A 144,179-nucleotide genomic window follows, 5' to 3' on the forward strand; every position below is an offset into this window, starting at 1 on the left:
GATTAAATTCGTAAACTCTAATCACAATATGGAAAATTATACAACTATGGTGATAAAAGCGATTATAAGACGGGAATTATCAAGCGGACTCCCATGATAAAAAAATTCAACTATTTACGGTGATAAAAGCGATTATAAGACGGAAATTAAAGAAGCGATTTACATGACAGTACAATATTACATTACAAAATTAGCACGAAAAACCATCAGAATAAAAGCGATTTACATTACATTACAATATTTACACATCATCTAACACAACACAATACGATAGATTATACAAACCCTAGTCTAATCTAATAGTACCATCCGATAGATTACAAGCGATTAAACCCTAATTGAAATCCTATTGCATGCAATCAGATTGGGCCGAATTTGATACAAAAATGAAATCCGATTGCATGCAATCCGATTACAGTTTTCGGACTAATAATTAAAACGTAACTAAAGCATAACCTAATATACGATTATATGATTAAAAACCTATTTTACATAACCCGTTTGTAGTATGCCCATCCACGGCCTCATGCAAGTCCGTGTTTCTTTCTCCACTTCAGATCTTGGTAGTCTGCCCATACACGGCACCATGCCTTGCAAACCGCTACTAGTGAACCACGATCCCACGAATAACAACGTGGCATGATTTCGTACAGAACCAAATCGTTGCATGCAGCAACTTGAAATTGTGGGGTATTGTCGTTGGTAGAACCAATAGAGACAGAAGACGGGATATCTCTAACTACTCTTGGTAGAGGAGGTCGATAAGGAGCAGGACAGTAAATTGCCCAATCACGTTCCCCTTGATTAGCCATGGATTTTGATAAGGATATTTTTGGGGAAAAAAATTAGGGTTAAGGAGAGGGTTTTTAGAGATGAAACTGTTGAAGGAGGAGAGGAAGATGAAGAGTTGGAAAAGAAGAAGTTGAGGGGGGGGGGGGGTGTGGATTTATTTATAAGAAGATTTTTACCAATTTTTATCTTTTTTTTTTCTTTTACGTTAAACTTTTTTACCTTTTTTTTCTTTCCTTTTTGGTTTACATTGTTTACCTTTTGTTTTTCTTTTTGGTTAATTAGAAATAATAATAGACATTGTACCAAAAAAATAATAATAAAAAAAATAAGCTAAAACACTTTTACATGAAATAAAGATATTAAACTATGATCGGTATAGGTAATCTTATTTTTACATGAAATAGTTAAAATCAACTATGAAATATGACCTTCAATGTATGTGATAATTACCTATGATCGGTATCGCTAAGTAGGTTTTTACATGAAATACTTAAAATAAACTATTAAATACCCCAAACCCTAAACCCTAACCCCTAAACCAAAAACCTAGAAACCCTAACCCCTAAAACAAATTCCTTGAAACCCTAAACCCTAAACAAAGATATGATCACTATAGCTACGTAATTACGTTTTAACATGAAATAGTTAAAATAAGCTATGATCGTAAGTAGTTAGTGGCTAATTACATGAAATGTCGATAGTAAGCTATAATCAAAACTATTTAGTGGCTAATTACATAAAATGTCGATAGTAAGCTATAATCGTAACTAGTTAGTGCTAATTACATAAAATGTCGATAGTGAGCTATAATCGTAACTAGTTAGTCGCTAATTTACGTAAAATGTCGATACTGAGCTATAATGGAACTAGTTAGTACATAATTACATAAAATGTCAATAGTAAGCTATAATCGGAACAAGTTAGTTCCTAATTTACGTAAAATTTTGATAGTAAGCTATAATCGGAACAAGTTAGTTCCTAATGTACGTAAATTGTCGATAGTAAGCTATAGTCGGAACTAGTTAGCACATAATTACATAAAATGAATTATTAAGTAATTCAATACAATCAAACTTAGAAACCCTAAACCCTATATTGTAAACTTAAACCCTATATTCTAAACCCTAAACCCTATATTCTATACCCTAAACCCTCTATTCTAAACCCTAAACCCTATATTCTATACCAAAACAAGTATATTCAGTTTTGCGCCAATTGTGTGAAATTCAAAAATTTTCCCAAACTTAGTTTAAATTATTCAATTTTGCACCAATGATGTTTAAATTTAGTCAAACTAATTAATTTTGCGCCAATGGTTTTAAATTTGGTAAATTAAAAAAAATCAAATAAATGTGTCTATGAAGAATCGAACACGGATTGGCCTATGCTATGCGTTACTATTAGAAACCAGTTGAGCAATGGGTATCAGCACGATTAATAATCACTTAGATTGAAATATAAACTAAATCGAATTTGCGCTTATTTTGTTAGCAACATATATTTTCCGCTTTCAATTTGATTCACGCAATATTCTATCTTCGAATCATTACTCTTAAATTTACATTTCAAATTTTATTCATAATAAACTACGATATTTCATATCTTTTCCGTTTTAAATTTTATTGTATCTTGCTATAATATATTCATTTTAAGATTTTAAAAATTATACCAAGATATTTTGGCAAAAATATAGGGATACGATTAGGGAAACTAAATTTAGGGCCAAAATTTAGGGCATAAAATTAGGAAACTTTACTTAAGTTTCGGAAATCATATTATTTTGGGAGATCATATTTTAATTTATTAATTATTAATTCCATTTATTTCCATTCACATTATACACAAATGCAAAAAATAATCTCTTCTAATGCAACGCGGGTTCGAATCCTACAAAACACAATTTTTTTTTACCATGACTATCCCTTTAGGACTTCTTATGCATCGTGGGTTCGAATCCTACAAAAACCACATTTTTTTCCACCATGTCCATCACTTTAGGGTTTACCATTTCAAGTTAGTTTATGACTTATTTCAAGTAGTTTAATTGCTTTTGAACCATAATTCGTTTAATTCGATTCGATGTTCACACATATTCTTAATTCAAACAAATAATTAAAAGGATATTGATGAAATGACTATCAAATTTATTTGAATTAAAAATTCTATAGCATAAACTGAATGAAATTCAAGACTACAAAACTAAACTTGCAAAATGTGTGAAATGACAAAATTAATAACCCAAAACTATAAAGAAACTAAAACTGGAGGCTTCTAATTGCGTGTGGCGGCATTCGATATCGATCCCTTGACCTCCATCCAAAATAGATAGGAGGAGGAGGTGTAGGTTGATCTCCATTATTGCCAAACTCATCCCGAACCACTATTGCAGCGTCCGCAACGGGCATGGGTAGATACTCCAAGTCACCTACTTGACGCCATTTAAGATGGTCATCGGGTAGAATTGGAGCATTTTTCGCATTAAACTCCTCTTCATATATGTACTCGATATTTTGGGAAGGGACCCCATAAAGAGCTTTTTCAAATTGCTTTTGTGGAAGAATTTCCATCATTGCTTGAATGAACCGCCTTGTTTCCAAAACATCTTGTGTGCGACCTTTCTTCTCCTTTGCAAGTCGATGCTTCAACATACGATTTTGTAACATAAGTTTTGCAATTTTTTCATCTCGCTTATCCATTTCTAATTTAGGGTTAGTTTGATAAGGTTTTAGAATTTTTGTGTATTATGGATGATCTGTGTGCGAGTTAAAATGAGCAAATGGATGAACTTAAATACAATCCCAACTCAAAATTCCCTCCATTTTTTCCCTCCAAAATTTCCCTCCAAAAATAACCACAAATCATACCCACGTTTAAGAATTACCAAATCTTTAAGAATAAATTTACAATCCATTAAAAATATAAAATATAAGATTACACAATATAATAAGATTATTTTAGAATAAAATTAAATAAGTAAATGGTATAGAAAATATTCCTTAAATAATTTATTTACAAAAATAAAGGATGCATATAAATCAAAATGGCCGAAATTTAGGGCACCCAAATAGGCAACAATAATGACGGAATATTAATGCAATATATTAAGAAAGTTTGACTATTTTATATATTGAGATTATTTCACACTATAAAATGCAATTATATTGTATACTTGACGTGCTGATACCCCTTGCTTAACTGGTTACGAGTATGCTTGCAAAAACTAACTTACCCCATTCTCATGAACGCGGGTTCGAACCCCAACACAACATCTTTTGTTTTTGTTTTTTTAAGCCTCAAATTTTCTACTAATTCCAAACCAATGAAATTCACACAGTCATTAAATTAGGTTTCATCATTCTTAATAGAACGATTTCAATTAGGGTTCATCATCAATTGAATAAACAATTTTTCTGTTTAATTGAATTTTGGATTAGGGCTACATTCGAATTACTTATTTTAGGACGAAAACAATGAACAATTTCGATAAAATTGAAAAATCGATCCATTAATTTTATTAATACAATTAAATTAGGGGGGAAATGTTATACGAAATTCAATTGTTTTAATCCCTAATTCAATTTTTGGATGAACCCTAATTTAGTCAAATGTGTAATTGAATTAGGGTTTCGTTAATTTGATGCAAATAATTGTTTGATGCAAAAATTAATTATTTTGTAAACATTAATGGTTATTTTATAATAAATTATTTCATTTTTATGTAATTGCCTAAATATAAATGGAAACAAAATAAATGAAATAGGAAATAAAACTAACCATATAGTAGTTAACTACATATGCAAAATGACTAACCTAACCCTAAATCCATTTAACATAATTTATCATGGTTTGCCACATGTCATGTCGCTATTGGATGGTGTACAAAAAATTTGTACACCTAGTTTATCTGTAGCCTTTTCGAAAAAAAAGATCTAGAACTTTCTGCGAAATAGGCCTGACCCAAAAAAGTCGTTATGACCTCGTAAAATGGGCCTAAATGTCGGGCTGTCATTGTAGCTAAATGAAATGCACATTTTGTAATGTAAACTTTAAGTTTAGCTCAAAGAAGTGACATGGGACTCAAAATGAGGTATACCCATAACATTTTATGACATCCTAACCTTAGGTAGACAAGCATATTGCTTTGACTCGGGATTTGACGGTTTTAGGAAATGAAGACGGTTTTTGACCCGGACTTCAAATGTACTCCAATTACTGTCAAACGTCCGTAATGACACCTAGACGACAACCAAGGGGTAGACACAAGTGTATGAGTTATCTTTTATTAACCGATTTACGAAACGTCATAAAATCGCGACATATGCTAAACATGCGGCCCAATCATCACTGGGTGTTTTGAGGGAGGTGCAGAAATGAGGTATCTACAGGCTCCACTGTTAAATCTCCTCTAGCATCCTCTTTTTGTATCAGATGTATCCCCATCTTCCCCACCTCATCTATCAACCTCATCAAGGATATAGTTGTGCATAGAGAATGCACACTCTTTCTACTCAACGCATATGTAACCACGTTTGCTTTTCCTTCATGGTATATAATATCCATGTCATAGTCCCCTATCAGCTCCATCCACCTCCTCTGTCTCATGTTCAGCTCCTTTTGAGTAAAGATATACTTGAGACTCTTGTGATCTGAAAACATTTTAAAGATCACTCCGTAAAGATAGTGCCTCTAAATCTTGAGAGCTAACACGACTGCACCCAACTCTAGATCATGTGTCGGGTAGTTCACCTCATAAGGCTTCAATTGCCTAGAAGCATAGGCAATTACTTTCTCATTATACATCAACACACATCCTAACCCATTCTTTGAAGCATCTCTATATACCTCAAAGTTCTCACACCCTTCGGGTAAAGCTAAGAATGGAGTTGTGGTCAAACGCTCCTTTAATGTTTGGAACGCCGTCTCACAACTTTCATCCCAATGAAACCTGTTCTCTTTCCTCATCAACGCTGTCATAGGTCTGGCAATCTTTGAAAAGTCTTTCACAAACCGACGATAGTACCCTGCCAAACCCAAGAAACTCCTGATCTCTGCCACATTCTTCGGTGCTTCCCACGTAGACACTGCCTCTATCTTTGTCGGATCCACAGCTACACCATCCTTGGAAATCGCATGCCCCAGAAAGGCAACTTCCTCAAGTGCTCCTCCTTAGTCCTGGAATAGACTAAGATATCATCTATGAACACCACCACAAACCGATCCAAAAACTGACTGAAGACCCGGTTTATCAAATCCATAAACACTGCTGGTGCATTAGATAACCCAAACGGCATCACCACGTACTCATAGTTACCATACCTCGATGTAAAAGCTGTCTTTGGTATGTCCTCATCCCGAATCCTCACCTGATGGTAACCTAATCTCAAATCAATCTTGGAAAAGACTGCTGCCCCACTCAACTGGTCAAACAGATTATCTATCCTTGGCAAAGGATACTTGTTCTTCACTGTAGCCATATTCAGCTCTCTGTAGTCGATGCACAACCTCAAACTCCCATCTTTCTTCTTCACAAACAGAACTGGTGCCCCCCACAGCGATACACTAGGTCTAATGTATCCCTTATCAATCAAATCATCCAGCTGTTTCTTCAGCTCCTCCAACTCCTTAGGACCCATGCGGTACGGAGCCTTAGAGATTGGTCCCGTCCCTGGTTTCAGCTCCACACTGAAATCTATCTCCCTCTTTGGTGGCACACCTGGTATCTTCTCTGGAAAAACATCTGGGAACTCCCCCACCACTGGTATCTGATCAGTTGTCAAACTCACCTTACTATGGTCTCTCACATGGCATAGAATCAAAAGACACCCCTTCCTCAGATAAGACTTCAATGTCACCACTGCAATCACTTTGACTTTGGGTTTGACAACAAACCCACGATTAGACACACTAACTCCCTTAGGACCTCTCAAAGAGACTCTCTTTTGGTAAAAATCTATTCTAGCCTTGTACTTACCCGACCAATCCATACAAACTATCATCTCAAAACCTTCCATGGGAAACTCTAACAAATCTACTGGAAGGTCAACCTGCCCAACTATCATAGATACACCCTTATACAACCTCCCATAAGTTAAAGACTTACCCGACGGTATAAAAACCTCATCTTTTACAGACCCAAACTCTCTTAAACCCAAAAGCTTAGCATGATTCGACGATACAAAGAGTGTGACGCCCCCGAATCAAACAAAACAAAGGTAAAAACACCATTAACAAGGAAAAGTACCCCTGATCACGTGAGCATCATCCTCAGCAGCTTTCTTGTCCATCATGAAGAGCTTGCCACTAGTCTTCTGTCCACCTCCCTGGACAGTACTAGCACTAGTAGATGGCTTGGCAGCCGACTCCTGGTTGTTGTTAGCTGCCGGTTTCTGAGATGAATTACCGCCATTACGGTTAGATCCCCGTTGTTTTTACTCTGGCCACCCTGATTGTTCCATGACCCCACCGGCCTGTTTCTAGCATAACTCTGAGACAGACCCTGAGAGAAACTCCCATGTGATGTCACTGAAAACCCCTTCCCACAGCACTATTACACTCATGTCTCCTGTGGCCCATACCGCCGCAGTTGTAACAAGATATACCCCAACTGCTACTACCACCACCTCGACCATGCCCATAGGAAGCTCTACCACTAAACCCCGATCCCGATGAGTAAGCCCTCGCTTGGTTATGGTTGCCCCTCTTGTAACTGGACTGACCACCACCCTCACTCTCAGCCTTCCTCTTCTCGGGACCTCTCTCCCTATTCTCCTTGGCCATTTCGACCAATCTCTCAGCTCTCCCTGCCCTCTCATACACTTCCTTAACATCTGTAAGGACCCCAACGGTAGCTTCTCCATAATCTTATAGGTTAAACCCTTCTCAAATCTTAGCGCTAAGTTCTCCTGGCTCAACCCCTTATCCTCAGCATACCTAGACTTCTCATTGAACTTATGATAGTACTCAGCCACTGTCATATCTGGAGTCGTTTTGAAATCATCAAACTCCTCCCTCAGCTTACTTCGAACATGCTCAGGCACAAACTCTCGTCGCATAACTCTCTTAAACTCGCGCCATGGTATAACTGACTTTCCTTGCCTCACATACAAGTCCAAAGCACTCTCCCTCACCTTATCCCACCATTCTCCCGCAGCATCCCTCAAGTAAAATGCAGCTTGTTCCACTTTAAAGTCCTCAGGGCAGTGAACCACATTCAGAATATTCTCCATCTCCCTATGCCAATTGTCGAGCAAAATTGGCGCTCCGGTACCCATGTACTCCTTTGGGTTGAAACGGGCTATGGTAGTACTCATCTTAGCAAAATCTACCCCAGCCTCTTTGTCCTTCCCAAACTTCTTCAAGGCCTCAGTAAACGCCTCTTGATGCTCAAGCATCTTGGCAACTTCATCTATACTCATCTTCTCAGCCCTAGCATACAAAGCGGATCTCTTTGGCGGCATCTTTGAACTATATAAGAGAAGAGGTAAACATAAACACACATCCCACAACTTAAACACGTATATAACCTATGCAGACCATACTCGACCGAGTTTCTAACCCACTCGATCGAGTTGAGGTCACTCGATCGAGTTGGACACTTACTTGATCGAGTACCTCTACTCCAAAACCTGACCAGAAGTCATCACATAACCCACTCGATCGAGTAGCCCTCGCTCGATCGAGTCCCCAACTTACTCGATCGAGTGCCCAAAAACAGCAGCGATTGTTCAAAAATGTTATACACCCCACTCGACCGAGTCCTTCCCACTCGATCGAGCCCCTCACCTACTCGATCGAGTGCTCTCCACTCGATCGAGTCATATTGACTTGTAAGCTACCCGCATGCTCAACTCAACTACTTTTCACACAACTATATATATATATATATATATATATATATATATATATATATATATATATATATATATATATATATATATATACGTGTATACAACAACACAACATCCTATTCGAATGTTTCTAACAAGCCACATTAGAAATCAATCATCATGCAATTTCGTTATTCATATCAACATATAATCATGCAAACTACTCACCTTTCGCCACTACATCCTCCCTTCTCCACGTTCATATATCCACCAATTCATACAACACACCATCTATTATATATATATATATATATATATATATATATATATATATATATATATATATATATATATATATGCAACATAACTGAAATAAACACATAGCAATCCCATGACACGCCCCATAGTGACCGGTTCAAAGTTGTAGGGCGAGATCGCGACTTTAGGACGTCTCCCAAGTCTTTGCATTAGCTCCTAACAACTCCTACCCAGATTCATTTTATTTTGACTCCCTAGTTTCATTGGGTTCATTAGTTACAGGTTCAATAATCGTCGCTCTGATACCACTTTGTAACACCCCCATACACCAAGGTGCCTTACCAAGGCCACCTAATGCATGGAATGCTACCATCTCGGTTACCCGAGGCAATGTATATCAAATAGACAATAAAGAAACATACTTAATTAAGTAAATGAGTTAAGTGATTACAATATCAAAATCCCAAACTGTAAAACAAATACAAATGTTCCCAAAAACCAATCAACTGAAAAATAAACTAAGTTTATGACACAACGGAAGACTCTAAAGGCAGGTGATGACTTCATCCCAGCTATCCCTCGCGCAAGCCATCTCATACCTTCTCAATAACTGCTCACCATGTGACACCCCCATACTCCAAGTGCCTTACCAGGACCACTTAAGGTATGAGAACGTCACCATCTCGATTATCCGAGGCAATGATAATCAAATGACAATAAGGAAACATACTTAAATAGTAATAAGTTTAGGTATTACATGACAAACTCCAAAACTGATGAAAGTAAAGTACAACTATTCTCAAAAACCAAAAGTACTAAAACAACTAATCCAGACACAACGGAAGACTCTAAGACCGGTGGTGACTCCTTCCCAGCTATCCCTCGCAAACGCCATCATACCTGCTCAATAACTGCTCACCATCCCCCAAATGGATCACCACAGTTTTTAAAACAATTAATGGGATCAGCACTGATTATATAAAAAGAACAACAGCCACAATGAGATAGAAACACAAACAGCTCAAACAGCTCAAGCAAATCCCCAGTCTCCATCTCCAATCTCCACACAACTGACTACACACTAAAGTGTGTAGCTCTGCCAGAGTACCCATCGCAACAAGTACTTCACGCTGCCAGTGGGGGACCACAGCCGTACCCACCAAATCCCCGCTCATCTTCATCGAGCGATAAGCCCAAGTTCATTAATGTGCACATCCCCCTTGTGACGGGAACCACAAGGGGCGAATCAAGGATCTGTTTGGGAACCTCAAGATAAGACAAAGACTCATCAAGATAAGACAAAGACTCATCCAACTCGATGTTCTCTACATATAACACATGTGAAGGATCGCTCACATACTTCCACAGCTGAGACACGTGAAACCCTAGTTGATAGCAACGCGAAGAACAAAAGCAACGTAACTTGTTTTCTCTCTTGAAAGGTTTTTAGAAAAGATAAAAGTGATAAAGAAAGTGAGGGAAAGCCTTAAATATCAATCGCGCGTTACTAACAAAACCCGACTAAAACAACCCGCAGAACCAACTTACTCGATCGAGTAAGTCACTTACTCGATCGAGTGACCCTTACTCGATCGAGTGCCACACGTACTCGATCTAGTACCCTTCATCAGAACACTGTTTCGTAAACCAAACTTACTTACTCGACAGAGTAAGCCCCACTTAATAAAGTACCCAAAGACATAGAAAACCGTAGTATTACAGTCCGCTTACCTCAATAGCTGCAAATGCATTAAATTTTAAAACAATATGAAAATTCATAAAGAAAATAAACAATTGACGAAACGCAATTCTAATTAATGGAATTTTTACTAGGTAAATTCAATAGATCACGATAATTCAAATTAAAGAGAAAAACGGCTGGATTGTGTAATGTTACTCGATAAATAGAAATACAGTATTAAAAATATGAAATTCATTAAAATTATAAAGAAATATTACCTATTTCGATCTCTTTGAGACTTAAGTGTAAAATTGGGATTTTTGTAGATGATTGAAATTAATTATAACTGTAAATTTTTCATTCTAATTTCTCTAATTATAAATTTGGGATGATTTGTGAGTAATTAATTTGGGATAAATCATATTTAAAGATTATAAAAGAAATGTTAGAGAAGTTTTTGAGAATATTAAAGACCAAATTTAATTTTTTTGGGTAAGGAGGTTAATTATTTGGGGAAGGAGATTAATTATTTTGGGAAGGAGATTGTTGAGGTTTGGAAATTGTAATAGTCATCGTGCTTCCTCACTTTTGCTTCATTGCTTTAACTTTTTTTTATTTCAATTATATGGGTATGTTAAGATTTGGGCCCCAAAATTTTAAGGCCCAGTGTCAGTGAAGATGAAGGGAAGATGATACAGATACACATAGTGTACAAAAAATTTGTACACAAACCAATGGTGGCTTGACACGTGTCAAACCGTGGTAAACTAGGTTAGATTAGTTTAGGGTTAGGTTAGTCATTTTACATATATAGTTAATTAGTTAACTACACTTAGTTAACATTATTTATGGTTATTTTTGTTATATTTGATTTAGTTTTCTAAATTTCTAATTTAGTTTTCAAAATTTAGTTTTCAAAATTTTCGTAAACATTATGTGGATTTATTCACCATTTTTTATGGTTGTATAATTTTTCGAAAAACCCCGAATTATTGGAACCCTAATTTTTATCCGAATAATCAATTCGTAATTGAATTCGATAGATAAAATTGATTAATATTCCATATACAATAATCAATCCCTAATTCAATTCGTGATTTTTTTAACTTGAATGCGATTTGATGAACCCTAATTCGTCAATAGGTGCATAAATTTAGCCCTTATTCGAGTAATCAAATGATTATGAACCGTAATTAAATAGGTGAATTTGATCTAGTATGTAATTCGATATTTGTTATCATTAATGATTGATGAACCCTAATTCGTGCAATTTGAGGGGGAAAAAAAGTGGAAAATAGAATACAAAAACCAAAAAATGTTGTTAATAAGAATCGAACACGAGATGCATTGTGCATTAGAAGGGTGTTTAACCATTTAAGCAAGGGGTATCAGCACATCTAATAATCAATTTAATTTTATTATATAGTGTTAAATAATCTTAATTCATGAAATAGTCAAACTTTCCTATTATATTGCCCTAAATTTCGCCTTTTATTGTTTCCTTTTATTGTTTTATTTTCATATTAGTTTTTTTGGTAACTAAATGATTTTAAGAATCTTTTATTTGATACAATTAAATTTATTTATTTAAATTGATTCTTAAATCATACGAGTATAATTTTTAATATCGTATTCTAAATCATATCTTTTTGTTGAGATTTTTTTGGTATAATTATTTTTATTTTCTTGTATCTTAACGTTGAAGTGTTAACAGAAAAACAAAGAGATATTTTTTTTTAAAGAAAAACACAAGCATTAGTAATTGAAGATGGATTTTGATCTTAATTTGCCTGGGGAAGATGATGAGCTTGATCTTAATGTGCCTTTGCCTTGGGAAGACGATCTTGACAATATCAGTTTAGAATATGTTCATAATAACGTGGAAGATCAACAGGACAGGGATGATCAAGAGGGCGTTGCTAATAACGTGGAAGTTCAACTGGACGAGGATGATCAAGAGGAGGTTGTTAGCTTTGACAACTTTAGCTTAGACGATTTGTTATATGATGACGGTGTTGATGGTGAACCTATCAACATTGGAGGTGACGATAACCATAAGGATGACGTCAACGATGAGGGTGACGACAACCATGAGGATGACGTCAATGACAACGATGATACTATCGTCGAAAATGAGGTAGATGACTTGCATGAACCTCCTGTTGTTGAAGGGGGGTATGTGCAGAAGGTCGCTAAGTTCCTAAAAAGCGGATACACCGACAATGTTGAACTTAACCCTCCGACACAAGGAATGCATTTTGTAAATGGTGATGAGCTTGGTGCATATTGTTACCAATATGCCTATAATCAAGGCTTTCAATTTTATATCAGGACTAGCAAACTATTGGAATGCTATTTAGGAAAAGGGGTAAAGCGATATGGTGTGGGAAAGAGCGAGCCACGTTTCTACATGTATAAACGAGTCAGATTATGTTGCACAAGGGCGGCTAAACCAAGGAAAAAGAACATTGACGTCTCCTCATTTAAGCCATGCGAATGTGTCGTAGAAGCCACTTTACTAGATGATTTCATGGTCATCAAGCATGCTAGATTTGGACCACAATCATGATGATCTCAATCCTGCAAATAGTCGACATATGGTAGGATACAGGGTATCGGATGAATATTTTAAGAGACGAGCCTTGATGAATGATGAAGCCGGTATCCCAATTGCTAAAAACTTTAACACCTTGGTCAAAGAATTTGGTGGTCACGCGAATTTAACAGTCATTGAGCGTGATTTGAGGAACATGCTTAATCAAGAACGACGACGCTTTAGAATTCAAGGTGATGCTACTCCTCTTGAAGAAAGATTTATTAAGTTGAAAGAAATCGATCCCGATTTTTACTATGCAATCCAGACGAATTCAAAAGGGATGTTGGTTAATGTATTTTGGGCCGATGGACGTTGCAGGGCTATGGCAAAGGTATTTGGTGATGTGATTTCTTATGACGCTACGTTCCTTTGTAACAGGTAACATTATCATCCCCGTTAATTTCTTTTATTTCACCAAATTTTTTGATAAATTTTATCAGTCATAAATTGATGATTCGTAATTAAAATCGTTGCTGTATAATTATAGCTAGGTATGACTAGTATGAGACCTATTTAACAATCACAATTATCATTACTTATGCGAAATAAAATTAATCATTTGATATTAGGATTAATATGAGCAGCTTGACCTTGTCTTTTTAAGAATAATGGATCAAGGTTAAGAGTTTCTTGGTATTGGGTTTATGTTATTTCATCAGTTAGCAACTTAGCATATGATAACTATTACTAAGTTCTAGTTATGTTAAAATAGCTAATTCTAAAAGATGAAGGCCTAGTGCAGGTTTATTGTAGGCTTGTACAGGAGGATAAAGAGATCTTATCGATGTAGTGAGGAAGAAGTTCAATTGAAGAGATCATATTTTTCGATTTATTTAATGGCTAGTTGAAAAATAATGGTTAGTTTGGTAAATAGTTTTACAAAATGATTATTTTGGAAAATATTTTTGATAAAATGGTTATTTTAGCAAAAGACCCTTATTATCTTAAATAATCAAATTTTAGTCATTCATGAGAACCCTTTTATGCTACGGTTTTTTCTTATTGAATTGGATTTTTTTTTTTTAAAATCAAGTTCATTATGTATTTATCAATCATGTAAAATGGAATTAATTTAGTATGATTTGAGTCAAAGTATTATGGTTTAAATCGATCCTTGATTGTTGTTTTGGTAGGAGAACCGTATTTAGGTTAAAATACGATTTCAATTTACATTTAAATGCTTATACTTATGTTTAAATTGCAGGTACAAAATGCCATTTACTCCATTTGTTGGTGTAAATCATCACGGTAGTACTGTTGTACTTGCATCCGCTTTGATTTCACACGAGTACGCCGCAAGCTTTACTTGGGTGTTTAGGAGATGGTTAGACTGTATGGGTAGACCTCCTTCAGTTATAATCACCGATCAGTGTAGGGGGATTGGTTTGGCTGTGAAGACCGTATTTCCTAATACGCCACACCGTTTGTGTCTTTGGCACATAATGTGAAATGGTTTTAAGAATTTGGGGAACTTTGCTAGTTTCCGTGAAATTAAGCATGACCTAAGGGATGTGGTTTATGAAAGTAAGGACATCGATGATTTTGAGGCATCTTGGCAAATTTTTGTCGATAAATATGGGATACGACGGCATAGTTGGATCAAGGAGATGTATGAAAAAAAGGAGTCATGGGTTCCATTATATTGGAGGCACATGTTTTGCGCAGGTATGTCATCCACACAAAGAAGTGAGCAGACGAACAGATTCTTCAAGAATTATGTTAATCCGCAAACAACTTTGTTCGCATTCATAGGCAACTACGAAAATGCCCTACGAGTCAAGGTCGAGGATGAAGAACGATTAAACTTTACTTGCACCAGTAAACCGTCTTCGTACGATAAGAGTGTAATCGTTGAGGAAGTCTTCCAAAGAGCTTATACTTATAAGATGTTCGCGAAGGTAAAAAAAGAGGTGTACGCCCTTATACACATTAATGCTTCTAGTGAAATGAATATCGGGAAATTCTCTTCTTTTGTTGTAACTGAGGAGGTGAAACATCCGTTTTGGGCTCCACGGGATAAGAACAATAATGTCACAATCAACACGGGTACAGGTGAGTATAATTGTAGTTGTCAACGTTTTGAATTCCGAGGAATTTTATGTAGGCATATTATCCGTGCTATGTTGCTGAAGAAAGTGCAGTTAATTCCTGATAAGTATATTTTGACTCGGTTTCGAAAGGATTTGGTTAGAGGTTATGAGCATCTTCAGGTTGGCTACCACACATCCGGAGAGTCGGAACGCCTTAAGCGTTCACTTGGGGTGACATTGAGGAACGACTACATATTCAGGCTAGCATTACAATCCGATTATGCTTTCGCCATATATGATAGAGATACATCGAAGATGGTAAAAGAAATGGAAGCAACGGTTGGCATTCAGACCCTCAACGACATGGGTGCAGGTTGCGAAGTTAATCGGTTGTGGGGGGAAAAGGAGACTACCACGGAAGGAAGACAATCAACGTTACATGGTTAGAAATGCGACTCCACGTAGAGAAGGCGGCTTGCAAGACCCCGTTCATAAGAGAGGAACGGGTAGAGCTCCTAGGCCTAGGCAAATTACAGTTAGGAGGGCTTTAAACGTCGACGAGTCAGGTCCGTCACAACCTACGCCGAGAAGGAGGAGGGCTTTAAACGTCGACGAGGCAGGTCCGTCCCAACCTACGCCGAGAAGGAGGAGGGCTTTAAACGTCGACGAGGCAGGTCCGTCACAACCTATGCCGAGAAGGAGGAGGGCTACTAGAAGCACAGCTCGTAACACGCAGTAGATGAATCTTTAATTAAGTTTTGAGACGATTTTATTTCAATTGTTTTTTGTCAATTTTATTGAATGAAAGTCATCATGAATTGTAGACAATGTTAATTTAGTCCTATTTGCAATTTATCCGAATTGATCAATTTTCTGTTAGTTTAGTCGAATTGAGTTAGTTTATTAATCAGTTTTGTCGAAATGTTATAAAGTTTCTCCAATTTGTCTATGAGTAAGTCTAATTGCATAATAGTTAGTCCGATTTTTTAGTCCGTCATAGTTCAATGAAATTTGTAAACTTAATGAGTATTAGTCCAATTGAAATCGTATCCTTATAAACATTAGTTGATATTGTCGAATTGAAAAGTTAATTGAATATATTTACTTAGTGAAACGTAAACATATGCATACTGATTTATAGTCAATATTGTCAAATTGAAAAGTTTGTAATACAATTTAGTGAAACGTAAACATATGCATTCTGGTTGAATTGAGATCACAAAACAATACGACTTAAATTTATGGGCATAATCCCGCTTCTTGTAACAAAAAAAAAATTAAAAACAATACTGTACGCCTTCCAAGTTATCACAATCCGATTAGATTACCATTGGAATATCATCCGATTACAGGTGATCCCAAAACCATACGACTTACAACCGACATAATTATTCAATCCATTTACATACTACAACCATTAGACTTGACTAGACGATTACAACCGACATATTTTATAATAGGAGAGGAAAATCAAACATCGAAATAGTATGCTAATAACCCGATCACATATTTTACAATATGATTAACTAGTTAACATACATTAATATATAAGATGACCGATTAGGATATAAAGACGACAAATTAAGGGCAATATTTTGCCCCTTGATCGTATTTTCCCTCGACTTTTTTCTGCTCCGCTTCAACAGCTTTCCTGCGCTGCGCCCATCCATACGCCCACAACTTACAAGTACGGGTTATATGTATTCTCTGCCACGAACCACTTCTTGGAAAGATGTACATGGACATGAGGTCCATGCATGCGGCAACCCGAAAAGCAGATGAAGTTTCATCTGTACCTTCAATGGTTGGTGTTACTGTCATATCTCTAATAACACCGGGTACTGGATAAACTCTTCTGGTGGGTGGTGGCCCCCATGGCGTAGTAAGGATATGGTCGTCTTCCATAGGGTTTTTTTTACAAAGAAAAAGGGGAAGTTGAAGTGGTAGAAGATGATGATTATGAAAGGAGATGAATAATTGATGAGGGGTAGGTTGGTTTAAATGAATGAGAAATTACATTTAAAGATGATTATAAATGTCTAGTGACTTCTAATCTCGGATTAGAAAACGGGTATCAAATTTGGTACACCATTTATGACCGGTTTAGTAAACGGGTTTGTAATAGGGTTGAGTATTTAATTTCAGTCAAATTATTAACAAAATTTAGACAAATTTTGACAAAATTAGTAAAAGTCGTATTCTGTCAAACTCAGTCAAATTATACGATCCGAATTTTGTCAAACGTCGTCAAACGGGTTTAAATTAAAAACGGGTTAAAAACCGTGGTAATTTAGGGTGATTTTAATGAGTTTGTGTCAAAGTTAAGCAAATTTTTGTATAAAAACGGGTTAAAATGGGTTAAAATTAAAAACGGGTTAATTGAATTGACAAATTGGTAAATCTTATACTATTTTGCATGCAAAATGACTTTATCCATCTACTTACTCAACCTTTTGACATATGACAACACCAAAAAAATTCATGATGACTTACCATTGATTAAGGAAATCATGATTACTTTCATTGTGTTACGGTTTTTATTATTTTCGTAAACTCGAATCACATTACGAATGAACCAATTACGCAATAAACTAAATTAAACGAATTTGATAAAAGCGATTGTAAGACGGAAATTATCAAACGATTAATTTCGTAAACTCTAATCACAATATGGAAAATTATACAACTATGGTGATAAAAGCGATTATAAGACGGGAATTATCAAGCGGACTCCCATGATAAAAAATTTCAACTATTTACGGTGATAAAAGCGATTATAAGACGGAAATTAAAGAAGCGATTTACATGACAGTACAATATTACATTACCAAATTAGCACGAAAAACCATCAGAATAAAAACGATTTACATTACATTACAATATTTACACATCATCTAACACAACACAATACGATAGATTATACAAACCCTAGTCTAATCTAATAGTACCATCCGATTAGTACCATCCGATAGATTACAAGCGATTAAACCCTAATTGAAATCCTATTGCATGCAATCAGATTGGGCCGAATTTGATACCAAAATGAAATCCGATTGCATGCAATCCGATTACAGTTTTCGGACTAATAATTAAAACATAACTAAAGCATAACCTAATATACCGATTATATGATTAAAAACCTATTTTACATAACCCGTTTGTAGTATGCCTATCCACGGCCTCATGCAAGTCCGTGTTTCTTTCTCCACTTCAGATCTTGGTAGTCTGCCCATCCATGGCACCATGCCTTGCAAACCGCTACTAGTGAACCACGATCCCACGAATAACAACGTGGTATGATTTCGTACAGAACCAAATCGTTGCATGCAGCAACTTGAAATTGTGGGGTATTGTCGTTGGTAGAACCAATAGAGACAGAAGACGGGATATCTCTAACTACTCTTGGTAGAGGAGGTCGATAAGGGGCAGGACAGTAAATTGCCCAATCACGTTCCCCTTGATTAGCCATGGATTTTGATAAGGATATTTTTGGGGAAAAAAAATTAGGGTTAAGGAGATGGTTTTTAGAGATGAAACTGTTGAAGGAGGAGAGGAAGATGAAGAGTTGGAAAAGAAGAAGTTGAAGGGGGGGGGGGGGGGGGGGGGGGGGGGGGGGGGGGGTTATTTATAAGAAGATTTTTACCAATTTTTATCTTTTTTTTTTCTTTTACATTAAACTGTTTTACCTTTTTTTTCTTTCCTTTTTGGTTTACATTCTTTACCTTTTGTTTTTATTTTTGGTTAATTAGAAATAATAATATACATTGTACCAAAAAAATAATAATAAAAAAAATAAGCTAAAACACTTTTACATAAAATAAAGATATTAAACTATGATCGGTATTGGTAATCTTATTTTTACATGAAATAGTTAAAAACAACTATGAAATATGACCTTCAATGTATGTGATAATTACCTATGATCGGTATCGCTAAGTAGGTTTTTACATGAAATACTTAAAATAAGCTATGAAATACCCCAAACCCTAAACCCTAACCCCTAAACCAAAAACCTAGAAACCCTAACCCCTAAAACAAATTCCTTGAAACCCTAAACCCTAAACAAAGATATGATCACTATATAGCTACGTAATTACGTTTTAACATGAAATAGTTAAAATAAGCTATGATCGTAAGTAGTTGGTGGCTAATTACATGAAATGTCGATAGTAAGCTATAATCAAAACTATTTAGTGGCTAATTACATAAAATGTCGATAGTAAGCTATAATTGTAACTAGTTAGTGCTAATTACATAAAATGTCGATAGTGAGCTATAATCGTAACTAGTTAGTGGCTAATTTACGTAAAATGTCGATACTGAGCTATAATTGAACTAGTTAGTACATAATTACATAAAATGTCGATAGTAAGCTATAATCGGAACAAGTTAGTTCCTAATTTACGTAAAATTTCGGTAGTAAGCTATAATCGGAACAAGTTAGTTCCTAATTTACGTAAATTGTCGATAGTAAGCTATAGTCGGAACTAGTTAGCACATAATTACATAAAATGAATTATTAAGTAATTCAATACAATCAAATTTAGAAACCCTAAACCCTATATTGTAAACTTAAACTCTATATTCTAAACCCTAAACCCTATATTCTATACCCTAAACCCTATATTCTAAACCCTAAACCCTATATTCTATACCAAAACAAGTATACTCAGTTTTGCGCCAATTGTGTGAAATTCAAAAATTTTCCCAAACATAGTTTAAATTATTCAATTTTGCACCAATGATGTTTAAATTTAGTCAAACTAATTAATTTTGCGCCAACGGTTTTAAATTTGGTAAATTAAAAAAAATCAAATAAATGTGTCTATGAAGAATCGAACACGGATTGGCCTATGCTATGCGTTACTATTAGAAACCAGTTGAGCAATGGGTATCAACACGATTACTAATCACTTAAATTTAAATATAAACTAAATCGAATTTGCGTTTATTTTGTTAGCAACATATATTTTCCGCTTTCAATTTGATTCACGCAATATTCTATCTTCAAATCATTACTCTTAAATTTACATTTCAAATTTTATTCATAATAAACTACGATATTTCATATCTTTTTCGTTTTAAATTTTATTGTATCTTGCTATAATATATTCATTTTAAGATTTTAAAAATTATACCAAGATATTTTGGCAAAAATATAGGGATACGATTAGGAAACTAAATTTTGGGCCAAAATTTAGGGCATAAAATTAGGAAACTTTACTTATGTTTCAGAAATCATATTATTTTGGGAGATCATATTTTAATTTATTAATTATTAATTCCATTTATTTCCATTCACATTATACACAAATGCAAACAATAATCTCTTCTAATGCAACGCGGGTTCGAATCCTACAAAACACAATTTTTTTTTACCATGACTATCCCTTTAGGACTTCTTATGCATCGTGGATTCGAATCCTACAAAAATCACATTTTTTTCCACCATGTCCATCACTTTAGGGTTTACCATTTCAAGTTAGTTTATGACTTATTTCAAGTAGTTTAATTGCTTTTGAACCATAATTCGTTTAATTCGATTTGATGTTCACACATATTCTTAATTCAAACAAATAATTAAAAGGATATTGATGAAATGACTATCAAATTTATTTGAATTAAAAATTCTATAGCATAAACTGAATGAAATTCAAGACTACAAAACTAAACTTGCAAAACGTGTGAAATGACAAAATTAATAACCCAAAACTATAAAGAAACTAAAACTGGAGGCTTCTAATTGCGTGTGGGGGCATTCGATATCGATCCCTTGACCTCCATCCAAAATAGATAGGAGGAGGAGGTGTAGGTTGATCTCCATTATTGTCAAACTCATCCCGAACCACTATTGCAGCGTCCACAACGGGCATGGGTAGATACTCCAAGTCACCTACTTGACGCCATTTAAGATGGTCATCGGGTAGAATTGGAGCATTTTTCGCATTAAACTCCTCTTCATATATGTACTCGATATTTTGGCAAGGGACCCCATAAAGAGCTTTTTCAAATTGCTTTTGTGAAAGAATTTCCATCATTGCTTGAATGAACCGTCTTGTTTCCAAAACATCTTGTGCGCGACCTTTCTTCTCCTTTGCAAGACGATGCTTCAACATACGATTTTGTAACATAAGTTTTGCAATTTTTTCATCTCGTTTATCCATTTCTAATTTAGGGTTAGTTTTATAAGGTTTTAGAATTTTTGTGTATTATGGATGATCTGTGTGCGAGTTAAAATGAGCAAATGGTTGAACTTAAATACAATCCCAACTCAAAATTCCCTCCATTTTTTCCCTCCAAAATTTCCTTCCAAAAATAACCACAAATCATACCCACGTTTAAGAATTACCAAATCTTTAAGAATAAATTTACAATCCATTAAAAATATAAAATATAAGATTACACAATATAATAAGATTATTTTAGAATAAATTTAAATAAGTAAATGGTATAGAAAATATTCCTTAAATAATTTATTTACAAAAATAAAGAATATGCATATAATCAAAATGGCCGAAATTTAGGGCACCCAAATAGGCAACAATAATGACGGAATATTAATGCAATATATTAAGAAAGTTTGACTATTTTATATATTGAGATTATTTCACACTATAAAATGCAATTATATTGTATACTTGACGTGCTGATACCCTTTGCTTAACTGGTTACGAGTATGCTTGCAAAAACTAACTTACCCCATTCTCATGAACGCGGGTTCAAACCCCAACACAACATCTTTTGTTTTTATTTTTTTAAGCCTCAAATTTTCGACTAATTCCAAACCAATGAAATTCACACAGTCATTAAATTAGGTTTCATCATTCTTAATAGAACGATTTCAAATAGGGTTCATCATCAATTGAATAAACAATTTTTCTGTTTAATTGAATTTTGGATTAGGGCTACATTCGAATTACTTATTTTGGGACAAAAACAATGAACAATTTCGATAAAATTGAAAAATCGATCCATTAATTGTATAAATACAATTAAATTAGGGGGGAAATGTTATATGAAATTCAATTGTTTTAATCCCTAATTCAATTTTTGGATGAACCCTAATTTAGTTAGATGTGTAATTGAATTAGGGTTTCGTTAATTTGATTCAAATAATTGTTTGATGCAAAAATTAATTATTTTGTAAACATTAATGGTTATTTTATAATAAATTATTTCATTTTTATGTAATTGCCTAAATATAAATGGAAACAAAATAAATGAAATAGGAAATAAAACTAACCATATAGTAGTTAACTACATATGCAAAATGACTAACATAACCCTAAATCCATTTAACCTAATTTATCATGGTTTGCCACATGTCATGTCGCTATTGGATGGTGTACAAAAAATTTGTACACCTAGTGTATCTGTAGCCTTTTCGAAAAAAAAGATCTAGAACTTTCTATGAAATAGGCCTGACCCAAAAAAGTCGTTATGACCTCGTAAAATGGGCCTAAATGTCGGGCTGTCATTGTAGCTAAATGAAATGCACATTTTGTAATGTAAACTTTAAGTTTAGCCCAAAGAAGTGACATGGGACTCAAAATTAGGTATACCCATAACACTTTATGACATCCTAACCTTAGGTAGACAAGCATATTGCTTTGACTCGGGATTTGACGGTTTTAGGAAATGAAGACGGTTTTTGACCCGGAATTCAAATGTACTCCAATTACTATCAAAACGTCCGTAATGACACCTAGACGACAACCAAGGGGTAGACACAAGTGTATGAGTTATCTTTTATTAACCGATTTACGAAACGTCATAAAATCGCGACATATGCTAAACATGCGGCCCAATCATCACTAGGTGTTTTGAGGGAGGTGTAGAAATGAGGTATCTACAGGCTCCACTGTCAAATCTCCTCTAGCATCCTCTTTTTGTATCAGATGTATCCCCATCTTACCCACCTCATCTATCAACCTCATCAAGGATATAGATGTGCATAGAGAATGCACACTCTTTCTACTCAACGCATATGTAACCACGTTTGCTTTTCCTTCATGGTATATAATATCCATGTCATAGTCCCCTATCAGCTCCATCCACCTCCTCTGTCTCATGTTCAGCTCCTTTTGAGTAAAGATATACTTGAGACTCTTGTGATCTGAAAACATTTTAAAGGTCACTCCGTAAAGATAGTGCCTCTAAATCTTGAGAGCAAACACGACTGCACCCAACTCTAGATCATGTGTCGGGTAGTTCTCCTCATAAGGCTTCAATTGCCTAGAAGCTTAGGCAATTACTTTCTCATTATACATCAACACACATCCTAACCCATTCTTTGAAGCATCTGTATATACCTCAAAGTTCTCACACCCTTCGGGTAAAGCTAAGACTGGAGTTGTGGTCAAACGCTCCTTTAATGTTTGGAACGCCGTCTCACAATTTTCATCCCAACGAAACCTGTTCTCTTTCCTCATCAACGCTGTCATAGGTCTGGCAATATTTGAAAAGTCTTTCGCAAACCAACGATAGTACCCTGCCAAACCCAAGAAACTCCTGATCTCTGCCACATTCTTCGGTGCTTCCCACGTAGACACTGCCTCTATCTTTGCCGGATCCACAGCTACACCATCCTTTGAAATCACATGCCCCAGAAAGGCAACTTCCTCGAGCCAGAACTCACACTTAGAGAACTTTGCATACAGCTGATTGTCACGCAAAGTCTGCAACACCAACCTCAAGTGCTCCTCATGCTCCTCCTTAGTCCTGGAATAGACTAAGATATCATCTATGAACACCACCACAAACCGATCCAAAAACTGACTGAAGACCCGGTTTATCAAATCCATAAACACTGCTGGTGCATTAGATAACCCAAACGGCATCACCACGTACTCATAGTTACCATACCTCGATGTAAAAGCTGTCTTTGGTATGTCCTCATCCCGAATCATCACCTTATGGTAACCTAATCTCAAATCAATCTTGGAAAAGACTGTTGCCCCACTCAACTGGTCAAACAGATTATCTATCCTTGGCAAAGGATACTTGTTCTTCACTGTAGCCCTGTTCAGCTCTCTGTAGTCGATGCACAACCTCAAACTCCCATCTTTCTTCTTCACAAACAGAACTGGTGCCCCCCACGGCGATACACTAGGTCTAATGTATCCCTTATCAATCAAATCATCCAGCTGTTTCTTCAGCTCCTCCAACTCCTTAGGACCCATGCGGTACGAAGCCTTAGAGATTGGTCCCGTCCCTGGTTTCAGCTCCACACTGAAATCTATCTCCCTCTTTGGTGGCACACCTGGTATCTCCTCTGGAAAAACATCTGGGAACTCCCCCACCACTGGTATCTGATCAGCTGTCAAACTCACCTTACTATGGTCTCTCACATGGCATAGAATCAAAAGACACCCCTTCCTCAGATATGACTTCAATGTCACCACTTCAATCACTTTGACTTTGGGTTTGACAACAAACCCACGATTAGACACACTAACTCCCTTAGGACCTATCAAAGAGACTCTCTTTTGGTGAAAATCTATTCTAGCCTTGTACTTACCCGACCAATCCATACAAACTATCATCTCAAAACCATCCATGGGAAACTCTAACAAATCTACTGGAAGGTCAACGTGCCCAACTATCATAGATACACCCTTATACAACCTCCCATAAGTTAAAGACTCACCCAACGGTATAAAAACTTCATCTTTTACAGACCCAAACTCTCTTAAACCCAAAAGCTTAGCATGACTCGACGATACAAAGAGTGTGACGCCTCCGAATCAAACAAAACAAAGGTAAAAACACCATTAACAAGGAAAAGTACCCCTGATCACGTGAGCATCATCCTCAGCAGCTTTCTTATCCATCATGAAGAGCTTGCCACTGGTCTTCTGTCCACCTCCCTGGACAGTACTAGCACTAGTAGATGGCTTGGCAGCCGATGTTGGGAAATGTGTCCTCAACAATAGTGCGATCACATGATTTAAATATCATTATTAAATCTCATTTTAAAGAATACAATTGGGAAGTAATTTTGTTACTGTCAACTGGTCAACATATATCGGTAATGATTGGTGACTAGAGTTTGACATTCTTGTCGTGTGTGACGGTGGTGATCGAGTTGACCCCTAGGTCATACCTATAGGGCAATACTCTTAATTGATCATTTAATTAATCGTATAATGTTACGAGTTAATTAAATTACTTGAAAAATTGACGGACGATTTTGGAAGTAAAATTTACGTATCAAATTGAAATGTGATTAAATGAGATACGGTCTGAGTAATCGAATTGTTTCATTACTCGGATGAAATTATTGTTTAAAGAAACAATCGGAATTGAATGAATTATTATAAATATGATTTATAAATTGGTAAAATATTTTGGTATAAGTAATTATGAATTACTAAGTCGATTTTTGTATATGACGTATTTTTATTAATACGTTGATTTTTAATATGATAAAAATACATTGCATTGTTACATGTCATGTAACATGTAACATGTGACAAAATTGACAAATGACAAAATATAAAATGGACTTTCCATTTTATAAGTACCGAAATATTAAGAGGGTTTTAGTGGAAAAATTGTGTTAATTATTTTAATAAGAGAAAACACAATGATGATCTACCTATATGTAGCCATGCAAGCCTACATTTCTTGGGTAGAAAAATTAGCCCATGCATTGGGCTCTCCTTCCCTCCCAATCGGTTCTACATAGAAAAGAACAAGAGTTCTTTTACTTAAAATAATTATCATTCACCATATGTATGTGTGGGTGATTATTATTATTCATTCAACCATGTAAAATTATTTTTAGAGAGATAAAAATAACACTCTTCCTCTCCACATCTCCTACCCGGTTTTAGGAGCTTAAACCAAACAATTTTTGGTTCATTTTTCATGAGATTAATATTATACTAGCTCAAATAATATTAATTAGATTGAGAGTTAGTTTTGGGTATTATTCCTAAGGAGAGATCCTATACTTGGATCTTGTTCTTCCATTAAAGGAAAGCTCAAGAACAAAAGAAAAGGAGATTTCTTTTGTGCCCATTTGAACCGAAATCTACAATGTAAGGATGTGATTTCTCTTCTATTTATATTTTGTTTGCATGCATAAAATCCGTTTTAATTTTATGACAAATTAATTTGACATATATGAGTATGTTAATATGTATATGAATCTACATTTCCTTCAATCGGTATCATGAGCCACGGTTGTTTGCATGCAAATTGGTTAAAAGTTTTTCCGAGTTATATGAATAACAAATAAAACTTGTAAAATTTGTGTTATTATGATATATCACGAAATTATTACATGCATGTTAATATTTCTGGTCCTAAAGTGTTTTAGGATATTTTGGTTAATTTTTCGGATTTTTATTGTTCATAATTTACAATAATGACATTTAAATGTGATTTTATGAGTAAAAATGTCATTTTTGGTCGAAAATTAGCTATACTTCGAATTTTAAGTTGGTTTTTGGATATGTTGTTACATATATTATTTTGAGATAACCTGCAAATTTTCATAATTTTTGGACTTGTTATGCTCGAAAAATAAATTTTTCATTATTAAATACGGATTTAAGAGAAAAATAGGTTAATATGAGTTAAATTTCGAATCTGGTCATAGAAAATTAATATGTTGTCACATGCAATTTTAAAAGATGTGTGTAAAATAATTGGCTATAAAGAAGTCTTTTAGCATGATTTATGAATTTTTGAAGAAAAATTGCATAAATAGTGACATTATTATTAAAAAATTAATAAAACATAATCTATGACTTAGGAAAAACGTCTAATGTTGCATTTTATTATATTTTTCAGATCTAAAATTGAAAAGTTAATGAAAATAATTTTTCCATGTTTTTATGATTATTTTATTATAAATTGATAAACCGCAACATTGTTTTTCCGGAAAAATTTCGAAATTTTTAACCTAAGATTTTGAACATTATGAGTGTCATGGAATTTTTTCAGAATGTTCATGAATTTAAATTTCAAATTTTGAATTTATTTGAAATTTTGTGATTTATTTGAAGTCTAATAGCTTATTTTTGTAAGTTTTGGTCCATTTATGAACAATTTTGTAAATAAAAGTTAATTATGGTCAAATTACTAGTGGAGACTATATTTTGAGTCCTAAGAGGTTAGGGTAATTAACTTATGCATAAATATGAGTTTATGTATTTTTGTGATTATAAAATGTTGAAATCACGCAAATCCGTAAAAACCGAGTAATATATGATATTGGCTATTTAAAGGCGATTTAGCATAAAAATTGAGCATGTTCATACATATTATAATGCTGCATTTTTCTTTATGATTGTCATAATTTTAATTTATGTAATTTTGAATTATGTAATTTTACTTAGTATGGCCTTAGTTTTTAATTGGTATTTCCCGAAATGTATGGGAATATCGATTCGGTTGTAATTTTATTGTGATCTCGTATCACCGTTTTGTAATTTAATAGATTTATTTTATTTTAGTTACAAATGTATAATAGGAAATTATGTAATTTATTATGTAATTTTATTCATTCCGGAGTTCCAAAAGACGGATTTCTTCAAGAATGGCGATACATAAAGACGGTGTTACCTCGAGATGCGTGAAACAACCGAAGTTCAAGGGACCAATGGAGTTGGTTTCCGAATATGTAATAGATTAATAGTTTTTCTATTTTAGGAAAGGCCATACTAGGATTTTTATCTTTATGCTTGCATTTTATTTTATGTCACATGCATCGCTAAATCGCCATAACTAAACATGCATTGTCTTTTATCGAGTTTATCGACCGTGTCAATTAAAATTATCGTAGTTCACCGCTTTAGTTCACTTAAAACGTGATAGATAATAAATTGACATGACCTCTCGCTAAAACAAACAATTGAGACATAGCCTTACCAAATAGTAGAAACCATGAAAACCTATTTCGTGAGGGAGTGCACTCGGCCCTACCGGGGTACAAACCTTGTTACGTAGGGGAAGTGGGTGATGAATGTTAATCCACCGAATTCATGTTGATGAGGGTTTCATCGGCCATACCGTGCCCAAGTTGATGTGGATTTGGATCATGGACACATTTATTCGAAATTTGGATTGAGCTCAACGGAAGTATTCGCGACCGTAGTTGCATGTGTTCCGGGCTATAGATATTTATTAAAGTAATTTTATCGACCAAGAGTTCTAAAAGTAGAATCGATTAAAGCGTTAATCCACCGAGTTATATTGATAAGGGTTTCATCGGCCATACCGTGCCTAAGTCGATATGAATTTGGGTCTTGGAATCATTTATCATAGTTGGGTAGAGGTCACTATGTAAATGCTATACTTGTTTACAAGTATTAATAAAACGATAAATGTTAAGTTTTCCACTATTCCATTGTTGTTATTGTTCTATTTCTTTACCACAATTCATATACGATATCATTTCGTTTTTGATTCAAATCTCCATTAAAACATCGTAACTAAAGACAAATATGAATTTGCTTCTAAAACCTCAAATGAACCATTGCTAAGGATCTCTTGTAAAGAGTATAGATATAAGTTATTCATTATCAAACAGGTTTTTGATACTTGACTAACACATCTACTTACAATGGATTGTTTTTCCATATACTTAAATGAATTAAGTACCTTGAAGCGATAAATTGTTTTGGTGATTAGATTTTCAGAATTCGTAATTGACCAAAATAACGCAACCACTTCAATGAAAGTTTTAAGACTAAAACGAACAAATGAAGAGTGATCTTCGTGAATTCAATTTTGCTTCTCAAAGCAAAGACTCATTGAAATAAGTGGGAGCATTCTCTTAAACTGTTAAGATGAGGACGAGGTTCAAGAAGTAAAAGGAATTGATACAAGGTAATGTTAAAGGTAAAGTTGTTGAGAATGACGATACTAAACCTATCAATCCCGACCGATAAAGTTTCCATTGTCATAAATGTTGGACACGAGAAAGGAAACTACCCCAAATTATTGAAGAATTAACAAGTTAGTTGTGGGACATCTAATGGGACCTTCTTCTTTAAATGTTTATTTGATTAAACATAAATTTTGCTAGTACCACTTCGTCAATATTAGAAACCAGTGGAGGTTTTCATCATTATGTTTGAAACATAGGATGATTAGAATATAACGACTAGCAACAATGAAGTCGAGAGAAAGAGTCATTGTGTACTAAATCTAGGTTTTGGGTTTGGAGTTGTGCTTAATTGTGACTATTAAGTACATAAACTCTAAATTAGAATACAAACTTGTTACGATACAAAAGAGGTTTCACTTTTGTGACCCTATACACCACGATTTGATGTATGGCTAGCCCATTATCAAGGTGAATATATTCTAAACCAAACTAGAATAATATATATCATGAAGATGATGCAAGACTCAAATTGGTAACCCAAGATCAAACCTTAAATTTTGGAATGATGAACGCAAAGAGTTATCGAGTACTCTTGAAACCATTAGATTGTTAATGGTTTATGCGTATCTTGTATTCAAAGCAAGATGTCTCGTGCCTTTTGGTTGAAAAGGAGATCGAGGTTGTAAATCAACGATCCAAAATAGGTTGATCATTATCTTTTACCAACGATTTAAGTTGACACTAATATGTTCACTTAATAAGGTAAATAGAGAAATCTTTGAAGAATTTCAAAGAGTTCAAGTAATCACGATTTAGTCGTGATGGGATTATCAAAGTGAAGACTTTGATATAAGCCAAATGAATTGTGATATAGTATCACAAATTAATCTCTCTTAACACGCATTATGGGATAATGAATGATTGGATAAGAATTCAATCGCTATTTGATAAAGTTTGGACTTCGATCAAGTTACTTTGAGTTACTTGATCCTTTTGGGGATTTTATCATTTTGTCTAGATTATTTTTCCACTAAATCGAATCATATGTGATATGAAATGATAAGGGTACCATGTTTGTAAGTTTTCACAAGAAACAAATGCTCATTTTTCCCTCTTAAATTATCACGAGTACGACGGGTTTGCGGCTCGTGAAGCTGTCTTTCTAAAATACAAGTTTATTTTTAGAAGACAGAGTGGGAGAAATTATTCAAGAGCCACAAAGAATGCCACAGAGAATGTTATGTCACAAGAAACTGGTCTTTCTTGGCTACATGAGACGTTTTGTGTAAGACATTGTTTCTTTAAAACCTAGGAGGTTAAATTCGTCACTTGTTAAAAATGATGAATTCATGCTACTTTTAAGAAAGTAAAGAGCTTATAACTTACAAAAGAAATTGTTTGATTCAAGTTGATTACTTCTAGAAAGTAATGAACATATGACTTACATAAGAGTGTTTAAAGTCACAACTCAATACAAGGCTTAGAGCCATGAAAATCCGAAACAAAAAGGCTTAATTAGTGACAAAGAGTTTTTGCACTAATAAAGAGATATTTCAAAGCAAGATTGGTTGCAAAGGGTTTTGCACTAATTGAAATGCTTAAGTCTATTTGGATCTTCTTAAAGATTGTGTTTCATTATGAGGTTATGAAATACATAGCAAGTGAATCTAAAACCCACTTCTTCAATAGAAGGAATGTATTCAATACATGTCTTGAGTTTAGTAGATTCTTGCAATCCTAAGATAATGTGAAACTTAAGAGAGGGTCTTAAGTAGTACATCAATGAGTTAGAATCAACATTTTGATCATGTGATAAAACATTTCTCGATAAGTCGAGAAGTTGTGTTTATACATGGAGTTTAGTGGGAGTTACGGAAGTTTTAATTAGTCTTATATGTAGATGACATATTGATCATTGCGAATGATATAAGACTTTTGGAGTATTATAATACATCTTTATTATCCGGATTTATGAAGATAAATCCACATGATATTAGCGTCAGTAAGAAGTCTTATGTTGATAAGATTCATGACTAGTTCAATTAAATTGAACATATTTGATTGATTCCATTTGCTTCCGCTGCCGGATCAATTAAATAGGTAATGATGTATAACACTTCATATACTTCGAGTATGATGAATTGTTTTCAAAATCGAATTTTAGTAATCTTTGCCAAGTACGCCATAAAGATTACCCTTAAGTGCATGCAGAAGCATTAAGAAAGTAAAGCAGAGTGTTTATGATGCAATTTTGTGTAAGGGTGTTACACAAGTGACAATTGACAATTGAGGTTGCGCATGGTTTCCGACAAAACCATAATCAAAACACATTAGGATGGTTAAGATACCATTGTGGCTATGATAATTAAGAAATAGATTTTCTAGAATCGTTCTAGGCAATAAAGAACAATGAGAGATATTTATAACGGAAATTGAGTACACTTGCGATCATGAGATGTGCAAGAAGGATGAGTCCCGCTTTTAATTGTGAAAACAGTGGGAGCTATTCTTAGGCTAGAGGGCCTATGTCTTGATTGGATCTCGACACGTACTCAGAAAGTTTTGTAATGCAAATGTATACATTACAAAGAAAAACGAGTATGTAGTGAGGTTGAGTAAGGTACAAGAAGTTGATAAAACCTACTAACCAAAGCCTTCTCAAAGGCTAAACATGATGAGTCATGTCATTTCAATTGAATTGAAATGAACAACTACGTACAAGATCAAATTAGATTATAGAACATGAAATAGTAATCAGGCATTGACTATTCATGTGTGATAATCGCATTTGTCGTTCGAGTTTTATTTTAAAACTTTTTTATTATACTTTGTTACATCCAAACGGGTTGTAGAGACAACGTTGAACCCCGTTAAAGTGAACACGGATTAGCATTGTATTCGCCCATAGTCACTTGAATGAGGTGACGTCTCGAAGTGACTAGAGTGTGATGCGATTGATGGCAAGTTCAAGTGCCATACAGTCATGTGAGATGACTAGTCGATCACATAGGCAGATGTTAGGAACACCTTGTCGGGCCTTATGACCGCTTATAGAGTTCTGGCAAATTTATATAGCCTGGTCGTGGCGAGAGCTGCTATAGTATTCTAATGAGTCGATTCTTTTGACTAAAGACTATTCACCTAAGATGGCACAGTTTCAGATTAACTTTGATTTGTGTTACTACGACCTTCGTAAATGGGGTCAAATGGGCATATTTTGGGTTATGATGGTGTGGCTAGTCGAAAGGGAATGAGTGCGATAGGAATTGTCCATCCCCTTGTCAGGGTTAAAACAATATCTCAGGGCCACTCGAGGAGTAATGAACTGGAAATGCGTGGCCACGCTCGGAAGGTATCCAGAGTGGATAAATCCGGTCAATCAGTTATTCTCCGGATCGAGGAAACCACTCTCGATATGATCACTTGCAAGTACGACCTAAAGACACCTTGCATTGAGTGGGAGATAGTAATAGGACAAGAGAATTGGTGACGCACACTTGTCGAGGACAAGTGGGAGATTGTGGGAAAATGTGTCCTCAACAATAGTGCGATCACATGATTTAAATATCATTATTAAATCTCATTTTAAAGAATACAATTGGGAAGTAATTTTGTTATTGTCAACTGGTCAACATATATCGGTAATGATTGTCGACTAGAGTTTGACATTCTTTGTCGTGTGACGGTGGTGATCGATTGACCCCCTAGGTCATACCTATAGGGCAATACTCTTAATTGATCATTTAATTAATCGTATAATGTTACGAGTTAATTAAATTACTTGAAAAAAATTGACGGACGATTTTGGAAGTAAAATTTACGTATCAAATTGAAATGTGATTAAATGAGATACGGTCTGAGTAATCGAATTGTTTCATTACTCGGATGAAATTATTGTTTAAAGAAACAATCGGAATTGAATGAATTATTATAAATATGATTTATAAATTGGTAAAATATTTTGGTATAAGTAATTATGAATTACTAAGTCGATTTTTGTATATGACGTATTTTTATTAATACGTTGATTTTTAATATGATAAAAATACATTGCATTGTTACATGTCATGTAACATGTAACATGTGACAAAATTGACAAATGACAAAATATAAAATGGACTTTCCATTTTATAAGTACCGAAATATTAAGAGGGTTTTAGTGGAAAAATTGTGTTAATTATTTTAATAAGAGAAAACACAATGATGATCTACCTATATGTAGCCATGCAAGCCTACATTTCTTGGGTAGAAAAATTAGCCCATGCATTGGGCTCTCCTTCCCTCCCAATCGGTTCTACATAGAAAAGAACAAGAGTTCTTTTACTTAAAATAATTATCATTCACCATATGTATGTGTGGGTGATTATTATTATTCATTCAACCATGTAAAATTATTTTTAGAGAGATAAAATAACACTCTTCCTCTCCACATCTCCTACCCGGTTTTAGGAGCTTAAACCAAACAATTTTTGGTTCATTTTTCATGAGATTAATATTATACTAGCTCAAATAATATTAATTAGATTGAGAGTTAGCTTTGGGTATTATTCCTAAGGAGAGATCCTATACTTGGATCTTGTTCTTCCATTAAAGGAAAGCTCAAGAACAAAAGAAAAGGAGATTTCTTTTGTGCCCATTTGAACCGAAATCTACAATGTAAGGATGTGATTTCTCTTCTATTTATATTTTGTTTGCATGCATAAAATCCGTTTTAATTTTATGACAAATTAATTTGACATATATGAGTATGTTAATATGTATATGAATCTACATTTCCTTCAGCCGACCCCTGGTTGTTGTTAGCTGCCGGTTTCTGATATGAATTACCACCATTGCGGTTAGATCCCCCGTTGTTGTTACTCTGGCCACCCTGATTGTTCCATGACCCCACCGGCCTGTTGCTAGCATAACTCTGAGACGGACCCTGAGAGAAACTCCCATGTGATGTCTCTGAAATTCCCTTCCCACAGCACTATTACACTCATGTCTCTTGTGGCCCATACCGCCGCAGTTGTAACAAGATATACCCCAGCTGCTACTACCACCACCTCGACCATGCCCATATGAAGCTCTACCACTAAATCCCGATCCCGATGAGTAAGCCCTCGCTTGGTTATGGTTGCCCCTCTTGTAACTGGACTGACCACCACCCCCACTCTCAGCCTTCCTCTTCTCGGGACCTCTCTCCCTATTCTCCTTGGCCATTTCGACCAATCTCTCAGCTCTCCCTGCCCTCTCATACACTTCCTTAACATCTGTAAGGACCCCAACGGTAGCTTCTCCATAATCTTATAGGTCAAACCCTTCTCAAATCTCAGCGCTAAGTTCTCCTGGCTCAACCCCATATCCTCAGCATACCTAGACTTCTCATTGAACTTATGATAGTACTCAGCCACTGTCATATCTGGAGTCATTTTGAAATCATCAAACTCCTTCGTCAGCTTACTTCGAATATGCTCAGGCACAAACTCTCGTCGCATAACTCTCTTAAACTCGCGCCACGGTATAGCTGACTTTCCTTGCCTCACATACAAGTACAAAGCACTCTCCCCGACCTTATCCCACCATTCTCCCGCAGCATCCCTCAAGTAAAATGCAGCTTGTTCCACTTTAATGTCCTCAGGGCAGTGAACCACATTCAGAATATTCTCCATCTCCTTATGCCAATTGTCGAGCAAAATTGGCGCTCCGGTACCCATGTATTCCTTTGGGTTGAAACGGGCTATGGTAGTACTCATCTTAGCAAAATCTACCCCAGCCTCTTTGTCCTTCCCAAACTTTTTCAAGGCCTCAGTAAGCGCCTCTTGATGCTCAAGCATCTTGGCAACTTCATCTATACTCATCATCTCAGCCCTAGCATACAAAGCGGATCTCTTTGGCGACATCTTTGAACTATATAAGAGAAGAGGTAAACATAAACACACATCCCACAACTTAAACACGTATATAACCTGTGCAGACCATACTCGACCGAGTTCCTAACCCACTCGGTCGAGTTGAGGTCACTCGATCGAGTTGGACACTTACTTGATCGAGTACCTCTACTCAAAAACATGACCAGAAGTCATCACATAACCCACTCGATCGAGTCCCTAACTTACTCGATCGAGTAGCCCTCGCTCGATCGAGTCCCCAACTTACTCGATCGAGTGCCCAAAAACAGCAGCGATTGTTCAAAAATGTTATACACCCCACTCGACCGAGTCATTCCCACTCGATCGAGCCCCTCACCTACTCGATCGAGTGCTCTCCACTCGATCGAGTCATGTTGACCTGTAAGCTACCCGCATGCTCAACTCAACTACTTTTCACACTATATATATATATATATATATATATATATATATATATATATATATATATATATATATATATATATATATATATATATATACACACACGTGTATACAACAACACAACATCCTATTCGCATGTTTCTAACAAGCCACATTAGAAATCAATCATCATGCAATTTCGTTATTCATATCAACATATAATCATGCAAACTACTCACCTTTCGCCACTACATCCTCCCTTCTCCACGTTCATATATCCACCAATTCATACAACACACCATCTATTATATATATATATATGCAACATAACTGAAATAAACACATAGCGATCCCATGACACATCCCATAGTGACCGGTTTAAAGTTGTAGGGCGAGATCGCGACTTTAGGACGTCTCCCAAGTCTTTGCATTAGCTCCTAACAACTCCTACCCAGATTCATTTTATTTTGACTCCCTAGTTTCATTGGTTCATTAGTTACAGGTTCAAAAATCGTCGCTCTGATACCACTTTGTAACACCCCCATACACCAAGGTGCCTTTCCAAGGCCACCTAATGCATGGAATGCTACCATCTCGGTTACCCGAGGCAATGTATATCAAATAGACAATAAAGAAACATACTTAATTAACTAAATGAGTTAAGTGATTACAATATCAAAATCCCAAACTGTAAAACAAATACAAATGTTCCCAAAAACCAATCAACTGAAAAATAAACTAAGTTTATGACACAACGGAAGACTCTAAAGACAGGTGATGACTCCATCCTAGCTATCCCTCGCGCAAGCCATCTCATACCTTCTCAATAACTGCTCACCATGTGACACCCCCATACTCCAAGTGCCTTACCAGGACCACTTCAGGTATGAGAACGTCACCATCTCGATTACCCGAGGCAATGATAATCAAATGACAATAAGGAAACATACTTAAATAGTAATAAGTTTAGGTATTACATGACAAACTCCAAAACTGATGAAAGTAAAGTACAACTATTCTCAAAAACCAAAAGTACTAAAACAACTAATCCAGACACAACGGAAGACTCTAAGACCGGTGGTGACTCCTTCCCAGTTATCCCTCGCAAACGCCATCATACCTGCCCAATAACTGCTCACCATCCCCCAAATGTATCACCACAGTTTTTAAAACAATTAATGGGATCAGCACTGATTACATAAAAAGAACAACAGCCACAATGAGACAGAAACACAAACAGCTCAAACAGCTCAAGCAAATCCCCAGTCTCCATCTCCAATCTCCACACAACTGACTACACACTAAAGTTGGTAGCCCTGCCAGAGTACCCATCGCAACAAGTACTCCACGCTGCCAGTCACTACTACATAAACGGGATCTTGCGGCGCTTTTTAATCACCTATTGCGACGCTAAATAGCGTCGGAAGGATCTTTACCGACGCTTCCAAATGCGCCGCATTTGCCTGTGCCGCTACCCCCTTTCCCGGCGCTATAATATTGTGTCGGTATAGCTAAATTGTAGCGCCGCAAAAATTGACGCGCTATTCTTGTACTATACCAGCGCTTTTAAAGCGCCTCAACTAATATGTTACCATTGTCTATTATGCACCATTATGCCTTTGTTCACGACATGCTTTTTACCTTACTTTTATACTACAATCAACAATGTTATTTATTTCACCCGCATTTTATATTATTTTGCTTTTTAACAAACATATTTCTTGCATTGTCACAACATGTACACAATTTTTTGAGAAACAAACATTTCTTAGCATTAAACAACTGTAACATCAAATACATGGCCAAACACATACAATAAGAATAAATGTATCTCAAATAAAAAATACATCAAAAAATGTATCCAACTATCCAAACAACAAATTTCTCTACCACAGCACTAGCAAGTGACTATTTGCGGCTTCTTGGAAAGACATCTTCGGTGCCCGTTAAGCATTCCATGCGATGAAGCTTGAGCTTGACTATACATAAAGCATATTGAACATAGAATTACTGAAAATTCAAGTGCAAACAATGTAAGTCGCTTATCAAATTATAAGATAATTAAAATTTATTATGTTATTTAATATTATAGCTAATTAATACCAATAGAAGACCGCTAGACCAATCCATCAAGAAACAGAAATGACATATTGCCATTATTGACAAGAGAAGCAAGAAAACACTTAAAATGTTAAAAGGAGAGAAAAGACATGGCACCAAGAGAAGATGTGATGATCAAGAGAAGTCGGCAACTTTTCTATTATTCTAATAACATACTAAGAGACTTCAAATTTTGGAAAGGTTTTGATATGAAATTCAAGTAGAAGAGAAGTAACACCTGTTAGAATGGCTTTATCAATGAAGGATTACAATTTGAAGTGAGCATCTTCTGACTATGGTGTTCCTGTTTGGTCAGCTGCAAATTTTCAATAGGAAATCCCCAAGTCAGCCACCACTTACTTGTCCATTGCTAAAGAAACTAACAATAAATATTTTCTAGCATTTAAAGATACCTTAAAATGGCTTAAATTTTCATTCAAAGATAGAGAATATCAAAGGCAAGTAATCAGATATTCTGGATTTATCAAACCTGATCAATGCAAACAAAACATTACAATTTTTACGACAATGTAAGAAACACCATGTCGACACATCTTTAGGCATATAAGCAATCAAATACAATGGTACAATGTTTCATAAATCCAGTGAGAATTCACCTTAGTCTGCTTGCGTTAAATCTCGTTCAAATTAACCCACTAAAGTTGCCTTATGGTTGAAAAACCTCTTTGTTACCTTCTTCAGTCAATTGGCAATTGTTTCATTGTCCTGCTAATAGAAAGAGAAAGCTAATTCAAACCAGTTAAGAGGGAGTTAGTTCAGAATACAAACAAAGAACAATACTTCTACGAGTCAATTGGAGCACACATAAAAAAACACTCTCTGTAAACGCTTGTTCCATTAGAAAAAAAAAAAGATATATCAAATAGACCAATATCACATAGAAAATGAAATCAGCTTTGGATTCATTAGTAAGATCTCTCAAATAATAAATGCACTGAGTTGGAGTTTCTACAGAAGTAGCAAGCATAACCAACGCAATCACTTAGTCATTGGTCAATCAAAAACTCTTCATAAAAACTTCGAGAAACTCGCATACCAGTACTAATTTATATGCTCTCTTACTTAGATTTGTGAAACCATGTACAAATATGGGATTTCTTGTTTCAATACTAAAAATATCCGTTAAATAAAAGTGAACTGCAGTTTCTATTATTGCTTATAATCACCCATTTTCACAACTTTGACATCATCATTCATTACACACTAGCTTGTAAAATATTGCTTCATAGACATATACAGTAACCATCACACATCAGGCTAAAATCAATTCGTCTCACACAATGGAAACTTCATGTTCTCAATGACATCTTATGCCCAATCAATTAAGTCACAAAATGATCTAAAAATCAGTAGGGAAATGGCCAAGAAACTAGAATCAATCAATTAACTCGGACAACCTAAATTAAGCAAAACAAAACCTAAAAGTATCCATTACACCGAAAGAGCACATAAAAATCATATTTGCTGCACCCCGAGACAAGGGTTTACTAAGGACTGACCTAAAAATCAGTAGAGAATTGGCCAAGAAACTAGAATGAAATACCTTTAGCTCATCAGAAGCTCCAGCGCCATGAGTATCCAAGCCACGTTAATAGAAGATGAACAATGTCTCGAATCCATCCTGAAATAAATCAAAGCAAAAAAATCGCAAAATATATGTAAAAAAATATACAATATTCATTGTTTATAACCAGAAACACAAGAGAGAAACCACCAAATAATTGATTATAATTGAATCATCCGTAAAATAATTAACGAAACCCTACATTTTTCGCATCTACATAATTGGATCTTTTGAATCACATCGATGAATTTTTGAATAACATATAAACGAGATTTTAACCGTCTCAATTTGAGCAACTGAAATTCGAGAACAAGAAGCCAACAAGTGATTTGGGGATGGCTAGGTTTTTATGAGATAGAGAAGAATAGGAGAATTTTGGGGATTTTAGAAGAGAGAAATGGGAAGCTAATGAGAGTCTTGAGACTTCTTAAAAACTCATACCGGTTCTTATTTATTACTTGTATTGCTTTATTGAGCAACGCTTTTTAAAAGCGCCTTCTTTGTGAGTCAATTGGGCTTATCTCAGCACTTTATAATACTAGCGCTTCAAGCTAAACGCCTCTATAAACCTTTTTTTGTAGTAGTGAGTGGGGGACCGCAGCCGTACCCACCAAATCCCCGCTTATCTCCATCGAGCGATAAGCCCAAGTTCATTAATGTGCACATCCCCTTTGTGACGGGAACCACAAGGGGCGAATCAAGGGCGTGAAGCCACTCCCGCAAGTGACTCTACTCAGTCAGGGACGCACCCCGAAGATCACAGGCAGATACACAACCAATCAACAATATATAATTAACAACCACCAAAAATCAAACCAACAACATAATTAACCAACAATCACCACCACGAACACCACACAATATGTAGCCAATACTGAGTAGGGAAACCCTACCTGGAAAGCAAACACCAACAGACGATTAAGCAGCTAAGTCAGAATCTCTCCTCAACGAATCCTCCTCTTATACATACATACATACAATCACAACCATATTCACATAAATCACCCAAAACCCCCAAATTACCCAATTAGAGTTTAACCAACTTTAACAAAACATTATAAAATTTATATAAAAAGCTTACCCCCGACACAAGGATCACCACGGCGTAAAGAACAATGCAATCCGACATTCCTAGCCTTGGAATTTGTTAACAATGCGATGACAAACAAGCTACGTAACTCCTCTTCTTCTCAATTAGGTTTTAGAATTGTTAAAAGAGATTAAGAAAAGTGACGGACATCCTTTTATACTAATCTCGCATCATTAACAAAACCCGTCAAACTCAGCCCGTAAACTCACTTACTCGATCGAGTAAGTCACTTACTCGATCGAGTGACCCTTACTCGATCGAGTGCCAAGCTTACTTGATCGAGTACCTCACATGCAGTCTACTGTTTTGCGTCAAAAACTACTTACTCGACAGAGTAAGCCCCACTCGATAGAGTACCCTTAGACACTTAAAACCGTAGTATTACAATCTTCCCTCCTTAAAAAGAACTTCGTCCCCGAAGTTCAAACCACAACCAAAAACAAAACACACTAACATCACCCCGACACAACATCATCAAAACTCAACACAAAACCCAAAACACACTTCCCAAAACAAAACTCAACCCGACTCAAGACAACTACTAACTGTACTAAAACCAACATAAAACATGCAAAAACTTGCAAAAACTCTATGCGACCATCTCCTACCCCCCTAAAAGTAACAAGGTTACGTCCCCGTAACCACACATACCTGATCAAAAAGAGACGGATACCGCTCCCTCATACCCTTCTCCGCCTCACAAGTAGCCTCCTCAACCTCATGGTTAGACCAAAGGACCTTAAGCAAGACCGTTTCCCCATGTCTAGTTTTCCTAACCTTGCAATCAAGAATCTGTTTGGGAACCTCAAGATAAGACAAAGACTCATCCAACTCGATGTTCTCTACATATAACACATGTGAAGGATCGCTCACATACTTCCACAGCTGAGACACGTGAAACCCTAATTGATAGCAACGCGAAGAACAAAAGCAACGTAACTTGTTTTCTCTCTTGAAAGGTTTTTAGAAAAGATAAAAGTGATAAAGAAAGTGACGGAAAGCCTTAAATATCAATCGCGCGTTACTAACAAAACCCGACTAAAACAACCCGCAGAACCAACTTACTCGATCGAGTGCCACACGCACTCGATCTAGTACCCTTCATCAGAACACTGTTCCGTAAACCAAACTTACTTACTCGACAGAGTAAGCCCCACTCAATAGAGTACCCAAAGACATAGAAAACCGTAGTATTACATTCCGCTTACCTCAATTGCTGCAAATGCATTAAATTTTAAAACAATATGAAAATTCATAAAGAAAATAAACAATTGACGAAACGCAATTCTAATTAATGTTCTGGAATTTTTACTAGGTAAATTCAATAGATCACGATAATTCAAATTAAAGAGAAAAACGGCTGGATTGTGTAATGTTACTCGATAAATAGAAATACAGTATTAAAAATATGAAATTCATTAAAATTATAAAGAAATATTACCTATTTCGATCTCTTTGAGATTTAAGTGTAAAATTGGGATTTTTGTAGATGATTGAAATTAATTGTAACTGCAAATTTTTGATTCTAATTTCTCTAATTATAAATTTGGGATGATTTGTGAGTAATTAATTTGGGATAAATCATATTTAAAGATTATAAAAGAAATGTTAGAGAAGTTTTTGAGAATATTAAAGATCAAATTTAATTTTTTTGGGTAAGGAGGTTAATTATTTGGGGAAGGAGATTAATTATTTTGGGAAGGAGATTGTTGAGGTTTGGAAATTGTAATAGTCATCGTGCTTCCTCACTTTTGCTTCATTGCTTTAACTTTTTTTTATTTCAATTATATGGGTATATTAAGATTTGGGCCCCAAAATTTTAAGGCCCAGTGTCAGTGCACATAGTGCACCATGGGTTAGACGGCCTGGACACATAGAATGATAGCGAAACGACTTCCTTATCAAGCTATTACATTGCTTAAATAAGGAATCTAGTTGGGAAAACTATATAAGAAAATTGCTCAAGGATACCACGAGAAAATTGTTACATCTCAGGGATATCTGAGGAAAAATGTATAAAGTACAAGATAACATGGGAAATGCCAAACTTTTATTTTTATTTCATATTTTTTGATTTAATACTTATTGCCACGTCATTAAAAGTTAAGGTTCCGTTAACGGCGGTTACATAAAGGGGTACCGCAGGCACAAAAGTGGAACTTTAAGGGTACCATGGGCGGATTCTTAAAAGTAGGGGTATCATGGGAAATCTGACAAAATTAAGGGGTAATATGGGAAATTTCCGTAAAAAAAAACATATATTTACAAAAAATTATAAAATATAAATCATTACGTTTGTTGCGAAAAATGCTTTGAATTGAGTATAATATCCATTATATTGAAATAATTTGATTATAATGGTTTAAGTGTGTCTAACAATAAATTTATATCCAAGTAATATAATATTTTGAGAAAGTTATACGAGTAAAACTTAGACCATTAGAGAGCCATTAAATACTCCTTCCAATTTCCTATTATCTTCCCTCTTTCTTTTTTCACACAAGTTTGATTATCTTCCCTCTTTCCTTTTTTGGTAAGTTTCATTCATTTTTTTTATTAATTTCTCTCTCCTAAAAAATCAACAACTCCCATTACTTTATTTATTCTTTATTCATTATTCATTCTTTATTAATTATTTTCTCTTCCCTATAAATTTCACAACTTACAATATTTTATTCTACTTTATTCCTTCTTTCTTCCCCTTTCTTAATTTTTGTGACCAAAAGAAAGGGGAAGATAAAAGAAAATTGGAGGGAGTAATTATTAAAAACTAATTAAAGATAATTATTAAGAGAAGTTTTTATAATGTCGTAATGAACGAACTGCGAATTAAATATTTTAATTTGACTCAAAATGGTGAATGCATGTATATTAGATAGTATTTTATTTAAGATTTAACAAAATATACAAATAGGTCGCGATTAGTACAATAAAACCGTTTTTGCTCACCCCACGAAAATAGAGGAACATATATGTGGATGGTCAAACCGTTCAAGTGAGTAGGCAAAGAACTAGGGATGTCAATGGGGCGGAGCAGGGCGGGTGCGGAGGAGGGGTAACCCGCACCCGCGAACTATAATGCGTACCCACACCCGCCCCACGACCCGCGACGGTTGAACTTTTCAAACCCGTCCACGTCCCGTGGGGACCCGCCAAATTACCTATCTTCTCACAAAACAATTTTAAAAAATATAAATCTTGAATCTAAAACATACTAGTCTCGTACATCTTATACAAATAAGTTTCCGCAAAATAGTCTAACATTCAATTAACTAGTAAACAAGTTATTCAAACCATGAAATAGTTTGAGGATTATGATTTCTTTTTCTCTGGGGTTTAGGTTGTTGGGTATTTGGGTTATAGATTGTTGGGTATTTGGGTGGGTAAAAACTAAGAAGTAGATGTAATTTGTCCAGGTTTATGAAAAAACGGTTTAAGCTTTTTATCTAAGTTAAATTTTATTTTTATTTTTATATAGTACAAATTTGTTGGGTATTTGGGTGGGTAAGAACTAAGTAGATGAAATTTGTCTAGGTTTATGAAAAAAAGGTTTAGGCTTTTTATCTAAGTTATAAATTTTATTTTTATTTTTATATTGTACAAATTTGTCTAGGTTTACGAGTAAGACGGGTACAAGCGGAGCAGGGACATGCGGGGCGGGCGGGGTGAGTGTGGGGCGGGTCTCATGTGATACCCGCACCTAGACCTGACAAAAGCAACCCGACCCGATTGACCCGACCCGAAAAAGCTGACTCGAGACCCGAACTACATCACCCGAATGTGACCCGAAAACCCGAATTGACCCGACCCGACCCGAACATGACCCGAGCTTTCTTGACCCGAACTGGCCTGACCCGAAAATGACCCGATCCGAAACCACCAAACACGAAAATGACCCGACAAAATATAACTCTAATTGAACCGAAAAGACTTGAAATGACAATTTTTCTATAATTCATTGACCCGAAAATGACCCGTCCCGAAACAACCCAACCCGCTTGATCCGAAACTGACCCGACCAACAAACCCGAATTAACCCGAAATCAATGAGAAACCCGAATTGACCCGACCCAAATCCGACCTATTGACCCGTTTTACCAGGTCTATGGCCACGACCCATCAAATCATTACCCACCCCACCACACTCCCCGTCCCAAGTGGGGCGGGTGCGGGGCGACCCGCCAAAACCACCCCACTGACATCTCTACAAAGAACAAAGAGTAATCCCCGACACCTCACTTCGGACTGCACCAATGCTATTCTCTATCCTCCGCCACCACTATCGCCGCCTATTACCGCCGTTATTGCCGCCATTTACATCTCACATACGTTGTCTACGATCAGACGCAACCCTAGAAGCCATCGCTAAAGCCGCCGAGGTTAACACGCCGGTGATGGTGTTGTACAATTACCCCTCTTTTTCCGGCGCATTTTCCGCCTTGTTCGCTCATTTATATCACTCTTGTCTTGGTATTCCTTGCCTCATTCTGCCTTTCTCTTCAATTGTTCCTTTCAGGTGTCTTTTTTTCTCTTCCTTTTCTTGCGTAATTTTGTGTTTTTTTGGTTTGTTTATGTGTTTCGCATTTTGTTTTGTTAGATTATATTGAGGAGGTTCTCCGTCTGATTGATTCACTAGCGCCTTCGGTATTCGATATTGTATGCATGAATTTAGAATTCGTTACTGAATGTGAATAATTGCATACTGTTAAATTTTCAAGTCGGAGGGAGTATTTGTTTAGGCAATGCACTAGCACCTCTGATATTTAAGTGATTTGTGTGTTTGATTGATGGACCGTAGCTTGGCATTTGACGCCAATTATATCGGAGTTGTAATGAATGGATACAAAAATCTGTCTGTATTGGCGTTTACCTTTTAAGTTTCACTTTTCACCGTTATCATTGAATTATGTCCGGTTGAATGTCTTTGGAATTGTAAATTATAGTGTTTTTGGGTTTGTTAGCCTATAATCACCTACTTTAGATGAGGTGAGGGGGTTGAGCCTTTACAAGTCGATTACATAGAAGGATAAAAAGATGGGCATTTTTTGAGAAAAGAAGCGTACGGGGTGGGGGCGAGAGTCGTTTTAATCTAGGCCATATAACCTAAAGCCAAAAGAGCAATGAATCATTGCGTCCGAAGGAATGGGCGCGTTCATCACACTTTGGCATGTTATCTTAATTTAAAAGGTATATGTGGCCTCGAATTTGAAAGGGTGAAGGTAAGCATAGGGTTTTCTCAAGTCCTGCAAGTAACTTTAATAGTCGGCAGAGGGAAAATGGAAAATTGCTTGTAATCTGAACACGTATGATGGTTTTTGACTCCCAATTACAGGGTTGATGATGTGTGTTTCGAAGGTCTTAAGACATGTTATTTTCTCGATTTCATTGGTCCCGAAGGATTTGCAGGAGAGCTCTCGAGGAAGACGGCGTGCGAGTAAGCCTATGAATCCTTTTTGACTGAGCTATTCAGTTATGGAATTTTTTATTTTATTTTATTTTATTTTTCACGGTGAACTTAGCTAGTTACTTTATTGTGCTAGGGTTATTTGTTTCGACCATCGGAAATCGACACTGAAAAAGATCCCTTCTCCTAAAGATGCCATAAACCTCACATTTCATGTTGATACAGAGAAGAGTAGCTCTAGGGCTGCGTATGAATATTTTTCAAGCAAGGTTGATTGTTTGAGTTCAAGGGAAGATAAAGTTAGTGATTCTAATCCTTTGGACTCATGTAGCGTATTTTCAAACCCGATTGCAGGGAAAATCACATCCTTTCTCCTGATTCAGGTTGTTGCTGATAATCTTCTGAAGTCAAATGGTCAACTTTGCATAGAGGTACTGTTGAAGTATCTTGAAGACGGAGATCTACGCCAATGGAAACTGCCTGACATCCGGGCTTTTACCATTGGTATCTCAGAATGGAGGTCCAAAATGAACTGCATCACTAATCCCCATATGTATGACCAGGTTTGTGTCACAAACTCACAATGTTTGTTTCTTGTTCATGGTTTGTTATACGGAGTATAACATTATTACTTTATTCTTGCTCCTGGAGTCCTGGTTGTGTGACTGTTTACACAAACTTGCTTAGGAAGATAACATTCTGTCTCATTTTCTGCATGTCTGGGGATAGGTCCTGTGTTTTGATTGATATTGAGATGTTTCTTATGGAGGCTTGGTAAATTCACATCATATAACCATGTGCTCTACTCTATTCCACATTGACAAGAGAAACATTATTTCACATATAAAATAGAGTTTTATCCCGAAAGATGGGTTAGAAAGTGAGATAAAGCACCTCAGATACCTTATCATTAAAATAAGTCTTACTTCTCATTAAAAATTTCCTAGTTTGTTCCTATCTCTTAGGGTGATTTTGTAATGCTACTCAAATCCCCTATTTACTAAAAGAATAGGTGAAGCTCTCATTTTTCCCGCCTAAACCATATTTCCAAAAATAAAGCGTAATATTTTTATCATATATTATAGGTATGGAAGGTGATTATGGCACAATCTTTTAATAAATTTAATATTTGAAACATTCTACTCCCTCCCATCCACTCTTTTCTTCCTCTTTTAGGTGGGCACGGAGATTAAGGGTGGGGAGTATAATATTGATAAAGATATGAGTGGGGTTTGGTAATTGGAGAGAGGTATGAATAATTATGATTAAATATTAATAAAGGAGATGGGTGAGATTTGGTTATTGGAGAGATGTAGGAATAATTAGAATTAAATATTAATAAAGGATATGGTGGGGTTTGATGAGTGGAGAGAGGTAGGAGTATAATATTAATAAAAACTTTCTCAAAAAGGAAAGGGTAAGAAAACCTGAATAATCCGTTTTAGGAAATAGGGAAGAAAAGAGTGGATGGGAGGGAGTATATATTTCACATTCTACATAAATTTATCTCCATGATTATATGATAAAAAAACTGTATACGTTTTTTGTTAAAATAATTGTATGATGAAAATTCATTGACTTTTATTGATAAGAAGTTGAACAAAAAATAATAGTAAAAATATTCTAAAAATAACATCATTAATTTCTCGGTAAAAAGAAAACTTTCATTAAAATACTCATTTCATGACTTTTTACAATTTTAATTTTTATTGCTCAAATCAAAATAAAGTGATGAGAAACATAAAAAATAAGTGAATTGTCAATTTAAATTCCATAAATAATACGGAGTACACTAAAAAGTAAAATTTTATAAATACCGTGCATATATTGTACGGGAGCTAAACTAGTCTATATATTCTATATATATTTATAAAAGAGGCTTTTTACGAGCGATTTTAGAGCGTCCACATCATCAAAAATTATTTTAGGAAAATATCATAAATAATATTTTTTTATGTAAAAAATAAAATGGAGAATCTTTAAATTATTATAAAATATATATATTTCCTAAATTATATTCAAGTGATATTTCCAATTTTTATAGAAAAACTTTTCCATTTCATTTGACAACAAAGTACTGTTAAAAAAATTATGAAAATAATATAACTAGATTCGTGATAAAAAATGCTATTATTAGAGTATAAATTTTATATCATTTGCACAGACTAAAGATAGTGTACCTCTTAGTTCTTAATACATTATATGTCCCACATTGAAAAATAATGTATGTGTGGAGAATATATTACGTATAAATAATAGAATTGTCCCACATCGAAAGATTAACAAAGTGGGTCAATTCTATGATTATAAATAGGAGACATCCTTGAAACTTAGGTATTAACCTAAAATGTTTTAGTTTCTTAAGTATTGTCTTAAAGAGCTCTTAAAATTTTGTATCATATCTCCACAATATGATATAAAAAATAAAGTGGATATTGTTTAATTATTATAGTATATATTTCCTATATTATATATCCAAGTCATGTTTATATAAAAACATTTTACATTTCATTTGATAAAAAACTATCGTAAAAAAATTATATAATTAGATTTGGGATAAAAAAAATGAAATTATTAGAGTATGAATTTCATATCATTTGCACACAAAAAAAGAAAAAAAAAGTACGATTATTAATAGACAGTATAGGATGTCGAACTAGGTGAGAAAAAGAAGACGTGCTTATTAGTATGTTATATGTCCCGCATTGAAAATAATGTAAGTGTGATGAACATACTACGAATAAATAGTAGAATCGTCCCACATCGGAAAATTACCATAAGGTGGGGTCGTCCAATTATAAATTATAGAATTATCCCATATCGAAAGATTAACATAAAGTGTGATGATCCTATGATTATATATGTGAGTCATCCTTTGAACTTAAATATCAACCAAAAATCTTTTGAGTCTCTTAAGTATTGTCTTAAAAAGCCCTTATATGTTACATTTGTTGTGCTCTAACAGTTAAATTGATACAAGTGACCTTGATTTTCTTGATTCAATTATCCAATTATATTATACTTTAATCTAACAATCGAACATTAATACAAGTGACCTTGATTTTCTTGATTCAATTATCCAATTATATTATACTTTAATCTAACAATCGAACACCGATACAAGTGACCTTGATAAGACTAACTAACAAATGTAACAATAAGTATGCATGATCTCCATAATTAATAAGTCTTAAAAGCGGTTAATATTGATTAATTCAATTTAATGAGAATGAGAATATAAAAAATGAGTTAGGTATGATTTCATTACAATGGGACCAACTCACTGTATATTAGTCAAACAATTAAGCGGACAACAGTTGAAGAAATCCAAGTATAGCAAAGAGCTCAAGGTTCAGCTAGCATATTAGCTCTAGGAACCGCCAACACACTCATAATAAAATGCTACAAAAACATTTTCCTAAAAAATCCATAGGCCATAACAGCTTATGTAGTCTTAATAACAAATTTATTTGTATTTTATTATCCATGAATTGAATTTTTATTTAAGACGGAATTATCCGTCTTCAACTTTTTTTTGTTTAAATATGTACTTAAATTAAAAGACTTGCAAACAGAGTTCGTACATCAGTTAAGGGGGGAAAATCCAAAGAACAAAATGTTATTAAATCGAGTTGGATGTCGAACTAGGTGCAAAACAGATGACATACTTCTTAGTATGTTATATGTCACACATTGTAAAATAATAAGATATGGTGAACATACTACGTATAAATAGTAAAATTGTCCCACATCGGAAAATTAATATAAGGTGTGGTCATCCTATTATAAATAGCAGAATTGTCTCACATCGAAAGATTAACATAAGGTGTGCTGATCCTATTATTATAAATAGTAGAATTGTCTCACATAGAAAGATTAACATAATGTGGAGTGAACCAATGATAGGAGTGAACCAATGATTTATAAATATGAGTAATCCTTGGAACTTAAATATCAACCCAAAATCTTTTGAGTCTCTTAAATATTGTCTTAGATAACTCTTATAAAGTTTGTATTATTACCTCCACAATATTGAAATTTATTTGTATTATACTTTTGATTTTGGTGGTTTCACAATTATATAATTATATATTGTTATATCATCTCCTTTTCTACTCAAATTTAGTAGTTTAGCAATAAGTTATTTATTTTTATAATTTTAAGCAGAATTTTTAAATAACGAACATACATCAGTAGTATTCTTATTATATAAGAGACTTTAAAAGTAACATTACATAATGTTAATTTTTCATGTTTTAACATTTTTTTACATCTAGAGAGTCCAACCCTTAAAAACTACTTAAAATTTATAAGAAAAAAATGTTAATTTTATACGTAAGAAAAACTTTGGACTTTAGATAAGATTAGTTTGTTAGCAATAAGATAAAATTACACAAATGTTAACTATATACGTGCGAACAACTTTAGACTCTAGATAAGATTAGTTTGTTAGTATTTGCTCATTATTAATCGGATTGGATGTTGAACGTACGAATATTAACATATACTCCCTTCTATTCACTATTTTTTTCCCTATTTCCTTAAACAGATTATTCAGGTTCCCCTTTCTTATTTTGGAAACTTTTACTCTTATTTTATTCATTCCTCTCTCATATCACCAAACCCCACCTAACTTTTACTCTTATTTTATTCATCCCTCTCTTCTATCATTCCTCTCTTCAATTCACAAACCCCACCATCTTCCTTTATTCATTCTTTAATCATCTCCTAAAATCTTGTGTCCACATCAAAGGGGAAGAAACCCTGACTAGGAGGGAGTAGTATTTGCTCATATTATTAAATATTAAATATAACTACTATTAGATATAATGAGTAGCAATTGTTCGTATTTCGGGATATGGGTTGGATGTCGAGCTAAATGTGAAAAAGATGGTGTATTTATTAGTATGTTATTTGTCCCACATTGAAAAATAATTGAGGTGTTGTGAATATACTATATATAAATAGTAGATTTGTCCCACATTGAAAGATTATCATGCATAAGGTAGGGTGATCTTATGATTATAAATAGAAGTCATCCTTGAAACTTGGGAATCAACCCAAAATCTTTTGAGTCACTTAACTATTGTGAAAGTGAGCTATTAAGAGTTTTTCTTATTAACGGATAAAATTAAAATTTAACAAACTATAATTTTGTTCTGATCACTAAATTGTATGTTTGCTTATAGTGGGCAAAAACATATACGAGTTTATTTTTTACGCCTTTACGGTGGAATGATAACAATAAGATCATGGGAGTATACTTTACATGTGCTTTGTGAAAGAAAGAACATAAAAATGAACTCTATGTATCAGTAATTAGAAGATTAATTATTTTTATTATGTAAGACGGTCTTATTAATTGAACAAAAAAATTTGAAATGACTAACTGATAAGAATTACATGTGTAAGTAAATTGTCCATATTTGAAGGGTAGGTATATGGTTCAAACAAAATATATACTACCTCTGTCGCAGTCAATATTTTACATTTACTTTATTCTCCCTACCAAAATATAGCAAATGTAAACTATTCATTAATTTCACACCTGTCTTTGTATTAATCATAAGGGTTATCAAAGCGCCCCCATGGGCTTACACTTATGATGATTAGTACTTAATAAATTTTGTTAGAATTTGAGATAACAATGCTTTAGAGACTACTTAATGCTTAAAATCAAGTACTTATCAAGAGACCATAAGGGATTAGGATATTTCATTTTTTTTATAATTATGTGACACCCGGATTTGAACTTCGAAACACTTATCTTTATATTAATCATAGGGGCTATCAAAGCGCCCCGATTGGCTTCCACTTATGATGATTAGTATTTAATAAATTTTCTAGAATTCGAGAGAACAAATCTTTAGAGGCTACTTAATGCTTAGAATCAAGTACGTATCAAGAGACCATAAGGGATTAGGATATTTCATTTTTTTTAGAATTATGTGACACCAAGATTTGAACTTCGAAACGCCTATTCGATAATGTTCTATAACTTAGTTTTAAAATAATCAAGGGTTACCGTACGAAGTACGGGCTTTCAAACTAGTATAATACTAAACTTATAAAAGCCGTCAATAATTTCTGGACAAACTGTAAAAGAAAGGTGACGTTCTTTAGAGGACGAAGTGAGTAAAGCAAAATAACTTGATAAAATGTTAGAGCCTCATATATTGCAAAATACCTTGGTCGATGCATAGAGGTGATTTTCAATATGCGTCTTCTGGAAAGTCATGTAGTGTTTTCAACGTAAGAGTAAGGTAAGATGTACTTATCATGTCGTAGGTGGGAGCCTTTAAAGTATAGCGATGTAATGTTGTTGTGGGCTGAAGTTATATACAATTATACATAATGCTTTTGTAAAAATCTGGTGACCCTTGTGTGGCAGCTACTAGGATTGAAAGCTGAGGAACTAATAGCCATGGGTCGTGCTAACATGTCAACACAAAAGGATACCGTACAAGAGTTCGTGGAAAAAGGATTTAAGCTCCGACTAGGTCGAGGTTTCTACGGGGAGTGTCTCGTAAGTTCTCAACAGCTCTGAGTCTTTTGATTATTAACATCGGATTTCCAAGTACATAGCACTATATATAGCTATACTTCAGCTTTCGATTTATGGGGATGTTTAAAGAAACTACTCCCTCCTATCCACTCTTTTCTTCCCTATTTCCTAAAACGGATTATTCAGGTTTTCTTCCTCTTTCCTTTTTGAGAAAGTTTTTATTAATATTATACTCTTACCTCTTTCCACTCATCAAACCCCACTATATACTTTATTAATATTTAATTCTAATTATTCCTACCTCTCTCCAATAACCAAACCCCACCCATCTCCTTTATTAATATTTAATCATAATTATTCATACCTCTCTCTAATTACCAAACCCCACTCATATATTTATCAATATTATACTCCCCACCCTTAATCTCCGTGCCCACTTCAAAGGGGGAAAAAAGGATGGATAGGAGGGAGTATTATTTTCTCAACTTTTTTGCTAGCTTAAAAATTCACCATTATTTTTATAGGTCAAAGCTTCTGTTTCTATTGGCACAATGGCACTTCCATTTCATAGTTGCTCGTTTCTTTCTTTTTTTCACAATTACAGGGAGTTAGAGCTGATAGCCATCCGGATCTCAGTGATGAAATTGGTAAAGAACTTAGTTTGAAAAGTGCAGCAGCTGGTTTGAGGTAATTTTAGCCCTTGAACAAAGTGTCAGACCAGCAACTATAAATAAAAGAAGATTCTAGGATTTGGGTGACGTAGAAGTATATTTGAACATGTTTAAGCCTTAAAGTTGCCGCATCGATGGGCCCTGTTTGGCAGTAGCATGGAGATATTCTATTTTGCAGCTAATTACATCACAGTGCTCTGAGTATTGTGATTGCATGAAAGATACACCATAAACTACTTCTGTCATGAATATATTATTTAGCTTTTGAATATTAAACTGTGCTCTGAACTGTAAATTTGGTAGATAAATCATCCCTTGTTGTGCTTGATCTCAAGCACTGCAGCCCTCTGTTACTTTGTTGTGTTCAGGCCAATTGGAGCTGTTGTGTTCATGCAACGGAGAAACCTGAAAATGTGTCTGAGAACTACTGATGGTGCTACAGACACCTCAGAAATTGCAAAGGTTGGGCAATATACATTGTTTATTATTTATTTTCTCTTCTGTTGAGATTAGTCTCCTTCTGTATTAATTTTTTGTCTATATTGTTCTGCAGGCATACGGTGGTGGTGGTTCACATAGTTCAAGCTCATTCATCATAAGAATGGATGAATATAACCAGTGGTGTTTGGCCAAATAATCAGATTAAATACTGGTACTCCATTTGTTTTAATACATATATTTGACCTGTGGTGTCTTGCCTTGGCATGAAACTGTTTTCCCCTATTTCTTACTACTTTTTTTCTTGCTGTGATACTCTAGTAATTTTGTGAAATGTAGTCTCCTTCTGTAGTAGTTTCTTGCCATCATTACCCCTCCTGCTTTTCCTCCAACAACAAAGCCTTAGTTCTCAAATAATTTGGAGTTGGTTAGCGTGATCCAAAGAAATTGTGCAAGTAAAAAAAGTAGATAGAAGGTTGAATAGAATGAGAGAAGAGACTGAAAGAAAAGGAATTAACAAAAAAAGTATTTCAACTTGTGAAGGTGATAAGTAGGGTGAGTTGATGGCCTTTCCTGGAAGAAGTTCAATTCTTTCTTGTTATAAATAAAAATTGTTGGTTCTCTACTACCATTTCATGAGAATTGGTGAAAGCTGACATAGTGACATGCAACCTCCTATTGGATTAGGGCACTTTAATCAGAATGAAGTAGGATGAGGTGATACCTAATCTGAAAGTTATTGTATCTGGTATGCTATCATTGGAATCTTGGACGACAAGTATTACTAAGAGTCATGGTGGAAAAGTGATCGAGACTCAAAAGCAGATTGATGGAAACTTTCTGGACAATGTCTGGGAGAACATTGGCTATGGGTTCTTAATATTAGATAGTTAAACTTTGAACACATCGTAGTATCATTGTGAATAGGGTTATTTGTGTGACAACAGTTTCCATGTTTCTTTCTCATTCTCTCCATTTTTTTCGGGAGTTTCTATGCTGTACACTGCCTGCCCCTCCCCTCTCGAATGTATCACACTCTCCAAATCATGCCCAAAGTTCTTTGACCATAGTTAGTTGTTTACATGGACGTAAAAAGGATCTACAATGTACCTCTTTGATGTCCAAACTTTTTTTTTTTACCATATACCCTTCTTTCCATAGCCTCCATTTTGACGTAATTTGACACATAATTCCTATCAATTTTAATCATCTCCTCTCTCTCTCTACAAAGTTGGAGAAGAAAAGGCAAAATTATAGGGATAGAGGAGAGAGATTAATGAGGTAAAAAATTAAGAGAAAGTGAAGTTTGGGAAAAAGATCAAGCAAATTAATGGAATATAAAAGAAAGGATGTTTATTTTCGTAGTACGCTTTTTACTCATCGCAGTACGTCTTTTCCCATTCTACCCCTTTCATTTCTTCTCCTCTCAATTCCCCATCTCCCCATCTCCTCACCATTTTACCATCTCCCCACGATCTGTTGTTGCCCCAACCACCACCGCCAGCCTCCACCCACCCATTATCACTGCGGACTTCGGCTACTTTCTTCTGTGACTATTGTCTATGGTGTAGCATGTACTACATCAAAATAATTAAAAGGGGCAGCCCGGTGCACGATGGCGTCCCCGCTAGGCGAGGGTCTGGGAAGGGTCCCACCACAAGGGTGTAATTGGGGCAAGCCTTCCCTTGCCATTTTGGCAAGAGGCCGCTCCAAGGACTTGAACCCGTGCGGTCACAAAGCAACACCTTAACCGGTGCGCCAAGGCTCCCCTTCGTACTACATCAAAATAATTAAAGAAAAAAAAAAGCAAGCACAATGTACTGCATGATTCATCGACAAACACCATCCCACAATGTACTGCATGACATAATGACATTAATACTTTGTGCTACACCATTAGCCACCATCGGCAATTGCCGGCAACATCCATCAGTCATTATATCATCCTTTATAATTACCCCACAAACACCCGTGTTCCGATTTGCCGCCTTCCTGCTCGCCGCTCCTCCCCGCGCCGCCCTTCGTCTGCGCTCCCTTCCCTTGCCGTCTTCCACCGTGTCGCCGCCTACTACCACCCAAAACCAACTTCCATAAAATAATACTTTGTAATTAACCACAATCCCTAAATTGAACAGAAACTTCTAAAAACATGAAAAAAGCTTTAATTTGATCATAATCATGTAATTAACAAATTTAATACTCCCTCCTATTTACTCATTTCTTCCCCCTTCTATTTTGCACAAAAATTAAGAAAATGATTTTGGACCACACAAAACACTCTATTCCACTCTACTCCATATGTAATTAAAATTGGACCACACAAAAACTACCAAAAAAGAAAAGAGGGAAGAAAACCCGACTTACCTAAAAAGGAATGAGGGAGGAAATGAATGAATAGGAGGGAGTATTACTTTACATTCAATTGTCATCCATAATTGATGAAATTTGATTAATCTAAAAGGTTTCATGGCTAGCAATGGAGAAAACTAACGTTTTAGAGTTTTTTAAGTCAAGGGTATCAAATGGAAAATATTTCGCAAAATGTACTAAAATGAGTAAAAAACGTACTGCGAAAATAAATTACGAAAAGAAAATATAAATGGAGTAATGCAAACTAAAGGAATAAAGAAGACAAAATGAAATTTGGTCTTGAATTGAATTTTAGTGACAAAAGTGGTACATCATAGAAAAATTTCTATGTTCGCGGTAACAATTAACGAAAGAGTCAACTTTATGTAACTTAGAACACGGTTTGGATTTAAGTAACAAAATTCGGAGGAGAGGAGGGGGGGGGGGTGGTATGATATTTTTAAAAGGGAGGGGTACAATATAGAAAAGCGAAATCTTAAGGGTAGACCATTAATCCCAGATACCACTTTGATCACAGTAGTGTTATGGAATGGATAGAGTGAACACAGACACCTTCACTGAACTTAGCAGTTATTATAGAATTTGTACATCACAGAAGTCAAAGAAAAAAAAGCTAAGGGGAAGTACTCTTGGCTTTTCTATGCTCATTAGGCAATAAACGTACAAGCATCTTTTTTATTTGACCATTGTTTTGCAGCTAAATTTTGAAAATGGGATTTAAATACTATAAACTGCAATCTGGTTTGTCCCACGTGTTCTCTTGTCTTGAAGTATTAGGAAACTCACACTACTATGTTCTAGCAAACTAAAGCCATATACACTATACACAAATTAGTGGACAGGGCACCCATCAACTATTACGCCTTTGGCTGTTGGACAACTTGCGAGATCACAGTGCTCGCCATTAGTACCCCACCAGATCAAGTTTTTATTCTCCACACCCAGTGAAAAGTATATCATAACTGCCATGAAAGCAACCCCGGCATCTAAAGCTGCAGAAAGAATGTAATTATACCTTTGCCACCATTGCTTTCGGTAACGGAAGACAAACAAGTTGAAAATTGTTCCAACTATTATCCATGCATTGTAGTTTACAGTAGTCGCTGGTGGCATACTAGCTGTGGCACCGAGAAGTACAGGGAGGTTTATTAATGGAATCCATGATTTCTTAGGAAATGCCTTGTGGGCGAACCAAACTAATAAGGGTCCTACTGCACCTCCCAGGAAAAACCAGTTCATGGCTTTGTAAGTTCCTAGATTTCCGAAAATCCTTTTGGGACCAACCAGGCCCCATATCACCGAGGCATCAAAGAACACACGATCACCGGGGCAAGTCCATGGACTGTTAGGTGGAAGCAGGCTATCATCACATATATTGTGAATTGATTCAAGCAGCCACCATGCCACTGCTATGTTGATTGTACCAGCTAGAATGGTTCCTATGAACTGAAAATCATGGAAAAGGATCGCAAGAGTCAGAAGTGGCTTTATTAGTTAAGGAAGCTTGGATTTAAAATGGATCTAGAATAACTTGTTTCATCTTTCAATAACTTGATTTTATGATTTTATGAAGCACTTATTACCCCAGACCCCCTGTGCCTAATGTGAAGTAGTAGTCATTCAATGCAATTTGTCACCGTAAGGAACTACTGATTTGTAAGATCCTTTATCCCCCCCCCCCCCCCTCCCGCGCCCACCCACACACACACACACACTGTAATGCACTGTAATGTTGTTGTTACTGTTGTCATTTATTCAGGTGTGTGATCCCTGTCTGTGCAGTTTGCAGTTGTGGGAGTATTTGTGTTTAGATTGGATCCTGTTTATAAAATTATGATTTTGTTGCATATTTTTTCTAGTGGCTACAATCTACATGTAGATGGATGCAGTGCTATATAAATCAAAGTTCAGATGAATTTTATGTTGGGAGTCATACCTGAACCAAAAACATTGAACGCGGTGGAATTTTCATGTAGTGACCTAGCTTAAAATCACTGAGGAAAGAAACAGCTTGTGCCATGCTCATATAACCATATACTTTGAAGCAAACATTGGCTATTGGTCGTCCTGGTAGTATGATACCCATGACATACTCTGTTATGATGTTCAAGCCTGGTGTCTGCATTTGAAGTGTAAAAGATGAGTGATGAAGGCAGGTTATATTATCGATTATACAAAATATGCTATTGTAATACTTAATATTTCCTTACTGAGAAATACATTCTCCAAATTCAAAAAAGCTCTATGTTTTAAGGTCTACAGGAAGGATGTCTGTCTCTCTACCCTCTTTCTCCTTGACGAATACAGAGTACTAAATTCAGTAAATAGGATTCTCGTGGTACAATCTTTATCTTCCTCCCATCCCTAATCCTAACATATACTATCCACAGTTCACATCTGTCTGATTGATTTTCTTAATGTGAAATAAGAGTCCCAGGACCTACATCATGTTCTGTTTTCTAGTCTGATTAGAATCCACAATTTTTTTTAATGGTATTTCTTGGTCTCTATGTTTCATATCCGATACTATAAGGTAAAGTGGTCACATCTGCCCCCACCCATTTCCAGTTCAACAAGCCAACTCATGTCTGGTCAAGGCGTCAAATCTGGATCTAGGAGATTAAAGTCCCCCACTCCCTCTATGACAAGTATGGCTAAAGGCCCCTTTGCATCCCAACCCGAACACCACTGGTCCACTACACAACTTTTGGAAACTTAAAGGGAACTGGGAGAAACCCTAGGCTCCAAATTGTAATCTTTATAATAACTGTCATGACTCGTGAGTCATGACAGCCCCTTTTGATTTCTCAAACTTTGAAATTATTGAGTTTCTTGGCTGTTTTCTTATTCGTGAGGTTAAGGTAAATATATGTTCCATCGATATGGACTTAATAGATGAAACATGACTCTGGTCAAGTCTGGACATAACTGATTTATGCAAGATGCAAAGAGTGAAGACTATTCTCAATGTGAATGGCTCTGTTTACCTGGTTTGTTGTGGCAGTTATGATACTTATCGGAAGAGTGAAAATGAAAGCCATGGCACAAGCAAAGAGGAGTGCCCACCAAGGAATTTGTACTTGTTCTTTCAAGAAGATGGATAGCAAAAAAGAAATTGCTATAGCCACTGCAAGCAGTAGGTAGAACCACCATGATGGTATGTCTTCATAGTTCCTCATGAGCCTGGTGTGAATATCCTCCTTTCCTTTGTATGATGCACGGAATCTTCCGTAGATCTCTCTGTTTAATTTATCATTTGTGTTACACATCAAAATTGGACATAATAGTGCCAGTATATCATGTTATAGAGAGTTACAACAATTGGGTCCAAAAATGGTTTAGAGTCCAAAGATGATGTGTAAAAACTCAAGTAGTAGTATTACCTTCCGTAGAATAAGCTCACATGAGTGAGAGTGGATGCTATGGTAGCAAATCCAAAGCCATAAGTCAGAGCAAAAAACATGCTCATGTGAATTTGTCCTTGCTTCTCGTACTCTGTTATATCTAGCTCGAAGTGGTTATTTACAATCCCCGTAATGTTGTAGATCTGACCGTGGGCTGTGAATAAGTGTGAGGAGAAAATGGGAAATGTTCGAGCGCTGTACAAGTCTAGTCCCCAGTAAGCTATGGGGATGAATATGTACATGATCAAAACATAGCCTACGCAAATATTTGCAATAGCAAAGAATGGGGTTATGAGAGGGCTGGATAAAAAGGAAGATACTGCCGACCAGTCCAATGTAATGGCTCCTAGGCCCAGGCCTTTCATGCCTGAGCCCAGTTGCTGCGCTGTGACCGATTTTGAAAATACCCAGCAGACCCATGATATGCTTGTAAGGGTTGGGAATAGGTATCCTGGTACCGCATACCAAACAAAGCTGCATACAAGTGCAATTAGAAAGAACTTTGCCCTTGATATACGCTGCTGTGACTTGTCATCCTTCTCATGCAAGGCCCTGCGTCAAACACAAATGAACATCAGGAAAATGAAAATTTGTTACTTATTCATGTTTTGAACCTACTACTCTGTACCTTTTCTACTAAACAGTAACATACCTTGAAAGTTTCGGGTACTTTTTGTGAACTGATGTGGGTTACTATGCTAATTTTATACAGTACTAGGTTCAGAATTGTTCTTAGTACATAAGAGGAAGTAGTCGGAGGAACTATAACATAAGTAAGAATAGCTCAACTCGACATAGTAGGTGAAGAAGATGCTAATTACTTGATTTCTATTGTTTTGTGCATATCTTATACTCCCTTCGTCCCAATCATTTATTTACCTTTTTTATTCTTTGTGAGGAGTATTTTAATCAAAGGTAAAGAAATGATTAGGACGTAGAGAGTATGTTACAGCTGATTCTCCTGAATTTGATCAATTATATTTTCAGTTTTATAGTCTCATAGTTGGCCCTTTTGCTTCAGATAAAAAAGGGACCTTCACACGTGAACACTATTGGAATCAAGATTCAAGAGCACAATCTCAGCTGTCCTCAATCAGGAGATTTGATAGCGGGTTAGAGGTTCTATTTCTTTCTCGTCCTAAGGTAAGCTCATACTGCCGCGTTACTGAAGCAACTATTGGTGGTGATCTAACTGTACTCAATTCTGCTAATATTCATCATTTGTATAGCTGCTACCATGTGTTGATTCACTTGATTAAGTGTCTATGTGTGCTGTTCTCTTGCATTTTTTTTAGGGTTGTTCAATGTTTACCAACAGAATTTTTCATAACGCGATTCTTGTTGAAAGATTAGTTGAAAACCTCTGTGTGTTTTAAACATGGGAGAGCGTTGCGTATATCTTACCCCCTACTTCATCATAGACGGACATTTTAAAATATTCGGTAATGCTATAATTGATTGGAATTGAGAATTTTCATTTCAATTATTCAAGAAAATATCAAGGACCACTTTTAGTTTGGCATAAGGAAGTGTTTTGAGAGTCAGTTGCCATCAGGGTGACTTATCTCTGTAATACTATTTGTTAATATTTGTCCCTTTTTTTAGACAAAGTCAAGATGATATTAATGCCTCAATTATATTTCTTGAGATGAGGAATCGTTTGGAGATAGATTTCAAGATCACCGCATTGCAGAATTATTTGGAATTTTGGATGAAATCGTTTCCCACCTACACCTTGAACCAATAAACTCAACCTTGTTGCAACACTTGCGACCTAGCAAAATTCTACTTAGGTGAAGTGGATAGCAATTCTCTTGTATTTTACGAAGTATTTCTCTTGATTTTATTTATAATAAGAAAATTCTCGGATGGATGCAATTTTAGTGGGGCCTATTGGTCCCTTCCTTGACAATTCTACTTAGGTAGTTAGGTGACCTATTGAGTTTTGTGAAGTCTCACTCTCGTAGTCTAAATCTTGTTATCTGTCATTGATGACCTTTATGTATAACATTATTAGAATCAATCCATTCTGCTTCAGACCGCTTTATTTCAGACTACAATAAGACATGATTAACGTAATTTTAACCACATGGGTGGTGGGATACCCCCATGTGCTTTTCCACTCACACCCTAAATGAGTTTTTTGTGAGAGGAAATGGTAGAGTCAAAATTAGCGAAGCAACAAAAGTTGAAAAGTTTAGTACTTGGGAGTAGTTCATAGTATATTTGACTTGCCTGAAGAGTGAAACTTGCACGAGAGTACTAGGCCACCACATATGAGCCGGCTCGACTACGTACTTCCTCATCAATCCTGCCCATCCATACCCCAATACCTGAAATACAGTACGTACGTACACCTTTAACAATTAGCAATAATATTCTCCTTGTAAGTTTTTTGTAAGACGGTCTTATACCTGAGTGGTGATAATCAGAAGCCAGCCAGCTAAAAACGAGATTTCTCGCTTATAGAAAGCCTTGATTATATTGACTATACCAACGGCATAGGCTGACCCATATCCAAAAGCACTCCCGGCATTAGCAAATATCGATATCAAGACATGCTCTTTGATATTAAACGGACCTGGGTTGAGTGAGAAAGTTTGAGACCCACACCCTGGAATTCGGAATTGGGTTGTTGGGAGGACAGCAGCCATGAAATGACCAATGGGTAGGGTGGCTACTTGGACAGAGATTTGAGTTATAATGAGTGGCTCTGTTCGGTAGGAAAAGAATTGGTTGAGAAATGAGAGTAGGGCACATGAGAGTAGTCCCATGAACCACATCCGGAAGGTCCATATGGGTAGGGACGGGTCATCGGTGTTGGTTACGGTTAGCCGGACTTGTTCTATTGGGGAGATATCGTCTTCATCGATACCCTTTTTAGGGGTCTCGGGGTCGAATTCATTGGTTTGGGTTTTCCCTTGGGAATGTTGGAGGTCTAAGGAACCCATGGAGTCGAAAAGGGGATGGAATGAGAAGAGTGAAAGTCCGTTTTCAAGGTAGTCAGTCTTTTATGTGGGGATTTTATAGTTGAGATGTAGTTGGACTTATTTGGGACGAGACAGCTATATAATGTTAATTAGAATAGTGAAATAGCAACTTATCTTCCAAAAGTTATGGGACATGAATCAAATAATGAATTATTGGAGGATTGAGGTGGTGGTGTAGCCATTTGTTATAGATACGCGACAGAATTACGAGGTTTTAGTCTAACAGTTAAGACGTAGGAACGTAGGAATTATGGTCAGTAGCTATAGTTTCGAATCCATCCTCCTCCTTCTGGTTCTCTTTTGTCAAAAAATATTACTCTGTATGAAGTTATCATTAAGCGAAGGTTATACAGATTTTCTTAATCTTGAGTAAAAAGTAGTGAAAAATCCATCTTTTCTGGAATTTACCACTTCTAGATGTGTGGAAATTTGAGTTAAACATGTTAATTGTCTTAGTAATGTTCCATTTTTTGAAAAGGGTGAGATATATTTATCACAGGAATTTGACAAATTATAGAATAAAATCGTTTTATAGCATTTTTATATAATGAAGGATTTGTCATGTACCATATAACGGTCTTACACAATCATTAGTGGAGAGATTTAACAAATTTGTTAAATGAAGTAATTCACGCGTACTGTACTTTATTGTGGAAATCTAGTTTGAAGATAAGAGATGAACGTAACTGGTTTCATGGGAAGTGTTAGAAAATCAGTATAGAATGGACAGTTGAAAAACAGCAAGTATCCTTTAAGACGGAACTATCCGTCTTAAGCTTAAGACGGGTCAAGTATATATCATTTATGTATATAAGAAAGTTTAAGAAAAAACAATATATTTGTCTTATATATATAAGTGGTATGATATTTGACCCGTTTTGAATTTAAGACGGGTAGTGCCGTCTTAAACGAGAATTTGTGGTTGACAAAGAATGATGTAATGCTAACTTGAGGTTGGCAATTGGTTCAAGAGTTAATCAGAGTGGGAAAAGGTTTAAACTATGACAGTATGACTGCATTTATTTGAGTGAAAGCATGACAGCTTCTGGAAATATATTATGGCTTTCAAATATATGCAAGTCTTCCTTAAGACGGCACTATCCGTCTTAAGGTTAAGATACGAGTTAAGAACATACCACTTATGTATATAACTGTAGGACTGAACAAAACCGGATATCCGATCCGGATTTAGAATCCGGATCGGATATCCTGCTTGATAATTCTAGGATTATTTTTTATCCAGATATCCGATATTCCGGTATACGAATATCAGGTTTTCAAAATCCGGTTTTGATCCTGTTTTAAAACAAAAAATATCGCAATGATGCCTTTTAGTGTTTCCGTTTGGCAATTTTCTTTCATAACTAAAAAAAATTGATCCATCAAGGAAATGATATCATCTCAACTGGAAATCAACTAATATTTTAGGGAAAGAAATTATAAAATCAAAGGAAAGAATGGAGAATGGCGAGATTAGAGAGGTGACTCATGCGAGATGAGAAATTATCTCGACTTTAATACATCAAATAAATACATTTAATAATTCATTTAACGACAAAGAAAGAGTGGTTTTTGACTTAGGTTTCCTAGTTTTTCCTTTTTTTTTTCTTTTTCTTATTTTTCTTTAAAGTGTATTAAATTTCAGATCGGACTCATATATCCGGTTTTAAATTTTTTCAATCTACATTCGATCCAGTTTATTCGGAAAAAACCGAATCAAATATCCAATTTAATAAAATCCAGAAATACGGAATTTTTAATTCGAAAAACAAATCAAAATCGGATAAAAAATTTCTCTCAGAATTTTTTTCTCAATCCTAACTCATATAGCTCAGTTAAACTGGCTAATCGAATCATTGATTCCCTTAGATTCACCTTGGATTCCAAAAATTAAGGAGGCGGAACATCGGTAATGACTGAAATACAGGTGTATATTTCATGATGACATCTTGATTATCACATTAAATAAATGCAGTTACTAACTAGTGACTCTGAAAATCAGTAACATAACTCTTTATTTATTTCACAAATTCTCACTATAGACGAACACTATCCGTTTATACGTATAGACGGATACCATTTCTCCTCACAGAATACTCATTTGTCATAAAGTAGGAAGCACATGGGGGGTGCCCCACCTTATCTCCCCTACCAATTTTATTAGAGGTCTTTACCCGTCTGTTCGCCCCACCCGTCTATACCAAGACCTATTGTATTTATTTTATTTTATTTATTTCATTTTTTTTGTTTTCCGACTTTTTCCATCACATAAATTAATACTCCCTTCTATTCTTCTTTTTCTTCCCCTTTGATTTGAGGAGAGGAATTAAGAAAACCAAAAAATTACCTAACTACCCCTATATAATCTCACCCCCATTTGTGATTATGAATTTATGAAAAAAAAAGTCACCCCTACTTCTACCACCACCTTCCCCGCTACCATCACCTCCACCATGACACCCCCACCCCACCTCACGGCACTAACAACCACACCCAACAACCGCGGTAGAGGAGGAAGGCGACAGATAGAGGGAGGCGGCAGATGAAGGAGAGAGGGGCGACGGATCTGAAGGGAAAAAAAGAAAAGAAAAGAAAGGAGGATGAACGGTGGTGGGTGAAGCCGATTGAGGTTGTGGCGGCCGTGGCAAAGAAGAGGAGGTGGGAGGCGGCAGTGCAGATCTGAAGAAAAAAAGAAAAAGAAAGAAAGGAGGACGTCAGTGGATGGCGGTGATCGGGTGGTGGAGAGGAAGAAGGTGGTAGGCGTTGGTGATGGGTAGGCGGTAATGACAGTGGTGTTGGTGGTAGGCGGTGGTGGCTGTTGTGGTGGGTAGGCGGTGGTGTTGTGGTGGTGCTGGTTCGTAGGCATTGGTGGCGGTGTGGTCGTCGTGAGGGTTGGTTGGTGTTAGTGGTGGTGGTATTGTTGTGGCGATGGTGGGTGGTGACGAAGAGAGGAGAGGTTTTTTTTTCTTTTGGGAGTGTAATTGAGGAGGGGTGTAGATACCCAGTATCTGCTGAGACTCCAACAAACACCCGATGATTATCGGACTACAACATGCTTTGGAATCGCGGTGTTTGATCGACAGTCTGTGTACAATTTTACGTCGAAAAACTTAAAACGATTTCGAAAATAAAACATTTTAAAACATTTCAAAAATACCTGGAGTGTTTAATGCACGACGACGGAGTCGCAATGACACTAACTAGAGTCAAAACCGACACCGGACCAAAAACCGACTCAAAATTCAAATCCCGACTCCAACAACGAGTCAAACCGAGTCAACCACCAAAAACAAAACATTTCAAATCTTCTACCTTAAGTTTTCCCGGATTCATGTTGGTCAAGTACCAAACATGTGACTACAAAACCTAGGATAGAACAAATTATGATTGCTTTTGTTGTGAAAGTGACAACTCACCTCGAAGAACCGCGACGTGGCTCGCGCCTCTTTGAGCAGCCCAGGTGGCCACGTCGCTCAAAACTCACACAACCACTCATTCTCCTATAAATACCCCTCAAATGCCACCCATTTGAGACTTACGCGAGTGTCCGCCCCCTCTTTTCTCCCTTAAAATTCTCGACTCGACTTCTTAAGTCACAACCCGACGCGTATTTTCGACCTACCGATCGTAAATACAAGCCTTACACATTGTTTGGTACCGTCATCGTGCATTAAATCACTTGACCGACCACTTCGACCACTACACCGCCACTAATATTAAAACACTCTTTTTACTTACCAAAACGGTTTTAAATCGAGTTTTTTCCGATCAAACGAGTTGTTACACTTACGTCGGTCACTCGCCAAAACCAAACATGTAAGTATGAGGGTGTAAAAATCCTCTTTTATTACGTTTTCATTTGTTTCATGACTATAACATGCTAAAACGTGCATGATATGAACCAAAACATGGAATAAACGAGCCAAAACTGATTTTTGGCCTGAGACAGAAGCCCCTTAGGTCGCCAGCTTGCCCACGCCTAAATGGGGTGTCCAGGTCAGAGATCAACCGTGTTTGTTCTCGTCATTTCCCTTTAATCCATTTTCACATTTGTCATCGGTTTTTACCATTCCAAATATTTTCGAACCCTTTTTTGATTTTATTTCATTTGTTTTAACCATAAAACATTTTTCACCCTTGGTCCCTCATACCATGACGGTTAAATCCGTGTTTCGGTGATAATATTTGTTAATGACATTTAAAAGGTATTTAAAACCTTTTATTTCATTTCTTTACATTTTGGTAGGTATTTTAAAGCCTCTCATCATTTCTTTACATTTCCGAAACAAACATATTAGTCACCAACGCGAAGTCATCCTTGGTTCTACATACCATGCCGGATTTTAACCCGGTTACGATGATGAGTATCGACTAGTTACATTCAAATGGACTTAAAACAATTAGTCCATAATTACTTTCAAAACTATTCATGTCAAGTTTGCCAAATCGAACCCGACACCGAATGTTATCCAAATAATGATGATTATTCGAGTCTAGTTCTTCAAATTAACAAATGCGGTCTAAACGACCCCTTCAAATCAAACCGGGTTCAAATACCCATTTTCAACACGTTTTATAACGTTTTCTAAAAGGTCAGAACACGGCACATAAACCGTGGGCTAACCCGCGCCTAAACGGGCCCTCTTTTTCTCATCTTCAAAACCAGGAAGAGGCTCTTTACACCGCCGGCTGGCTCGCGCCTCATATAGCCGTCTGGTATAGGGTCTGTTCCCTTCCAGCATTAGTTTAGGACGATCCCGACTCCGGTTAGCCCGGATATAGGACGGATCAGATGACTATTCGAAATCGTATTTGCAAAACACTTTACTAAGACAAATGGATCACGTTATGCACCCTAAACCTAACACGGTAAATGAATGTTTAATTCCCGTCTTGCATGCAAATCAATCTTTAATCCAACTCGACATCTTATACTTGATACTTGGATTAAATCAACCGACTTAGAAAGCTCTCACATGTTAGGTTTAAATTATTGGATGCGCATTCATGCATTTAAACCGTTTTATCAACTTTTGCATTCAACCAACCAAGATCGATCAGTAGAGGCCGCTAACGCGGGCGGGATTGAGTGTCTGATTAAAGGGCTTCCTAATACGTACCTTCACCTCTTCCTCAGAAACTTTGGATAGTGGACGACCTTATCCAGGGCCTACGAGAGTCATTCTAGATATAGGATGCTAAAGAGGGACGATTTCCTTATCTTTAGTACCTATGTCAAACGCTGCTTTGTGCTTCGATTTGACCGAGGTATAAAGTGGATTTCGAACGGGTTCCAGGCATCTCACAAATGCTTGGTGGCGACTCCGAACATCTCTAATCGTTTCGAGACTCTTACCGAGACGAAACCAACCGATCTAAAACGATCCGGTCGAAAGCATTTTTACGCTGCCGAACGTGGCTTTCAAAAAACCGCTATACGTCCGACGGATAGGCTTGGCGTGTAGGTGGGCCATGTTCACAGATTGGCGACTCCGCTGGGGATAACTAGGACACTTACGTCTTTTCGATCCCTAGATGGTGAGACTCGAACGAGGTCTTGGTTGGAATGCATTAATTGATATTACGGTCACGGTCGGGTTCCTTGTCCGGTCCCACAACCTAACCCATTTCGACCAATTGACTTGTCTCGTCGGCGTGAGTTTTTCTCATCCCCGCGTTTCAAATCCTGATTGAGTCAAGCATACCATTGACGTTACACATTTCTGTTTCGTCAAAGAGCTTTCATCACTTTCGAGCACGAGGCTAGGGCACCCTCCTTACACATTTTGTTTGGATTGGTATCCCTCTCGCAAATCGGGGTTTGATTGCTTGGTGTGTAACCCACCCTTCTTAAGCCAAAACCCGTGTAAGCATAATGCATAATATAATGAAACTGTGAGTGCTTATGTGCTACTTGATCATAAGTCCTTCTGTGTCATTTTCAAAACTTTCAAAAACACACCTTTTTGCGCCGTTATAATGGCCGTTTCAAACCTCGGTCTTTCTCCGACCGTTGCACGCCTTTCTAGGCCGTCGTAATGACGATTTTCAAACCCGGTTTTTATAACCATTTCAACACGCCTTCCTAGGCCGTCGTAATGACAATTTTCAAAACCCGGTTTTTATAACCATTTCAACACGCCTTCCTAGGCCGTCGTAATGACGATTTTCAAACCCGATTTTTATAACCATTTCAACACGCCTTTCTAGGCCGTCGTAATGACAATTTTCAAACCCGGTTTTTATAACCATTTCAACACGCCTTTCTAGGCCGTCGTAATAACGATTTTCAAACCCGTTTTTTATAACCATGGAAGGCGTCGTAATGACAATTTTCAAAACCCGGTTTTTATAACCATTTCAACACGCCTTCCTAGGCCGTCGTAATGACGATTTTCAAATCCGATTTTCTACAACCATTTCGAATCACCTTTTTACGCCGTTAATCGCCGCGTCTAGACACGGATTTTAACCCGTTTCGCGCCGACAATGGCTCTTTCAAAACCCGAAAAAAGCACACACCCTCTTCTCGAGACACTTTCGGGATCCCGAGGACCATGCACCGTCCCCGAGACCTCTTCAAACATTTCAAACCCGATTTTCAAAACATACAATTTTGAATTTCAAAAAACCGTCTTAGGAAACAACGCACTGTTTTTCCGAGTCGATTCAAACTCAAACCGTCTTTTGCAAATAAACTTAAGACAACCCCTTTCAACTGACCGACTTGCGGAAATTTCTATCTTCGGAAGCCGTCCATAAAGCGACAAATGAATCTTCTTGAAAATTTCTATTTTCGAAAACTTCAGTCCACCATCCTAATTCCGCGTCGTGTCTATCGAGTCGAAGCAAACATACTTATGGGTCTTTACTTATGAGTCGTCTCACCACGAGACCCGTCCAATGGTGTCACGCCGTTATGTTGGACCCGTGTCAAAAGTTGGGTCAACACCGTCACGTCATGAATCGAGTCAGCACCGAGGGACCACACACGGTCACCCCCGTCTTGTTGAGTCTGATCTTTGTCTCGTCCTTTGCGTTGTCTGCGTTCAGTCTTGGAACCGTGTCGGATTGAGTTGTAACGTGAGCCGTTTTTCTGCCTCAGAGCCATGGCCCCGTCTTCAGCTTCATCCAACAACAATGATAACAACAGAGATGTCACGACTGATCAGCTAGCCAGCCTGCTTACCGCTCTTAAGGTCACCCTGGATCGCGTCGAGACCCGTATCGACGCCCTGGAAAACATGGAAAACAAGGAAACTGGAGAACATAATACTCCACCTCTGACTGAAACTGAGAAGAGGCTAAAGCTCTTGGAAGAACAGCTCCTAGCCCGGGGTAACAATATCCATCTTGAGAACAACCGAAGGTTCGAACCTGTTGGGGTTCAATTACCTGACAACTTCACCCTAACTGATGTGCCTAAGTTCAAAGGAGTGGAGGACCCGCTCAATCATATCCGTGCTTTCAAAGACTACATGACCATTAAAGGGGTCAAACAGGAACTTTTTACCCGGATCTTCCCATCCTCCTTGGAACCGATCCCTCGCCAATGGTACTACTCCCTTGATCCGAAAAACCTTACTACTTGGGATGAGGTCGCAGTTGAGTTTGCCAAACAATATGCCGACAATGTTGAAATCCAAACCAATACCCGTACTCTTGAGGTGCTAACCCAGAATGATAAGGAAGGGTTCAGTGAGTTCTTAACCCGTTGGAGGAGGGTGAGTACTCAACTGGTCAGTAAGCCGGGTGAATCAACTTTGGTGGAAAAGTTCGTCAACAATCTCCGCCCAGTTTATGCCAACCTACTGAGGTATCAGAATATTAAGACCTTCCAAGACCTGCAAATTCTGGGGACACACATTGAAGATGACCTCCGAAAGGGTGTCTTGGCCAAGACCACTGGCAGAGGCTACCAAGGATCCACCTCAACTGGATCCCGTCCCTACGGCCAAACAAACAAGATCGATGAGGTTAACCTCGTCGAACCATCTGCTAAGAGAATTGAGCGCTCCCAGAGAGTGTTCACCAACATATGGTCGATTTATGCAAGTGCTCTGAAGAGGCTCATGGACCAGGGGAAGTTACAATCGATCGGACCCACCCCGGATCCGACCGATGCCAAGAAGTCCCGGTTCTGGAACCCCAATGCCTACTGTCAGTACCATCAAGGGAAAGGGGATGATACCGAAACCTGCTTCAAACTCAAGCACATCATCCAAGACATGATTGAGAAAAGAGATTTGCCTTTACCCCCACCGACTAAGCCGAACAACAAAACGAATCCTCTGGGAATCCACGCCATCTTTGACGATGAGCCGACTTTAGACTCCTCACACCTCATCCTGCCAGTTGATGATGAGGTGAATGCTTTGGAGAAAGATCCGTCAGACGGAGTGTTTGTGTTTAGTGCTGCCACCATGCTCACTATGTTCCGAAAGGTCGAGGAAGCCATAGCCAGCCTCTCCGAGAGAATCACCCGACTTGACGATGCCTACCGTCGACTTATCTTCAATCCTCCACCACCGCGCCCGAGGGAGAATTCCCCAAGCATTCAAAACTACCCACACCAAGATGGATTGCTCCCGCGACCATTCTGGCATAGACCTCACGAAAATCACCCTCACAATAACTACCCTCACAATAACTACCCCTCACAAAAACCACCCTCACAAAAATATCCCTCGCAAGAACTGCCCACCGAGGAATACCCCTCCAAGGTACCCTCGAGACTCTGAAATTAATGGCATCTGGAGAGATGATGTTGAGGATGTCTATATCATCCCAGGGAAAGAGAAACGAGCGAAAGAGATCGGACACCTCACCCGGTCCGGACGTCCCTATCAGAACCCGAACAATCCAACGGTCGTTCCAACAACGAATGACCAAGTCGTCCCGGAGGTGGACACTCAACCAAGGGCTCCTGAGAATTCAATCCTTAAACAGCTTCAGAAGGCAAAAGCTGAAATCTTAATCTGGCAACTAATCGCAACATCTTTTGAGCATCGATAGGCTCTGCTACAGGCTTTGAGAAAGTTAACAGTTCCCTCCACCTCTTTCCCTGAAGAAATAGTGGCACATATGACAAGGGACGCCCCTGATCTGAACAACCCAGTCGTCTTCTCCGACGAGGATATCCCTCTGTTCGGAGCCAATCATAACCTGGCCCTGTATATCACCGTACAATGCCTCAAGAAAAATGTACCCATGGTCCTCGTGGATGACAGATCCGCGGTGAATGTCATTCCTCTCAAGACTGCTCACAAGCTGGGTATTAAGGAAGCTGATTTGGTTCCGACAAATCAAGGAGTACGCGCCTACGACGGCACTCGTCGCAAGGTCGCGGGGCTTATCACTCATTTGTCGCGACGGACCTTTGGAAAGACAAACCAGTTTTCAGGTGGTCGACATCGACGCCTCTTTCAATATGCTCTTAGGACGTCCCTGGATTCACGCCGTCAAGGCAGTTACCTCGACTCTCCACCAGAAAATCAGGGTCCCTTTCAACGGGAAAACGATCACAATCCCTGCTTCCCTGATCAAAGCTGTCATGAGAAAGAGAATAGCCTCCCAAGCCATTGAGGAGGATGACAATGAAATATGGGGTTTCCAAGCTGTGAGTGCCATAACTGATGAATCAACACCCTCTGGTTGTGACCCGTTCGCCAACCTCACAGTCAACCGTATCATGATGCGTCAGGGTTACTTCCCGGGTTTGTCGCTCAATCCACTGAAGGACCCATTGCCTCCCTTGAAACAGGCTAAGGTCCCCAACATCCCCTTTGGACTGGGATAGAACCTACCGATGAGGATATCCAGGAGATGAACCTCCTAGTTCGAAAACGCAAGAAGCACGGAGTTATCCTCCGTCCTTATCATCAAACCCTCAACGGATACTTTGTCCCCGAGGAAGAATCTGAGCTCTACCATGGCTTTTCGGAGCCAATCTATGACTCTGTGGCCAGGGCTAGGTACCCGGGTGTGGAAGTCTTCCAGGACTGCTACTTTATCCCCGACAACATCGAAGCTGCATCAACTGAGTCTAACCATCACCATGCCTCGACGGACAAGCTGTCACTCTCCTCTTTGGGGAAGATAACATCAAGCACCTCGACTATGAGGACATTATCAAAATCGCCCTGAAGGACAACCAATTTGATCCCACCGCCTTGATCTCCGACACTGAACCGGAGAAAGCTACCCAAGGCTGGAGGAAGACCGTCAAGTGGACCGATCGCCAAGGCCGCATTCTCAAGATCACCACTGGAGAAGGCCCGATTTTCAAGGAGGGAAGTGAAGAAGGATCTGAATCTGAGTCTGAGTCGGAGTCTGAGTCTGTCACAGCTCCTAACACTCCTAATGTCCCAGTCAAGGCCCCCTTCCCGCTGTTTTATCACAAAGTCGTGGCTGATTCAGAGGCTGAGTCTACTAGGGTCACCCTCACTCCCATGAAAGGTGACAACCTGGAGCCTGTTCCAGGGACTACCTCCTCTGCCGTGTCGCCTCTGAGTGAGCACGAGATGGTTGTCCTTTCCGAGCTTTTCGCTCGTGTCAACTTAATGAACGCTAAGTTTGCTTATGACTCGTCTCATTTTAACTGCAATGCAATTCTGAATGACTATGAGGAATTTGACTTGCGTGACTACCCACCTCACTTAGCCAAAGAACTTGACAAACGGGAAACCAGAACCCCCATCATTGAGGAGACCGAACCTATTAACGTAGGAACCGATAACACACCTCAAGAACTTAGGATAAGGACAACCCTGGATCCCCCGGAAAGACAACAGTTCATTGACCTCCTCCACGAATACAAGGACGTGTTCGCCTGGTCTTACAGAGACATGCCTGGGATTGACAGAGAAATTGCAGAGCACCGGATACCCATTAAACCCGGAGCTAAACCTGTGAAGCAGAAGCTACGCCGGATGCGTCCTGAATGGACCCTAAAAATCAAGGAAGAAGTGGATAAACAGTTCAAGGCTGGTTTCATTAAAGTGTCTGAATACTCTGATTGGGTGGCCAATATTGTGCCCGTACCAAAGAAAGACGGAAGGATTCGGGTTTGCGTCGACTTCAGGGATCTGAAGAAGGTGAGCCCAAAGGACGACTTCCCTTTGCCACATGTTGACATTCTGGTGGACAATACCGCCGAGCATGCTCTTCTATCCTTCATGGACGGGTATGCTGGGTACAACCAGATTAAAATGGCTGAGGAAGACATGCACAAGACAACATTCACTACATAGTGGGGTACATATTGTTACACGGTCATGCCCTTCGGTCTCATCAACGCCGGAGCAACTTATCAAAGAACCGCTACCACTCTCCTATATGATATGATGCACAAGGAGGTAGAGGAATATGTCGATGACATGATTGTCAAATCAAAAGAACGGGACGGCCACATCAGTGCCCTCCGGAAATTCTTCGCTCGTCTGCGGAAATATAACATGAGACTAAATCCTCAGAAGTGTGCATTCGGGGTCACCTCCGAAAAACTCTTGGGACATGTCGTCAGCAAAAGAGGCATTGAGATTGATCCAACCAAAATCAAAGCCCTTCAACAAATGCCTCGGCTTAGGAACGAGAAGGAGATTCGGGGATTTCTCGGACAGGTCCAATACATCAGCCGCTTCATTGCCAAGCTCACTATGATTTGTGAACCAATATTCAAAAAGTTTCGCGCCTCCGATCACACCGATTGGGACGACGACTGTCATAAGGCCTTCGACAGGATAAAGGAAATCCTATCCAAACCTCCTGTCCTCATGCCACCTCAACCGGGGATTCCTCTATCCCTATACCTGACTGTTACCAACATAGCCATGGGAGCAATGTTAGCACAAACAGTCGGCAACGAAGAACGGGCCATCTACTACATCAGCAAAAAGTTCATTGAGTACGAGACGAGGTATACCCAACTGGAGAAGACATGCCTTGCCCTAGTATGGTCAACAAAGAAGCTGCGGCATTACATGCTCAGCTATACGGTCCACATCTACTCCAAGATGGACCCGGTTAAATACATCTTCGAAAAACCCGTACTAAATGGAAGACTGTCTAGGTGGACACTCATGCTATCCGAGTTTGATCTCAAGTTTGTACCCCTCAAGGTTATCAAGGGAAGAGCAGTCGCTGATTTCCTAGTAGAGAATCCCGTCAACGAGGACCCAACGACCGACACATGGTCACTTCCTGACGAAGACATCCTTTGTGCCGAATCCGCCGCGTGGGATCTATACTTCAATGGTGCATCTAATCTGAGAGGCTTCGGGGTAGGAATCCTTCTAATATCACCAGAGGGGGAACATGTTCCGATCTCGGTCAAGCTGGACTTTGCCGTCACCAACAATGCCGCTGAATATGAAGCATGTCTCATCGGCCTACAAGCAGCCATCACTCTTGGCATCAAGAGGCTGAGGGTCCACGGCGATTCCTCGCTCATCATCAATCAGGTGTCCGGATCATGGAAAATCCGATCTGGCAGCTTAGCTCCCTACCGAGCAAAGATCAATCAAGAGGCCGGATTTTTCGACCAAATCGACTACTTCCACTTGCCGCGAGAGGAAAATTAATTTGCTGATGCCCTGGCAAAACTTGCCGCGCTCGTCAACATACCTGACGATATGACATCAATGCCCCTATGTGTCGAGAGAAGGAGCGAGCCAGCTCACATTTGTGCCATTATCGACGACGAGGAAAGCCATGATGAACCTTGGTACCAAGCCATCCTCAATTACAAAACCAAAAACGAATTCCCTCCCAACTCTGATCAAAGAGGACAAAGAGCCATCCGTCTACTTGCATCACAATTCGTGATAAACCAAAATCAAATATACAAAAGAACACCCCAAGGAATTCTCCTCCTTTGCATTGACCATCACAAAGCCAAAAAAGTCATGGGAGAGGTTCACGACGGAGAATGTGGCCCTCACATGAGTGCAATGATGCTTACTCGGAAAATCATGCGGCTAGGTTACTACTGGACCACCATGGAGGCTGATTGCCGTAACTACGTCAAACATTGCCACAATTGCCAAATCTTCGCCAACATACAGCACATACCACCATCTCTTTTATACACCATGACATCACCCTGGCCTTTTTCAACCTGGGGCATCGACATCATCGGGAAAGTCAACCCGGTAGGCACTAAGGGGCATTGCTTCGTCCTCGTCGCCATCGACTACTTCACCAAATGGGTGAAAGCGCAGTCATATGCAATCTTGACCGCCAAACAAGTGGCCAAGTTCATTTAAAACAACATCATCTGCGGATATGGGGTACCCCACGAAATCATCAGCGATCAAGGCTCTCACTTCCGGGCGGAAACTCAAGCTTTGCTGGACAAATACAAGATCAAACGACAACGATCATCCCCCTACCGTCCCCAAACTAACGGAGCGGTGGAGGCAGCGAACAAAACTCTTGTCACCATTATCAAGAAAATGCAAGACAACTACCGCGATTGGCAGATCAAACTCCCATTCGCACTCTGGGGATACCGAACCTCCATCCGAACATCGACAGGCGCCACACCCTTCTACCTAGCATACAGTATGGAGGCGGTTCAACCGGTAGAGTTAGAGGTCCCTTCTCTACGCATTCTACTGGAGAGTCAGTTCCCTGAGGCAGAATGGACCCGTCGAAGGTACGAACAACTCACTTTTCTAGACGAACGACAACTCAACGCCTTGCACAACATCCAACTATACCAACGACGTATACAACGGGCATTCAACAAGAAGGTTAAACCCAGAAACATCCAGGAGGGCGACTTGGTCCTCAAGTCAGTTCGAGCACCATTACCCGTCGATCCGAGGGGTGAATTCAAACCCAACTGGGCCGGACCATACCTGGTCAAGAAAATACTTTCGGGGGGCGCAGTGAGACTGAGTGATATAGATGGGGAGGACTTTACAAACCCGGCCAACCTAGACCAACTCAAGAAATACTACCCTTGAACCGTAGCAACCATCGACCTAGCCTAGTTTTACAACTAGCAACCACCTTCGACCCTTTTCAAGTCAAGTTCCTCAACGTGTTCTGATTTGAAATTGCATGTTTTATCGAGTCTAAGCTGTGGCACCTTGCCCGTTTCAAATGTCCTTTGATCTGTCAAAGGCAACATCCATTTGCACTAAAACAAAAAACCCCTGAACTACGCGCATGGTTTGATTTCACCTCTTCAGGTGGATACGTAGGCAGTCCCTCTTATACCTGAGGGATACAACCACAAAACCCAATCAAATTTACAAAACATTTCGAACTACGATCATGGTTTGATTTCACCTCTTCAAGTGGATACGTAGGCAGTCCTTTCTTATACAAGAAGGATACAACCATCCCCACAATCAAAGACGAAAACCCCCGCCTACAAAAAAACATCCCAAAAAAAGAGAAAGGGAAAATCATTCCCTTTCCCACAAAATACAACAATAAGCTTTTCTCCCTTCCTCACAAAATACCACTTTCCCAAGTGTAAATGTTTAGGATGATTCAAATTGAATTGCCTTTACAAGATGGATGGAAGAAACAAGCGTTCACGATTTTCGACACGGACAATCCTCTTATTTAATTAATAATGGGAGGGATTAACATTTCGACAATAAACAAAGCTCGACGAGTCTACAACTTGTCAAAGCTAAGGTGTCAACTAAAACACCTCACATAATAAAACTAGCACAAAACACACAATAACTAGCTAGTACAACATAATAAAAACTCACAACAATAATACAACATAATAATAAAGTGAGTAATGGAGGTTTTCACTCCTCCATTCTACCCTTGCCTTTTCCCTCGGGGTACATCTTCCCTTATTCTTCTTGTTGGCCCGCCTAGCATGGATTTTCTCCTCGGAACGGATCCTCAACGGATCTAAGACGACAACGGCCTCCGGTCTAGCACAAGACCCCATATTCGACCCAAGACGAGCTAATGCACGGACCACCATATTCTTGGGGCCGGAACTCCTCCTCTTCGATGGTCTCATCACATCCGGGCTAGCCCCATCAACATACTCCTCAAAGAAGACACGGTTGGCCTTGCCAACCTCTCGATACTTCAAGTCGACAACCTCGTCCTTACGGAATTTGGACCTCTCTTCCAAGGACGGAGCACGTGACCACTTGACATAAGCGGGAGCCACCCATGTCGTGGCAACGGGGTTTGGTACCTCCCAAAGCGGCCGAGTGACCCACCACCTTTCAAAGACCTCCACAAGCTCGGAGTTCCGGAAAACATTCTCTTGGATAAGAGTATCTTGAGCGGGCACCTTTTGTTGACGCCCCATTTGCCTCATGAGCCTTTCGGGATAAATGAAGGAAACAACCTTCAAACCCACCACCATCAAAGAACGAGGACTAGCACCCGAAGCGGGCAACCCCGTGAAGGACCTCAAGTGCCACCACGACACCACCCAACGGATATGAGGACCACCCTCCTCCGCCAATCATGCGGCCCAATAAGCCTCGGTGGAAGCAAAACTATCCGGGTACAACTTCTTCCTCATGGTAAGATGACGGAAGGAATAAGAAGAAGAATCAACCGGAGGCTCTACATACCTTAGCCTCTCCAATAGCCACAGTTGGAGGATCCTTGGGGATCCGAAAGAGGGAGCTTCTCCACAAGAGCCTTCCTTGTCCAAAGCTTGGATAGTCTCTCCAAGCACCAACCATGATGGATCTCTACCATGCTCCATTTGCTCAATCACATGAATAAGAGTCATGCTACCATAGCATTTTGACCCCTCCTTCTTCAAAACATCAACAAAGAGGTACACATGGACAAGGCAAAATGCAAGAGCCCTTCTCCTAGCCACCTCCGAGACATTAGCATCTAATCGGTTTGAAAAGATGTTGATAAGAGCCAACATATCCACACCATGTGGAGCAAGAAGAAAGTTGATTTGGCTTGTTAATAAGCCCAACATGGAACAAAATTTCTCCTTGTAGCACAACCGAGTCGGGGGAAGCACCGGAACACAACCCAGCCCCCCACCAATGGCTCCAACTTCTTCGGCAAGAGGACAAAGCTCATCTTTCGGGAAAACGAAAACATGATGCTTCGAATCCCAAAACCGAGAACATGCTTCAAGAAAGGAAGGTTGCACCTTGACTTGACGAAGCACGAACAATTGACCAACTCCCATGCAAACGAGTTGATACTTTTCGGGAGGTGACAAATCCCGGCACCATTGTCGCAATGTGTTCTCAAAAGCATCCATGAAATATTTTTTGTGGAAGAAGAAGAGGTTTTGTAGAGATGATTTTGTGTTTTGGATGATGAAACAATGAAGCGCAAACATCCTTATTTATACAAAATGATCTGCGCGTTTTTCAGAAAAGGAGGAAAGCTGGCTTCCATCGCCAGGAGGCTCGCGCCTCTTTGAGGCTTCCCCAGGATTCCCGCTGTTGACTTGTCTCTTTCAACTTGTGTTTTCTCCTGACACCTCAAACCTCCCGCCAGGAAGCTCGCGCCTCTTCGGGGTGATTCAGGGCATTTTTGTGTTTCCTCACACTCACATTTCCTTGTTTTCGCGTTTTACGAAATCCGACACGGTTTCCATGACGCAGCTTTAAAACATACGGATTTTTCTTTCTTTTTTTTTTAAAGGGGGGAAGGGCTAGTCGCCCCGATCCGCGACGGATCGTTTCCATGTCAGGCAAAATGCCAAAAATTTTGAGCTTTTTCGCAATTTTCCGTCAAAAATCAAAGTCGAAAATTGATAACACGACGTCAATTTTCCTCAAAATTCAAGCGCTCACAAATCCGAGTCTTGATCTATCAAAAATCAAATATACTCGCAAAATTCCTTTTCTAAAAATTCTTTCCTAACGGTTTGAGTTTGAATTTTTCGAGTCGCAAATCAATTTCAATAATTTCGACGCAATTTAATTCGCGACACGAGTTAATTGCTCAAATTTTCAAATCAACTCCTTTTGAATTCCGACCGTGACAACTTGTCGCGGAATTTTCAAAATTCATTTCAAATTTCAATTTTTAACTTCGAGTCGTCATGGTTAAGTTTTGTTTTCAATCAAATGCTTTTACGTGTTTACGTTTATACATACGTGCTACCTGTTGCCTATTTTCTACACTAACGATGCAGGAACTGGTGCAAAAATAAAGGAGAATCAACAACCGACAGCGCTCCTCCGAAACACAACACAAAAAGCCAAAAATCACAAAATAAACCACAATCCAAAAACACATATATACAAACCGCCTCACGCAAAATGTAAATATGTACAAACAAGAGTCCAAGACACGAACAAACTACAACAACTACTAAACGTCTCCCGTCGGACCAGTCCTGGTCTCACTAGGAGTCGCCGCCAACGCAGACACCACTACCTGCTCAGACTCCCTCTCCGGAGAACTCTCCAACGTCTCCTGCTCCATCACGACGCGAAGCTCCTCTGCCGCAGCCAACTGAGCCCTGAGAGAGGCAATATCCGCGTCTCGGCTCCGCAGCTCGTCCTCACGACGCCTCAAATCCTGGTCCCGACGGATAATCCCCAGCTCCTAGCCCTTGATCGTCGACCTGGCTAGCTCCAGCTCATCACGGACCCGAACAAGCTCCGTCGGATCCGCAGTACCCTACAAAACACAATAACAGATCCTCAGGATCTAAAAACGTGAAATACAACACAAAATACACAAAAACAGCACACAAAAGTACTTGAGAAAGCCGAGCCTCCCTCACAGCCAGGTCACCAGCAAGCTCCCTCCAGCGGTTAGCCATCCGCCACAAGTCCTGGTGACTAACAGTCGTCACCTACAAATCAAAAATGTCCTTCAAATACAATGTAAGGCAAAATGTAATTGAGGAAAATGTTCAAGTCAGGAACTCACCCTCAGAACGATCAACCTCCACTCCATGCCAGCATCGGTCACCTCGGCCGCCGCGGGCTCCGGTAAGCGCAACTGAAGCTCCCCGCCACCCGGCCCCTGAAAAGTGGTCTCCGTCGGAAAAGCCGGGGGCTGAGTCCTCATCACAGATCGACTCCCTACCATTTGGATCCACATCAGGAGATGACAAACCCTCCTATTAAGAGAGGCAATGAAAACAAAAGGGTAGAGGAAAACATACCTCGATCGAGTACCAAGCAAGCCTCGACAACCGGAAGGTGTCATAGTCGACATCCCGTAACAGCAGCTCCTCACCTCCCTGGCCGTGAAGGTGCTCCTCTACCTCATCAGGGGTCGACTCCTGGAACAACACCCTAGGTGGGTCAACCGGCACGTCGAAAGTCTCGGTGAAGCACTGACGAACTAAACGCTCGCCCAAGTACCAAACCGGCTCAATCGCCGTCTCCAAGTACAAACGCAGGGAGCTGTAAGGCCGCAAACGCTCCCTGATGGCAGCCGGTACGCCTGTGTAGTGCTCCCAAGGCCACCCAAGTAACTGCATTCAAGACAAAGCTACTCGGCCAACTGGGGGCTTCATAAACTACCTAGTCATCCTATCTCTATCTGTTTCTATAAAGAAGAGGGGAAAGAGAGCAAGAACTAACATCAGCAATCCGAAGCTTGTTCATGCGACGCCTGCAGTCCTCGTAAGTCGACTTAATCGACTTCTTCCGAGCCACCGTCCAACCCCTCACAGCAGGGTAGGTCAATGGAACACCGTCCGTGGTCCCCGAACGCAGAGGAGTGAAGTAAGCATACAACCAAGCCTGTAATCAAACACAGCAAACACAAATCAACCAATTTCTCAAAAATTGCCAAAATCAAAATCATAATCAAACTCAAAAAACTACCACAAAAAAAACTCGCACCTCAAAGATGAGGCCGGCACCAACCAAAGCAGGAGCACTACCCTCTCCCACTGTCTCCGGACGCACCGCCGCGTGCAAGTACCGGGTAAAACTCGCCAGAGCCGGCGTAACCCAGTCAAACTGACCCAAAGTGTCAAGGTCAGTAAGGAGAGGAAGCACTTTGGTCGACAAACGCTCACCCTTGTCACCAAAGTACGTGGCACCCAAGAAGTACCACAACCACAGCCGCGCCTCCTTCGTGTCAACCTCAACCTCTGCCTCCGGACTCTCCAACGGCGCCGGAGTAACACCTGCCACCCTCTCAGTGAAGTGGTCCTTCACGTACGAACTCGCGAGCAAGTACGGAGTGACGTCGAAAGGCTCCGGCAAAGCAGTACCGATCAAAAGCAGTAACCGCAGGAGAGGACATTCTCTCTCCGGCGTCTCGGTAAACTCAATGGGCAACTCGCCACAGGGAAGGCCACATACCATGGCGAAGTCCTCTAAAGTCACGCCGACCTCCCCAAACTCCATGTGGAACGACGACGTCGTATCCCAGTACCGATCCAACATGGCGCGGATACGACACAGGTTCGCCCTAATCGAAGACCTGTGAATGTCCCGCCAGGCTGCCACCAACGGCCCAAAAGCCAACCTCTCTATCAACGCCCTCGTCCCGGCTCGGAGAACGTCGTAGAAACCCAAACAGGTAGAGAAGCCCGAAAAAGTCCTCATGGTGCCAATCTCCTGAAATCAAAAACAAACAACGTCAGAATGCCTATTCAGGCCCGACACTTCAAAAGTGACAAAATTCAATCGAGGAACACGACTCACCAAGCCCTCGTGAGCACGGTAGGAGAGGTGCCTGTCCAGTCGAAGCAACAACTGGCTACCGTCAAAACCCTCGGCCCAAGCAGGCGCAGCCCGCAAGTGCAACCCCCGTGGGGCTGTAGCTCGCCTGGCTCTCTAGCTCGCGACGTCGGCATCGTCCTCGGCCGTCTCCGCCCTCCGTCTCTTATGGCCGCAAGACTCAACGTGATGGATAGGGCCCATCTCAACGACCTTGGTGACGTTCTATAACGTCCGTCTGGTCGCCCGGGGACGACGTTGCCTTGTAGAAATCCTCCTCCCGAAGGTACCAGCCTCAGACCCAGTCTAAGCTCTCCCAGTAACAATGGCCCCAACAACGGGCACCTCACGCTCCTCAACGGCCCCCAAGGCCACCCAACAGCCTGCTCGGGAGGTCTCTCTTCCTCGGTAACGTCCTCCACGACCACGGCGGGCGTGCTAACTGGAGTATTAACCGGCCCGGCCCCGAGCAACTCATCGAGAGTCGCAGCAAGGGACTCATCCTGTCTCGAACACTCTCCTGCAAGCAAAAGACGTCAGCCAAAATTTCGGCATTACGACGGCATGAAGTGGACAAATCCAAAAAAAAGCAAAAAACAACAACCTGCAAAACGAAACAGGGTCAATCCCGCCCAAACCCAACCAAACAAAACAGCAACAAGAAAAACAATTCACAAAAAAACAAACAAAAAACGACTCGCCCCTCTTTTCAAGCAAAAGACGAGTCAAAACCATCACAAAAAAAAACGGCATTCCAAGACCCATACAAGGTCCGCCAGCAAACCAAAATACATTTCCAACACAATAGGGTATTTTTCTACGGCTCGAAGAGGCAATTCATGCGTCAATTTGAGCACAAGCCGGTCAAAATTCAAAAACAACAGCAAAAAAGGCAAACGTGATTTTATCACGCCTCAAGGCGACCTAAACTATCAATAAGATTCATTTCAAGGCAAACTGACTCAATTCAAGCTCAAACAGACGTTTATTTTGTCAGACATAAGACCGTCACAAAAGGCAAAAATTCCAATTTTGCCTACAATACCCAACAAAGGTCCACAATGGCAAAAATGATTTCTTCCAACTACGATGCAACCTAATGGGACCCACTATCCAAGCAAATAAACTTGGCATTGCGAAATGAGACGGTGTCTCACCTCACTCACGTTTTTCGAGCATAGGGAGCGGGAACGGGGACCAAAATGCAAACTAAAAGCACCCCTATACTCCTAAATAGGTTTCTAACCTAATGCAAGCATCAATTTCACTCGAAATGGGCTCAATCAAAAACGCCCAATTCGATTTTCTAGGGTAAAATTCCGCCCTAATTCAATCAAGCTGAAGATCAACAAATTTTAATGAATTCATGAGGGAATGCATACCTTGAGATGACATTGTTGTTAATGGCACGATTGGAAGTGAGCTAGAAGGTCCAACAATGGCGATCTTAGCTTATTTTTTGTCGAAATGAGAATGAGATGCAGCCTGGACTCGCGTCTTTTACAGAAAAAAGGGAAGCCCCTTTGATTCGCAAGAGGGCTCGCGCCTTAATCAGGCGTCCCTTTGCTTTTTTACCGAAATTTGGGCTTTGGCCCAATTTCACTTATTAAACTTCGAATTTTCATCGACGATATTAAAGGTCGTCATTTTATCAAAGACAAAAACTAATAGTGAAAATCCAAAATTCGCTATTGTCTTCAATTTTCAAAAATGATAGTGAAGATTCCAAATTCACTATTTCCATCAAATGTCAACGGCGGCAATTAAAACCGTCACTTCAGGTAATAGTGAAGATTCCAAATTCACTATTTCCATCAAATGTCAACGGCGGCACATAAACCGTCACTTCAATTAATAGTGAAGATTCCAAATTCACTATTTCCATCAAATGTCAATGGCGGCATATAAACCGTCACTTCAAACGTAATAGCAGATTTAAAATTTGCTATTTCCTTCAAAATTCAAACAAACGGCGATCGAAACCGCCACTTCAAATTCAAAGAAGAACGACGAATGGTGAAGATTCCAAATTCACTATTCCTTCCAATACCAGCAGGGGGCTTCCTCGCGGAACCCGCTCATTTCGAAAATAGTGATAGTGAAAATTTGACTTCACTATTTCCACAGCGGCATCATGAGTTCGCTACTTTCAAAACAAGCCCATTTGACGCGGCTATGCTCACGGTCCGTTAACCGACCTTCATGGCCGGCGAGCCTTTGTCCGCAAACACCTCAAGGACACATCCCGAAGATGCCTCGGGTACATTTCCTTACCTCTTTACCATGGCTGGCGAGCCTTTGTTCGCAAACACTCAAGGACACATCCCGAAGATGCCTCGGGTATATTTCCTTACCACAGCTGGCGAGCCTTTGTCCGCAAACACTCAAGGACACATCTTGAAGATGCATCGGGTATATTTCCTTACCACAGCTGGCGAGCCTTTGTCCGCAAACGCGCAAGGACATATCCGAAGATGCCTCAGGTATGACTCCTTCTTATGGCTGGCGAGCCTTTGTACGTAGTCTAATGGACTTTAAACGACCCGCACGGACAGTCGACAGACTCTAAACTGTTCCCGACGACAGGTTCTTGGCTCGTACCCTCGAGTCGCCTTGGCGTCGCCCTACCCGACGGCAGGTCCTTGGTTTGAATCCTTTCGAGCCGCCTCGACGTCGCTTGGGTCTCCAGGTTGTAATCTTCGATTGAACTGGGGGCTCTACTTTGACTTTCACCCTGTCCAAGCCTCAGTCAAAGTGGGGGCTCCGTAGATACCCAGTATCTGCTGAGACTCCAACAAACATCCGATGACTATCGGACTACAACATGCTTTGGAATCGCGGCGTTTGATCGACAGTTTGTGTACAACTTTACGTCGGAAAACTTAAAACGATTTCAAAAATAAAACATTTTAAAACATTTCAAAAATACCTGGAGTGTTTAATGCACGACGACGGAGTCGCAATGACACTAACTAGAGTCAAAACCGACACCGGACCAAAAACCGACTCAAAATTCAAATCCCGACTCCAACAACGAGTCAAACCGAGTCAACCACCAAAAACAAAACATTTCAAATCTTCTACCTTAAGTTTTCCCGGATTCATGTCGGTCAAGTACCAAACATGTGACTACAAAACCTAGGATAGAACAAATCATGATTGCGTTTGTTGTGAAAGCGACAACTCACCTCGAAGAACCGCGACGTGGCTCGCGCCTCTTTGAGCAGCCCAGGTGGCCATGTCGCTCAAAACTCACACAACCACTCATTCTCCTATAAATACCCCTCAAATGCCACCCATTTGAGACTTACGCGAGTGTCCGCCCCCTCTTTTCTCCCTTAAAATTCTCGACTCGACTTCTTAAGTCACAACCCGCCGCGTATTTACGACCTACCGATCGTAAATACAAGCCTTACACATTGTTTGGTACCGTCATCGTCCATTAAATCACTTAACCGACCACTTCGACCACTACACCGTCACTAATATTAAAACACTCTTTTACTTACCAAAACGGTTTTAAACCGAGTTTTTTCTGATCAAACGAGTTGTTACACTTACGTCGGTCACTCGCCATAACCAAACATGTAAGTATGAGGGTGTAAAAATCCTCTTTTATTACGTTTTCATTTGTTTCATGACTATAACATGCTAAAACGTGCATGACATGAACCAAAACATGGAATAAACGAGCCTAAAAAAGCGATTTTTGGCACGAGATGAAGCCCCTTAGGTCGCCCGGCTTGCGCGCCTAAATGGGGTGTCCAGGTCAGAGATCAACCGTGTTTGTTCTCGTCATTTCCCTTTAATCCATTTTCACATTTGTAATCGGTTTTACCATTCCAAATAATTTCGAACCCTTTTTTGATTTTATTTCATTTGTTTTAACCATAAAACATTTTTCACCCTTGGTCCCTCATACCATGACGGTTAAATCCGTGTTTCGGTGATAATATTTGGTTAATGACATTTAAAAGGTATTTAAAACCTTTTATTTCATTTCTTTACATTTTGGGAGGTATTTTAAAGCCTCTCATCATTTCTTTACATTTCCGAAACAAACATATTAGTCACCAACACGAAGTCATCCTTGGTTCTACATACCATGCCGGATTTTAACCGGAGTACGATGATGAGTATTGGTCGGACTCACTTGGAGGTTTAGTTTTCGGTACTTGTTGTTAGGAGCACCTAGACCAAAACACAATTTATAACTCCACAAACAACTCTACAATTAGTAAAGAGGCAAGTAAAGGTCGGATCCCAAGGGACGGGAATTGAGATGAGATTTTCAATTGCAACTAGTGGTGTCTAAGGGTGTCACAATTTGGGGTTTGAAGTAGAAGATCACTAAACTAAATAGCATTCAAATTAAACACGCAAGATGATTACAAAGGGGTGTAAACAATTGATAAAAGGCACTAGGGTGTCATGGGGTCATAGGGGATTTATGGGAATTGATCATACAAACATATTCTCAAATCATAAGCAAGCAATTATTGTTGTGATTGATCGAGTTGGTTTATATCTTACAATCCTAGGAAAGTTTGGGTCCCGGAGTCGAATCGATTAGATTTTACAACACCTACAAGTCGACTTAATCCTCCCTACTCAATTATATGCATGGTCTAATAAGACTCGAGTTGGTTTATGTCTTACAAGTCTCATTGAAAAGGTAGGTGATGGGTAAAAAATGCAAGGATTCATAGGCTCGCATTTCATCAAACATAACATGTGCATAAGTTGAGATCACAACAAGCAAGCAAATAAACTATGAAAACATATTAATTTAAGCATGAATCATCCCCCATGTTGGTTTCCCCTAATTACCCATTAACCCTAGCTAAGGAAACTACTCACTCATTATCATGTTGAACGTGCTAGCAAGGTTGTCAATCACACCAACAAAGTAAAACATGATGAATAAATGAAGATAATTAACAATAATTAAAAAGGGATTAAGAGAATTATACCTACTAGTGATTCCAATAATAAAGCAAAGAATAATAGAAGTACTTGATGATTGATTGGAAGGTTGTCAATCTCCCAATAATAACCCAAATAATCTTCAATTACCCAAAATGAAAGATGAACCAAAGAGAGATTAAGGAAATGAAATTTGTATTAAAACTTGATTAAATGTTGATTACAAGATTAAAGAGAGATTTGATTGATATAAACTACATTAGAGATTGCTAAGAAGAACATCATAATCTAATTAGCCTAATGGGGTATTTATAGTGGGGATTAGTTACATAAATTAGGGTTTACTAAGGGCTTAAATGACGATTAAGTCCTTGAGGAATCGCCGGTCTCAAGAGAGACTCCGGTCTCCTTTTTGCCGGTCTTAGAAAAATATGCGCATCCTTCATAAAACACGTAGAAGATGAAATAGCTGACACACAATCCGAGCGTCCGGGGCACGGGACGGGCGGATTGTGGGCGTTTTGGACGAGCGGATTCGAGGGGTGGACGGGCGGATTGTGGTGTTTTTGGACGGGCTTCCAGCTGGGGAAGACGCTCGGATTGCACCTCTTGGACGGGCGGATTGTGGGCAATCCGCTCGGATTGTCTTACAGCTTCTTCCTTTCTTCCTTTCCCTTCATAAAATCCTTGAGGATTTCCTCGGGGATGCAAGGATCTTTTCTCATCATTGCCCATATACTATAGTATGTATAAAGGCCTTCTAATCTTGTCTTCTCTTTGATGCTTGGTCATTGAATTCAATCAATTTAGCTTCATTTTGCCATGAAAATGTAAGGTTTGCACTCCTTTCCTACCAAGGAAACAAAACCTCAAAGAATATGCAAAACAAAGGACTAAAGACAATAAATGACCCAAATATGCACTAAAAAGCATGGGAACAAGGCTAATTCGGGGACTAAATATGCTCTAATTATGGTCACTTCATATATCCCCAAACCGAACCTTTTCTCGTCTCGAGTAAAGAGGTGACAAAGACTAGGACCGTTATTTAAACTAACCTAATAGCATAGCCGATATGAGACAATTAGCGGGTCTCACTCCGCCCCTTCAACTTACAACAAGACAACCATGAGGTAGGATGTCTTCTTGCAAGGCAAGGTGGGTGTTGCCAAAATGGCGACACATCCAAACATTAAGCACACAAAATCAAGTAATGGATGCATCCACAAAAGAATAGCCACTTTCCTCATCTAAGTGGGGGAAATTATCTACAAGGGAAGCAATTCAGGGGTACACACTCCTTCACAGATGCAATTTCTTCAAACTACTAAGCCTAGAAGGATACCAATAAATCACCTCCAAATTGTGTCAAGCTAGGGTACCTTTGTCCTCAATCGTTAAATGCTTTTGTCAAGAATAGACTCCCTATGATGTTAGAAACACTGGAGGATCGCGGAATTCCCCCTCTTGCCTAGACAAGAATAAGGGTCGTCCCCTCTCTACCATGCACAAAAATGGATACGATGGATAAAGGGATCAATAGGTATTTGAGTTTCATTTTGGGAGTTTGCTTTTGTTTTTGTTTTTCCCCCCAATTTCTTGTTGCATTTGAGAACACTTTCTTTTGCCATTTCTTTTGATTTTTGGCTTTTCAAAACTTGACAACTTTTTGCATTTCTTTGAAACATTTTCAAGGTCACCCCATATGTAGTGAGGGTGCCTTATATTTGAAGCATTAAGAGTCTATTTTTGCTCCTCTTTTCATTTGATGCATTTTGCAAACTTTCTTTCACTTTTCATTTCATTGAACTCAAATCAATTTCTTTTTGTGCCCATTCCCTTTGATGACAAAAACGTGGTAGAACATGGATTATGGATGCATGGTTTCAAGGGTCATCTTGGAATAAACGGTAGCCAAGGAGTTATCACACCACAATGTACTCTTGACTAGGATTTAATCCATGGGTCAAAAGATACTAGCATGACACATCCCGGGGTGTTTTACAAGTATTCTAACAAGCAAAGTCTTAAGAAGAAAAAGCATCTACTAGGGCCTATATACACTTGTCAAGCTTCCCAAGTAGATGATTTTGCAAAATTTTCTAACATGCAACTACATGCCATGATGCAACTAACATATAAACATCCTAATGCAAATGATTCTACCAACTAATATGTCATATAATCTAAATGCAAGTCCTAAATTCACATTGTTATACCGCATCAATCAAAATAAAGCCACATAGTCATTAACATAAAGAGGAAAAAGGAGATTGGAAAGATCATACCATGCGGTCTTCAATATCCTCATGTCTCGGATGTGGCGTAGTCGATCAATGTGAATAAGGATAAAACAAACACAATATATATAATAATATATACAAGTCTACACTACAAAAGAAAAGAACTTGTTTTTGGATTTTCAAATTTTTCAAATTTTTTGATTTTTCAAAACTTTTTGATTTTTTTGGGTTTTTGAATAAAAGTTAAGTTAGAATTTCCAATCCCCAAATTAATATGGGCATTGTCCTCAATGGCCAAAATGATAGGAAATTATGCAAGTATGATGCATGAAATCTATACTAAATGCAAGCTATACTAATCTACACTACATGATGCATGGTTTTTTTGTTTATGACGGAGAGCGTAATTTAGATTACCTCCCATTGCGTATGCATGTACTTCCCCAAACCGAGATAGACATTATTTCTAATGTCTTAAATTATGGGGTAGTTCATGCACACAAGATGCAATGCATGAAACTAAATTTTGTCATTTTGGATTTTTAAATGGGAACAATAAAATAACACCTCAATGGGGCCGAGGTGTTAGTCCTCATGTTCCTAGGACTCTCCAACTATGATCAATATAAAAATAAATAAAACAAAGAAAGAAGCAGACAAACCTCAAAAGGGTAGGAGCCTCCAAAGCTTGCTAGTCCTCCACCATATCATCATTGTCATCATTTTCCTCCATAGAAGCGGATTCATCACCACTTCCTTCATCATCTTCATTAGCCTCTTCTTCTTCATCATCTACCTCTTCATAAACACCCTCATCATCATCAACCTCATCATCGACATTCCCATCTTTACCCGGTCTTTCACCCCTAAATGTGCTTGGAAAGAAGACTTCCCTATCCGCCCAACTAGGCAAAGGACATGAAGGATCAAGTAGTCCTTGCCTAGCTAAATGAAGGAGGGGTGGATATTAGGCCAAGTATGCATCTACTCGATCATTGTAAGCTTGTTTATGCATCTCTTGCATAAGTAGAGTCATGTAGTCATTGCCCACTTCAACATCTTTGGGTTTGAATTCTTGATATTTGAATGGATAGGGTGGTGTGACGATGGAGGAGGAGGGCTCTTCAATTTCGCCCCTTTGTTGACGGATGATGTACTCGGCGCCCTTTGAGAGTGGAAGTAGGTAGTTTGTTCGATGAGCACTCAAGCGGCATATCTTGGAAGGCAAAGTGAAAGATCTAGCATCATTGGTGAGCCACCCATAGTTGGTGTCAAGAGAGTTATGCTTGACCCACTTGTACTTGCTAATCATGGCATCCATGTCAATGAGATGACCCCCTATGATTGCCACATAGGTGTTGTCCTTGTTGAAATTTGGATCAAAGTATTTGGCCAAGAGAGTAACTAGACCTCCATTTACGATAAAAGTGGTGCCTTCCTTACCACAATCAACATTGAGCCATCTTTCCACCAAAAGCCTTAGAGCATTGTAAGGCTTAGTGAATTCCCTTCCAACATTTAAGGCCGACTCAAGGTGAACAAAATCGAGCTTTGTAAAGTGATTACTGTCTTTTCTTGCAATTATAGTATTCCCGATGACCTTGTGCCACACTCTAATGCCCGGATGGTGGACTAATAGAGCGCGACAAGCATGAAAGCTCACAAATTTCTTCCCGAAAATCGCCTCCCAAAGAGGAGCGGGGTCATATTTTTCGGGCATCTTATGATAGTATGGTGTATCACTAAGACCTAATGCTTGACTCAAAACATCAAAGGTGATGCGCCTATTCACATTGGCAAGGCGAAACTCGATGTATGTTCTAGTCTCTACCTTAGTCACTTTCAATGAACTCAAGAATTCCAAGGTAAGGGAGGGGTATGTCAATTCTCTTGTAGTAAACAATTTTCCCAACCCCATGGCTTCAAAGAAGGCTTTTGTTTGTTCAAGGACACCCAATTTGTTCAAGGCATCTTCACATATGAATTTGGTGGGTAGAATGACTTTCTTAGCATACTTGGCAAATGTATCCCTATGGGAGTTAGAAATGAAAATTACCTCCGGATAGTTTGATAATTGAGCAATTTCCGGAGTTGTTGTTGTTGTTGTTGCTTCCAAGGGAGGATCTTGTTGTTGTTGAACTTCCAAGTTTGCATTAGCAACCACCATAGCCATTGAAGCTTTCTTTGCTTGAAGGCATTGTTGCCTTTTTGAGAGTGCCTTTGCCTTGGGTGCCTTTGTTGACCTTTTAGTTCTTGCCATTGATGATTATACCAAGAAAAGATTGAAAATCTTCAATTTCCAATTATACCCAAATCGATTTTAAGATGAAAGTATTTGCCTTTGTATTTCAAAAATCGACTCAAAGGTTGAAGATTTTGGTGCTTGGATTGATTATTGTTGGAAAAGGAGTGATTAATTATTGTTGTAAGGAAGTTTGGATTTGATTTTGTTGAATTTGGTTGAGGAAATCTTATTTTTGGTGATGGAGAGGATGAGGGTTTTGGGGTTTATGGGTAGTGTTTTGAATGTATGTATGAATGAATGAATGTAGGAAGGGGTATTTAAAACACCCGAAATTTCGAATCTGCAGGAGGAAGACGAGCGGATTCCCTTCGGGACGCTTGGATTCTGCTCATTTTGGGTTCAGGAAATCTCGCCTAAAGACGAGCGTCTTTCAGTGAAGACGGGTGGATTTCTGCAATTCAGGACGAGCGTATTGCTTTAGAGACGAGCGGATTCTGTTACAGCGAATTTTCTCAATCTGCACTGGCAAAAAGACGAGCGTCTTCTTGCAAAGACGAGCGGATTCTCTCAGACGAGCGTCTTCTCTGTTCGGACGCTCGGATTCTCTAACAGACCAAAATTTTCAATTTTGCAGCTCATTTGGACGGACGGATTCTCCCATAGACGCTCGGATTCTCATAAGACGAGCGGATTCCCCATAAGGACGCTCAGATTCCTCCTAGTCTACCCGGATTCAGTTCCATCCGTGGACTTGCATATCCCGTGTCATTTTCATTCTTCAAATCCCGTGTTCTTCATTGTAGGAGCACTACTAAGGCATGAATAGCCTAGGCAATTGATATCCCCATACTAAGCTAAAGCACTACATATCAATAAAATCATTAGTCCCTCCCTCACTTCTCTCAAAAAATGATAAATATCTTGATCAAAGCATAAAAATCCAAAAAATGACAAAAAATGCAATGCAAGAATTAAAATGCAAGTTAGGGAGTTAGAAATATTTACAAATGGTGGTTTGGAGAGGACTCCACCAAACTCTCATCCTTAGTGAGATGTCATGGGGCATGTCCAAGGTGTTGTTGATGTTACTCAACACCTTGAAGAGGTAGTCAAAAGCTTGTTCATTGTTATGATAAAGATCCTCAATAGATCTTTGCACTTGTTGTCCTTCATGTTGGTCTTGATCGATAGCATTACCAATGTAGGGATTGAAAATCCCTTCAAACTCATCGTCCCAAAGACCACAAACTTCATTTACTTGGTCACTAAAGATCTCTTGAGTTGATAGAGACAACTCTCCCACTTTCTTGTCTTGGCCAATGAGGCCATCTTCTTCATTGCTTGACTTTGGTGAGCTTTTCAAGCTCTCTTTGTTACAATTTCCTTGCTCTTTGAATGGAGCATCATCGACTTTCTTCTTCCATTGGAGTTCCGACTTCTTCCTATCATCCTTCCGGCTATAATGATCAACCATAAAACATGGTTCATGCAAACGGGGAGCTCTCATGGTCTTGTCAAGATTGAAAGTTATGCTTTCATCTCCCACTTCTAGAGTGAGCTCTCCATGCTTCACATCTATCACCGCACCCGCGGTGTGTAAGAAAGGTCTACCTAGAATGATTAGAATATTGGAGTCTTCTTCCATGTCAACAATGACAAAGTCCACCGGGATGAAAAATTTCCCAACTCTTACGGGAACATCTTCCCATATCCCCAATGGTGTCTTCGTCGATCTATCGGCCATTTGGAGTGTGATATTGGTGCATTTAAGCTCTCCCATCCCTAACCTTTTACTCACCGAGTACGGCATAACACTCACACTAGCCCCTAGATCACATAAGGCTTTGTTGATCGTGGTGTCGCCAATGGTACACGGTATTGAGAAGCTTCCCGGATCTTTAAGTTTTGGAGGTGAACTCCCTTGAAGTATTGCACTACTCACCTTAGTGAAGGCGATAGTCTCAAGCTTCCGGATCGACTTATTCTTCGTAAGGATGTCTTTCATGTACTTTGCATAGGCCGGCACGTGATTGATTAATTCCGTGAAAGGAATTGAGACTTCCAAATTCTTCATAATTTCCATAAATTTTCCAAGTTGGTCATCAAATTTGGGCTTGGCTTGACGACTCGGAAAAGGAAGTCTAATCACAATGGCCTTGTCTTCATTTTTCTTTGAAATTTCTTCTTTTGATGGTTCTCCATCCTTGGAGTTTTGCACAACTTCTTCTTTGTCACTAGCTTCCACAATTTTATCCTCAACTTGCTTCTCCGGTGCTTCATACCTAGTACCACTTCTCAAGTGAATGGCACTAACCGTTTCATGTCTTGGGGGATTACTTTGAGGTGGTAATTGCCCCTTTTGTCTTTGTGAGCTTGAAGATGCTAGTTGAGTCAATTGGGTTTCCAACATTTTGGTGTGGGCTAGGATGTTGTTGATGGTGATTTCCTTTGCTTGACTATCCTTTTGCATTTGAGTGAAAAACTCTTGTTGATTCTTTTGCATTTGGAGGACCGCTTTTTGAACATCAAAACCTTGGTCATTTTGTTGATTGTATGGAGTTTGATTTTGGTAACCTTGGTTTTGGTTGTAAAAGGATCTTTGATTTTGGTTTCTCATGGGAGGTGGGGTGTATGTTGGTTGAGGGTTTTGAACATTTTGGCTTTTGTATGAGAGATTTGGGTGGAATTTGGTGTTTTCATTGTAATAGTTTGAATAAGGGGTACCACTCTTGTATGCTTGAAAAGCATTCACTTGTTCATTTGTTCCCCTACATTCACTTTGGTCATGTCCCAAAGTTCCACAATTCTCACATATCCCACTTGGGATTGATGAAGATGCCGTCATGGCATTAACATGTTGCTTTGGTGATTTTGAGGCTTCTTCAAGTCTAGCCATAGCTTTTTCGAACTTCAAATTAATGGTATCAATGTGAGCACTAAGTTGAGCACCCAATTGAGTAATAGAGTCCACTTCATGCTTTCCTCCTCTAGTAGCCTTGCGAGGTCTACTATATTGTGAATTATGGACCGCCATTTCCTCAATATTATTCCAAGTTTGATTGTCATCAACTTCGGTGAACATGCCATTTGATCCCATGTTGAGAATGTTTCTTGAGTCTTCATAAAGACCGTTCCAAAATTGTTGTACCAAGAACCACTCGCTAAGTCCATGATGAGGACATGAGCGACAAATTCCCTTGAATCGCTCCCAAGCTTCATACAAAGATTCTTCATCTCTTTGCTTAAAACCCGTAATTTGAGCTCTTAGCATGTTAGTCTTTTCCGGTGGATAGAACTTTTTGTAGAAAGCTAGAGCCAATTTCTTCCAAGAATCAATTCCGAGAGTAGCCTTATCAAGGCCTTTCAACCATTGTTTTGCGGTGCCAATTAGAGAAATAGAAAATAAGACCCATCGAATTTGGTCTTGAGTTACACCGGTTTGAGAAATCGCATCACAATAGTCGCAAAAAGTCTCCATGTGAGAGTGAGGGTATTCACTAGGCGTCCCCCCAAATTGGCTTCTTTCGACTAATTGGATAAAGGCGGATTTGGCAATGAAATTTTCGGTTAAATGTTGTGGTGTGGGAGTACCATTGGGTAGGTTCTTCTCGGTGGGTACGGAATGTGATGAAAATTTAGGCATTGTGGGTTGATTTTGTGTTGGATTTTGTGTTGGGTTCTCCTCACCTTCTCTTGCAAAAGGGTTGATGAACTCAATAGTGTTTGGTTGAATATCTACAACCTCACCAATACCTCTCAAAGTTCTCCTAGCAAGTCTTCTATTGGTTGTCAAAGTCCTTTCAATTTCGTGATTAAAGGGTAACAAGTTACCTTGTGATCTTCTAGACATGCAAAATATCAAACAACTTGAAAATAATTAGAACAAACCTTGAGGAGTTTTACTTCCCCAAGGCAAAGAAAGACACAACTAATAACAATATAAGAAAATATAAATCAAGTTAACACCGTCCCCGGCAACGGCGCCATTTTTGGTCGGACTCACTTGGAGGTTTAGTTTTCAGTACTTGTCGTTAGGAGCACCTAGACCAAAACACAATTTATAACTCCACAAACAACTCTACAATTAGTAAAGAGGCAAGTAAAGGTCGGATCCCAAGGGACGGGAATTGAGATGAGATTTTCAATTGCAACTAGTGGTATCTAAGGGTGTCACAATTTGGGGTTTGAAGTAGAAGATCACTAAACTAAATAGCAATAAAAGTAAACAAGCAAGATGATTAAAAAGGGGTGTAAACAATTGATAAAAGGCATTAGGGTGTCATGGGGTCATAGGGGATTCATGAGAATTGATCATACAAACATATTCTCAAATCATAGGCAAGCAATTATTGTTGTGATGGATCAAGTTGGTTTATATCTTACAATCCTAGGAAATTTTGGGTCCCGGAGCCGAATCGATTAGATTGTACAACACCTACAAGTCGACTTAATCTTCCCTACTCAACTATATGCATGGTCTAATAAGACTCGAGTTGGTTTATGTCTTACAAGTCTCATTGAAAAGGTAGGACATGGGTAAAAAATGCAAGGATTCATAGGCACGCATTTCATAAAACATAACATGTGCATAAGTTGAGATCACAACAAGCAAGCAAATAAACTATGAAAACATATTAATTTAAGCATGAATCATCCCCCATGTTGGTTTCCCCTAATTACCCATTAACCCTAGGTAAGGAAACTACTCACTTATTATCATGTTGAACATGCTAGCAAGGTTGTCAATCACACCAACAAAGTAAAACATGATGAATAAATGAAGATAATTAACAATAATTAAAAAGGGATTAAGAGAATTATACCTACTAATGATTCCAATAATAAAGCAAAGAATAATAGAAGTACTTGATGATTGATTGGAAGGTTGTCAATCTCCCAATAATAACCCAAATAATCTTCAATTACCCAAAATGAAAGATGAACCAAAGAGAGATTAAGGAAATGAAATTTGTATTAAAACTTGATTAAATGTTGATTACAAGATTAAAGAGAGATTTGATTGATATAAACTACACTAGAGATTGCTAAGAAAAACATCATAATCTAATTAGCCTAATGGGGTATTTATAGTGGGGATTAGTTACATAAATTAGGGTTTACTAAGGGCTTAAATGACGATTAAGTCCTTGAGGAATCGCCGGTCTCAAGGGAGACTCCGGTCTCTGTTTTGCCGGTCTTAGAAAAATATGCGCATCCTTCATAAAAAAAGTAGAAGATGAAATAGCTGACACACAATCCGAGCGTCCGGGGCACGGGACGGGCGGATTGTGGGCGTTTTGGACGAGCGGATTCGAGGGGTGGACGGGCGGATTGTGGCGTTTCTGGACGGGCGTCCATCTGGGGAAGACGCTCGGATTGCACCTCTTGGACGGGCGGATAGTGGGCAATCCGCTCGGATTGTCTTACAGCTTCTTCCTTTCTTCTTTTCTTCCTTTCCCTTCATAAAATCCTTGAGGATTTCCTCGGGGATGCAAGGATCTTTTCTCATCATTGCCCATCTACTATAGTATGTACAAAGGCCTTCTAATCTTGTCTTCTCTTTGATGCTTAGTCATTGAGTTCAATCAATTTAGCTTCATTTTGCCATGAAAATGCAAGGTTTGCACTCCTTTCCTACCAAGGAAACAAAACCTCAAAGAATATGCAAAACAAAGGACTAAAGACAATAAATGACCCAAATATGCACTAAAAAGCATGGGAATATGGCTAATTCGGGGACTAAATATGCTCTAATTATGGTCACATCAAGTATCGACTAGTTACATTCAAATGGACTTAAAACAATTAGTCCATAATTACTTTCAAAACTATTCATGTCAAGTTTGCCAAATCGAATCCGACACCGAATGTTATCCAAATAATGATGATTATTCGAGTCTAGTTCTTCAAATTAACAAACGCGGTCTAAACGACCCCTTCAAATCAAACCGGGTTCAAATACCCATTTTCAACACGTTTTATAACGTTTTCTAAAAGGTCAGAACACGACACATAAACCGTGGGCTAACCCGCGCCTAAACGGGCCCTCCATTTTTCATCTTCAAAACCAGGAAGAGGCTCCTTACACCGCCGGCTGGCTCGCGCCTCATATAGTCGTCTGGTACAGGGTCTGTTCCCTTCCAGCATTAGTCTAGGACGATCCCGACTCCGGTTAGCCCGGATATAGGACGGATCAGATGACTATTCGAAATCGTATTTGCAAAACACTTTACTAAGACAAATGGATCACGTTATGCACCTTAAACCTAAAACGGTAAATGGATGTTTAATTCCCGTCTTGCATGCAAATCAATCCTTAATCCAACTCGACATCTTATACTTTATACTTGGATTAAATCAACCGACTTAGAAAGCTCTTACATGTTAGGTTTAAATTATTGGATGCGCATTCATGCATTTAAACCGTTTTATCAACTTTTGCATTCAACCAACCAAGATCGATCAGTAGAGGCCGCTAACGCGGGCGGGATTGGGTGTCTGATTAAAGGGCTTCCCAATACGTATCTTCACCTCTTACTCAGAAACTTTGGATAGTGGACGACCTTATCCAGGGCGTACGAGAGTCATTTTAGAGATAGGATGCTAAAGAGGGACGATTTCCTTATCTTTAGTACCTATGTCAAACGCTGCTTTGTGCTTCGATTTGACCGAGGTATAAAGTGGATTTCGAACGGGTTCCAGGCATCCCACAAATGCTTGGTGGCGACTCCGAACATCTCTAATCGTTTCGAGACCCTTACCGAGACGAAACCGACCGATCTAAAACGATCCGGTCGAAAGCATTTTTACGCCGCCGAGCGTGGCTTTCAAAAGACCGCTATACGTCCGACGGATCGGTTTGGCGTGTAGGTGGTCCATGTTCACAAGGGGTAGTTATGTCAATTTATGAACATTATATGTCCAAATAAGAAAATAGGGAAGAAAACCTGAATAATCTGTTTAAGGATATAGGGAATAAAATGGTGAATAGGAGGGAGTAAATATTCCTTCCTATTCAGCCTATAGTTCCCCTTTCATTATAATACTTCTCACATATATTGGAGAAAGAGTAACTATAGGCTTAATAGGATTAAGCAATTTGTTTTATAAATACCTTTCACTATTCGATACGTTATACTTCATCCCATCCAAACCAAAGGTAAGACTTGCTTTTTGGCACTATTCATGGTTGTAGAGAATTTTTGATATTATTCTTTATCTTTAAGACAAAATATTGTCATGTGAGATCTTGTTTGATTTATCATAATAAATGTTATAAAAATATCAAATTTTTATAATTTTTAATAATGTGTAACTAAAGATATTCGCGTTACAAAACGTGTCTCGACAAGTGTGATAAAACAACTGTTACCTTTGGTTTGGATGAGAGGAAGTATGAATTTATAACCCCTATTAAGTTTTCCCACACTTAGAAAATGAGATTAGACCTGTCAAACGGGTCAGGCGGGTCGGGTCACGGGTCGAGTTATGGTCAGAATACGGGTGTAACACCCCCATTTATTTAGAAGCCTTTAGCAAGGCATTCCCAAATAAATAGGACTGTTACCATCTCGGTTTTCCGAGGTAGTGAATAACAAAGTACAACAAACCAAAGTACTTTAAATAAAAATTTAGCGATTACATGTTTATTACAACATAACCAAAATAAAACTTAATATAAATTAAAGTACAACTCGCAGCGGAAATAAATAAGTGATTAAACAATCTATGTGGTCTAGACTTTTAGGTAGACTGGCCAAGTCCTCACTCATTCCCATAAGCTCCCAAGTCAGCTAATCTTTAGTACTTGTCAAATCTGCTCCCAATTATGGTTTATCACAGGTGTTCACGAATACACTGTCAACCACGAGGTTGAGTAGAAATAACCAACAACAATACAAGGTGAAATGATATGATATATAATGCAAATACAACTGAGCTCATCACCCGAAACACCCGTTCATCCCGCCAATCCCTGGCCCGGGATATTCATCATTCCAACCGAAGTTGAAGTATTCACCATCTCAACCGAAGTTGAGGTATTCACCATCCCAACCGAAGTTGAAGTATTCACCATCTCAACCGAAGTTGAGGTATTCAATATAATTATACGCCATGCCAACATAAAAATCATCTCAGACACAAGGCTGAGGTATCCAATGCAACCGAAATCCAAATATAAATAATCCAACAATAAACAATCCAACAATATGTAATCCACATCAATTAATCCATCCAATTCCTCAATACTTTTATAAATTCCACAAACCAACAAAGATAAGATGAGTTGAGTAGTTATCCTACCTCGAAAGCAAGCACTCCAATTACGTAATCCAATAAGTAGAAATCCAAATAAGCTTCTCAACAACAACGTCACCTAATCATAAATATTTATTTATAATTACTAATTATTCATAACCAATTGATTTAATTATCTTTAATTATATTACTTAGATTATTGTACTCATTCATTATAATAAAACCCTTTTTATCCACGTTAAAATCACCCAAACACTCCTCTCATGAACACAACGGTGTAAGCCGTGTTTAGATTACCCTCAAACTCCCACCTTTTAACACCAACACACACGGCCACCACCAGCCATAAGCACCACCATGGACCACCACCATGTCACACCCAACCCTAGTGGATCACGGCTCTGATCAACCCCCACAACAACCTACACACGAGTCCCCCAACACATGCCCTAACCAACTAACAAAAACAAGCAATACCAACAACAACTCACACAACCCGTACATCACCCCCCATACCACGGCCACCACGGAACCCTACACCACCTTTAAGCACCACCATTGTCACCTCTGACTCACGGTGGTTCCAGAGGTGGCTCCCTCTTCCCGTCGTAGCAACTACCAAGACCACGATTATCGTCTTAAGACGGTCACCAAAAATCCCCTGTTTCGCGTAACTCCGGCAACCCCCCGCAGCAAGAGCAACCTCTAACCACCATAGCGCCACCACTATGGTCGACCCTCCTCCACGGTCCCAACCAATCTGGGTTCGAGTCAAACGAGTCACGATAAGGGGTGTAAATCTGAGTTTTACTCGTAAACACGACCTAAGCTCTCACCTTCGAAATTCCGGCCACCATCACCGCAAGGCACCGCCTTTCACCACCCCTGGTCTCCCCCGACAGTCGACCCACCACCAGGAACCAACCCTAACCCAGGTCAGGTCCAACTCAGTCGAAGTAGGGTCAAAAACCGTGTAACATTCATGAGAATGGTTTAACTCCAACAAACACCACTATAAACGCCCGTCAATCCCCCCTTCCAGGCGGTCAACGGCGGTGGGTCCGGCTACTCCCTGGTGGTTCACGGTCAAGGTCACGGTCCTACCTAGACTAGAGGCGGTCTAATTAACAAGTTATATTAGTTTTAAGACGAGTATGTTATGAGACGATTAGAAAATTACCTTGCGACGATCTCCTAGCTCTTCCTTCTCTTTTCTCTTCTGTGAATTATTTGTGTTTTATGATCTATTTATATAGGTAGGTTATAGAGTATAAGGAAACAATTAGGAAACTATATAATTACCATATTACTACTATTATACAAATACGATTCTTCTTCTTCTTCTTCTTCTTCTTCTTCTTCTTCTTCTTCTTCTTCTTCTTCTTCTTCTTCTTCTTCTTCTTCTTCTTCTTCTTCTTCTTCTTCTTCTTCTCTATACAATTTCCGACCTATACTCATACTAGGCCAATAAAATCTGTCCATATAACTATAGCACACAGCCCAAAGCTCAACCCAACTCCGTCTTTGCTTATTTACCTTATTTATTTAATTACCGTCTTATTACAATTATTATTATAAATGCGATTATTATTAATTAATTATTTGAATTACATAAATTAGTCATATAACTACTTATGAAATTACGGAGTATTATAGTCTTCCCCACTTAAAATGAACTTTGTCCCGAAGTTCACCCAGAAATACTACAAAACCTCTATAACATCCATACAACCGAGTACCATTCCAACTTATGATCATTGCAACATAATTAATCATTTATTATTATCAAGGTATCTCAAATTATCAAAATGCATCACAACATAAAGTTAACACATGGAAATGTATCTCAAAATAAACTCAAAACATGAGGTGTCACATTCTACCTCCTTAAAAATAAACTTCGTCACGAACATTCGGAACTACTACTACCTTATTAAAATTACTAACAACTTAAATACTTTAAATGATAAAACCCTAAACCTCTCAACGATCATAGGTTAAGAATCAATAAAGCATTTATATTGAACTTTTGGTAAAACTCGCGTTTTCAAAAATCAAAGTCAAGCTGTAACTTTCAAAAATCACCATTAAATAACCGATACATTCTACGTTGAGTTTTTATACTTTTCAAAAAATATAAAGAGTTTCAAAACATTAGAAAAAGAATCGAACTCAAATCTCATCCAACCATTTTATAAAGATTTTTACAATCCAGTTGGTCCAAACAAAAACCAATCAGTAATTTGTCAAAAACTTGAGTCAACTTGTAAAAATCACCATTAAATATCAAAATATTATCTTGCAACGTGGCTTTTCAATTTGAAAACATATATGAATCGTTTAAACAGTGGAGTTGGAATTAGGCAAAAATATTAAGTACAAATTAAATGAGAAATTTTACAAAATCGTTTGTCGAAAACATTCTGACCACTGTCCACTAAAATATTTATTTATCTCAAACCGTAAAACTTTTAACCATGAGACCACCGACATTGGAAATCTAACTCACTGGGTTATCACTCATAAAAATTTCAATCTCAGACGATAAACAGAGGTTAAACGGCAACTAAATCAAATAGGGGTAAAATCTGACAAACAAGGTTCAGCTTCTACATTCCTTTTTTCTAGGTCACAAGCCCTCATTAACACCCTCATATACTTGTATCAACACAACTTGCTCATCAAACTTTCACACACGACTAGTATCTACTCTTAAGTATTCATACCACAAGTTTAATCATTTCATAATATATTGTAAATAGCATGGTTTTGGGATTCACATAACCACATATCACTAGACATGATACTACTATCACACAACGTCCAACCACATAATCAATATTAATTTAAAATTACTTTCATGCTCATGATCAAAATAATTCAACATCAAATCCTCATTTCATCAATTCCATCCTCCTTAAAATTAAGGTTACGTCCCGTAACCTCGGTCATCAATGAAAACAATACACATCCAACGCAACCATGACTCCTAAGAAAATAAACAACGTTCAGTTTAAATTACCCCACTCTTCAATATCTCTCAAGGTAACCGGTTCAATACTGGAAGGGCCGAGGTTCGGAGTGAGGGTACCTTCTCATCCTAAGCCAAAAGGGCTCCTAACAGTTTCTACCCTGGTTCATTTTATTAGACACATTTTAAATTCTTTAGTAAATTCTTTGGTTAGGCCTGAGGATCAACCTGGTTCTGATACCACTTTGTAACACCCCTATTTATTTAAGAGCCTTTAGCAAGACATTCCCAAATAAATAGGACTGTTACCATCTCGGTATTCCGAGGTAGTGAATAACATAGTACAACAAATCAAAGTACTTTAAATAAAAATTTAACAATTACATGTTTATTACAACTTAACCAAAATAAAAATTAATATAAATTAAAGTACAACTCACAGCGGAAATAAATAAGTGATTAAACAATCTATGTGGTCTAGACTTCTAGGTAGACTAGCCAAGTCCTCACGCATTCCCATAAGCACCTAAGTCGGCTAATCTTTAGTACCTGTCAAATTTGCTCCCCATTACGGTTTATCACAGGTGTTCACGAATACACTGTCAACCACGAGGTTGAGTAACAATAACCAACAACAATACAAGGTGAAATGATATGATATATAATGCAAATACAACTGAGCTCATCACCCAAAACACCCATTCATCCCGACAATCCCTGGCCCGGGATATTCATCATTCCAACCGAAGTTGAAGTATTCACCATCCCAACCGAAGCTGAGGTATTCACTATCCCAACCGAAGTTGAGGTATTCACCATCTCAACCGAAGTTGAGGTATTCAATATAATTATACGCCATGCCAACATAAAAATCATCTCAGACACGAGGCTGAGGTATCCAATGCAACCGAATTTCCAATATAAATAATCCAACAATAAACAATCCAACAATATGTAATCCACATCAATTAATCCATCCAACTGCTCATTACTTTTATAAATTCCACAAACCAACAAAGATAAGACGAGTTGAGTAGTTATCCTACCTCGAAAGCAAGCACTCCAATTAGGCAATCCAATAAGTAGAAATCCACATAAGCTTCTCAACAATACCGTCACCTAATCATAAATAATTATTTACAATTACTAATTATTCATAACCAATTGATTTAATTATCCTTAATTATATTACTTAGATTATTGTTACTCATTCATTAATTATTAAAACCCGTCTTAAGCCATTATAATAAAACCCTTTTTATCCACGTTAAAATCACCTAAACACTCCTCTCATGAACACACGGTGTAAGCCGTGTTCAGATTACCCTCAACTCCCACCTTTTAACACCAACACACACGACCACCACCAGCCATAAGCACCACCATGGACCACCACCATGGACCACCCAACCCTGGTGGACCACAGCTCTGACCAGCCCCCACAAAAACCTACACACGAATCCCCCAACTCATGCCCTAACCAACTAACAACAAAAAGCAATACCAACAACAACTCAGACAACCCGTACATCACCCCCATACCACGGCCACCACGGAGCCCCACACCACCTCTGACCACCACCATCGTCACCTCTTACTCACGGTGGTTCCAGAGGTGGCTCCCTCTTCCCGTCGTAGCAACTACCAAGAACACGGTTATCGTCTTAAGACGGTCACCAAAAATCCCCTGTTTCGCGTAACTCCGGCAACCCCCCGCAGCAAGAGCAACCTTTAACCACCCTAGCGCCACCACTATGATCGGCCCTCCTCCACGGTCTCAACCAACCCGGGTTCGAGTCAAACGAGTCAGGGAAAGGGGTGTAAATCTGAGTTTTACTCGTAAACACGACCTAAGCTCTCACCTTCGAAATTTCGGCCACCATCATCGGAAGGCACCGCCTTTCACCACCCCTGGTCTCCTCCGACGGTCGACCCACCACCAGTATTCAACCCTAACCTTGGTCAGGTCCAACTCAGTCGAAATAGAGTCAAAAACCGTGTAACATTCATGGTTTAACTCCAACAAACACCACTATAAACGCCCGTCAAACCCCCCCTTCCCGACGGTCAACGACGGTCTGACGTGGGTCCGACTACTCTCTGGTGGTTCACGGTCCTACCTAGACTAGAGGCGGTCTAATTAACAAGTTATATTAGTCTTAAGACGAGTATGTTATGAGACGATTAGAAAATTACCTTGCGACGATCTCCTAGCTAGTTCTTCCTTCTCTTTTCTCTTATGTGAATTATTTGTGTTTTATGATCTATTTATATAGGTAGGTTATAGGGTATAAGGAAACAATTAGGAAACTATATAATTACCATATTACTACTATTATTATACAAATACGATTATTATTAGTATTATTGTAATTACTATTACTATTACTATTACTATTACTATTACTATTACTATTACTATTACTATTACTATTACTATTACTATTACTATTACTATTATTACGATTATTAAAATTCTCGATACAATTCCCGACCAATACTCATACCAGGCCAATAAAATCTTTCCACATAACTATAGCACACAACCCAAAGCTCAAGCCCAACTCCGTCTTTGCTTATTTATCTTATTTATTTAATTACCGTCTTATTGCAATTATTATTATAAATGCGATTATTATTAATTAATTATTTGAATTACATAAATTAGTCATATAACTACTTATGAAATTACGGAGTATTACAACGGGTCAAGAAATAATTTCTAACGCCTTTTTTTAACTTTTTTTAATCCAAAAAATATTTATTAAAAATGTAAAACATATTTAAAATTAATATTTTAATCATATTCTATGTTTACATTAATTATGTTGACATAATTATTAAAATAAAGTTTTTTAATAAATATTTTATTATTAAATATTTTACTCCCTCTATTCAACTCCAGTTTGCAAGTTTGCTTTTTGCACGGGTATTAAGTAGAGCTGGCAAACAATGACACGAGACGAAAACACGACACGAATCCGACACGAAATTAATGGGTTTGGGTTGAGGCTTAATGACCCATTTATGTAGGTGGGTTGATACGAACACGACACGATATTTAATTGGGTTGGTTTTGGGTTGAGCTCTCTAAACACGAACCTGACACGAATGACCTGTTTACCATATTAATCCTGATTTTTCTTGATCCTCCATCACATAAATCTACTTAAACTTTCTAAATATGGACATGACACGAAAACACGACACGAATCCGAGACGAAATTAACGGGTTAGGGTTGAGGCTTGATGCCTATTTATGTAAGTGGGTCAACACGAACACGGCACGATATTTAATTGGGTCGGGTTTGGGTTAGAGGGTTTGTGACCCGTTTACATGTGACACGGACACGAACCCGACACGACCCGATCTGTTTGTCAGGTTTAATATTAAGGAGCGGATTTAAAAAACTATTATAAGTACATAGGGAAAGAGAATGAAGAGGTTAAAAATATTCAAAAAATATAATGGTGGAGTTTTATGGTGGATTAGTGTGGGGGTATGGAGGACATTTTTTTTGTAAATATAAATTTTCAATAAAGATAGAATGGTCATTTTCTTAGCCAAATAAGAAAACATGTAAAGTGGAGTTCAATGGGCGAAAAATGAATACTTGCAAAGTGGAGTTGAATGGAGGGAGTAAAATTTATATAAAATTGACTTTTTGATTGTGTTTGTAATTTTAAATAATTATTTTTTCAAATATAATATATAAATATTATTATTTTAATAAAATTGTTGATTTACCTTTGACCCAACGGGTCGACCCGTTCGGATCGGGTCTCGACCCTAAAATAACGGGTCATTTCGGGTTCTGGTCGAAACTTTCGGGTCTTGACCCTGCAAAAACGAATTGGGTCGGGTCGGGTCAAATTTTGACATGTCTAAATGAGATGGTCACTCACAAGTCTGTGTGAAGAATAAAAGATTTTATAGTAATTCTACTTTTATATTCATGTATAAATTCAGAGTACAAATTAAAAGTTGAAGATTTTCTAAAAGAAATGAAATATATTGTAGATATGAATCCGAAAAATTGATCGAAAGCATCTGGGTTGATAGTTCATCGACTATTCGTTATAAGTAAACTAAATAGTATTTCGACTTAATTCAATCCAGGTCGAACCAAAATTGAGCCAAATTTGATGTATTCGAAAGATAGCTAAATCTGAAAACATCTAACTAATATCAACTGAATACATTAACCTAAATTAAAGAATTTTATTTTTTCCATAAAAAATCTCTTTATAAGTTTTCTCATTGATTTTTTATTTAGATTCCATTAAACCATTGCCATCTATCTCAATCATCATCATCATCATCATCATCAATGGAATATGAACATCAAAGGAGCATGAAATTTCAATGAAAATTGGAACATTTAATTCATAATCAATGGCTTTGGAAAAACAATTAGAAATTACATCTGTATTCTTGAAAGTTTAAACTCGTATTCTTTTCATATTAGCTCATATTTTTGAAAGTACATTACAATTAAGTTTAAGCTTGTATTATTTTCATAATAGCCCGTATTCTTTTCATATTAGCTCAGATTTTTGAAAGTATATTACAATTAAGTTTAAACTCGCATTCTTTTCATAAAAGCTCGTATTTTTTTCATAATAGCTTGTATTTTCGAAAGTACATTACAATTAAGTTTAAACTCGTATTCTTATTATAATAGCTCATATTCTTTTCATAATAGTTCGTATTCTTCATGTGAATTTAATTTACGAGTTCATAGACATTGAAGCTGAAAAATCGAAAAAGGTTGGACTTAAACGAGTATGAAAGTCTTCCACATTAGAGAACAATGGAGTTTTATCATTTAAGAGAGGTTTAGAGGGGGGTTTTGCAATAATCGTTTGGTTACACTGAGATTTGGAGAAAGAGATAGTGCTTTGTTTAACAAATATTAGATTAGGCTTCAGTTAAATATACATAAATGAGCCAGTTGTATAATGCTAATATACAATTAGTTGTAGGATCTTATTTGTGAATTAGATATTGAGCCGACTTAATCCATACATGACCCAAATGAGTAGAAATTGCTTAAAATGACTAACTGAAATGAGCCGACTGAAAATCAAAACTAAGATTTACTCGAATGATCTGGATTCGATTTAATCCGATTTGAATTACGAAACCGTTAGATTTTTGCGGTCTTCATTCATTGTCTACATGACTAGTATATCCATAGTCGATTAAAAAATTAATAAAAGCATGCAGAACCGTTAGATTTTGCGGCCTTGATTGGCAGGAAGTATCAAGTATAGGTCAACTATGTCTAGCTAGGTAACAGAAGTAGCTCCCGGTTCCATGTTGCGACTTGCGAGCAAAGATTTTGGGTTTCTAGTGGAAGAAGATTATATTGTATGGTTTTTATCCATTGGACAGTAACACCAACCACTAATGTGGTAGCAATGTTAAACTTGCTCTATTTCACGTTTATCCTATCTACAATGGTGGAACTAGGAGGATTAGCAGAAGCGCTCCCTCTCCGACGGATGTAATTTTTGATTTTTTTCAGATGAATTTTTTGGATTTTTATTCGAGTGTACCTTATATCATTTGCCAATTCGCCCCCCAAAATTTCACTTTCGTATGGTTTTGTTTCTATTTGTTTCGGTTTACATCATTATGTGTATGGTTGATTTGCGGTCATTGCAAAGGTATTTTCATTGATAAGTCTACGTTACTATACAACATGAATTGATACACCAATAATTCAGCCTTAACATGTTGTAAGATATTGGCGGAAGAAATATGCAAAGACGTACAACACTAAACATAAGATGCACTCACACTTTTGTAGATTGTTTTATCTCTGAATTTATGATAGATGACATTTTGAGTTTAATTTCTAATATGGGGAGAGCGGATTGTCTGTTCTATTATCCTTCCCTACGACATACTCCCTTCCATCCAAACCAAAGGTAACATGAGAGGGAGTACAAGTTTTAAGAAAATGGAGAAAAAGTAAGGGTAATATTGGAATTAAAAAGAGACCACTCAGAATTTAATTAAAGGAGGTACAAAATATGATGGCGATTTTCTGTAAATAATAAGGGTGTATGAGGGGTCTTTAGTCATGTTTTTTACCAAATAAGGAATGGGTAGTTTGGTTTGGATGGTCCGAATAAGGTAAGTGTTACCTTTGGTTTGGATGGGAGGGAGTATCTTTAGTATAACAAAAATAATTACCCTTTCTAATATGTGAGCGACGATGTGTTATAAACACAAAGACAATGAGACCAAAGATAATAAAAAATAAAAAAAAGTAAAACATAGGATCTGAACTCGTAAATGTAACGTATACTCCATGAGTTATGTCCATAATTAATAGTGTCCGAGGTTACTTGAATTCACGTGTAATCAGGGAATACGGAATAGTCATCCTGATATAGGTGTAACAAGTGCTCTAAAATCCTATCTGACTTTTCAACGGAAAATTATTCATAAGAAGGAAAAAAAAACTACGTATATAGGCCTACAATTATTAATGCATGATTTTGAGTGACATTGACATTTTGCGGTCAAGGGAAGACTCTAAAAACCCAAAAGATATAAGAACTGGAATTGCATTCATAAATAGAAATGTACTACTTCAATATGGAGACAGAAACATCACAAGCTATGATAGGGGCGGATTTAAGGGGTGCCTGTACTACCTGGGGGTGGACAAGTGCTCACTATGAAATTCCAGAAATATTTTATTTGAAGTATAGATTATAAGCATGTAGTTGTTGTAGCGCATTTGGTAGGAGACGTAGGTATGTTGCCAGGTGACTAGGGTTTGAATCGTGTTGGGAGTAATTGCCATTGAGCTACGATACACGTCTTTTTGTCCCAAAACCGACCTATGATCTGATATTTACTTAAACCGATACATAACTCGATAAAGAATTAGTTTAACAATGGTTCATTACCGTCCAAAATATAGGCTCATGCATTGTTAACTTTCTCATCAATTTAATTTAAATGAAAATTTGTTTAATTGCTAGTGATTGTCTAAAATCAATTTTATAAGGATTATCGTGTTTAATTTAGGAGAATAGACAGTTGGTAAAGTATCACGTTCCACCAATCTAATCTGGTGATAATATGTTCAGTATTAAGTCTCGCTTAAAACGGGTCAAATATCATACATTAGAAGAATTAAGTGATATCAGAATTCTTGTAGTGTTACCACTTCTGTATATAAGACAAATATATTGTTTTTTCATATGTATTCGGCTTTTATCTTATCCACACATAAGTGGTATGATACTTGATTCGTATTAAGCTTGAGACAGATAGTACCGTTTTAAATAAGAATTTGTGATGTTATTTATGATAGTGGACAGTCTATGATGGAGACTAGTAGAAACATTAGCAACCATATTCAGTGGGATATTTTTCAACCAAAAAAACAAGTGGTTTAACTAGCTTCAATTCAATGTGAAACGAGTCTTTTGTTGAAGACTGAATGCCAATTTTCAGCTTCTGTTCAAGCAATTGTAAGTATTAGCAAATCGGCCAATCAAAGTATAATTTTGAATCGTGACAGTCGCACCTACGAAATTGTCGCCAAGTTATTATAAGTTTTGGTTGCATTTGTATTTGTATTTTGAGGCAATATCGGTTGCTTCTACAATTCATCGTTGAGATTATTATTAAGTCATAATGTCTGAATGTGGGAATTAAACTGAAATCGAGATTTACTATCGATCCAATCATAATTGCATTCACGTGTAGATAGTAGATACTCTCTCTTTTGCCGCAAATAAAACCGCAAAGGCAGTTTTAATGTTGATGGTTTATAGCCATGATTCATGAATACCAGCTAGTCAAAGTTGAATTGGTACCGTTCTAAGGTAGGAGATAAAATTTTGTTATGTGGTACGAAATGATCTAAAGTCTCACCAGAATTTCATATGCAGAATGTTCATAATATAGTTGTAATAATAATACGGATTACGGACTATGGAGTAATAATTATGAATTTATGATCAGTTAATCACCATAAGCTTGAAGATTGCCTATTATATAGGGTCGTCTTGCGGTGAAGGCAAATATCTTGAATCAGTAGGTCTTCTGAGAGACGATCTTTCAATAAGTTTATTTGAAAGATTATTTTACAACTTCAAGAAAAAGTGATATTAAAGCTAATAAAATAGGTACAAATCCTCATTAAAGATAAAATGGGTACATTTATTATGTTAATAGTTACGAAATTATTATGTCACGATCAACAATAAAAGAGTCACAAAATACAAATAAAAGGGTACGGAAACTGGTTTATCAATAACTTATTAAAAGACCGTCTCTCCAAAGTTTTAGTGATCTTGAATATCAAGCAATAGTGAGGGCGAAAAGTTTAAACGATTTTGCTTTGTGAAAAGAAGAACAATTTTATGCTTAAGGTCTCTAATGAAGACCGAAGACCAAACCTTGAAAAAATGAAGACCGAGGACCGGACCAAAATAATTCGGTTCGGGTTTGGTCCGACCAAATTGTCCGGTCTGGTCCATTTTTCCGGTCCGAACCTAAATTTGCTCACCCTTAAGCAATAGCGCAATCTGACAATCATATATTGAAAGTTTGTCTATTATATATTGAAGAGTTTATTGATCCAAAATACTCAAGAGGGGGGGGGGGTTGAATTGAGGATTTAAAACTTTTTAAAGCTTTTTCGATTATGCGTAAGTAATTGATTATTTAAAGTTTATTTATTAAACTTTAACTAATCAACTAATGAATGTAAAATGAAACAAACGAAAGAACGAAAGAGAGGAGACACACGGTTTTTGAAGTGGTTCGAGCCACAAGTCGAAACCTACGTCCACTATTCTCGATTAATAAATTTAGTACCTTTCTACGGATTACAAATTTACTAACCCAACTCGTACAACTAACTCTAGCTGTAACTCAATGAGTACCGTTAAATACTCGAGTGACTAACTTACGCTAATAAGAAAGCACTAATGATTCTTCTAATAGTTCACGTTAATGAACAAGTAAGAAATCAATTATAGCAATATTATTTTATAACGATAACAATAAGAACAAGTATGCGAGCTTTAAAAAACACGACCTTTCAAAAATAACAAAACGGTTTTTCAACTTGAAAACACACGATTTTGCTTTGTGAAAATAAGAACAATTTTATGCTTAAGGTCTCTAATTTTTATGTTGCAAAGAGTAAAGTATTTATAGGAAGGAAAGAGTAGGCAACACGGTTTTACACAAACCCTAATAGCCGAAATAATAAGATATGTAAACAAATCATATCTTCTATTATCTCTTTCCTAAAAGCCTTAAAAGATAATAAAGAATATTCAAAAGATTGAATATAATCTATTCAAATATTATCTTTACTATAAATTCCAAGATATGATAAGATTTCCTAAAACAAGAATATCTTTTATCATAAGCAAATATGTTAAGTAAGATATATAAGATATGTAAATATATTATAGAATAAAATCTTTACCTAATATACCCTAGGTAACACGAGATGTCACGGCTCATATGCCTCGTGACTCGTGCAAACCCTACCTTCAACATATAAGTTAGAATTTAGGTCTTAAGAGAGATTAAGTTGAAACCCTAATTAGTAGCATGGTCCAACTCATAAGTTGGTCCAAAATAACTACTAGTCAACGTCCAACATAAAACCAAACTCCGCACTAAACCGGACTTTATTATATAAATACTTTTATCAAAACATTAAAAAATAAACTTTAAACAATTTTCAAAACAATTTTTGAAACAATATAAGTCGTGTATAAAAACTCAGCATCTCAATGTTATAGTAGGAGAGCTATAACATTGAGCTCTTTTACTAGTAATGTTATAGCTGCAAAGCTATAACTTTACCAATTCAAGAACCTCATTCTTGGTTATCATTACGAGATAATCACCTATACTATTCTAATCTTCAAGGAGATCTTCGAGTATAGGCTACGTTATCATCCAAGCTTGATTAATTTTTAGACGGACTTCGTCTTCACATAAATCTTGAATGAATCTTCACATCGTTTGATCTTGAATGGAGACTTGTATACTTTCGTCACAACTTCCTTTAATGCTTGTGTTAGATAAGCTGAATCTAAAATACTTAGACAAACGATCACGCGCAACAAGTATATAAAACATAAAACACCTTGACATCATCAAAACATAAACATATAAGCTATATGGTTCAACAAATTCCCCCTTTTTGATGATGGCAAGCCTTCTAATTTGTGACTAAGTAAAAAGTTCCCCCTTAATATAATACCGTCATCTTAATAATAAAGATCAACGCAAGATCAACACGATTTATCAAAAACCGAAACTTTGAGGACTTTAAGAGACAATTGGTCTTGACAAGGAGCAAGCTTAGTAAGAGACAATTGGTCTTGATAAGGAGCAAGCTTAGGTAGATGCTTACTATAGACGTTCTTTCCCCCTCTTGACATCATCGAAAAGCTAAGAACAAATCAAAAATGACTAGAATAATATAAGACGAGACAAGAGATAAAACGTCATAGAAAGTAATATCATCATACATAACTAAAAGCATTGAGAACTTTAAGTATTAAACAAACTTAAGAAAACATGCATACAGCCGATGGGCCGAATAGAATACATGTTTAAAGAAACACTTGGGCCATAATCCACAAGTGCATTGCCAAAAAGGGCCGAATGATAAGTTTGAGCACACCAATAGGAAAATAAAAAGAAAGCTAAATAAGGTAAGGGCTAGATATGGTAAGGCGAGAGGAAATCAAATGTTGCGGGTCTTATACGGGTTCACGTTGTCGGGCCGAGTACGATGCTCTAAAGCATCAAGACGATCAAACGAGCTCCGTACAAGTTGGGCCATATTTTGAAGACTCCGTTCAAAATTGAGCACCTTCAAGCACAAAGCTTTCGTGGCCTCCAATGTAAGCGATTGATCACTTGCCATAGCCTTTCCGTGCATGACCAACGCTCCACCTTGACTCGTGAGAAATGTGAGATGGTCACCATGTGGGAACACTTCCCCACGGATTGCCTTCAATTATCGTTCAAAACCCATTAACCTCTTATCCACCTCACTCATCCACGCATAAACCCTAGAGGCATCCAAACCCGGCTCCAAAGATTGTGACGGTCCAACTTGAGACAAGACCGTAGCCAAATTCGTTGAATGCTCCTCAAACTTCTCCATTAAATTTGTCATAAAACCCTCCAATTTTGTCTCCATAGCCCCTAAACCCGAATTACCCAGGCTTTTCTCAACATCCCTAGCAAGAACTAACTTGGGTCCATCAACAACAAGACCCATAAGCTTGATCAACCTATCACACATACAATCCCGTGCACTCACACCGTAACTATCTTGTCCCACCACTCGTTTTATTTCTAACAATCGAGACACCCACATCCCATATGGTAAGTCGATCGTTGTACTCAATTTTTCTTTGGTAACCGTGAGACTCGTTTGAATAATACGGTGCAACACAACACTTCCCAAATTCACCTTTTGTCCCTCCAACCAAGAATAAACCATTAAAGCTTTATAACTCGACACTTTGTCTCGACCTCCTCTCCTCGGCACAACCGTGTTCCACAAGAAGTTTAAGAGGAACTTAATTTTAGCCGAGAGAGGACGAACCACAATGTTACCTCCTTCCGTCATCTCCTCAAAATACCTTTTCACTAACAAGTCCTTTTCACTCATCACATTAGACCATTCAAGACTCGGGTTAATTTCGATTCCGTCATCGGGAACCGAAAAAGCAGAGCAAAAGTCGGAAACAGAAACCGTCACATCCTTCCCATTAACCACCGCATGCAAGACTCCCTTCTTAACCGACACACTAGCAAAGAATTGAACAACTTCAACCGGATAGATAGGACCCGAAAACTGACTAATGTGACTCTACCCTTGAAAATCAAGAAAATTAACAAAGAATGCAAGAGCGGGAACATTAATCAACCAAGATTTCGGATAATACCTTCCTCCATGAATAGAATACCTCAAAACACGATTAACAAGGATGCTTCCGTCATGAGTGAGCCGAACACGATTTAACTCTTCTTTTGTTGCGGCTTTCGAAGCATCTCGGAGCAAGGTACGAGCAACACCATTCCGAACAATTACCTCGGGTTCCTCCACATCATCACTTTCATCAACAACTACCTTATTTTTACCTTTAAAAAGGCGGCGCCTTTTACCTTCGGACATCGACTCGTCCCGACCACGAAACAGGGGCGTAGTTGGGTTTGGTTGAGGTGAAGGAACAGTGGTGGAATTAGGATCATGTGGTGGTAGTGGTGATGTTTGGGTATGAAAGTGGCGGTTTTGGTGGTGACGGGTTGATGATCGGGTGGTTTTTGCATGGATTGGATGAATGTTGATGGTGAAAATTGAGTAAAGGAAGTGATGGTTGTGTAAAGAAGGAGATTGTGATGATGGTAAATTTTTTGGAAAGATAAAAGTATGCAAGTGGGATGGTGTTGGATGGGTTACACGCAAGGGAGGAGGTAGATATAGGAGTAGTCTAGGTCTAGGTCTAGCAAGTGGTAAGCAATTATGGTAAGTGTCAATTAGGAATAGGAGTTATGGTAGGTATAAGAAATTAAGTGATAGAATTAATAAGATAAAAGATAAGAATTAGGAATTTGAATTGTATATGGAGTATATTGAGTCGTGTACTATGAATAGCATATTAGGAAAGATTTTTGTGAATTGGAAATAAAAAAGATATGGTGTGTCATATTTATTTTATAAGGAATTAAGTTTGTATAAAAATAAAATTCTAAATAACAAATAGAAATTTATAACAAATATATATTCCTATAACAAAATTATTCATGCAACGCAATATACGGACACAATCATACAATCTTAACTTAACTAGTCAGTCATAAAAAAATTGAACGTGTATAGAAACTTAGGTACCACTGATTAAACCAATTTCCAACCGTAAAGTCTCAAATCGTTCTCTAGCTAACGATTTTGTCAAAATGTCTGCCCATTGTTTTTCAGTACTACAAAATTCAAGTTTTATATTCCCCTTCTCAACATGGTCTCGAATAAAATGATGTCTTATTTCAATGTGTTTGGTACGTGAATGTTGTGCGGGATTTTTAGAAATGATAATCGCACTAGTATTATCACATAAAATAGGAATACATCTTACATCAATACCATAATCACGTAATTGTTGCTTAAACCATAAAAGTTGAGTACATACCAGACCTGCAGCGATATATTCGGCTTCAGCAGTTGAGAGGGCAACCAAATTTTGCTTCTTCGAACCCCACGTAATAATACACGGTCCAACAAAAGTGGCGACACCCGACGTACCTTTTCTGTCTAGAGAACATCCTGCGTAGTCGGCATCAGAATAACCGACTAGATCAAAATTACACTCCATTGGATACCACAAATATAAGTTGGCCGTTCCAATTAAGTATCGTAAAATTTGTTTTACGGCCGTCATATGCGATTCTTTGGGAGATGATTGATATCTCGCACAAACGCATACACTAAACATAATATCGGGTCTACTTGCGGTCAAATATAACAGTGACCCAATCATCCCACGGTAAGTAGTTTCATCAACTGATTTACCGTCTTCATCCAATGTCAATTTCTTGTTCTCGACCATTAGAGTAGGCATTGCATGAGAGTTTTCCATCCCGAATTTCCGAATTAATTCTTTAATATATTTCTGTTGATGGATTTTAATGCCTTCTTCAGTTTGTTGTATTTGCAGACCTAAGAAGAATTTTAATTCTCCCATCATACTCATCTCGAACTCAGAAGTCATCAACTCAGAAAAATATTTGCATAAGCGTCGGTTGGTCGATCCAAAGATAATGTCATCGACGTAAATTTGAACAACCAAAAGGTCAGAACCCCCAGTTTTTAGAAATAGGGTTTTGTCGACAGATCCTCTACTGAATCCACTATCAAGTAGAAATTTAGATAATCTATCGTACCATGCCCTAGGTGCTTGCTTCAATCCGTATAGGGCTTTATCTAATTTGAAAACGTGATCCTCAAATTTGATATTCTTAAAACCGGGAGGTTGTTCAACAAAGACTTCTTCTTGTAAATATCCATTTAAGAATGCTATTTTTACGTCCATCTGGAAGAGCTTCATCCCTTTGTGTGCAGCGAAGGCTATTAGAAGTCTAATAGCTTCAAGACGAGCGACAGGTGCGAAGGTCTCGTCATAATCTATTCCTTCTTGTTGATTATAACCTTGGACCACCAATCTTGCTTTGTTTCTAACAATGACTCCGGCATCATCTAGTTTGTTCCTAAAGACCCACCTTGTTCCAATGACTGAACGATCTTTTGGTCTAGGAACTAAATGTCAAACCTTGTTTCTTTCGAACTGTTGTAGCTCTTCTTGCATAGCTATAATCCAATCTGATTTAGCAAGAGCTTCATTGATATTTTTTGGTTCGATCATGGATAGAAAAGAGTAGAAGGAGCAGAAGTTATTCAAGAAACGTCTTGTTTGAACACCCTTCTTAATATTCCCAAGAATATTGTCCATGGGGTGTGAGCTCTTGTATTTCCACTTTGTTGAAGTGCTTGGTTCTTCATCGTTATTTGAGCTTGACCCAACTTCATTTGGCTCGGAATTAGAGGAAGTTCCCCCTGAATCCAATCCGGGTGTTGTATTAGAGCCGATTATAACCTCGGACTCTACACCTTGATTTGGATTCAATGTTATAGTAACATCATCTATAACATTTATTTGGGAGTCCTTATTTTGAGTCAATGTTATAGTATCATCAACTATAACTTTGTTTTTCTCCTTTTTATCTTTTGAGGAACGATCAAGTTCATCATTCGTTCCCTCAATCTCATTGTCCTCAAATTCTAGTTCCGGAGGATCGTCTCTTGAAAGACGGAAGTCGGGTTCATCCAAGTCTTCTTCCTCATCCTGTACAGGCTTATCAAACATGTTATCCTCATCAAAGATGACATGGACACTTTCTTCAATACAAAGAGTTCTTTTATTGAAGACTTTGTAAGCCTTGCTATGATCTGAATATCCTATGAAAATCGCCTCATCACTCCTAGGGTCGAACTTACTTAACCTGTTTTTACCGTTATTGTGAACAAAACATTTACTCCCAAAGCAACGAAGATGGGAGATATTAGGTTTTCGACCTCTAAGGAGTTCGTAGAGGGTTTTCTTAAGAATAGGTCGGATCATAGCACGATTATGGATGTAGCAAGAGGTACTTATGGCTTCAGCCCAAAAGTTACGAGGTAAACCACTACACAAAAGCATTGTACGTGCCATATCTTCTAAAGTTCTATTCATACGTTCAACAACACCGTTTTGTTGAGGAGTTCTTGGTGCAGAAAAATTATGTCCTACACCATTAACTCTACAATATTCTATGAAAGTTTGATTGTCAAACTCGGTGCCATGATCCGTACGAATATATACAAGATTAGTCTTATACTTATTTTGAGCACGTTTCATAAGACAATCGAATTCATCAAAAGTTTCGTCTTTTGAATGAAGAAAGATAGGCCATACATACCTTGAGTAATCGTCTACAAGAACAAAGACGTACCTGGATCCTCCTCTACTCCTTACCTTCATTGGTCCACATAAGTCTATGTGTACGAATTCCAAGGCTTGATTTGTGCTTACAACTCTTTTCGGTTTGAACGACGATCTTACTTGTTTGCACCTTGCACACGTGTCACACATCCTTTCTTGATCGAACCTGATCTTAGGTAATCTCTCAAACAAGTCCCACTTCTTGAGTTTGTTCAAGGTTAGTGAGCTAATGTGACCAAATAGTTTATGCCATAGACAAGGATCATCGAGTGTAACTTTCATACATGAAAAAGAGTTAGTAGGCACAGCATTTAAATCTACCATATAAACATTTCTTTTCCTGTGGCCTTCAAGAATAACATTACTAGTTCCTTCAATAATAATGCGACAACTATCAGTATGAAAAACTACTTTGTTACCTTTGTCGCATAGTTGAGATATGCTTAGCAAGTTATGTTTTAGACCATCCACTAGATAAACATCACTGATTGCGTGAGACTTAGAAATTCCTATTTTGCCAACGCCAATGACTTTTCCCTTTTTGTTGTCCCCGAACGTCACTTTTCCTCCATTGAACGGCTTGAGTGAAAGAAATAAATTCTTATCTCCGGTCATGTGTCTTGAACATCCACTGTCAAGATACCATTGGTTATTTTCTTTCACTACTTCCTGCAGAAAGGATTAAATACAATTTTTAGGTACCCAAGAAAAGTTGGGTCCCTTATGATTAGTTACTCTATATACTAAATCCTTTCGTATTCACACTTGTCTAATAACCGTTTTTCTAACCCTTGGTTTATTTTGCTTGGGAGGAGTTCTTGGGTTAGGGTTTTCTCTTGGTCCAGGAATTTCTCTGGGTCTTTCATGATTATTTCCCTTGTGAATAGGTTTACTAGGTTGAGATCGACAAGGGTTTTGTGAGGTACTAGGTTTCTTGCTGTAGTCAAAGGCCATGTCATAGAACCAACGAAATTTATTGTTCCTTTCTTCGTTAGGTTCTTTAATGGGGGTGTCATCATTCTCATCAACCGTGTCAACATTTTTAGCATGGTCGGCATTTTTTCATATATCGTGAGCCTTTTTGACACAATTGATTTGGATGTGACCCGTATGACCACAGTAATTGCAAATCAAGTATTCAGGAAGATCAGCATACTTCATTTTTCTAAAATCAAAATCCGAAGGTGTTGATTTGCATTTAGAGTGATCTCTACGGCTGTAGCACTCATGTCCTAACCCCATCTTCATATTATTGTCAGAATATTCGGTTAGGAAGTTTAGGACTTTTGTGCTACCTTCCCACTTATCATGGACCTTCCTAGCGTGTAGAAGTAAGTCTTTTAGGTTTTTGATTTCCTCTTGACATTTCGTGTGATCTACATCATTGTCCTTTTTAAAGTTATCACGAAACTCTTGGAATCGTTTGTTAAGAATGAACACAACATCGGAATGTTGTTTCTTAACATTGATCATATCGGCCTTAGATTCTTTTAATTGCTTTGAAAGAGAATCTATCTCTTTCTTTTGGCCTAAGATCACTGCTTCATCAGATGTTACCTTAGTTTCCAAAAGTTCTTTGGCTTTTCTAAGTTCTAAAGTTATAGCTTCATTAGCTATAACTTTGGCTTGAAGGTGCTTGATGTTAAGCTTTAGGTCGGAAGTTATAGCTTCATTAGTTATAACTTTGGACTCTAATTCCTTCTTTTCAGCCATAGTAGAATCTAATGTTGTTGTTTTCTCAGCTATAACCTTAGATTTCAATTTGTTAGCTTTGGCCTTCAGAGTATGATTCTCTTCCGCGATTTCGAGAATCTGTTCCTTTAGATCTTTCAATTCCAAATCCTGTTCGTGACACTTATCAAGATATTGTTCAAAGAATTCAATTAAAGCACTTTTAGACTATTTCTTAACACGTTTTTTTAGCTCAAGATAACTTACCTCTTCATCGTCTTCATCTGATTCTCCGAGAAAGCAATAGTTTGAGTGAGAATTTGTGCTTTCATCGTCGCTGTCGGAGATTAGTTCAAGACTAACACTGCTGAGACAAAGGTTGGCCACTTCGTCGTCTTCAGATTCCTCATCATCTTCTGAGTCAAGGTCTCCCCAACACGACGCCATCATAACTTGTTTGAATTCTCTCTTTGTCTTCTCACGTTTTGTCTTGTCCTTTATATTCTCCCATGTTGGACAATCCTTGATCATATGACCAGATTCTCCACACTTGAAGCAACCTCTATTTGCGAAAGATGACTTTGATTCTGTGATTTTTGTTGGATGACTTGTTGTTGTTGTTGTTGTTGTAGGATGATTTTGTTTGTTTGTTTCGAAATATTTTATTTTTGAAATGGCGTGCAAACAGAACAGTTTCATCCTCTAGTTCAGAGTCAACTTCTTTGCTCTTTAAGGCCATACTCTTATTACGGCTTGGTTCAGCGTCATCCTTGTTAAGAGTAATTTCATGGGCCATAAGAGCACCGATGAGTTCTTGACAAGATAGGTTTTCAAGATCTCGTGATTCCTCCATTGCAGTGACTTTAGCACGCCACTTCTTAGTCAGGCTCCTAAGAACCTTCCTAGCAATGTCCTTAGTACTGAATTTCCTACCTAGGTTTTTCAGTTCGTTTATGATGCTTGAAAACCTTGCGGAAATACTATCTAAGGACTCATTAAGCTCCATAATGAATAGCTCATATTTTTGCATAAGCAAATCTATTTGGTGCTTCCTAACAATGGAAGTACCTTCATAAGCTAGTTCAAGTCCATCCCATATCTCCTTGGCCGTGGAGCATGAAGGAAACCGATCAAACTCTGTAGAAGTCATTCCGTTTTGCAGGAGACTTATTGCTTTGGAGTTCTTTTCGGCCTTCTTGTAGTCGGCCTCGACATAGTCCTCTTCTTTCTTTTCATAGGTAGTGCCTTCCTCGGATGCTACAAGAATTTTGTGCGGTCCGTTTTGGATAATCCTCCAGCACTCCCAATCGTGACCTTTCACATAGCGAGTCATCATGTTTTTCCACAATCCATAATTCTTCCCATCAAAGACGGGACACTTGAGATATTTGGAATCCATTTATCACGTGATAGGCAGCGGAATATAAAACGATAAGATAAATGAAAAACAAGATAGATCAACCTCCTTGCGGTTAGGCAATCAAGAGCACGAGGCTCTGATACCAATTGAAGAGTCTATTGATCCAAAATACTCAAGAGAGGGGAGGGGGGTGAATTGAGGATTTGAAACTTTTTATAGCTTTTTCGATTATGCGTAAGTAATTGATTATTTAAAGTTTATTGATTAAACTTTAAGTAATCAACTAATGAATGTAAAATGAAACAAACGAAAGAACGAAAGAGAGGAGACACACGGTTTTTGAAGTGGTTTAGTTTCACAAGTCGAAACCTACGTCCACTATTCTCGATTAATAAATTTAGTACCTTTCTACGGATTACAAATTTACTAACCCAACTCGTACAACTAACTCTAGCTGTAACTCAATGAGTACCGTTAAATACTCGAGTGACTAACTTACGCTAATAAGAAAGCACTAATGATTCTTCTAATAGTTCACGTTAATGAACAAGTAAGAAATCAATTATAGCACTATTATCTTATAACGATAACAATAAGAACAAGTATGCGAGCTTTAAAATACACGACCTTTCAAAAATAACAAAACGGTTTTTCAACTTGAAAACACACGATTTTGCTTTGTGAAAAGAAGAACAATTTTATGCTTAAGGTCTCTAATGAAGACCGAAGACCAAACCTTGAAAAAATGAAGACCGAGGACCGGACCAAAATAATTCGGTTCGGGTTTGGTCCGACCAAATTGTCCGGTCTGGTCCATTTTTCCGGTCTGAACCTAAATTTTCTCACCCTTAAGCAATAGCGCAATCTGACAATCATATATTGAAAGTTTGTCTATTATATATTGTCTCAACTTATCTTATCAAACCGAGTCTCTCAAATTCTTTTCACGGCCCTGACTGCCACGAGAATTTATTCCATTATTTAACCTAAAATGGATACATATTAATACCACAATATCGCCACCTTACCACTTTGTACTGAAATTACCATCAATCGTCTTAGTATAAAAGTGTTTACTTTAGCAAGTGCAATTACAAGGAAAAGGTACTCTATAACTATAACATAATTTTGATTTTTGATTATCATTACCCCCATTACGATTTTTTTTTTTTTGTTTGCAGCAGTAAAGATAAGATGTTACATACAAAGAGTACGACTCAGAGAGTCATACATACGTACAAGTGTACAACATTATTGAACATAAAATTACAACTTCTGATTAAACTAGTACGGTAAATGAGATATCGAGTAACAACAACATGTTGGTGGAGTGCGGTAGCTTGAACTTGAACTTCAACATGCACGGCGTCTACATGACACGAGACTCTCAAAGACCATCGAGACATTTGTCCTGACAAGTGACGGGAACAAGATGCACTTACGCCGCAAGCTAAGGACGTAGAAAGGGAAAGGCGAAAACAAGCCAAACCGGCTTGCCTCTAAGGAGAAAGATCTCCTAAATCTTGAAGAACCAACCTGACAGACCAAAGACCAATAACCAAAGTAGTCGCGCCATCAGTCAGACCAATACACAAATTGCTCCTCAACCAAACGCCTAGCCAAAACCATCATAAGGAACCGTAGTAAGATGCGGCCAACATAGACCGGAAACAACCTCAACTCGTTATTATTCTTAGGATAGATTATTACTAGGGACATCTCAAAGAACAAAAGACAAATATACATCAAGACTAATCCAACCCACACAATGTAGCTAAATATTTCCGTAAGGAGACTTATTAAAACTGGAAGCATGAAAATACTAAAGGTCATGAACAAACTGGAAGAAATACCACCGCCTTCGACCAAACCAAAATCACATGAGCCATCCCCGAGCACTCCTCAACAATCAAAGATCATTCCAGACAAAGAAAACCACAAAAGCCTCGACCGATCAACCGAATCCAATGTCTCATCAACGAAACATACATAAATAAAAACCAAGTACAGAAAAACCGAGGACACCACAACCATCCAACAAACCACCACACAGGACCGCACTTGACAAAATGATCCAAAGAGCTGCACATGCAGCAAGACAGAAGTGAGAAAAGACCACTTAGTGGGGAAAGGGGGCGAGGGGAACGGACACCCCACGAAAGACACGGCCCAACAGCAGGCCCCAGGAAAACCAACAACACACACCCATTTCACCACACGACACCTCCCAGGACCACCACCTTACATGCAATAAGACCAAAAAACGGGACGACACTGACAGACACTAGTGACACTGGAAATGGAGCCAATAAGGTGGGGAGAATTGAGGAATTACCATATGAGGCCCAAATCACCACCACATAGTATAACAACGACTCAACCAAAAGAGCTAATTAAGCTCATCGACACATACCAACTAAAACAAGACAAATTAGGAGATCCATACCAGGGGTGAAGGGAAAAGGGGAACACTCCTGGGTTACATGCAAAGACATCGGCGATAGGATAAAGGGTCAGAGGGACGGGAACTTCATTGAGAGACCCTTACCACAGACGAACACCAAAACGATCCGACCTCACAGCCAAAGAACAAACAGGCTACAAAAGGGCTAAATCAAACCCAGCCGAAGCATAGCAAAAGATGAGAGATCGGGGGCGCGACCAAATCAGACACGCAACTCGACAACTTCATACCCACACAACAAAGACGAGGCTAAAGGATAACAAGGATCGATCTTAGAAGCAAGGGGGTTAAATCAGGAAGGAGGGATCAAGAAGAGAGGAGTGAACCTTTCACCGGAGCTAGGCCATGGAGCGACCCAAACTACGGTGAAAGACCGGGCAGAATATAAGTGGCAGTGAGGGGTAAAGGGGAAAGAGATGGTTGCAAAGTTAATTTATTTGGAGGTTTATCTAGAGAGAGGAAATAAAGAGAGAGAATTACAAAGAATTAGTAAATAAAAGTTCCCATTACTAATATCATACCCAATATATAACATTATGTCAATGCCTCAAAAGCTAAGTGAGTTAACGTTACATAACTACTTTCTCTAGTTTTATTTGTCACCCCATTATCCCTTTTGGCCGTTTTTTAATCAATTACCCTGTTTGTCTTTCCCGTCTCTTTAAGCACTTTTTCCTATAATTTGTACCACGTTACCATTAAATATGTAGGTAAATGAGGATAGAGAGGGGTAATAATTTACTCATAGCATATGTCTGTATATGTCATCTATCTTAGGTGTTAAAGTTATAAGGGATGATATTTTTTGAAATTTACTGGAGGCCCCAACATTGTCGATTGGCTCCTTCATCTTTTTATCATCAATTTGACATTTTTGTCCTACGTAGTACGTACTTTTCACCATACACCATTTATTACACGGATAAGTTTTCTGTAAAACAGTTCTAAAATAAAACATTGTAAAATCTTACAAAGATCTTAATTATGATGTCTTTATCATGGAGAGTGGTAGTTAATGGAAGTATTCTAACGAGGTTATTTGAGTAACTTATCACTTGGTTTTACAATAACAACTATGTAAAACAGTTACACCAATGGCCGCGTTCGACATTGCTATTAATTTATGAGTATTAAAAGACTAAAAGTTAGATTAAATAAAAAATAGTCTCTCTATTCCGACCATTTTTTATCCTATTCTATTTTGGAGTGTCTCAGTCAATTGTTGCCCTTTTTATTTTAAGGATGAACTTGATGGGTAATTTAATCATTCACACACAATTTGGACCACTTGTGATTTAGTAATTGGTCCATTTCTTTGTCTTGGTTTTTGAACCAAAACCAAAGGATAATAATTGACCAGGACGGAGGAATCGGAGTAACAATTATGTGAAGGAAAATGAGATGACGCCACCGGGTGGTACTCAAACTGGGCGCCACCGGGGGTATTATAGTAAATTTATTATGTATGAAGAGTCTATCGATCCGAAATACTCAAAAGGAAGAAGGGGGGGTGAATTGAGGATTAAAAACTTTGAGCTACTTTTCGATTGTAAGAGTATAATTAATTATTTAAAGTTTATTGATTAAACTTTAACTAATTTACCAATTAACGAGTTAAAACAATGCAAATAAACGAAAGAGACAGAGAGGCACACGGATTTTTGAAGTGGTTCAGTTTTACAAATTGAAACCTACGTCCACTATTCTCGATTAACAAATTTTGTACCTTTCTACGGATTACAAATTTACTAACCCAACTCGTACAACTAACCCTAGTTGTAACTCAAGTGAGTATCGCTAAATACTCGAGTGACTAACTTACGCTAATAATAAAGCACTAATGATTCTTCTAAAAGTTCACGTTAATGAACGAGTAAGAAATCAATTAAGCACTATTATCTTATAACGATAACGAAAGAATGAATTCACAAGTATATATGACACACGACCTTTTCAAAATAACAAAACGGTTTTTTTTGCTTGTAAAAACACGGTTTTTGCTTTCAAAATAAAATGAAATTATGCTCAAAGGTCTTGCTTTCTAATGTAGCAAAGAGGAGAGTATTTATAGCAAAGAAGGAAGCAAGGCATACGGTTTCCACGAAACCCTAGAGGCCGAAACAACAGATATGTAAACAAATCATATATTTGTTATTTCTTTCCTTAAAATCTTAGAAGATAATAGAGAATATTCAAAAGATAATTTAACCAATTATTCTCCTATTATCTTTTCCTTAAATCTTAAGATATGATAAGATTTTCCATAAAAAATATTCTTATCATATATAACCATATCAAGTTAAATATAAAAGATATGTTAAGATAATTACAGAGAATAAAATCTTAACAATAAACAACTTTTATCCTTAAGCTTACACGAAACCAACAAGGCCCATATGCCTTGTTTTTCGTGAAAACCCTAGCTTGATATTAGGTTAGATTTAGGGTTTAAGAATATGCATTTTTAGAAACCCTAATTAGTAAGATGACTCAACTCATAGGTTGATTCAACATAATTACTAATTATAGACTGAAAATAAACCACGCTTATGATATAGGGATTTGCCGTCACTTCCCAATCAAAAACAATTTATAAAACCAAATAAAAGTAGTATTTATTCGGGTGTCGAACACGAAGATGGCGGGGGTTAGATACTTGGTTTGTTTAAGTCTTTAGTTTAGTCAAACAAAATAAGATGTTGATTTATCTAAATTAAGATGCAAACAAGTTAAATTAAACTAAATGGGATTGTATTCAATTGATGGAAGGCTAAGGTCTTTGGGTTCACAAAGGGCAATTAGGGGGAGAAACAAGGTCTAACAAGAAAAGGGTAATAATGGTGGTCAAGGGTTTAAGACTAATTTCTTAGTCACCTTAAGCTCCTCAATAAGTTATCACTTGATCGAGATGAACTAGCTACAAATTAAGCATAGAGACTACCCAATAGCATGAGCACCAAGACGGATCGAATGCATCAAAGAGATGTTCTAACTTTCATTAAAACTCATCTATAAGCACTTCTAAAACTATCTAATAGCACAATGCACCAAGGTAAGCCAAACATGTTAATGAAATGTCCAATTTTCATTGAGGCATTTCCACAAACACTTCAAATGCATTAAGAGTAGAAACCACATAATCACCCAATTCAAAAGGTTAACAACCCAAATTCATCCCCTTAATTACCCAAATTCCCCCTATGACCTTAGATAAGACTACTCACTCATGTTCATGGGTGAGAAATTACCAACAATTTCCAACAATATACAAGTAAACATTGCAAACATGATAAAGACTAATACTTTTGATGAATAATAATTAACCAACATAAGAAATGTAAACAAATGAAAATAATGTAAACAAAAGATGAGAATTGTACCAACAAAGAGGAAAGTAACAATCTTGGATAATAATGGAAGAATGAATTTCTTCTAATCTTCAAATACAACCCAAAATACTAATTGTATACTAATGAGAGATGAAGAACTTGCATAAACAAAGGAAGAATTAAACTAATAATTAAAGAAAGTTTGCAAATTTTATTGAATGAAAATGAGAAAGTAAATATTAGGGTTCTACAATATTGAGAGAGATAAGGATGGACTAATCTAATTTTCTATCTAATTCTAATGTAGTCTAATGTGTTTCTAAAGTTCTTATGTGTGGTCTTTTATACTAGTTATTAATATTAATAATACTACTAATTAGTAATTACTAATAATAATGATAATAATAATAATAATCCTAATAATGATAATAATACTCCTCATCTATCGACACATATGACACAAACAAAACAAAATTAAAGAGGAAGGGGAAACACGGGAAAAAGACGACAAAACGCAGCAAAGGGGGGGGGCTCTGCCGGTCAGCCGGCGGTCGGTGCGAGGTGCCGGCAGCGCGTAGCTTGAAGAAAGGGGTTGAATTAAATGGGGTGTAGTGGGTGCCGGTATGTCGGCTGCCGGGCAACCGGCATAGAGCACAATTTGATGCGAGAATGTTGATTGTGGTGGCACGTGTCGACGCACCGCCTGCCGGGGGTCATGACCGGTAGCGAGTGCGTAATTAATTGGACCAAAATGTTGAAGTATTCCCTGCCAGTTGGAGGGCGGCTGCCGGTTGACCGGCATAGGGCACATGAGTCATTGTTGTTGCTTGTTCAGTCCTGATTCGAGTTCGAGGAAAGGCGAAATTGATGGTGGCTGTTGCAGCTGTTGATGTCGAATTGTGGGTTGGAGTCGTGGTGGAGTTAATGAATGGCGACGGGCTGTTAATGGTGGATGTATGGTGGTGTGAGGCAGAGCGGAGGTGATGCGTGGTGGTTAATGGTGAGTTGGTGAGTGTGAGTGTGTTTGAAGTCGGGTTTTCGGGTTTGCATTTGATCGTGGGAGATCGGAGGAGATGCAAGATAATGGTATTTGGTGAATTGGTGATGGGGGAGGTTGAATTAATGGAAGTAGCGGGTATGATGGTGGTTGTATTGTTGTTGCAGGTTGGTGTCGGGTTTGTTGGTTGCTTGGTGAAGATGGAGGTTGTTAATGGTTGAGGATGGAGTTTATGGTGACTGAATGTGTGATGGGTAGTGATGATGACGGAGGAAATGGAGGTGAAATGCAGGTTGAAGCTGCTGGTGTTCTCGAACTTGGGTTCGATTGTTGGCTGCTCGGAACTCCGACAAGGCAAAAGGAGGTTGTGGTGGTTGATGGTGGTGAATAAAGGAGAAAACAGGTGAGGTGAGTGAATGAATGGTGAATGGAGGACGAGTTTGATGGTGATGTCGAAAATGGTGATGAAGTGGTGGTAAGAATGGAGGTTGAAGAAGAGTTGCAGGGGTTGACTTTGGTAATTAGAGGTCAAAGGTTGACCTTCATTTCCCTCCTTTGTGACTTGTAGCTTTGACCCGTCACTTTGACTCGTCTTGATTCTTATTACTCCGCCTGGCTTTCCCGTTTCACCTACACATTAAATTAATATAATAATAAATTAATATAATAATAATAAAATAATACTAATATTATATAAAACCGACTAATTATTAAATATAACTAATACGACTAATTATTATAAATTAATAAATAAATGAGCTATTTAATCAATTAAGCATACAAAATCGAGTCGGAATAAAGGATTAAATATGGGGTAAAAGACACTAAAATTATACTTATCAAATCTCCCCACACTTAAACCTTACTCGTCCTCGAGTAAGCTCATTTAAACTAAACTAAGACCCGTAATATAAAAGACTAGATAAACTAATAATATCCGATGAAAGCCAATTAACGGGCCTCCTCCGTCCCTTCAACTCACACCGAAACACAATGAGGTATGCATTCCGATGCAAGGCAAGTGGGGGGCTTGCGGAAAACTTCTTGACACATCCAACATTAAGCACGGATCGACATATAGGATGCATCACAAAAAGTCACCCGCTTTCCTCATCTAAGCGGGGTTTTGCTTCAAATTGAAAGGTCTAGGTTAGGTGAAACCGTCTCAAAACCTCAACGAGGTGCCAACTCCCTAAGCGTGGCACAAGCAACCCAAATATGTTCACAAAAGCCAAAGAAACACATTCTAAGGCGGGAAAAGGGGAAGCAAGGCTAGTCCTCCAAGAATGACACGACACGCGCAAGATTCAACCAAAAGAGACCCATGGCTAAGAGGACTTAGACCATCGACAACCTCACGGATTTCACTCGTCACTCATTTAAAGACCGGGTGTTTTTGTACAAAAAGTAGCCAAACACTCTCCTACTACGACTCGTGAGAACGTGTCCGCAATCTAATGTGTAAAACAGTCCTATGTCCAAATGAGATGCAAAATGTAACAATGCGCAAGCCATGAAATAAGGGTTGTAATGGGGCTAAGGAGTAGGGCGGAACGGGATTGGTGCAAGCACCGTTTGGACATGTGGATTTCAAATCAAGAATTGTCGACACATCACATCCATTTCTTATTGCAACACATGAGACACGTCTATGCCCTAACATAGCATGGATCACCAAAACTATGCAAAAATTGCATAAACCCAACTCAAATTGGAAAAACTTTGAAAGTACTCCTCTTATTTCAACAAATGGTAACGTCTACACCCTAACAAAAATCGGTTTCCCGAATTAATGCAAACATTGTGCAAACCCGACTCTCTTTGGAAAAATACAAAAATCGTCACCTTATTGCAACCAATGAGCAACGTCTACACCCTAACAAGAAATTGGCTTGCCAAAATCGAGCAAAAAATGTGTAAACCCGACTCACTTGGGAAAAACATCAAGTCCCCTTTTATTCTTGCAACGCCTTTTTCTACTCCATTGATGAAGGAGTGTTGCTTGGCTTTTTCTCATCAAACAAAGTATTAGTGCAAACTTTTTTCTTTTTCGTTACATTTTTCTCCTTTTCTATTTTCTTTTTCTTTTCTTTTTCAAAACCTCTTTATTCAAAGCAAACCAAACTAAACCATCATTCCGACTCAAGTGGATTGTGCACATCCACTAAACCAAGATTCAAATCCCCTTGCTACATACTACCAAAACTCATAGACAACTTTCTTGATCAAGGTCGGTTGTTTTTGGGTTGTAGTTAGTATCGTAGGTATCAAACGAAAGGTCAAGGCTCAAAAGGGGTAAACAAAATCGGTCCTAGTCTAAAGGGTCGAAAAATTAGGCTTATTTGGCAATGTGAGGCTCAAAAAATGAAATGCAACTTGTTGTTTCAAAATATGCATAAAAATGAACATCTCATGGTCTAAAAGGAAAGGACGCCATGCTTGTGCGTCGTGATGTAACATGCCACGCGAGGAGCCTACTCACACCTAAAGGGGGACCAGGTATGGATGTACCGGTCCCAAGGAGGCTCTAAATCTCACATGTAAGTAGCTATGTCGAAATCTAGGCCTAGTCTACGGTCTTGGTCTCACATGGTGGTCAAAACTTTCCGGTCTAGCCTCATTTCCCGGGTATTTGCAAGCAAACACCCTAACAAGGAGGTCACTAGGTACAAGCCACTAAGAGGGGAAAGACACAGCTTAGACAATATCATCATAGAGGGTATCATACTCCCTTCCTAGACCAAATTTTGTTCAAAAATTTATATACAAACTCGATGCAAAATGTAAATAAAGCAACAAACACATATTCACAAGATACGAAATGCATTTCTAAGTACTAGCAACATAAATAAACATGCAACAATTATCTAAACCTAGCAGCACGTAAGCAACACACACCAAGTTCCAAAATGGAACATCCTCATCAACATAGCCCATCCTCCTCCATATATCCAACAATATAAAGGAAAAGAATAGTAAAGGAGAAAGAGATAGGAAAGATTAAACCGAGCGGTCTTCTAGTCTCCTAATGCCTCAAATGTCCCGTATGTGCCTGCGCCACTTGTTAGACAAACATATATATACAATGCAATATTTTTGGAATTTTTGAAATTTTTCAATTTTTAGGCATTTTTTTGAATTTTTATCAAATTTAAAGGTGCAAACAAATATTCACAAAGTGGATATTTCCCTCCCCACACTTGAAATTTACATTGTCCTCAATGGAACAAAGTATAGGGAGAGAATAGGAAAAATAAACAACATATTTTTGGTGGTTTTTGAATTTTTCGAAATTAAAGAACATGTTTTTGGAATTTTTTTTTTTTTTATATTTGAAAGTAAATAACATGTTTTTGGATTTTTTTAAAATGATGGAATTTCCTCCCCACACTTATTTATTTACATATTCTCAATGGAAATAAATGTGTGGAGGAAATTCGGAAATGAAATACATGTTTTTGTTGATTTTTGATTTTTCAAATTTTTAGTGGTTTTCAAATAAGTATGCAATGCATGATCTAACCTATATGCAATATTGAAATACGATGCAACCTATACTATATGAATGCAAAGAGAACTAATTTAGATTAGCTCCTTTTCTAATCATGTTACTAAATTCAAAATGCGGTAAAAACTTAATTAAAGAGGAGAAGAATATATACATTGCGGTGGTTCTTAAGTAACTCCACCAAACCTCTTCATTCAAAAACTTCAATCAACCGGGATCAATATCCCGAGATCCCATCAACCTTCCACCTTCAACACAAGAGTCAACAACACATGAACCCTTGTTCTTCATCATCAAAGCATGCAACTTACTCATGCCATCTTGAACTTGTTGCCATTTTCGGTTCATTTCTTCTTCAAGCTTTTCCTTAGTCTCTTTGTCAACATTAGGGTCACATACCCTTTTTCCTTTCGATCTCTTTCTCCATCTTTTTGGCTTCTTCTTTTCAATTCCCGGTTTTCATTTTGGAGGGGCATTGGTGCTAGAATTGAACTCGGTTTCCCAAGTCTTGCCCATTTCCCCACACTTATATTTAACATTCACTTCTTCTTCAAGGAACTTATCCGGTGGCTCATCATCAAATTTTGGCTCACAAGAAATTAAGAGCTCCATGTTCTCATCTTCATTCTCATGGAATTCTAAAGTTTCCACGGCAAACGTGTTTTGAACCACGGTTTTCTTTGAAGCATGTGGTAGCTTGAATTCAACTTTTTCCTTCCCAATTTTGAATGACAATTGTCCCTCTTTGACATCTATGACGGCTCCTCCCGTGGCCAAGAATGGCCTACCAAGAATGACACGAGAGCGTCTTGCCATAGGGATGTCCAACACTACAAAATCGGTAGGAATTGAAAGCTTACCAATTTGAACCATGATATCCTTGAGAATCCCATTTGGAGATTTGATTGTTCCATCGGCAAGTTTGATTGTAATGGAAGTGCGGGCTAAACTTGAAATATTCAACCTCTTCACAAGGGCAAGTGGTATGACACTCACACTTGCCCCTAAGTCACACAAAGCACTATCCACCTTTTGGTCACCAACGGTACAAGGAATTGAGAAACTCCCGGGGTCATCAAGTTTGATGGGGATTTCTTTAGATTTGACCACATTGCACTTCTCACTTGAGGCATCAAGCTCATGGCTACTAATGTCCACGCTTCTAGAAATGACTTCTTCTTGCTTGGCCAAAGAGTGTTCTTCTACCATGACCATCTCTTCCTTTTCCGGGTTCTTCTCAACTTCTACCATCACATTTGGTGCTTTCACAATTTCTTCAAGCACAAATTCTTCACTCATAGTGGTTGGTGAAGTCATAATCATCTCTCCCTTACCCGGGTCAACTTCAACATCCAAACTTGTACCATGAATTGTCATTATTTGCTCAAGCACATAGTCTTCTATGCTCTCTTTTTCGGGCTCATGGTCAACTTCTTGGAATGTTTCCATAGCCATGGAAAAGGGAGTGGTGTAAGATAACTCCTCTTGACTTGGCAAATCAAATGACTCTTCTTTTTCCTCTTCAACTCCAACCATGATAGCATTAAATTCCTTTGACTTCATAGGGTCCCTTGGATTTTGCCCTTGTCTTAGAAATACACCCGGTGGTTTTTGAGAACTCATGAGAGCTTGGGAAGCCAATTTAGCTTCAAGACTCTTGATTTGTTGTTGGGTATTACTTGCCAAATTCCCTATCAATTTCACTAAGTTGTCATATTGAGCATCTCCCAAGAAATTGCTTGCTTGAGGTGATGGCTCTTGATTGGAAGATTGGTTGGCAAGTGAGAAAGAAGAGTCATGGTTGTGCCGGTTTTGAAAATTTGAACCTTGGCCTTGGTGAAAGCCTTGGTTAAATCCTTGATAGTTTTGATTGAAATTTTGGTCTTGATAACCTTGGTTGTACCCTTGCCCTTGGTACCCTTGGTTGTACCATTGGTTAAAACTTTGATAGTTTTCATTGCAATTGTGATCTTGATACCCTTGATTGAAACCTTGATTGGCTTGGTTCCCTTGATTTCCATGGTAGAAGTCTTGGCAACCTTGGTTGAAACTTTGGTGATTCATGTTTGACTTTGTGGTGGGTATTTTTGTAGGGAGTTGTATGTTGTGAAATGATTTTGTAAGAAAGGATCAATTGTGTTGTTTGGTTGTTCTTTGGTAAAGGTTTCTTAGTGAGATTTGGGTGGATGTGCTAGCTTGGTTTAAAGTTGCCAAGTCGGAATTTCCAATCCTTGATAAGGTCCTTCTTCTTAAAGCTCTAAAGAGCCTTTCCGCTTCCGGGTCACTAAGCAAAGGATTAGCGTTTCCTCTAGGCATATACTTCAATAAACCGTTAGTCTCCTAGTGCTTTGAGGCACTAGGGGTAAGCAATAACACACTCACTCTACAAGAAACAAGTAACTACTCAAACAAGCAAACAACAAGTAAAGACTAAGCCTAAGACTCTAACTAACTAAGCATAACCTAACGCCATCCCCGGCAACGGCGCCATTTTGATATAGGGATTTGCCGTCACTTCCCAATCAAAAACAATTTATAAAACCAAATAAAAGTAGTATTTATTCGGGTGTCGAACACGAAGATGGCGGGGGTTAGATACTTGGTTTGTTTAAGTCTTTAGTTTAGTCAAACAAAATAAGATGTTGATTTATCTAAATTAAGATGCAAACAAGTTAAATTAAACTAAATGGGATTGTATTCAATTGATGGAAGGCTAAGGTCTTTGGGTTCACAAAGGGCAATTAAGGGGGAGAAACAAGGTCTAACAAGAAAAGGGTAATAATGGTGGTCAAGGGTTTAAGACTAATTTCTTAGTCACCTTAAGCTCCTCAATAAGTTGTCACTTGATCGAGATGAACTAGCTACAAATTAAGCATAGAGACTACCCAATAGCATGAGCACCAAGACGGATCGAATGCATCAAAGAGATGTTCTAACTTTCATTAAAACTCATCTATAAGCACTTCTAAAACTATCTAATAGCACAATGCACCAAGGTAAGCCAAACATGTTAATGAAATGTCCAATTTTCATTGAGGCATTTCCACAAACACTTCAAATGCATTAAGAGTAGAAACCACATAATCACCCAATTCAAAAGGTTAACAACCCAAATTCATCCCCTTAATTACCCAAATTCCCCCTATGACCTTAGATAAGACTACTCACTCATGTTCATGGGTGAGAAATTACCAACAATTTCCAACAATATACAAGTAAACATTGCAAACATGATAAAGACTAATACTTTTGATGAATAACAATTAACCAACATAAGAAATGTAAACAAATGAAAATAATGTAAACAAAAGATGAGAATTGTACCAACAAAGAGGAAAGTAACAATCTTGGATAATAATGGAAGAATGAATTTCTTCTAATCTTCAAATACAACCCAAAATACTAATTGTATACTAATGAGAGATGAAGAACTTGCATAAACAAAGGAAGAATTAAACTAATAATTAAAGAAAGTTTGCAAATTTTATTGAATGAAAATGAGAAAGTAAATATTAGGGTTCTACAATATTGAGAGAGAGAAGGATGGACTAATCTAATTTTCTATCTAATTCTAATGTAGTCTAATGTGTTTCTAAAGTTCTTATGTGTGGTCTTTTATACTAGTTATTAATATTAATAATACTACTAATTAGTAATTACTAATAATAATGATAATAATAATAATAATCCTAATAATGATAATAATACTCCTCATCTATCGACACATATGACACAAACAAAACAAAATTAAAGAGGAAGGGGAAACACGGGAAAAAGACGACAAAACGCAGAAAAGGGGGGGGCTCTGCCGGTCCATTGCCGTGGTCGGTCGAGTGCCGCAGCGCGTAGCTTGAAGAAAGGGGTTGAATTAAATGGGGTGTAGTGGGTGCCCAGATGTCGGCTAGGCCGGCAACCAGCATAGAGTACAATTTGATGCGAGAATGTTGATTGTGGTGTGCGTGCGTGACGCCGCTGCCGGGGTCATGACCGGTAGCGAGTGCGTAATTAATTGGACCAAAATGTTGAAGTATTCCCTGCCGGTTGGAGGGCGGCTGCCGGTTGACCGGCATAGGGCACATGAGTCATTGTTGTTGCTTGTTCAGTCCTGATTTGAGTTCGAGGAAAGGCGAAATTGATGGTGGCTGTTGCAGCTGTTGATGTCGAATTGTGGGTTGGAGTCGTGGTGGAGTTAATGAATGGCGACGGGCTGTTAATGGTGGATGTATGGTGGTGTGAGGCAGAGCGGAGGTGATGCGTGGTGGTTAATGGTGAGTTGGTGAGTGTGAGTGTGTTTGAAGTCGGGTTTTCGGGTTTGCATTTCAGTCGTTGGAGATCAGAGGAGATGCAAGATAATGGTGACTGGTGAATTGGTGATGGGGGGAGGTTGAATTAATGGAAGTAGCGGGTATGATGGTGGTTGTATTGTTGTTGCAGGTTGGTGTCGGGTTTGTTGGTTGCTTGGTGAAGATGGAGGTTGTTAATGGTTGAGGATGGAGTTTATGGTGACTGAATGTGTGATGGGTAGTGATGATGACGGAGGAAATGGAGGTGAAATGCGGGTTGAAGTCGCTGGTGTTCTCGAACTTGGGTTCGATTGTTGGTCGCTTCGGAACTCCGACAAGGCAAAAGGAGGTTGTGGTGGTTGATGGTGGTGAATAAAGGAGAAAACAGGTGAGGTGAGTGAATGAATGGTGAATGGAGGACGAGTTTGATGGTGATGTCGAAAATGGTGATGAAGTGGTGGTAAGAATGGAGGTTGAAGAAGAGTTGCAGGGGTTGACTTTGGTAATTGGAGGTCAAAGGTTGACCTTCATTTCCCTCCTTTGTGACTTGTAGCTTTGACCCGTCACTTTGACTCGTCTTGATTCTTATTACTCCGCCTGGCTTTCCCGTTTCACCTACACATTAAATTAATATAATAATAAATTAATATAATAATAATAAAATAATAATAATAAAATAATACTAATATTATATAAAACCGACTAATTATTAAATATAACTAATACGACTAATTATTATAAATTAGTAAATAAATGAGCTATTTAATCAATTAAGCATACAAAATCGAGTCGGAATAAAGGATTAAATATGGGGTAAAAGACACTAAAATTATACTTATCAGCTTAATACGGACTTCCTTTGTTAAATAAATACTTTTTGCTAAAACATTTAAAATAGACAAAATCATTTTTCAAAAACAATTTGAAAACTTCTTAAGTCGTGCGTTATATAAGCTTAGCATTTCAATGTTATAGTAGAAGAGTTATAACATTGAGCTCTTACATAAGTAATGTTATAGCTGTGAAGCTATAACTTTACTAACATAAGAAATCCATTCTTATGTTACCATTACGAGACAATCACCTACGCTATTCTAATCTTCTTAGGAGATCTTCGAGTGTAGGCTACTTCATCATTCAAGCTTGATCAATCTTTTAAATGAGCTTCATCTTCTCATGAATGCTTGGATAATTCTTTCACTATCTTGTAATATCTTGATCCGTGAATGAGGGCTTGATCACAATATGTTCTTGTATACTTACATCACAATTCTGTAAGCTTTGCAAATAATAAGTCTAATCTGAAGAGACTAAACAAACAATTACGCGCAACGAATATATATAATATAAAGTACTCTTGACATCATCAAAACATAAACATATATATCTATATGGTTCAACAATGTATTTTCATTTTCCTTCACTAAAATCTAAATTTCACACTAATTAATTGAAAAGGGTAGTTTGGGAACTTTAAATTACATAATTAATTATAATTATAAATAATTGAAAGAAAAATAGTTGAATTGTTCCTAGCATTTTGCCTCTTTTGTGGAAAGGAGTTCCAAGTTAGAACAAACAAGATACACAGTTTGCAACTACATACGTTATTACTAATAACGGTTTGTAAAGCGATTACGATTCAGCATCAAACTCAATCATCATCCCCGATCAATTCACGATTAAGCATTTTGGGCTACGTAACTTGGAAATTTGTAACTTGCATGCTATCAAACACTATTACAAGGTAGAAGATGCATCGACATGATATGATTGTTAATGAATTAGAAAGGTTGGAACATGTAATTCCATATTTGCAAGTGAATATCACACAACATTGATATGACGTAAATACTTATTCAGTTTTGTTTATTTTTCAGATTATAGATGATTGGATTGCTCAATCAACAAACGAAATTTAGTTTGACAATTGATAAACATCTGTTTTAGTTTAGTTACAATTCTAATTTAATTTAATTGAATAAATATTAGATTACGTTACTACCCTTTAGACATTGGCGGAAAATCAAAAACCAATCTTTTAATTTATAATATTTCTCTCTCTTTTTTTTTTTAATTAAGGTGGTGCCGAGATTCAGCGTCACTGAGTGGCGCCCTATCGCTATCCGTGAAATGAAACTGTGATACATTCAAAACGTCAAGTTATTGAACTTTATTCAAATTTGTTGCATAATAACATTAGAAGAACAAAGACAAATGTTTGTTTGATGATAAAGAACTTGTAAAATACAAAGCAACATTCATATCCTACTACAAGCTTCAAATCTTGGACGACCAATATAGGGATAATTACTTGACAAATAACTCGATCAAAGATTAACATCTCTATACAAACAATTGGTGAAAGGTCACCTTAATCCACATTTAAGCAAAAGATTAGGATGACCCAAGGGTTAAAAAGGTGAGAAGAGGTCAATTGGTGACCTTCACTTGCTCAAATTGACCCAACAATTGACCTTACATGTGTCAAATTGTAATTGGTTACAATATTTAAAATCCAATAAAAAAAAGAAAACTAATATATTAACATTAAAAGTACAAAGAGTATGCGGTTTTTTTAATGTATGCGGCTTTTTTAATTATGTATGCGGTTTTTTTAATTATGTATACGGTTTTTTTAAGAGTAAAGTGAAAAACAAGGACCTTAATTATGCATACAAATGGATACAAGGACCTAAATTATTATTGCAAAGCTATAAGGACCTTATGTAACGTCTGTTGTTGCTTCCGTTAGCCTTTTATTGTCAGCACCCATTTAAACCATTTTGTCGCCCTTTTTTTACTTTTGTGAGCTAATTAGTCTTGCTGAAGACGGGTTGGAGCAAGTGACAGATAATGTCACTCACAAAACGGATAGGGGAGACAAGGTGGGGGCACCCCATGTATTTCCCTCTCTCCTCTATTTGAGTCATTTGTGAGGGAAAATGGTATCCGTCACTCCAAAGTGACGGATACGTGCCGTCACAAATGAGATTTTGTGTTTGTGAGCATTATTTTATCCATTACAGTCTTTAACTAACTGATCAATTCCCTTATAAATGAGTATTTTTATTCTTTGTCAATGAGAATTTAACCCTTTGTTATGTTTAAACAATACAATTATAGTATTATACCTCATTCTTGTCAAAACAAAAAAAAATTATTTAAGACTGGTATATCCGTCCGTTGTACGTTTAAGGTAGGTTAAATAGTTAGAATAAAACAAAATCAGAATGCATAGAGAAAAGCAATAGATTTATCTTATATGTGTATATGCGGGATAATAGTTGACCGTTTTAATATTAAGACGTATATATCTATTTAAAGGGAGAACAATTGAAAATAAATAAATTATACTCCACCTCTTCGCATAATACTATAAAAGACTTTAAAACTATAATGAATTAACTCATATGCTAGTATTTTAATTATACTTATAAGAAGGCATGTTAAATGGGTCGGGTGGGAGGGTTATGGATTTTGGGTCGGATCTCGGATCCAAACGGGTTAGCTTAACGCCTTTTTACTGCCGTTTGTTTTCCTTAATTTTAATTATTAACATTAATTTATTCTTAATTTATACTTATCTCGTTTAATACGGAGTACATGGTATTAGTAAGAATAATCATTTTCGTTTAATATATTTAATATGGCGAAGCTAAACGAAATATTAGATTGACGCGTACGTGACTATATTTATACGGTAATTATTTGAGTAATTAACCATGTGGTAAAATTATTCTTTAAAATAAATATAAGCATATTTTATCTCATAGTTTTTAAAATTTAGATTATTTTTACCACTTTATATTAGTTTCTAGTATGACTTTAACTATAAATATTTAATAAATTTACCTACTTCCGGGATCGGACGGGGACCCTAAATGTGCTGGTTATTATCGAGTCGGGTCGGCTCATCTTTGAATTCGGGTTCAAAAGAGCAGCTTATTTCTGGTTGGTTTTTAGAATCGAGTCATCTTTTTGCACGTCTACTTATAAGCATGCTCCTTTCTTTTAAAGCATCAGAATAAATTGTATAACACTGTCAAAAAAAAAAAAAAAATTAGATTGTATAACCAAAATAATAATTATATGAGCTTATATTTGAGATTTTGTGTTGTTTTAAAGATACATTCAACATAGTTCGTGACGAGAGGATAAGTGGTAATTGAAAAATTGACAATGAGGTATAGGAGAAAATATGGAGTAAACATTAATTATCATAGGGTGACAAAATGGTTAAATGGCTGATGACAATAAAGTTAACAGAAGCAATGACAGACGTTACATGAGGTCCTCATAGCTCTACAATCATAACTTAGGTCCTTATATCCATTTTTATGCATAATTGAGGTCCTTGTTCTTCACTTTACTCATTTTTTTAATGTATGCGGCTTTTTTTAATTGCTCAAATTATGTATGCGGCTTTTTTAATTATGTATGCGATTTTTTTATTGTCAATGAAATCGGCTTTTCAATTATTAAATTTTAACTTTGTTATTTAATAATTTTTTTCCGAAATGTACGTCATTAAATTAATGTTTAATATATTGGAGTACTTTTATTTTTTAAAAATTACAATAAAAACTTGTGTATAATTAGTTAGTAAATAATAATTGGAAAAAAGTAAGAGAGAGGTTTTAGTGGGGTAGAGTGTAGAAAATGATTGGAAATGTTAGAAAGTAAAAAATGATTGGATTAATTGATCCAGGTCGTGACCTTTTGCTTGGGAGGGTGAACATGTGTCAAGTTAATAAAGAGTGATTAAGAGTAAAATTCTAATTGACCCGATTAAGTCGACCTTTTGCTTGGGGATGGTCTAAATAATTAGACTAAGCATGGAGATCCAACTCCCATCCTAGCTTCTCTTTTGCATTTCTTAGTAACCGGAGCACAAAACTTCTCAATAAATAGTCGGGCCTTGGCTTCTTCCAACCTTTTACGTTTTGTTACCTCTTGGGTTTCTCTCTTCTTTTCTTCTTCACGATCACGAGCTCTTTCGAGAACATGTCTTACATCTCTTTGCATATATTCTCCGTCTCCATTATTATCTTCGTAAAACATTTGATGGACTAAAGTTAATGTGCTCAAAACCCTTTTAAGCCCATCATCCATGGTTAGCTTATCATCAATTTTCGTTTTTATCTTCTTATCTTCAAAGAAACAATATGGAGGAATCTTTATAACATTAGCTTTACAAGACTCCTCCCAAATATCTTTTTTATCATCGACAATCAAAACGACACGTTTATCAGATAACACAACATCAAGCCCTTTTTCTCCGAGTACTATCCTCCTTACTAATAATCTTCCCGAACATGGAACGTATATCTAGGTTTGATCCACCGGCTAATAAACTCGCAATCCTCTGAGCATAGTCACGTTTCCCTAGAGTATAAATTGATAACTGGAACATCTCACGTACTTTCTTAAGGAATTCACGTGCTTCCGGACTTAACTTGACTAATCTTGAGCTGCCTTCAACCTTGTATAGATCGTAGGAATCGTTGGTGACATTTTTCTTGTCTTGTAATGTGAATTTTCGGGGTTTTTTTGAATGGATGAGAGTGTTATCCAAGTCGAGAATCAAATTAAGCTTCCTTTGACCTAAGATGACTTGTAAATCTTGAACTCGAAATCGGTCTATGGCTGAAAGACTTAAGCTCATATTATCACCGCAACGGAGGTAATTGACGGGAATGGTGGTGATGTTTGGACAATCGCTTTTACGTAATTTGCATGACAAGCATTTGTCATCAAGGAACACATTATGAGGGCATTGGTTTTCTTGCATGGCTCCTTCTATAATCATGTTTGAAGCAAAAGACGTAGAGTAAGTGATGAGACAGAATTAGTATGTGTTAATTAAGAGGGTCGATTTAGGGTTTCAGGATTAATTTAGTTTGTGTAATGACTTTGATTGAATAGGAATTTATATATGAAGATGGAAGTAGTCCTATATGTATATAGTTTTGGATTCGGGATTAGAAGTACGTAGTGAGCAAGTTAAAAGTTCTAGAAAAATCAGGTGAGATTTGTTATTCACTATTCACTAAGGCCGTTTTAAGCTTTAAATTTCCTAATAGTAACGAATAACTAACCTAATAGTATTCGGGAAATATCATAGAATTAATAAATACTCCGTATAAAACTATTGCGCCATCACAAATTCTTGCATATTCGTTTTAGATAATAAACGGTTAAATAAAATTGTTAATTTTATTAGGATGAATGTGTTGAATTTGTAATTTGGTTATGACGCATATACATGGAGAGTTGGGGACTAGCTAGTAACTTAGGCAACATACCAGTGGAACCATTTTTAACATAAAAAAGAAAGTAAGTTCAAAATTGTGGAATATTCAAAAGGAAGAAGTTCATGGATTTCGAATGATAAAATGAAGTTCTAACTTTGAATCAAGTTCTATAACTTGAAGTTTTGAATGTAGCAGTGTTTCATTTCACATAATTGTTACTCCTTCTATCCCAGTCATTTGTTATCCAATTCTATTTTTGGGTGTCTCGGTCAATTGATGTCCTTTCTATTTTAAGAATGAACTTGATAAACAATTTGATCATGCACACTTAATTTGGTCCACATGTCATTTAATAATTGACTCTCTCCTCTTTCCTTGGTCTTTGTGCCAATACCAAAGGACAACAAATGACCGGCCGGACGAAAGGAGTACTACGTACTCAATATGCAATCACTCTAATGTTTTAGACTGAATGCGAAGTTTCAGTTTTTCTTCTTGCAATTGTATTCCAAATCGGTCAATATAGTCGTGAGATGAAATCTAGACTGTCACAGCTTCTTTGGATGTTTTAAGCACTAAATCAACTTTTATTTTGATGTTTTATATCCTAATTCATAAATACAACAAGTTAACTTAAAATCGATGTAAGCTAACCTATTTACACAAATTTATACTCCTATGTAGTAGTACCAAGTGACCTAAGGTTGATTCATGTCCGTCAATTTAAAATCATTTTGATGTTTGAGTGTAAGATTTTGGCTATGTTGTTGATTTGTTGTGCTAATAAGTGACATAGAGTCACACCAAACTATTCAAATCCGGAGTATTTACGATATTAGTTGTATTAATAATTATTTTGAATTTTGCCGTCTTCCGTTATTTTTCTCCTCAATGCGCAAAAGAAATTATTGCTTTGGAACCTCCTGCTCCAGATATTGACGACTTCCTTTATTGGAAGTTTACGGAAGATGTCGCTTATTCGGCTAGATCAGGGTATTTCTTCCTTTGGTCTCAGTCTTCTGCTGCTCGATGTATCCGATCTTTTGTTCACAACTTCCCTTGGACTTACGTGTGGCGGAAAGGTGCTTCACCTAAATTCCCGATTCTGCTATGGCGGCTTGCACACAATATTTTGCCGACCAATGTCAATTTGATCTCGAGAGGCGTGCAAATTGACCCCCGTTTGTCACCTTTGTCACGCATCACCTGAGTCCGCGGAACATTTATTTAGATCTTGTTCGATAACACAACATATATGGAAATCTTCTGCGTTTGGGATAAATTACTTAGCAAACCCCTCTATCATGTTTACCACATGGATAACGGATTTAATATCATATCTTCATCATCGATCATCGGTTTCTAGTCAGGATAAGAGTTGGCTTTACTTTTGTTGTGTTCTTCAAGCCATTTGGACTACTCGGAACTCAGTGGTTTTTTGGGACCGTCCCATTGATCTTGGATTTACATGTCGGCTTATTGATGAACTGAGCTAGTTACTTCACATAACCAGTTACCTCAGGTTCGGTCTTCACTGTTTGCTTCCTCTTCTTTGTCTTTTATGCCTTGTCTTGCAATAGGTTCCTCTTTAATTCACCAAGATGCGGTCTAGGTCTATGTCTCAACTCAGTGCGCCTTAACTCTGAATTGTTTCACTTGCTACTTTACCGATTCTGTTTTTGGGTCTTGTACGGTTACTGTTCTCCGCGCAAGATAATCTTTTGTCGCCTCTTCTAGAGCACTTTTGCTGGCTATGCGACATGCTCGTTCTACGGGATTCAGCTCTGTTTGTTTTCAGGTTACTTGTCGTAAACTATCTTCCGTTCTGGAAAGATCTTTGCCAGTACCAATTGATGTGCGGAATTCCTTTCGATAAATCCGTACTTTGTTTATAATTTATCTTCACTGGTCTGTAAGCCTGGCTACAGGCTAAGTACTTATATGTATGTGTGTTTGTTCTTTAATACAATCGGTTCATTGTTGTCAAAAAAAAATTATAATCACCTTAACCACCACAAGCTTTAGCATAGAGAAGATTTGTATGTGAATCATAGCTAAGGGTCTGTTTTACTCTCTTTGTACCAATTATTTGTTTGTCTTTTTTTTTGTGAGCTGTCTCTTAATTAAAGAGCAAACGAATAACTGAGATAATAGGAGATATAAACAATTGAATGGAAAATGATAGGAGGGGGGAAGAGAGAAAGCATGGGCTTGTTTAGTTCCCCTCTTTCCTCTCTCTAAAAAAGTTTTTTTAACTCCGACTTCTCTCTTAAAAACCCAAAAATCTAATTCCTTTTGTTTCGCTGCCGCCTCCTTTGACCCTCTCTCCCCCACCTTCTGCTAACCTGTCGTCGGAGATGAGTTCATCCCCTGGCCTATCTCCGGCGATCGATCGATCGCATCTCATCTTTTTTATCTTTTCTTCCAAGTTTTGACTCCGTTTTTCTCTGGGTTCTTTTGGCTGCTCACGTTTTTCTTACCTTTTCCGGTGTTGGTTTCAGTTATCGGCTCGGTGGTGCTCTTTTGTCCCAGACGGTCTCCTTTTTTCTGTTCTTCATTCGGTCATGCATGCAGCTCCGAGGTGTGATCCCTGGTCATTGGCCACTTTTCCCGGTAAGGCGTTTTCCCAGG

General features: G+C 37.8%; 4 protein-coding genes and 1 non-coding gene across 7 annotated transcripts; 3 read left to right on the forward strand and 2 right to left on the reverse strand.

Annotated features, from left to right (window-relative positions):
* Window positions 1-13,154: 13,154 nt before the first annotated feature.
* On the forward strand, window positions 13,155-15,630 carry LOC141600918 (protein FAR1-RELATED SEQUENCE 5-like). The gene is made up of 4 exons (XM_074421175.1): window positions 13,155-13,531; window positions 14,358-14,553; window positions 14,614-14,818; window positions 14,906-15,630. Exons 1-4 carry the CDS (start codon window positions 13,155-13,157, stop codon window positions 15,628-15,630), a joined length of 1,503 nt encoding a protein of 500 aa, XP_074277276.1.
* Window positions 15,631-44,202: 28,572 nt separating this feature from the next.
* Window positions 44,203-60,222, forward strand: LOC141599638 (uncharacterized). 3 transcript variants are annotated; one of them, XR_012523881.1, is made up of 10 exons: window positions 44,203-44,592; window positions 45,409-45,510; window positions 45,617-45,779; window positions 45,864-46,043; window positions 51,872-52,006; window positions 52,590-52,672; window positions 53,000-53,118; window positions 53,210-53,308; window positions 58,469-58,621; window positions 59,890-60,222. XR_012523881.1 is itself a non-coding variant. In XM_074419715.1 (9 exons), exons 1-8 carry the CDS (start codon window positions 44,330-44,332, stop codon window positions 53,291-53,293), a joined length of 1,104 nt encoding a protein of 367 aa, XP_074275816.1. In that variant the 5' UTR covers window positions 44,203-44,329; the 3' UTR covers window positions 53,294-53,308; window positions 59,890-60,222. The 3 variants fall into 3 exon arrangements, 1 of the variants encoding a protein (XP_074275816.1); XR_012523880.1 differs by having other exon boundaries at window positions 53,025-53,118; XM_074419715.1 differs by lacking the exon at window positions 58,469-58,621 and having other exon boundaries at window positions 53,025-53,118.
* LOC141599637 (oligopeptide transporter 4-like) lies at window positions 55,999-61,911 on the reverse strand. The gene is made up of 6 exons (XM_074419714.1): window positions 61,283-61,911; window positions 61,104-61,201; window positions 58,848-59,420; window positions 58,452-58,704; window positions 57,401-57,583; window positions 55,999-56,910 (listed from the first exon to the last, which is right to left on the reverse strand). Exons 1-6 carry the CDS (start codon window positions 61,817-61,819, stop codon window positions 56,296-56,298), a joined length of 2,259 nt encoding a protein of 752 aa, XP_074275815.1. The 5' UTR covers window positions 61,820-61,911; the 3' UTR covers window positions 55,999-56,295.
* Window positions 61,912-94,055: 32,144 nt separating this feature from the next.
* On the forward strand, window positions 94,056-94,162 carry LOC141604339 (small nucleolar RNA R71). Its single transcript, XR_012526043.1, has one exon. It is a non-coding gene; the product is annotated as a small nucleolar RNA R71 (small nucleolar RNA).
* A 46,395-nt stretch (window positions 94,163-140,557) lies between these two features.
* Window positions 140,558-141,103, reverse strand: LOC141600919 (RNA polymerase II C-terminal domain phosphatase-like 4). Its single transcript, XM_074421176.1, has one exon. It carries the CDS (start codon window positions 141,101-141,103, stop codon window positions 140,558-140,560), a length of 546 nt encoding a protein of 181 aa, XP_074277277.1.
* Between the last annotated feature and the right edge of the window lie 3,076 nt (window positions 141,104-144,179).

The sequence above is a fragment of the Silene latifolia genome, chromosome 9 (assembly GCF_048544455.1).
Source record: "Silene latifolia isolate original U9 population chromosome 9, ASM4854445v1, whole genome shotgun sequence".
Lineage (NCBI taxonomy): Eukaryota > Viridiplantae > Streptophyta > Magnoliopsida > Caryophyllales > Caryophyllaceae > Silene > Silene latifolia.

Coding starts and splice junctions, on each gene's coding strand:
- LOC141600918 (XM_074421175.1), top strand. CDS start 13,155: ATGGTAGGATACAGGGTATCGGATGAATATTTTAAGAGACGAGCCTTG. Junction 13,532..14,357: donor GCTACGTTCCTTTGTAACAG/GTAACATTATCA, acceptor TTTAAATTGCAG/GTACAAAATGCCATTTACTC. Junction 14,819..14,905: donor GAGGCACATGTTTTGCGCAG/GTATGTCATCCA, acceptor TCGCATTCATAG/GCAACTACGAAAATGCCCTA.
- LOC141599638 (XM_074419715.1), top strand. CDS start 44,330: ATGCTATTCTCTATCCTCCGCCACCACTATCGCCGCCTATTACCGCCG. Junction 45,511..45,616: donor TCGAGGAAGACGGCGTGCGA/GTAAGCCTATGA, acceptor TTATTGTGCTAG/GGTTATTTGTTTCGACCATC. Junction 45,780..45,863: donor TGAGTTCAAGGGAAGATAAA/GTTAGTGATTCT, acceptor CTCCTGATTCAG/GTTGTTGCTGATAATCTTCT.
- LOC141599637 (XM_074419714.1), bottom strand. CDS start 61,819: ATGGGTTCCTTAGACCTCCAACATTCCCAAGGGAAAACCCAAACCAAT. Junction 61,202..61,282: donor TTCTGATTATCACCACTCAG/GTATAAGACCGT, acceptor ACTGTATTTCAG/GTATTGGGGTATGGATGGGC. Junction 58,705..58,847: donor GTGAGCTTATTCTACGGAAG/GTAATACTACTA, acceptor TAAATTAAACAG/AGAGATCTACGGAAGATTCC.
- LOC141600919 (XM_074421176.1), bottom strand. CDS start 141,103: ATGATTATAGAAGGAGCCATGCAAGAAAACCAATGCCCTCATAATGTG.